Consider the following 144,179-nt stretch of genomic DNA (forward strand, 5'->3'; position numbering starts at 1 on the left):
CAATGCACAACAACAACCATATCGCATTCGACAACAAATTGCAGTGCCTTCTGCTTCATTACAAGTTAATGTAAACTTGCAACTACCACAATGGATTGGACAAACAACACAGCAAGTTAATGCAAGTGCCATACCCCATCTTAAGGAGAAACAACAAAAACCACCTAAACAAAGTTTTTTGCAAATGATGGGATTTACACCGCGACAACAACAATTGGCACAAGGTCATCAAATTCTGATTTGTCAGCATCAACAACAACATGTGCCTCAATATGTACCAAGACAAACAAGTTATCATACTTCACAATCGCCTGTGCAATATCAACAACATCCTCAATTGCAATATCAACCTAGGCTACAAGAAGCACAACAACATGGTCAATATCAAGGCATGGCACAACCACAACAACAAGAGGTGTACCAAGAACATTATATGCCGGAGACACCAAAGACGACAATTTCAGAGTATCAACAACTGATCAGAAACACGATGTATCGACAAAGAGTACCCACCAGGATTATTAATGATGAACCGCCAAAATCTGATACAATTGCACAACAACTTGAGAAATTGCAATGACAAGTTGATGCATTGGAAACCAAAGGAACAAAGAAGCTGTATACAGATCAAGATTTATGTCCTAATCCATTCGACAAGAGTTTATACATGCCTCCATTCCCTAAGCATTTTGAGGCACCAAATTTTGAGAAATATAAAGGGAATGGCAATCCAAAAGATCACATTCGAGCATTTTTCATGGCATGTACTGAAGTGAGTTATGAAGAAACATATTTAATGCGCTTATTTGCACGAAGTCTCATGGGACAAGCCATGGATTTGTATTCGCATCTGCCAGGAAACATAAAGACTTGGTTGGAACTGGCTCAAAAGTTTATATCTCATTTCGTGTTCAACATCGACAGTGATGGGACCATGTCAGATTTATGCAACACCAAGAAAAAGCAAGGTGAACCATTAGTGACTTTCTTGCAATGATGGCGAAGCTTGTATAGTCGTTCTTCCCTAGATATACATGACGAACAACAAGTGAATCTATTTATCCAAAATTTGGTCCCAGAAATGATGTATGAACTCAAATTGAAAAGTCCTAGTACTATTGAGAAGCTCATTAAGAAAGGGATGAACATTGAAACTACTCTTGTAGCTAAGGGAATTATTAAGCTCAATAAAGATAGTGACAACACAAATAATTCAGGGGACCGAAATAGATTTTGGTATAAAAATAGGAATGTCACTAATGATGGTGTTGTTGATGCAAGAGCGGTGAATGCAAATCAACCCCCATTCACAATCAAGAAATTGAGTGTTCCTAATATGTCAACTATGGAACAAAATCAAACACCAATGAGCAATGTTACTCAACAACCGCAATACCAACATCATGGTCAACAATATAATCAACAACAAGGTCAGCAACAAAACCAGCAATGCAAACCTTTCCGATCAAGAGATGGACCTCCTCGACAGTTTATGCCATTGGGAGAGCCTATTGAATCAGTAATGAAACAATTAATACAAGCAAAATTTATCAAGCTACCAGATATCAAGGTAGAACCAACGGTAAAACCACATTGGTGGAATGATAATGCATATTGTGAGTACCATCGGTCAAAAGGACATAAAACCGCGTCATGTTTTCAATTGAAACATATGATTCAAGACTTGTTAGAGCAAGGAGTAATCGAGGTAGATCCACCCAACGCGACCTCTAACACTGATCATACAATTTTCAAAACTCCTTTGCTTGATCATGACAAGGGTAAAGCATCTTCTTCAAACTCTACCCAAATAGCAAATTATGCAAACACGAGTTATAACAATGTCATAAATTGTTTTCGAGCATCAAATGAGTATGTTTCCACCATACGAATAAAGGAACAAGATCCTTCTTGCGCGGTCACCACTCGTCAATCCAAAATAGTCCTAAAAGGAGCTCCCACAGCTCCTCCCAAGCCAACTCATGCAAGTCAGTATAATCTCTTGGATCATCTAGGAAAGACACCTGCACAAATATCCATCCTTGAGTTGTTGAAAATGTCCCCCGTGCATCGTGCAGTCCTAGATAAAGCTTTAATTGAGTCCACTGTCTCGACAGACATTGATGTTGACCAGTTTCAAGCCCGAATTGGACATTTAGTTGTTTCCCAAAATGTTGCATTTTCTGATAATGATATCTCACCTGATAATCTTCCTCATAATGATCCTTTACACCTTGAAGTCTTTGTCCATAATTGTAAAATCCAATGAGTCTTGATAGATGGCAGAGTGGGTCTTAATATTTGTATCTTGAGAGTGGTTATTGGCCTTGGTTATACAGAAAATGACATTGATGCTTCCAGAAGAATAACCATCAAAGCATATGATGATGTTGAGAATCCATCTAAAGGGATAATTACATTGCCTATTAGAGTCGGTCCAGTGATAGAAAACACTTTCTTGCAAGTCTTAGACCTTGATCTCCCTTACAATATGACTCTTGATCATCCATGGATCCATGCAATGAAAGAAGTTCCATCCACCTATCATCAATGTTTAAAATATCCTTACAATGGAACTAAGGTAACAATTCCAGGAAATCCTAATCCATTTCAATTTTGTGTTGCCCTAAAGGATTCTCCGCAACAGCAAGCCCTAGTCAATAGAGAAGCCAAATCAAATAGCTATGTGGATCCTAATGAATTGTTAGATGCTGTCAAAGGAAAATTGAAGATACAGGACCAAGGATGCGGAGAATATTCAATGGATCAAACATTCCTCATCGGGAATTTACCAATATCTCCAAAATCATATGGCAAACCAAGTTTGTTGCAAAAAGAACCTAAAGTGGTTATTCAATAACAACCTCCCACTACATTTACAAGATGAGGTGAACTTGACAAAGAAACTTTAGATGATGATGTCATAGACTAGCTTTATAAGGATCCAACTGAGACCCCACCTGTCAAGTTGCCAGTGGAACGGTATGGCAAAGGATTTACTATGCTGTAGAAGAAAGGATATGATGGCTGCAGTGGCTTAGGCCCGGACAAGAAGGGAAGGCTAGAACCTATTATACCCAAGATGCGACCTCCAACTTTAGGGTTAGGTTTTGTACCATTGCGAATTGGACCCTCATCTACCAAAGTGACCACGTGTGGAAAAGGGCGTAACTCTGATGATGAAATAACACCTAAGGATACCCGACCCGAAACTGATTCCAATGAATGGGAGTGGAGTTCTTTTTCTTCTAGCTCCTATGCCCTTGACAATATTTTCCTTGACCCTAATAATTTGCCTATGGAAGACAAACATGAAATAACTCCCCTTCCTAAAATATGTCCTAATGCTTGGATAGAGTCATTCTGGGACCCAAGCTCCGAATCGGATACCAATAGTTCAGACAGTGATACCACAGATGTTTACATCTTTACCATCTCAGTCCTCTCCCTCCTTAAAACCGATGATGACGTGCCCCTCGTCTATCCCCAGCTTATCCAACATGACCAACAAGAACCACTCACATTGGATTGTTTTCAAAACGACAAAGCAATTGCAGAATTCCTTGGAGTACGGGAAGGCATACCACAAGGTGATCATAAGGCAGGATTTGCTATTGATCTGGATTCCATAGCATATTTTGGGGAGTCAACTCCCTCTTCCAGTCATCAAAATGAAAAAAGAAAAGAAAAAGAAAAAAAGCAAAAGAATAGGTCTTTGAGTGAAAATTGTAAGGCACTCTCTGATCATACAAAAGTAAAAATAAAAGACGTACCTGTGGGTGAAAACCTCTCTGAGGCGCCCAAAGGTGGAAGAGTGGACATACCCCTATCAAGTCAGGACAAATCAACATTGTTTGTGGAAATGACCGAGGAAATCAATTTGGGTACACCTGACAACCCTAAGGTCATTCATTTTGCTGCTTCTCTATCAAAACAGGAAAAGATAGATTTTGTCAATTTCTTTCTTGAGAAGAAGATCAGCTTTGCGTGGTCCTATGCAGATATGCCTGGCCTTGATCCAGAGTTATTCCTTCATCACTTGCCATTGAAAGTAGATGCCAAGCCTGTCAAACAAAAACTTAGAAAGATGCATCCCCAGGTGGCTCTTTTGGTCAAGGTGGAACTAAAAAAATTATTGGATGTGGGTTTTATCAGACCCATTGATTATGCAGACTGGATTTCAAATTTAGTACCAGTTAGCAAGGTAACTAGGGGCATCAGAATCTGTATAGATTTTATGGATCTTAATAAAGCATGCCCTAAAGATGATTTTCCACTGCCAAACATAGACATCATAGTTGACATGACTGCTTGGTATGAGATGCTCTCATTGATGGATGGTTTCTCCGGCTATAACCAAATTTGCATTGCTCCTGAAGATCAACATAAGACAACATTCACATGTGCTTGGGGTACCTATTGCTAGAATGTGATGCCCTTTGGTCTTAAAAATGCAGGCGCAACATATCAAAGAGCAATGACAACAATTTTTCATGATTTCATGCATACTTTGATGGAGGACTATGTTGATGACTTGTTATGCAAATCTGTCACAAGAGATAGTCATTTAGCCATCCTGGGCCCAATCTTTGACCGAATGGCGACTTACAAGCTCAGACTTAATCCAAAGAAGTGTGTCTTTGGTGTCACAGCTGGCAAGTTATTAGGATACATTGTTTCTCACCGAGGCATTGAAGTCGACCCGGCCAAGGTTAAAGCAATAATGGATATGCCTCCTCCTTCCAATCTCCGGAAATTAAGAAGTCTGCAAGGAAAACTCTAGTCAATCCGTCGGTTTATAGCTCAGTTGGCAGACAAATGTCATCCATTCCAGCACCTATTGCATAAAGGTGTCGCATTTAAATGGACTGAGCAATGTCAATCATCCTTTCAAGCTCTCAAGGACTATTTGTTGTCGCCGCCTATCCTAATGCCTCCTATAGAAGGAAAACCATTTATATTATATATTTCTGCAACTGAAACGGCACTAGGAGTTCTCTTGGCCCAACAGGATGAGAACGACAAAGAGCGAGTTGTTTATTATATTAGCCGGACACTCGTAGGCTATGAGCTGAATTATTCAAATATTGAACGAGCATGCTTAGCAGTGGTATTTGCAACACAAAAAATCCAACACTATATGCTAAATCACCAAACATTGTTGGTTGCAAAAATTGATCCCTTAAAATATTTGCTTAGCAGAGCAGCTTTGACGGGTCACCTGGAAAAGTGGGTGATGATCCTCAGTGAATTTGATATCGAGTATATGGAGCGAAAGGCAATAAAAGGACAAGTCATAGCTGATCAACTTGCAGAGGCTCCTATTTATGATGATCATCCCATGTTGACAGATTTTCTAGATGAATCAGTCTTTTCTCTTACATCTTCTAATGAATGGAAGTTATACTTTGATGGGTCCCATACCAAGTTTGGGTCCGGAGCAAGCATATTGTTTGTCACCCCTCAAGGTGACACTATTCCCAAGTCCTACAGAATAACTTTCCATTGTACCAATAACATTGCAGAATATGAAGCACTGGTCACAGGACTCTGAGTAGCGGTCCACTGGAACATCATGCATTTACAAGTCTATGGAGACTCTCAATTAGTCATCCGACAAGTCAATGATGACTACGAAACAAAAGATGAAAAGCTTATTCCCTATAAGCACATGGTAGATTTCTTCAAGACAAAATTCATAGCTATCCATTTCAGTCAAGTTCCAAGAATGCAAAACAAGTCGGCAGATGCGATGGCTACAATCGCTTCCATGTTGAATATGCCCCATAATATGGACAAGTGTGAATTTTTGGTCGAACAATTGCTTGTCCCTTCTTTTGACATTCCGACAACAGATGTGATGTGCGTTCTTGTTGGTCCTAACTCCCCGTGGTACAATGATGTATATCAATATTTGAAATCCCAAACCTTACCACCTAACATTTCCACTAACCAACGTCGAGCCTTTATCCGACAGACGGCTAAATATGTCATCATTGCCGACACCCTTTACCACCGTTCCTTTGACCATACCCTCCTCAGGTGTTTGGATTCTGACGAAGCACAAACGGCTTTACATGAGGTTCATGGTGGTATATGTGGGGGCCATTTCAATGGTCTAAGCTTAGCCAAAAAGTTGATTCGTGCTGGGTATTATTGGCCCACTCTGGAAAAAGATGTTCACGATTTTGTTAAGAAGTGCTACAAGTGCCAGATACATGGAAATTATATTCATGCACCAGCCCAAGATCTACATTCTATCATATCTCCATGGCCTTTTCTCAGTGGGGATTAGATCTTATTGGCAAGATTCACCCGACATCTGCAAATGGACACATGTTTATCATTACAGCCACAGAGTATTTTACAAAATGGATCGAGGCTATCCCCATGACCTATATCACTGGTGTCCAAAATTTAAAATTCTTGCTGAATTATATCATATGCAGATATGGGGTTCCCCTTGCCATAGTCATAGATAATGGTCGACCCTTTAAGAATAAAGATGTCAAAGAACTCTGTGAAAAGTTTCATATTCAACACCGTTTCTCCAGTCCATACTATCCACAGGGTAATGGTCAAGCTGAAGCATCAAATAAAACCATTATCAAGATCCTGAAAAAGGTTGTCAATGATGCTAGTCGAGATTGGCATGTACAGTTGAATCCAGCACTATGGGCCTATCGCACTTCTATCCACACACCTACTAGCGCAACACCTTATTCCTTGGTGTATGGTGCGGAAGCCATTTTACCTTTGGAAGTGGAGATTCCTTCCTTGCATGTTTCCTTGCAACATCTGATTGATGATGAGACACACAGAGTATCTCGGTTGCATCAGCTTGAGATGTTAGATGAGAAACGTCAGACAACCCTGACACATTTGCAAGCATATCAAAACCGTCTCCGTCGCTCTTATAATAAGAAAGTCAAAGGGCGACACTTCGAAGTGGGAGACCTGGTTTTAAAGGCAAACCCCAAGAATGCACAGTCTATTGACATCATCAAGGGCAGGTTTGAACCTAATTGGGTTGGGCCTTTCATAGTGACTGCAGCCTATGGCTCGGGGGCATATCAGCTTGCCACTCCAGAAGGTGAACCTTTGTCCGATCCTATAAATAGCATGCACCTTTGCAAGTACTGGGCATAGTTTTCTATCAACATTTCTTCAAGTATGATCCTAAAAAAATACAAAAAAATGAAAAAAGCAAAAAAATACAAAAAAATGAAAAAAGCAAAAAAATACAAAAAAAATGAAAAAAGCAAAAAAATACAAAAAAAATGAAAAAAGAAAAAAAATACAAAAAAAATCAAAAAATACAAGAAAAGTGAAAAAACCAAAGAAAAAAGAGCAAAAGAGAAAAGAAAAATGATTCGCCCTCTAGTGAAAACCTGGCAAACAGGCGCTTTGGGCAAGTACCATGGTGAAAACCTGGCAATCAGGCACCATGAGTAATGAGATCATTGCTCCATCATCTGTCATGACTTCTAGCTATGCTTTCTCTCAGTCGGTCTATCATGTCTATCTTTGTCTTGACCCAAAGTTCTATTTCAGGCCTGTTATTGGTCAACATCATTGTCTTGCATACTCCAGTTTCTTGTACATATGTTTTGTTCCCAGTCTATATATATGTCTTTCAGATGTGCATTGGGTGTATTCCCCTTGTCATGATCAATCACTGGAACTTTTAAAATTGAAAAATGTCCTAAAATAATCCAAAAAAATTGAAAAATGTCCTGAAATAATCCAAAAAAATTGAAAAATGTCCTGAAATAATCCAAAAAAATTGAAAAATGTCCTGAAATAATCCAAAAAAATTGAAAATTGTCTTGAAATAATCTGAAAAAAAATCATATAATGTCCTGAAAAAAATCATAAAAAAATCAAATAATGTCCTGAAAAAAAGTCCCTAAAAAGTCAAATAAAGTCCTGAAAAAATGAACACAAAAAAATTGTAAAACTCGAAAAGCAAAACAAAAAAAATAAAATAAATCCCCTTTGTGCATCGACGGCTCTCTGAGCGTACCTCCAATGACACGCAATCACACACTGTGCTTTAATAGAATCATGCATTAACAGATGAACTTTTTCGATCAAGTCAAACATTCAAACTGATCCAAATTGTCATATCGATCAATCAACATCAAAATCATTTGTCCTTGTTACTACTATCATGGGTCTTATACAGGGTGTGGTATACTCGAAACCAGACTGTGGCCTGTCTTAGATGGGGTACCGCATTCCCTGAAACCAGACAGCATGATCGTCCTATCAGCACTTTTAACTTTTGACAATGAAGATCAAGATGTTTGTTTGACTTTTTAGAATTCGTGAGTCTTATCATTTATTGATTTATCTTCGATCATGTTCCTATGTTGCTCGATGATGTCACTGAGTGATTTAGAGTGACCAGGATGGCTCGTGGTCCCTTTCTTTTTTGATTGCGATTGTTGTTTGTCTGTGATGTGTCTATTTTTTTGCAAAAAGGGTTGCATTTCAGCTCTAGCCTTCAATGCCATGATGCTACGCATCCATTTTGCTACATAAAAATAAAGGTTCTCACCTATAAAGTGCATTAGTGAAAGCAAGTTTTTCTTCGTCTCTAACTGTCCTCTGTCTCATTTCTTTTTACTAACATTTCTTCCGTCAGTTCGGATAGTCAGTCCGGTCTAGTTCTCCAATTTCTCCGAACACATATGCTGCATCCTGCATCCATTTGCTTAGTACATTTGCATTATATCAAACATCACATCAAGCCTCATATCAAGCATTTTATCCATTTCATATTATAAATAGATCAAAAATACATAAAAATATATCCATACATGTTCATAAACAGTGCATAAGTCATCCATACATGGAAAATAAACATAAGTCATAACACATTGCATCCCATCATATCGATGCATATCATATCACATATCACAATGATATCAGAGTACAAAATTGGACTGTCTGTTCTAAGTATGGCCCGCAGGCTGACTACATAATATCAAACTACATAATGTCATCTGTCTGTCATAAAGGAGTATGTGCCTCTGTCACTGGGTGCTCCCTCTGTCCTCCTCATCCCTGACATGTCTCATGGATGATGTCCCTCCTGGTCTTGGCTGTGGTGGTCTCATAGGTCCACTCACCCCCATGCTGCTCACTGAGCTCCGAGAGCGTGCCCTGCTCTCTGTCCTCGATCGTGCCCGATATAAAGCTGCCCTCTGCTCTGGTGGAACTTCACCCTCATATAGTGTCCTCCAATGGCGTATCTCCTCTCCAGTCTCTACCAACATCTGTGCCATCTCCCATGCACTGGCATCTCTAATTGACCCAATGAACTCAGTGACTCTCTGTTCCTCTCGTTGTGCCTGAGCTATTGCTGTATCTCAAGCTGCTGTGAGTCAGGCTATCTCCTCTGTGAAATGATCCTGCTATCTCTCCAATGTTGCAATGTGATCTTGCTGACTCGCTATGGTAGCCCTGCACATCTCCATCTCTTCTATCCTAGCTGTCTTCGGCTCTATATCCTACAATGTCTCTTGATCAGCTGAGTCTGGCTCATCATCGTCATCCCCACCATCATCCCCATCATCATCATCCCCACCATCATCTCCATCCTTGTTATCCCCCTCATCCTCCTCATCCTCATCATCTCCCTCCTCCTCTCCTGTGAGTGGGAAGTCCTCCTGTCTCCTTGGTACTGGAATATCAAGATCAGTCAATGGCACTCGCCGTCGTCGTACAAACCATCTCTCATACTCCTCTGTCATTCCGACATCCACCACATTTGACCTCCAATCCCACTATCTCTATTGTAGCTATGCAAAGTCGGCATATTCTATGTGTGGCTAAATCATACTCCCCCACTGACTCGTCTCTCTGTGCGATCGAGCAAACTATGTCATCCTTCTAGGTACATCCTGCCTCTCTCCAAACTGTCATCTGACTCTCTCCGACAGGTACATCTCAATCACTCTCTAGCAATTCATTGGTCGCCCAATGAGGTACCTCTCTTGTTTGCAATATGATAGCTCCTCATGATCATCTGACCATCCAGGGCAATCAAGATATGGCCTCCATGTGAACTCTCTCAGTCTGTCTAGCTCATGTCGCCAATACAATATGTATCCAAATGGACCCTGTCTTAGTGCTCCTCCATAGCAATACACATATGGTTGGTGTGGTACTACCTACCTCTCTGTAATCAGTCGACATATGGCTATGTGCTCAAATGCCCATACCTGAAGCAGTGTGACTCCATAGCTCAAAGTCTGCACTCCCTGATATACTATCTGATGCAACTGAAAATATAGCATCGCTAGTACACATGGTCCCCATGCGTACACCTTCCCCTCTATCACCATCCACTCTAGCACTCTTCCCCATCCAATAGGGAATCCATGTCCTCATCTATCTCCTGCTAGTAGACATGCTATCACCACTACTATCACCACATATCGTCGATCATACTCTGATGCCATGCTCTCCCAACCGATCTCCCTCTCGATGATGTCCAAATCATCTGCGTCGCACTCAAATAGCCTGCATAACACATCTCTCCCTATCACTGGGTCATACTCTACCATCTCCCCATGTATCAGAATGCGGAGGATGTGCCATACATCCTCTAGTGTCACTATCGCCTCTCCAGTCGCCAAATGGAATGAGGAGGTCTCTGAATGCCATCGCTCTGCCAATGCGGTAAGCAATCCTGTGTTTGCCCTAATCTCGGGCATGAATGTGATATAATATATCCCAAGTCCTGCTAAGATATCTCTGTCCGTGCTCCTGAGTCTATGTCGTAGCATGAAGCAGTCTGGTCGGTTCTCCCGCATGATCAATGGATACTGTCGACTCTGCATCACAATTGGGGCATATTTTGTCAGTATTAGGGCTTGCTCCTATGGGCTAGATTTCTTTGTTTCATGGCCAATTCAGGGTGTTCTTTATCTATTTTGACCTATCCTACCCTTATCCCCCCCTTTTTCGGATCATTCGCATGCCGGTTCGAACCAAAATTGAGTTGCCCATGCACAACTACACCTATGTCATGCATCCTGCGCCTATGTCATGAAACCTGCGCCTGTGTACCCCTACACAAGCATAGAAGACTTCACACAAGTGCAGAAGACCTCACACAAGCGTAGGATTTGCCCTACACAAGTGCAGAAGTCAGTTTTTGCATTCCCTGTGGGCCCCGCCATGTCCTGCAAGCGATCAAAATTCATGAAATTGAAAATATGGGTTTTTGAGATCCATACCGCTGCTCCTGCATCATCTAGTCATCTGTAAATACATACACATTCTCTGAGGTGATCCGCCATTGGCATGTTCGCCATCTCTCTGCAAGTGTCCTTATCTAGAGCAACAAATTCTCCTCTTTGGCTAGTGCAAATGAGCAATTTTCACTCTCTTGGTCCCATTTATAGATCTTTGTTAGTGCATAGATGGACATACATCCTCTCCATCTTATGTTGGTCGCGGTCTTTTGCACCATCAATTGCTTGTCCTTCATGCATCCGATCTCCAATTGTCAGTCCGTTTGATCCTCTCATTTTTATTGATCAATTGGCCTCTTTTCTGCATGTTTCCGATCAATTCCTCAAGGGGGCATGCATATGTCATTGTCAGATGTCTGGGGCATTTTCATTATTGTTCTTTGAAACAACGCTTAAAATTGCATTGTCTGAAAGAGGGGCAAAATGTAGACACCTAAAAATGGTCAACGCTTGCGGAGTCATACTTTAACATTTGCACATTGCCTCATTTTAGTTTTTTTGCGTCGCATTAACATTTTTCCTATGATTCACACTTGATCTTTATCATTTGCGAGCATCGAGTCATTCTTCTACATTCTTCATTTATCTCACTCTCAAATTTGGTCTTGTCGGTAACAATCTCCTGTCATGATTTTGATTGATCTTATCCTATCGCATCAATGTGCGTGCTCATTTGTCATCATTTTGGACATCGTCAATCCTAATTAGGGTTTTGTCCTCTTATCAATTTTGTCATCTGGCGATCGATTTGTCATCGATCGTTGTCATTTTTCAATCTTGTCATCTTGCGATCGATTTTGTCATCGATCATTGTCATTTTCAATCTTGTCATTTTGCAATCCATTTTGTCATCGATCCTTGTCCTCTTGTCAGTTTTGTCATTTTGCAATCAATTTGTCATCGATCATTGTCGTCCTTCTCAATCATATCAATTTGGATCAATTAGTCATTGTTCCTCATCAATTGGCTCCTATCAATTTGGTCTCTTTATCAATCTCGGTTAGTTTGTCAATCAATCAAATCATTTATCACATTGGTCATTTATCAATTCAAAATCATGATCGAGTTAATTATCTCTCATCAAGACCTAATTGTCATCCTTGCATTGCTAATTCATCTTCTAGGGTTTCGTGACTTAATCATTTAACCTTGTCTGTCATTTCTCTCTCTAGGATTAATAAATTATTTATTTATCCTAAGTCTTCTCATCACAATTAAATGTTCATTTAATTGGCTAATTATTCCTCTTTTTGTGAATTAATTAATAAATGACAAATTATTAATTAATTTACCGAATTCTTAATTCCTAATTTTCCTCTTTTTTCTAATTTTCTAATTTCTAATTCATCTAATTTCTATTCCCTCCTATTTTTCTCCTAATTTCATGGGAATGACATTTCAATTTGTCATAATTTGTCATAATTGACAATCAATCAATTTTGACATAGAAATTTGTCATAAATTGTCATGAATTATCAATCAATCAAATTTTGCATAGAAAGTGCATAATTTGTCATGATTTGTCATAATTGACATTTTTGATTTGCAATTTCTATTTGAATTGAATCATGCTAATTTGATCTTTTTCTCCAATTTCTCTATAAATTGGATAAATTTCTTCAATCCCAACTAATCAGATAATCACATCATCGAATTAATCACTTTTTCTAACCGTTTTGTCAAATCAATCACGCTTTGAGTATTCTTGTGCAAATGTCAATCTTGCTTTCACATTAGGTGTGTGCACTTGAAGGTGAGATCCACAAACAAAGGCTATTTGGAGAAGAAAGAAGGACAATGGAGCCGCATGAAGAAGACATTCAGATCTGCATTTGGTTTGCATAGTCTTTAGTATTGAATGTTTTGATTTCATGTCTTTATTGAGTGTGTTTAGGATTGATCATTGCATTTGAGCTTTCGTAATTAAGCTAGATTAGTTTTGATATGCTTTGATGATTTCCACATTTCCTAGCTACATTAATTCATGCATATGTCATTGTCAGATGTCTGGGGCATTTTCATTATTGTTCTTTGAAACAACGCTTAAAATCGCATTGTCTCAAAGAGGGGCAAAATTTAGACACCTAAAAATGGTCAACGCTTGCGGAGTCATACTTTAACATTTGCGCATTGCCTCATTTTAGTTTTTTTGCATCACATTAACATTTCTCCTATGATTCGCACTTGATCTTTATCATTTGCGAGCATCGAGTCATTCTTCTACATTCTTCATTTATCTCGCTCTCAAATTTGGTCTTGTCGGCAACAATCTCCTGTCATGATTTTGATTGATCTTATCCTGTCACATCAATGTGCGTGCTCATTTGTCATCATTTTGGACATTGTCAATCCTAATTAGGGTTTTGTCCTCTTATCAATTTTGTCATCTGGCGATCGATTTGTCATCGATCGTTGTCATTTTTCAATCTTGTCATCTTGTTATCGATTTTGTCATCGATCATTGTCATTTTCAATCTTGTCATTTTGCAATCCATTTTGTCATCGATCCTTGTCCTCTTGTCAGTTTTGTCATTTTGCAATCAATTTGTCATCTATCATTGTTGTCCTTCTCAATTATATTAATTTGGATCAATTAGTCATTGTTCCTCGTCAATTGGCGCCTATCAAATTGGTCTCTTTATCAATCTCGGTTAGTTTGTCAATCAATCAAATCATTTATCACATTGGTCATTTATCAATTCAAAATCATGATCGAGTTAATTATCTTTCATCAAGACCTAATTGTCATCCTTGCATTGCTAATTCATCTTCTAGGGTTTCATGACTTAATCATTTAACCTTGTCTGTCATTTCTCTCTCTAGGATTAATAAATTATTTATTTATCCTAAGTCTTCTCATCGCAATTAAATGTTCATTTGATTGGCTAATTATTCCTCTTTTTGTGAATTAATTAATAAATGACAAATTATTAATTAATTTACCTAATTCTTAATTCCTAATTTTCCTCTTTTTTCTAATTTCTAATTTCTAATTCATCTAATTTCTATTCCCTCCTATTTTTCTCCTAATTTCATGGGAATGACATTTCAATTTGTCATAATTTGTCATAATTGACAATCAATCAATTTTGACATAGAAATTTGTCATAAATTGTCATGAAATATCAATCAATCAAATTTTGCATAGAAAGTGCATAATTTGTCATGATTTGTCATAATTGACATTTTTGATTTGCAATTTCCATTTGAATCGAATCATGCTAATTTGATCTTTTTCTCCAATTTCTCTATAAATTGGATGAATTTCTTCAATCCCAACTAATCAGATAATCACATCGTCGAATTAATCACCTTTTCTAATCGTTTTGTCAAATCAATCATGCTTTGAGTATTCTTGTGCCAATGTCAATCTTGCTTTCACATTAGGTGTGTGCACTTGAAGGTGAGATCCACAAACAAAGGCTATTTGGAGAAGAAAGAAGGACAATGGAGACGCATGAAGAAGACATTCAGATCTGCATTTGGTTTTCTTAGTTTTCAATCTTGAATTTTTTGCTTTCATGTCTTTATTGAGTGTGTTTAGGATTGATCATTGCATTTGAGCTTTTGTGATTGAGCTAGATTAGTATCGATTTGCTTGTGATGATTTCCAAATTTCCTAGCTATAGTACCAATCGGTGAGATATGTGCCTTCGGTTGTAATCCTTCTAGGTCACTTTCCTTTATTCCAGTGATGTTCATTATGTTTTCTTTGATTTCTTTCACTTGTTTATGTACTTTTCTCTTTTCTTTCTCTATTTCATTATCTGTACACCGCTCTCTATTGTTTCTGCATTACCAAAGACATTTTCTTTTGGTTCTCTAGGCGCTTCTAACAGGGCTTTAGCATAAGTTTCAATAATATTTACATCTACCTCATACCCCATTTTGGTTACCCATACAGTTCTAGGAAGAACCGCTTCCATCCATATTTCATCCTTTTTAATCACAAAACATATATCCTTGTTATATTTGTTTACTATACTTTGTGGTAGTCTCTCTCTGGTTTTCATTTTTGATTAGAAGGTTTGAAATACTCATTTATGTTGTTTTCCTTATCAGTATCCATGCTGGTGAAGGTTTCTAGCAATTATTTGCCTACCGGTATATCATATCCAAAGTCTTTCTTTCCAATACTGGGAACTTCTTTTGTGAAGAACAACATAAGAAATACCAAAAGATTGCCAAAACAAAATGTTCCTTTCTTATCACCTTTTATCTTTTTTCAGGTTATCTATCAGTTCATCCTTTAGCCACTCACATACATCTATTTTTGTATCATTATTCACCATATCATAAGAACTTTTAATGCAAAGACCGGAAACTGAATTGAGATGGTTTGCATGTGTTGTCTTATAACCTAAGATCATGCTTATGAATCTAACATTTACATCCTTGATGTCATTTACTCTCAGGGATCTGCTATCATAAGTTTCTCTTGTTAAGGTCATGACTGTGTTATTAGGTACCTTTTTTGTCTTATCTGGCTTGCTACCAGTGGAGGGTAAACCTGTCACTTCCCGAATTGCTTCCTTGGTGATTTTGCAAACTGAATCTAGCCAAAGAAATTCTCCATGTACCCTGCTAAGGACAATTCTCACTACCTCCTTAGGAAATTCAGGGATGTCCAAGATTTCCACAAAATCTAAGGTCTCAATTATTTTGTGCTTGGGTTTTACATTACCATTTTCATCACAGATAACAGTTTTAAACATTTTTAACACTTCCTCAGAACCTAATTCCTCAATATTGCAGTGAATATAAATTCTAGGGTCTTCAGCATAAGCAACATCTTTAGGAATTTTTGAAAAAGCGCCTATGGACTCATCTTGCTTAGCTATTTCAGGAATAATCTTAAAAATGGGCGTAGGGTGTTTTACAACTTCCACAACAGTAGGGTTTGCAATAAATTCTGGAGCAGAGGAGGAAGCCATTGAAAAATACCTTAAGTTACCTGATGAAGGTTGAGTGCTTGAAAGAAATCACTTCACTTCTTCGCCTTGGATGCCTTCACTCAGATTTTGCACTCTCTGAAAGTTTGAATGCTCGGTGAATTGAAAAAGAGGGGAAATCAATGATTTATAATGTCCTTTCTTTCAACAATTGCATTAAATGCTTGCCGGTTAAGTGAAACTTAACACATTTGCTGGTAAAGAAGAAATCCATCTTCTCACCATCAACCAAGGGTAAACTACATGATATTCAACTTGTTGCAATACCCCCAAAAGGTTACTTTTCAGTTGGATGAGGAATCCCTTGTCGGTGGAGTAAAACTTTGTTCTACCGATGAAGGAATAGTCTCATCAACATTCTGATCTCTCTTTCTAATCCATTGTTTTGAAAATTCTTGCTTTACCTCATCTACCACTAATACATTTGGGGTCAAATTCCGACGGAGGTTTCTAACGGACAAGGAGCATTGTGTGAAAATTTGATTTTTTTTTTTAGAAATGCCTGTGTTTGTTAGAATTCTGACGACCTTGGGTATTTTATTAAAAAAAAAAACACAACGCATTTTCATTTTGAAAGAAAACCAAAGCAAGCGGTGACCGTCTTGCCTCCCTGCACCCCCCCCCCCGCTGGAGCGATCTCTGCACAAGCAAGGTAAGGTTTTTATTTCAATCAAAGGAACTCTTTGTTTTTCAATGAAGGGCAAATAATTTTTTTTCGCAATCAAGGGCAACTGGTTTTTTTTTGCGAATTAATCCATTTTGTGCATATCCTACGATCTAATAATTCCATGAAATGACATCTCTTTGAGGTATTCCGTCATATAGTTCACATGTCGTGTGTATGCTACCCCATTTTGCAATTTTTGTTATTGGAGCATTTCCAACTAATTTCTGACAAAAAACCCCCTTCGATTACACTTTGATGGATGTCCATACCTTGTTCCAAAGCTCCTATTTTGGCACACGTAGGGAGGATGCTGGCAAACATTGCATTGAGATAAACATGACTATATTTCATGAGGATTTGAACTCAAAGCATTGGCACTATCACTTATGGCTATATTAGCTTTTTAAGACACTTTCATAGTGCACTTCACCTGTCCTGATAATGGACTATCATGAGATTCTTAAGAATGGAAATACTACAAACATTCATGTCCTCTATGTTGTCATTGTGGTTTTCAATCATTGCGACTACATGCTTTTCAAGGACCAAGTAGTGTTCTTTTTTCATTGTTCTACTGTGCTTCTCAAGCTTCACCAACATAGTTTTATTTAATGGCTTTGTTTTGATAGTGATTTCTCCATGACTTCCACTGTCTTTTTCTTGGCACATTCAATGCATTGTCATCTATCACTACTATTTATTTTCCTTTTTACCTTTATTGAGGTTGTTCTCATACATGTCATTCACTTTGTCTATGAGTGTATCTCAACCAATTCACTGTTGTAAGTAGAAATAAAAGATTAGTCTCATCTCTTTTACTATTTTAGACCTTCATAGTAATCTTTGCAATATATCATTTCCTTCCAATTATATGGAATAATGATTTTCTTTTTATGGAATGTGATGAAGGCTTGAGTGTGTCTTCTTGAACTCACTTATTATCAGCTCCTCTATGATTACCTTAGATCTTTGTGGCTAAGAATTGTTCTTGATGAACTTATGCTCTTTATTGATTTCTTTTACTACCATTATATTATCCTAAAAAAGGCTTGTTCAATGCTCCCTTAGCATGCATGTGCTCTCTTTGTATTGATCTAGGGCTACTTATTAATGTATCTATGGATTTCCCTTATCAACTATGTTGTGACAGTCATTTGCAGATTTGGGACTATCATCTTTCATAATTTGATTTCTTTAAGATGTGGGTAAATTGCTTGACAAGAAAAGCTCAAGCGTTTGTGAAGTTCAAAGAGTTTAAACCCCTTGTTGAATGGTCATCTAGTTGTTCTCTAAATGCAAAATTCTCTAGTAAATGAGAAATTCACTCAAAATGGTTTATCCACAACTAAAAGAAAATAACTAACCACTACATATATGCATCAACAAAACAGTGTTGTATAGAGACCTAATTATGCCTTCATGGATATGTAGGTCAAGTTCCTACATTTTGGACAAAAGCAATTCACACAATAATATATTTGTTGAACACACCCACCACAAAGATTTGGTTATGCAATAATATATTTGTTGTTAACTTTATCATGGAGGATTTGGTTATGCTTGTTACAATCAAGGTTTGACCAAACTAATTCTTAAATATACAAATGAAGAATGTGGTTGGTTGGTGACTGATTACTCTTTTTAACACCATTTACAAGATCATATCTAAATCAAGTGTCTCAAGAATTAAGCTACTACTAAGAAGATAGTTTGCCTAAAGCAAATGGGTTTCTTGGGTGGATATTTATTGTAGATAACTTAGTTCCTTCATGAGAATCAATCAATTTGGAACATGTATAACTCACATTTTTGACATGTCACTAATGCAATTCCTTAATACTTGTTTGAGTACTATCTCCTCTATTGTTTTCTATCCACTTTTGTGTCCTTCTTAGAACAAATAATAGATTAATGAGAAGGTGGAAAAGGTGGATTCACCTAAGAGGGAGTGGATTTTCCCAATAATATGTTAGATTCTCCCAATGATGGATGGACTATACAATTGAAAGGTAGATGATTAAGGATGATGACAAGGTGAATTTTCCTTAGAATGATAGGGTTGATTTTCCTAAGAACAAGTAGATTCATGTAAAATAGAGGATACAAATTTGGACAAAATAATGGAAGGAGACTAAAACTAGACAGATTCACCTAAATGGGAGTGTAGTCATCTAAGGATAGGAAAAATTCACCATTTGTGTAAGAAAGATGGATAAGATAAATGATTTATGTGAAATAGATTCACCTAAGAGAAAGTAGATTCACATAAGGATAGGTGGATTTTCCTAAAGATGAAGGGATAAGACTTAACAAAAAGAGGACTTAGGATGATGACAAGGAGGATTCATTTAAGGATATGGCATATTCACCTAAGGGATAGTGTATTCTCCCAAGAATATGGAAAAATTATTGATTGGTGGAATGACATACTAGATCAAGGAATGATACAAGGGTAGATTCACCTAAATATAGGGTAAATTCAGCTAAAGGGGTACCGATGAGATTGTGGTACTGAGTACCTATCTATGGATGGTGTATTTGGATACAAGTATGATGAAACAAAGTCCAGATCTCTATTATAGGTCCAACATAATCTCTATTATTTGAGACACCATTTTATTAGCATATCCAATTAGGGTAATTTATGGGTTTAATTATGGATCATTTTGTCTATTTCCATGCACTATTGAACTTATTTGGATGTATTGTAATTATTTTAATTTTGAAGTTATAAATAAATTATGTTTGTACCTTAGAAAGGGTAACTCCAATTGATGTTTGGGCAGTTTATTTGAAAACTTATGGTGATTATTGCCCTAGGTTATGTAATGGAGTTATTTTTACACTAAGTAATTAACTAGAAAAATGAATTTGTATTGTTGTACAAGTATGATGAAACCATGCTTGTGTGTTTACATGTTTGTGCATCCTATTGAGAACCAACCTCACTATTGAGGAACTCAATAAATGTGGTGTTAAGTAGAAGAATGGAAAACTCAAGAAGCTATGGTGACATATTGTGGCATTATCTCTATTGACCACACCTTTCAAAGACAGTATCCCCTAGTTCTCCTCATAGAATGGACCATTGGATGGCTCATAGTGGTATCCTATCCTACATTTATCTTGATGGCATTGCCGATAGTTGGTATGTGGTTTTTGGTACGGGTTTCCTCTTACCCTATTATCTTATTTATATCTTTGTTCCAACATGTGGAGATTGATTTTTGTCATGCTATGATGATTTTCATGTTTGCATGTGTTTTGACATTATGCAAATAGATATGATGTCACACCATACTTATGTTTTGATATAGTGTAGGTGATGGTTACATGTTGTTGATGGTAGCGATTTGGGTTCAAAGACACAATTCCACACACACACACACAAATATTTGAAGATGCATTTTATATTATTCCTTCTTAGTGGTGATTAGTGTTGGAAGATTTGCACACATGTAGAGAGGAACTCATGTTAGATACAATAGGTTGTATTTGATAACACATGAATGTGCCTCATGATGTATACATATAGCTTTGGTGTGTGACATGCATGCACATTTTTCCATAAGACACATTACTATGTGGCATGTGCCCTATGCATGTATTCTTTGTGAGGCACGTTGCTATGTGCAATGTGGCCCTAGGTGTGTCTTCTCTATGAGGTGTATTGCCATGATATGTTAGGATTTGTAGTGTGTAGGCCACAAATGCATGCATGAGGGACTATTATTATAGTCATGTGTTTTGGGCATGTAGCCTAGGCATGTCTTCTCCATTAGGTACATGGCCATGCCATGTGGGATTTTTGGTGTTCATGCCACAAATGCACACATGAGGGACTATTATTGGAGTCATGATGAATCTTCACTCTATTTAGCCACAATTTCTAGTCGTATAGTTATGTAATGTGCACTTTTAAGGATTGTGAAGTTTCCTTCAATTATTGATGATCTCTCATCTTTGTTGCATAGGCCAACAATTTTATTTTATCTTGTTTGAATTAGTTTAATCACTATTGTGAGTTTTCTCTATTGTGTAGTTATTGTGGCTATGTTTAATTTTCTATTGGAATTGAACACATTTATTTGACTTATTATTGGTACTATTTTTTCTTTCTTTCAATATTTATGATCTTTGGTAGTTTAGTGAAACTCTTGCTATTTTTAAATGTTTCCTTCTTTGTTGTGATGTTATTCCTCACCAAGATCGATGTAGATAACCTTGGATAAGTGTATATAAGGAATCAAACATTGGGAAAATTTGAGGATAGGGGTAAGTGTTTGTTGTATGGGTAGCTACGATCCACTTGTACATTCTTAGTGATTATTGACGGCTATGTCTTGGAGGCTAATCCCATTAAACAAACAAGGGGGAGGTCATACATAATTGTATGGATCCTCCCTAGTTGTGTGTGGATTCAAGACCATCATTTCATATGGTTATTGGTTACTTTGTGAGACCATGGCATCCTCTTAGACCAATATGTGAGCCTTGTATTATTATCCCTGCAATGTGGATGAATAAGTGTATGTTAAAATAAATGTTTTGTATGCCACATAGTTGTATATGAGTTGTTCACATGATTAGATCATTATTTAGAATATGTGAATTCTTTTATCCATGTGAAGTCGAATGATTGATTATGAAAATGTGTTATACATTGAAGCATAATCTGTAAGATGTTCTCTTCAAGAAAAAATATTTATGCTTTCATAGTGAAATGTTGACGAAATGGGGTCCTAGTCTAGGAAAGTAAACTACAAACTTATACATTCACCATTTCAAAACATTTTATTGGGGAATAGTCAATTTGGTTCAATTTAATTCCTCTAGGAGAGACCAACAATATGATTAATTGTTCCATTTTGATGTGATCGGATATGATTAGATATAATTTCATTGAAGATGCAAGAACTAAGTAAAATTATGCAAAATTGACAAGATTAAGCATAAACAGGCAAATAATAAGGCAAAAAGCTAACATAGAGGTACATATTTGGAAATAAGACTCTAAAATGAACCTAATCAGTTACATATAGGGAAAATGAGGTTAGAGATAATCTACCTATATGGAAAGTGGTTAAACTCTACCTCTAAGTGGCTCATCTTGAGCATTGTTGGTATATGGGCATTGATGGCATATTATATCTGGTTCTATCATTTTTGTGGGTGCAAAATTAACAAGGCAAAATAGTATTAGTGGGATCATCAAAATGGTTTTGGCTTTGCATTTATGATAGCACATTGATCACACCTTACAAAAGGTTCCAATCTCATACATAGCATCCCAAAGTAAGGTCAATAATGATGTAACTTAATGCTTAAACTAGAGTTTTGGGTAGTCATATACCAATCATTTCTAGGATTGATGCTTAAACTGGAGTTCTGGGTAGTCATATACCCATGGCATAGGGTAGGGGTGACCTGCAAACAATGCTAGTTCTAGATGCCTGTTTGCTTGGTGTATAACTTGTCAAAATTAGATCGATTGGCTACAGGCCTACCATAAAGTTTCCAACTTATCACCAGTGAAAATACAAGAACCAAGGCTTAGAATACTCAAAAATGTCTCTCAGAAAGTCTGCAATAGGCAAACTTTTAGTCAGAATTTGCAGACACAATGCTCAGGAATTCACACAATCAGCTACATTAAATACGTTCTCTATTAAGTTTAATGTTTTAAGATGAAAAAGAAGAGTTAAATGGTTTTGGTTCAATTTGCAATTTTTGTGAAACTTTTGCACTGAATTTTCCATAGCCTGATTTTTTTGCCTATGAAGAAAGACCATGTCAGATAATATCAACAAAGAACAAAATAAGGAGACAATTGCTAGATTATGGTCTAACTTGAAAAGAAAAGGTGATGGGAAATGTTATTGTCCCTACAAAATTTGTAAGGGCTTAAAGACTAGAAGACTTCTAATCAAAACAGCTAAGAAACATTGTAGGCAACATGGTCACATTGAAGGGGGACATGATTATCATCCACTGGTAAGTTGTTCATTATATCGTTTTAACAATTTATATACATAAGAAATCACTTGATAATGAGATCATGATCATGGTTTTTTTATATTGATCATTTTTATATAGGTCGAGCACCCCAGGGCACATGATATGGACCAACACAACCCAAAGAATATGGTTTTCAAAGTGGGGGAACATGGAGGTGTGAATATTGAAGCTGAAGATAATGATCCCATGGAAGATGACGATCATGCACCAGAAAACACAATTGAAGATGATGGTACAAATACATTGATCCATGACACATTTAGTACTGGCACAACTGATCATGATGATCAAGATGACCTTGATGTTCATGATTTACCTCTTCTTGAGAAGGCATATGAGGCCCTTTACAAAGGCTCCCAAACAACTCTTCTCTCTGCTGTATTGTTGTTGGTGAACTTGAAGGTTATGAATGGTTTATCCAACATAACAATCTCACGTATGTTAAGGTGTGTCATACATGTCATTACAATTAATAAATGGTGAATCATGTACCATTAATATTCTTTATATTAACACCTCAAACTTCTTTTTTTTCTGTAGATTGATAGGTGAATTTTTCTTACCACCATCAAATATTATACCTCACTCATACCGAGAATTATCTGCCATTATGAAAGATATTGGAATGGAGTATCAAACAATAGATGCTTGTCCCAATGATCATATTATATATCATAAACAACATGAATTTGGAATAGAATGCCCTGAATGTCATATCAGTAGATATCGAACAGATCAAATAACAAAAAAGGTGCCTCGCAAGGTTCTTCATTATATTCCCATTATTCCACGTATGCAACGATTATTCAGGTGCACTAGCTTGGCACAATTTATGGATTACCATGCACGCAATAGAAGTCGAGATGATATTATTCAAATGCTTGCGGATGGTTCAACATTTATGGACATAGAGGAAAAGTGGCCACACTTTAAAGAAGAACCTCATAATCTCAGGCTTTCATTGGCAGCAGACGGTGTCAATCCATTTGGAGAGTTGAGATCTGTTTACTCAGTGTGGCCTATTTTTGTTATCAACAATAATATTCCTCCATGGATGTCAATAAAGAGGGAGCACATAATGTTGGCAATGATTGTTCCAGGTATTTTATCATTTAATAGTCATCTACATTTAATTATAAATATTGCAGTAAAATGGTCATAATAATTATGTAATGTTTTTGTTCATTCCACTAGGCAAGTACCAAGTTAAAGATATGAATGTATATATTGAGCCTCTTATCGATGAGTTGCTGGAGTTATGGAATGGTGTGACCATGTATGACATCTCTAGACCAATAGGACAGAGACAATTTCAATTCCATGAAATGCTTGTATGGACAATACATGATGCCCTAGGGCTAACACATTTTTGTGGTACGTTATAGTGTTCAAGTTGTGCATGATAATTATAATTATAAAAATTAACAGATTTAATAGAATTATACATTATCTTGTAGGTCTTCAAACAAAGGGAAAATTTGCATGTCCATTTTGTGGTCCAAAGATGAAATCCTGTCATTCAAAAAGTTTAGGAAAGTAGGTGTTTGATGAGTATAGGCACTTCCTTCACAAAAATCATAAGTACCGGAATATTGAAAAACATCTTTTCAATGGGAAAGAAGAGACTACATCAAAGCTACAAAGAATGACTCCTCACTTATGGAAGTTGGAATATAATAGAATTAATCGTCAAGGTAATGTCATTCCATCTAATGGTTTATGTTTGGAATTTGAATTTTTCTATCGTGTTTTGTTTACTGATGATGTAGTTGATGATACTGAAGGTCATCAAGGCATGGATAACCACCTTTGAAAGGGACTAAAAAGTTATCCTAGACAATTCAGCAGGTTGCCTTACTACGAGCAGCTACAAATTGTGCATTTGTTTGATACAATACATATTGGAAAGAATATAACAGAGACATTATGGAAAATATTGGATGGAAGGCGTGACAAAGAAAAAATTGTCAAAATTTGTAGTGACATTGTGGAATCCAATCATGCAATAAAAAATGTCATTCAATCAAATTGCAATGGAGATCAGATTAATATAAGTGCCCTTCCTTGGTTATTAATGGAGCAGCAAAGCAATTCTATAAAAGAAGTCATACGAAAAATTTGATTTCCCACAGGATTTGCTGCAAACATAAACAATCTCATATCAAAGAAGAGTGAATTTAGGCCAGGGATGAAAACACATGATTGACATACCTTCATTAAGGTAATTCACTTTCTTGTGTATTTACTATATATTTGTATACTGCACATGTACTTTTCATTGTATTATGTTAGAAAACAATAAAAAGATCATTTTATAATTGTTGCAGTGCATTCTACCTCTATCTCTCCCAGACCACTTCGACAATAATATCAAGCAAGTCATATATGATCTTGGAAAATACATGAGGTAAGTAGTGTTGTTTGTTCAATTTGTTGTATAGATATTATATTTGCCATTTGTTTTACTTGTTATGCAATATATTGTATATTATTTTGTAAAGTCTCGTTTATATATTTTTGCGTCTTCAATCTCTTTTAGGTGGTTGTCATCTAAAGAAATCCACAAGGAAGATATAAAATATTGGAAGAGAAAAATCCCTCATCTAATGTGTGAAATGTAAAAGTGTCTACCTTCAACTTTTTTCAATGCACAAGAACACTACCTCATACACCAAGTTGAGGAGATCGAATTGTGTGGACCTGTACACACTAGGTCAATGTGGATGGTTGAGAGGCACTTGAAATTTTTGAAGGCTTTGGTTCGACAAAGAGCACATCCTGAGGGTTCTATGGTGGAGGGATATATGGTATACCAAACTATGGTGTACATTACTGAATATCTTCCTAAGTTTGCAGCAAAAATCCTTGTAGATCGCATTTGGGGATCCCAACCCCATTAATAAATTCTATGGGGAGCACTTGATGGGGAAAGGTAGATTGAAGAAAGTGAGAGGTAATTATAAGATGTTATTGTAGTAAATTAATTCTTCATCTTCTAAATAAATCAGTTGTAAGTGGTCTATTAATTATTTGTACAGTTGGTCGGGAGTGGGATGCACTACATTTGTATATTGCAAACAATCTTGATTGGATGACGGTGTGGATTGAACGATGTCAACATTCTGATCGCACATTAACATGGGATGGTGTCACTTCATTGGTTAAAGAAGCTCATCATAATGGAGATTCCAATGTTACACAAAGGGAAATTGATTTAGCATATGGTTTAAGAGATCAAGAGGTACGTATAATTTTATTAATCACCCATATGTTTATCAACTCATGATGCAATAATTTTAATATGTTAGACATATTGCAGGTCAAACACCACAAGGCTATGTGCTGCAATGGGCATAAATTTTGCATCAAACAGTTGGATGACACGAAGAAAACTTGTGATTCTGGGATAACTGTAGTCTTTGAGGTGACCAATATTTCATCTAGAAACGACATACATCCTCAAGAGTCTCAAAATCGATACTATGACATTTTGGATGATATACTTGAGTGTGACTTTAATTCCTTCAAATTAGTTATGTTCGTCGTCAAATGGTATAGGCTATGACTAAATAAAAATGATCCTGATAGAACTGTTATCGAACATGATAATGGATTTACAATGGTTAATACAAGGCCATTTGAACGAGTTGGGGATGAGCCCTATGTTCTTCCAAGTCAATGTGAGCAAGTATTTTACTCAGAGGTTCCACATAAACCAGGTTGGTCATTTGTTGTTAGACATGATCCAAGAGGAAGGCCGATAATGTATAATGTGATGGAAGAAGAAGATACCGAAGAAGTAGAAGATGATATAGATGATGATCATGATTGACAGTTAGTCGATGATGTTCCTGATGGAAATGTACATGAAGAAGAAGTTGGTGATGATTATGCTGTTGCTGTTGATGATGATGGTGATGATGATGGTGATGGTGATGGTGATGGTGATCATGATGGTGATGGTGATGGTGATGGTGATGACGATGACAATGATGAACACAATGATGACGATGATGATGACGACGACGATGACGACGAGGATGATGATGATGATGATGATGATGATGATGATGATGATGATGATGATGATGATGATGATGATGATGATGGTCATGATGATGAGTTGGATGAAGAAGAAGATCAATGACATGAATGAAATGTATGAAATGCGATTATTATATTATCTATTTAATATTGATATCTTGATATAAATTGATTTGACTTATATGGTTACATAAATAATTCATATGTTTTGAATTCTAATGCCATTACTTAATTAATTCATGATGCACCTCTAGCTATGTGATAGATGGTGATTTAAAATACATATGTGATGGATTACATTCTTATGATGATACATGTGACATTTTTTGAACTTTGTGTTTATTTATGGAATGTGGACTACTTATTAGCTATGTGATGGATGGTGATTTATGATACATATGTGATGGATTACATGTTTATGATGATACATATGTGATTCTTATGATGCTCAATTACATATATGATGATACATATGTGATGCTTATGATACTACAGTATTTATTGTTTATCAAATTACAAATGTAATGCTTATGATGCTCAATTGTTGGTGCAGGAACTTGAACCCCTTTGACGAGAATCCTACACAGTCTCATGGATCGACAGGTATAAGTCATTACACCTTATAGAAATAATATATATTTTAAAATTTACAAGAAAAACAAACTTCCTCAGTTTTTCAAACCTCAACATTAGCAGCAAATCTAATACAATTATTAACACTTGAGGCCCCAGTTGGACTTACTCAAATTTTAATCTCAACATCAACTTTATGGTCGACTTCTTCATCAATATTACCCTCATTTGCAAAATATCTCTCTCATTACCAACTAACTCTCTCATTTGATGGTGCATAGGGATCACCAAATAGGTATTTGTCAGATGTGTCTTCCTCGAGTGAGGGAAATGCAGGAATAGAAGAGGAAAGTGATACATGTAGTAGATCTCAAATAGGGAGATCAACTAGAGGTCGAAAGATTAGAAGAAAATTCAATAAACGCATGGAATTTTTTCTTGCTCAAGGGGGGTCATGTTCTTATGATGATGATACCAAAGGTGACATTGAGGTGCCATTGAGGTATAAACATCTACTGAAACAATGTGTACCCAAGGAACTTCCTCCAATAAAAACTAATTTTTGTGTTAATGAGAGGATATATCGCATAGCACCTTCATCGTTACATGGTTTGGGCCTATTTTCCATGGACAACATAAAGGTCTGTTACAACAAAGTTGTTGAATTGATGGAGTTTGTTGGACCTTGTTACAATTATAATGATTGGATGTAGATTGTTCGATATAAAAAAAGTATGCGTAGGTATACATTGTCAGCCAATTATATACAACAAAAGGATAATGATCAAAGTAAACAAGTGGTTGTATACATTGATGGAAGGCCAAAAGCAACAGGGAATATTGCGGGTTTTATAAATATTACATGACCTGGGTCAACTAATAAGCAACCCAATTGCATATTTGAGGCACGTGAGGGAAATTGTGTGTTTGTATGTGCGATAAAATCAATAAGTGTAGGGGAAGAGCTACTAATTGATTACAATTTGAATCGTATAGATACAAACAAAGTTACTATCATGGGGGTGGTATGTACTATATATATACCATTTAAGCCAATTTCCAATTAATGAATCCAATAAACCATTTTATTATTAAGTGTTTTTGCTAGGTCTATTGGTTTCATTTTGCTAACGTTTTTATATTTTTTCTTTGTCACAGGGCCACATGGATCCACCACATAGCACAAATAGGGGTGTAGGTCCCGACACTTCTACGGAGCAGGTAAACCTCATTGTAATTGTACAAATTAGATAGAAGCAAACTGTTACATTACGATCTTTTCTTGAGTGTTTTGAAGTAATTTTGATAGTGTTAATTATATTCTTGTCATAGACGGATGTTTGGGATAAGGGAAAGGAACCTACAGTACCTCAGCACCTCCATAGGGATGTGGGGCGCTCGACAGTGTTATGTGCTGATTACATCGCACTTAGCGCAAACCCTATACAATTGGTACAAACGAATATTAGAAAAATTAGCCAAGAGATTGTTGATTTGGAAACCATAAGCTGTCAGACTAATGAGATAACAGAGAGGGTGCAACTACTGTTGCGGACAGTGGAAAACTTGCAAGTAAGTAGTAATGAAAGCTTTAATCATAACAAAAGTTCAATAATGGTTTATATTTTTTTCTCTTTTATGTCATTAACTAAAATATGTATGTGTTGTTTTTACAGAAATTTATAAAGGCTCATCATCCTAGTGGTGATGATCAGGGTATTGCGGGTAGTTCAGGTGATGACCATGTTCTATATATTAAAACCACTCCTTTGGACTTGTGAACTTGCTTTTTTAATGTTTTATATATTTAATGTATTACTCTTCTGGTGCTGACATGGGTCCGAGGTCAACCCCAACTTTATTGCCAACTGCAATATCGCCAACACGTAGCATGCAGACATCGTCTGTTGCACTGGCTCGTGTTGATCCACCCACTGGTGGTAGATCCCTCTTTTTCTCTCTCTTTCATTATGTGTTTATTACCCTTGAAGTGTTCTTTCTTGGAGGCATTTCATAGTGGATTCATTTACTGTGGCAGGAGATGCACATGAGGATGCACCAGAGGCGACTACTAGTGATAACATACCATCATTTCCTCGATCTTCCCATATTGCTAGTACGGGAACGTTGCAGGCCACATTGGTGGTGAGCGACAAAGAATTGATTCCCTTGAAGATACAAAAGGTTCCAGGTACTTTAAAATTATTATTATATATAGTCTAATTGTAATTTACTTACTAATCACTCATTTTGGACTAATGATCCCATGTTTTTTTTGCAGGAAATGATATTTTTTATAAAAATCTTAATGACATTACATTGTAGATATTTGGGCCCACCATACATAGAAGGTGGAACATCATACGTGAACTAACCCTTATCCACTATTTTGATTTCATATCATTGCTAGAATAGTTTTCCTTTTATCCATTTCTTGAACTATATCAAAGATAGCTTCAGTTTCTTTCTAAATCTAACAGGTTTGTTTTTGCTTTAAAGGTGGAATGACCAAGAAAAAAAGTTAAAAGATGAACTCACAAACCATATGGTAGGGCTGTTTGGAAATGACACATTCGACAAGACTAAGCTCCTAGAAAAATTTGGCACATATCTAAAGTATGTGAGGGACCAATACAGGACACATTTAGAGAAGAACGTAAAGTATGAGTGTCCCCCCATGATTCCAGAGAGGGAGTGGAAGGACCTGATTTTAGATGCAAATGAGAGAATTGAAAGGAAAAAAGGAAATACACCACCAGACACTAGAAGAAGGTATGTGATACTATTAAGAATGTGAATATGTACTAATTATTCATTATATTTATATAATCTAACATATTTCAAACTTTTCATAGATTGAGTGACACGTCAAAGGCAACCAAGGTAAGACAAGAAAAGCATGGGCAACACAAACTCGGCTCTGGTGGTTATATGAAACTTGCCGCATGAATTGTAAGAATCAGTAAATTAAGTATCACATCAAAATATTTATAAATTGTAAACAATTTTTATTTTATCAAACAATACAAGCAAAATTTACAATACTAAGCAAAAAAGCAGGGCTCTGAATTCAATAGAGTGCCCACAAAAGATGATAAGAGAATTGGCTACCAACAAGGCTATATAGTCGTGGCTGAATGGCTACGAGAATTGAGTGGGCAAACATGAGATTCTGATGCATCTGTCACAATGGTAAATAAGCTAAATGAAAATTATTTCAAATTGAATACTTAACCAATAATCTATTTGATGTTAAGTTTCAACATAAAGTCACCATATTTTTTTTAAATAAGCAAGCAATGATAACACTACGCGTGACATTGGAATGCAACATGATAATCGTGGAACAGAACCTGTACATGAAGGTCCAGATGTGCATCCTAGTAGTGGAAGAATTCATTTGCTATTCAAATTTTTTTATGTAATTATTAATACAATTAAACATCTTAAATTGAAAATTAGTGTAGTAATTAATGTAACCTTTATTGTTAATATTTTAGAGCATATAGTCAGTGGTGACCAAGTGGAGCATGATCCGGGTAGACAACATCAGGAACGTGATGTTCCCCAATTAGGTAAAGAGGACCACTATTATTCCTTTAAACAAATTTAATTGCAATTGGTGTATTGATTAATGTAACGTTTCATATTTCAACTCTAGAGGATCTAGAGGGTGTTTAGCATGTTGAGGTTGAGGCTAGACAAAGTGATGTGGACGATGATGTGGCCCCATGAGGTAAATAGTGTAACGGTTGTGTTCTTTAAATTAATGAAATACTTGTAACAATAATTAAAAAATGTTTTGAATTTAACCCAATTCTTTGTGATTGCAGAGGACCCCCCTTTGGTTCAGTATCCTTGTCCTTTGTATAGGACTAGGCATACATCAAGAGCACGAGAAGAGGGCAGAACATCCGAAGATGGGGGAAATGATGAAGAAGAAGATGCTCCACTTAGACTTTACATAGCTTCAAAAAAAAACAAAGAAAGAAATGATTGTAATCTACCTTATTTGATAATGACTGATTTTTATGTGTTAATGAATGTAATTATGTGTTAATGAATGTTCATGAATGATATGTGTTGATGATTATTGATGAATGTTGCGTGTTAATGAAAGTTAATGAATTTTGTGTTAATGAACATTATGTGATAATGAATGAATGTTATATTTTAATAATGGATGAAAGAAATAATGAATGTTAGATGTTAACGGGGAATTTAGAGTGATGTTAGGGGGGGGGAGGGGCCAAATGAGCTTCCACCTTCACATGGTTGGCCCTGTTAAGTAGAGAATATTAAACTATTTTTGAAACAAAGCAAAGCTCAATAAGATAACACACTTTTCAATATTTCATTATGTTGCACAGTTAATCTTATTGAATAATGTACGTATATTGAATCTTAATTGCAGGGTCCAATAGAGCCAACACGAACAACACCATGGTGCGACTACAAAAGTTGTGAATATGCCTCATCATGAATAAAGCTGAATTAACGCATTCTTTGTAAAATCTCAAATGCTCTATACTTTGGAAGTTTTGAAATTTTTATGATCATATCGGTCCCTTGCCTAAAAGCTTTTTTCCTTGATTTGTTTGTGATACACATTGAGAGATTTTTGTTTTCCTTTTATTTATACATGTCTTAACCATTCTCCACATGCTTCCCATTCTTATTTAGATTGTTGTATTTTTACATATGTTGGAATCTGTAGTTCCACATACATGTTTTCTATGTTCTTTGTAACTATATGAAAAGGTGTAAAATGTGGGTATAGTCCAAAATCTTGATTACCAACAAGCTATTGTTGTTTAATAGTTCCAGTGTTTGTATTAATTGAAACAGTTTAACCCTTTTAACATGTTTCATAGCAAACCTGCACTTTGTATGCAATCTTATTGTTACAGTTCAATTACTGAGGTGATGTGATTTTCAAAAGTATTCCGACGAAAACAAAATTGGTTTTCATTTATGTATTTTATTAAAATTTTAGAGTTTCCTCATGAACATTTAAACTTAGAAGGATTTAAAAATTCAATACAAGAGTACTGGACATAATTTCTAGAGGTAGAACTGAAACTCTCTCCCATGACTTCAGATTGTTTCCATGCTCTCTAGGCTAGTAGCTTTCAGACACAAAACATAGGTCTTCTAAATTCTGTCCCAACATTAATTAGTTCCTTTCTCTTCTATTTCATCCTTTTGGAAAGAGAATTGGAAATTGTTAGGAACAAACATCTTCCTAGGTGATTTGTTAAAATACAATGGGGAACTCAATCAAATTTTAATTCACTTCGTTTTAAGTTATTATCACAATTCATTGAATTATACTTACAAAAGGCTTATATTTCCAAGGTAAAATATCAGTATCTTTCCTGGGTGATATTAGATAGTATGGTCTCTTGGCTTAGATAAAATTACCCTCTCATTGTATTCAAAGTAGATGCATAGCAAAGCTAGATGCATCAATCGTTAAATAATAAACAAACACAAGCTCAAAAATTGTGTTACCAAGTATGCTTGGAACCTAGCCTGTAAATAACTAGTTCATACTAGATATTGTTTGGATATGGTATTCAATTCTATTAGAATCTACAAAATAAATATTAACCTAGAAATTAATGTAAGTGATAACATTTTTAAAATTGTTAAATATAAATGATAATAAAATCAAAATAGAATAACATAGTTGATTTCATAAGAGAGAAAATGAAAAAGTTCACAATATCTTCACTCGATATCCAAGATTTTTAATCCATAAGGATGAAGATGAGGATGAGATAGAAAACCAAAAGACAAGGAATTGTTTATCCAAGTTTCCAGATTTTTGAGGATAAGGAAAAAACATAATACTATGAAAGAAGGAGAATGTGCAAGTCATTATCTCAAGTTAAAAGAAATTACTTAAGTAAACTAAACAAACAAATGCAATATCATACTTACGATAAAACATATCCACTTGGTGAATAAAATGGTACATTGGCACACCCCCTTAAGTGCAATTGAGGTAAGAAGAAATGGGTCACAAGGTTAGGTATCCATGTAAAATATGAAATAACCTCAAATTATAAAGAGAGTGTACCCTCTCGAAGTAGAGACTAGAAAATCCATAGGACAAAACTCCATCCCAAGTGACATATGTGAAGGATAATATAGACCCACCCCATCCCCTAAAGTTGGTGCCTCCACAAAGAAGAGAGAAAAGCAATGCAAAATGTTGAATGGTGAATGTTGTAGTAGGTTCATTTGCAACAAATGATGCACCTTCCTTTCACAATATGGAAATCTTGAGTTGTGAAATTGTTGAATTCCCATTCAAGTGGAATGTAGAAAGGAATTCAAATGTATAGTTTTTGAAGCGACTAATGTGTCTTGATTTTGATGTTAAGCTATGATTGTTCCATAGAAGATTCAGGGACTACAATCATTGAAGTGTGAGACCTTAATTAATGTGAAATAGAATGTGTCATTTTGCATGATATGGTGGGGATAGAACAAGTGAATTTACAATGGGAGACGATGTAACTCGATGGGCATTGTCATCAATGAGAAGACAAATATTCTCAATTGTTTCATCAATATTTGAAAGGTGAGAGTCCACAAATAGATGTGAAATGTTTAAGTAGGCCTCCCAATGAAGTGGATTTCATAGACACGAAGAATCCTATATAGAGAATCATTGAGAGCCCTTGAAGAAGCAAATTTGAACTTCGATGAAGCAATACATGATGGAGGAATATCTTGCAAGAGGAAATCAAAGTCATTATGGTGTCATCTAGATCTGAAATGTGGTCTACTTTTCAAAAAAGTAAAGATGCTTGATAGGAATGTGTCCTAGTGGGGTGAATCTAGAAGATATATAATCCTATTGCAAAGAATCATGGAAAGTTCTAGAAGAAGCAACTTTTAATTCTGAAGTAGCAACATGTATAAGAGATGTTCTCATTTGTAGATGGAGTATCAAGAGGAGGATCACTAGTCCATGGACCATGTCATTGTTGTTAAATACCTACACTTTTGTTCATAGTCACTTGGTGTAGGAATGAATTCAATGAGATAGGGTAGGAGATCCTACATAATGTAATTTTTCACTATCCCTTGTTTCGAGTACAAATGGTTCTCTAAATTTATCTTGACAATAGAATGTCAGAATTTAATACCATAATCCATGATGAAAACTGCCAAAAATGGAAATTTATCTTAGTTCGCAATTACAAAATGCTTTTGTATAGGCCTCTCCAAGATTAAGTACATCAAATTGAGACTTTATAAATTGAGTGTATGTATTAGCGATCTCCCAAATTGTTCAATGGTCTCCAAACCTTGTCAATTTTTTATTTTTATTTTAACTCAAATATGTATGGTATAGGCATATCATTGGTTGTGTGATTTTTTTTTTCCTTAAATGCTTCTACGACCAAAAGAGACAAGTTTTAGATGAAAATGGGGTCTTATGGGCCTTCTTGGCACAATGGTAGGTTCTTTAGACCTGAAAATGCCCCAAAAACTAGTTGATTGCCTTAAGTTACAAACAAATCCTTGTTTGTGAGCATGCTTCTTGATCTCCAATTTTGGTGGAATGAAAGATAATATTGAATTTCTCAAGCCTTTTGGATGCTTCGAAACCACCAAAAAAAAGCTGCTTTGATCATTGAAATGTTGTAGTGACTTGGATAAAAAAAGAAAACTAAGTCTAAACTTTAGAAGTTAGTTTTTTCTTGTCAAATTGTTTTCAATTTTCAAATCATCCAAGGATGAAAGAGGAGTATATTTTGTTATGACAAGATAAAAAAAAAACTTAGAATCTTTTGAAACCATTGAAACATGGGGATCCCTTCCCCCCTCTCCAAAATCCCTATTTTTTCAGGATGCAATACTTAGGGGAAACATCCCCTTGCCGCACCACTTAGGGACATCCTAGGGACTCCAAGGAGTCTCTTGACCATCTTGAGGATGCCTATGAGTCTCCCATGGCCCCCAATTAGAAACTCCAATTCTAAACAAAAATGGTGAAATTATTGTGAAAATGTCATCCGTATTAAAGGTTTGGCAATGCCCCCTAACCTTGATGGGGGCTCTGCCCCAAACCCCCCACAAGGGGCACTACCCATTGACCCCAAACCTCTACCCACCATTCTTATGGTTAATGCAATCATTTCCATTATTTTTTATGTTGACTAGTTTAAACACTTAGTATGCCAAAGTTTCATCTGCAATTCTTATACTTATTCTTAGTTTGTTCCCAAAGTTCCAAAACTCTACCACCATTGTTAATGTTCAAATTTCAATGCAATCATTGACATATTTTTAATGTTTATTGTAAAATTTACATAGTGTGGCAAATTTTTATTTACAGTTGTTATACTTATTCTATATACAACCTTTTATAATTAATTTTTTAAGTTTTATATATATTTGCATCCCACCCCGCCTCCTTCGTCATCCCCCTGTCGTCCCCAAACTTAAGCCCTTGGTATGTTAAGATATGAAAGCTCACAATAGTTTCATTTGATATGTTAATCGAGGAAAAACTTACAATATATAGCTTCCAAGATTCTAAATCCATGAGGATCATGAAGAGGTAGAAAACCAAAAAAAGAAATTGCTTATCCTAGTTTCCAAATTTGTGACAAGGAAAAAGTAGAATCTCAATCAAAGAAGGAGAATGTGAAACTCATTATCTTATTCTTCCTAAGTAAAAATATTACCTAATTAAGCTTTTAATAGTGGAATATCACACTTAGGATAAAACATATCCAAGGTAAATAAAATATTACATTGATAGGCTTCTTTGGTTGCTCTAAAAGTGGTGCCTTATGAATTATGTTCTTGGATACTAAAGTTTCCAAATTTTGGGCACTCTTGATAGCTTCTCGTAGAGATTGTGATTTGAAGGCTTTAACCAAACCTTTCAATGGTTTCTATTGATGTGTTTTTTATGCACTATGCAACACAAAATAAAATACTAAGTATTCTATCCTCTCTTGAACAAAATCCTCCCAAGTGCTAAACTACGTGATCAAATGGGATAACTCCAAGATTCCAATAGTCAGGTCTTGACTTTATATTACAAATAGACTCAATGATTGTGATGTGATATCTGTTGGAATCACAAGGGGGACTTACATTCCTTGGGTCAAGACCTATCCATTCTCATGTTTCATGATTGATTTACACTCCATGATTTAGGTCATCCTTGAGCAACATCTCGACTTAGCCAAATTTTGTTTTTTGTACCCTAATTCTTTAATTTTGACCCCTTACTAGCATTGCCTTAGGTTATATTGGAATTCTTGCTTCTCTAGTATGGGCACATTTCTAGGGTTCATTTGCACAAATTGCTCTTGATGAACAAGCTAGTATCATGACCATGACTTAAACAAAATTTTAACTTAGTCAAATTATCTCCTCCAAACTTCTATGAATTCATCGCCTTCATTCTTCATCATTTGGATGTCTTTTGTCATTGGAAGGTAATTCTTGACCACCATACCTCAATCTTGACCTATGCTACCCTAAAACCCTAGATCCTAGTCATGTTTACAATTGAGATCTTGGTGACTTGATCACTTAATACAGCTTAATCATGCAGGTCTCATCTAACTTAGACTCCAACACTTAAGCAAATCAACCCTAGCAACCAAGTACTTTGGGAAATATCTTGCAACTTGACAGCATGGGTAATGATGGAGGAATGGAAGGTGAGACCTATAGAGGTGAGAGAGAGAGAGAGGGTGAGAGGAAGAGATAATGACTTGGAGAGAGTAGAGAAAGAGAAGTAGAGAGGGAGAGAAGAAGAGAGGGATGGAGAAAGAGACCTAGAAAGGGTAGAGAGAAGAGAGATAGTAGAGAGGGATAGAGAAGAGAGATAGAAGAGAGATACCAATGTCAATATTTTTCTATAAAATTTTTTTTCTGAAAAATCAGCCTATCATCAAAATTCTAACTCCAAAGGGTAAAATTCTGACAGAGGAGTGCCGTCGGATGCACAACATCCTCATCAGAACTCTCTTGGAGGCCGTCGTAATTATGATGGTCTCTAGGAGAGTTCCGACGATGATGCAATTACAATGGCCTCCAGGAGAGTTCCGACGATGATGTTGTGCATCCAATGACACTCCTATGTCGAAATTCGATGGCCTCCAAGAGAGTTTCAACGAGGATGTTGTGCATCCGACGACACTCCTCTATCAGAATTTTACCCTTTGGAGTCAGAATTCCGACGATAGGCCGAGATCGCGATGGAATTCTTTCTGGGTATGAGCATCCATGGCGGCCGTCGGAAAGGTTGGATGTGATGTCAGAATTGCGATGACCACAAGGATAGTTGGAACTTCTGACATAAAGTTTTCGACAGCTTTTTTTGTCGGTAGTGCGATGAAATTGTGTCAGAATCTTGATGATTTGTGGTCAAAATTTTGACCTGAATGTACTAGTGTACCTTCTCTTTACCTTTCAAACTGGCACCTGTATTATTTGTCGGTGATGTCTTACTTCTACAAAATTTTGCAATATGTCCAATCTTGTTACAAGCATAACAAGTCACATTGTTCTTCTAAATAGCCTTTCCATATCCTATGCTAGTTTGTGTTCTGCATTGACTAGATAAGTTCCCAAATCTTCCACAAACATAACATCTCACTTTCATTCTACAATTTTTTGAATTGTGACCAATTTTGTTGCATTTGAAACATTGACTGGTGGGTGCATTAATGTTTTGATTGTTTCTAGATCTACACTGATTTTCTCTATGACCACACTTGTTACAGTTAAAGAATTTCCCATTAAATTTGTAAGCATTAGGTTGTCTTACCAATTTACTACGATCATGATTGTTTGCAGTACCAGAACTTTCTCCAACTTCAAATCCAAGTCCATTAGTGTCTCCATTAGGTTTCTGACTTTTCAGCATATCATCAAGTTCTTCTAAACTTTTCTTGAATTTCTCTTTATGTTGATTTGCAGTACCCAACTCATTTTCCAAAATTCCCATCTATCTTATAAGTTCAATTTTATCATGTTGCATGTGAATCGGATTTGTCTTCAACATATCATTTTCATGACTGAGTCTTAGATTTTCATTTCCAGCATCATTGAGTCTCCTAGTCAAGTCATCTTCATTCTTCTTTCTGTCTTCAATGTCTTTCCAAAATCTCATAGTCATGTCTTGGATTTCATTCCTCATAGTACTATTTTCTTGCCTTAATTTGTTCACAAGATCATTAAGAGTTTCCTTTTCATCATCATCACTTTGCATCTTCTCATGAAGTTATTTTATTTTATTTCTAGAAATAGTAAGATTCTTCTGAAGTCCATGATTGAATTCCTGTGTTGTCCTCAGATCATCTTCAAGTTTGATATTCTTCAACTTCTCTGCATCATAGTCCACAAGAGCTCCTTCTAATTGTTTTCTTAAGCTCTCCATCTGTACCGGTGTCAGAATCTTCCTCAACTTGTTAGGCTTTTGAAAATAGATGACTACGCTCTGATACCAATTGTTAGGATTAATGATAGTCCCAAAGATACTAAGAAGGGGGGTGAATCAGTATCTAATCGGTTAACAAAATATTTGACCTTATTAAGTATTTTGCATTCCAAAACAGTTTATCGGTAAATAAGAATTAATGTAGTAAATAGGAACCATAAAGATAGCATAGAAAACACACCACAACACAAGATTTTTTAACGAGGAAACTCTGTGTGGGAAAAACCTTGGTGGGATTTGTGACCCACAATATTCACTCACTAGCCAATGATGGATATTACTTACAATGTGGTGTCTGCACATGCAGGAAGGCCAACTGCCTAGAGCTCACTACTCAATTTACAAAATGGAAGTCTCACTGACTTACAAAATGGATTATGAGAATCCAATATAATTTACTGCTACAATTCAACATCTGTTATGCCAGGTTCAGTACTGGTTTAAGCTCATACTATAACCATAAACCTTATACAAAACTACCTTAATATTTGCTCATCACTTCTATGATATCCATCATTTTCTTACATGTCCATATCAAAATGATTTACAAGATCTCATACATATATGAGTATGTTACAATATGCCATGTCAGCTTTACAAAAGATATTTATAATTAAATACAATAAAAAAAAGTTTGTTCCTGTCGGCTGGGGTGTCAATATACATTGTTGTCGCTGCTAGTGAAGTACATGTCGATGTCAATGTCGGTGCTTATGCCTATCAATGGTTTACCAGATGAATGCCACAAGGTTGCCTGAAGGTTTCCATAAGGTTGCCATCAATGACAACACCTTAAATTCTCATGAGAGAGCATAATGCCAACACACCCTACTTAAGACCCCTCCATGTTCTAAAGAAGTGGGAGGGCCATCCATTGACAATAACATCAAAAGAGGCGGTGGAAATGAGCTGCCAAATCAAACTAATAACCTTGTCAGATAAACCAAAATCCTAAAGAACTATTTTTAAGAAGCACCAATTCACCCTATTATAAGCTTTAGAAATGTCCAATTTCAGAAGAAAGCCTTGAGACTTCACCTCCAAAAGTGAGTTAATATTTTCATGAACAGTGATGATGGAGTCAAGAATCCATCTTCCTAGCACAAAGCCATTTTGTTGTGGGAAGATCAGAAGAGGAAGAACATTCAACAATCTCGACGTAAGGACTTCAAAGATAATTTTGTAGAAGGAGTTGCAAAAGCTAATAGGCCTAAAAGAATCCAAAGAATCAACCCCTTGCTTCTTAGGAATGAGGATAATGAAGGTAGCATTCAATTCCTTCAGCAGAGATCTAGCTCCAAAAACTTCTTTAACAACATTGGACACATGTTCCCCTTCCACATCCCAAAAGTGTTGAAAGAAAAACAAAGGAAATCCATCGGGACCTGGAGCTTTACTATTGTCAAAAGAAAAGACATCACTCCTAATCTCCTCCTTAGAAGGAATGGTAGCAAGATTATGATTTTGGCTCTCAGATAGGATTTTAGGTATAGTATCAACCAACATATTCTGAGCCTCCGGGTCTAACAACATATATTTCTTTAGAAGATCAGCTAATAATTCAATAACAGCTCCACTTATTTCATCCTCGTTATCAATTCTTCTCCCATTCTTTACAAGGTAGCCAATTCTATTTGGAGCCCTATGTTTAAGGGTAGAGATGTGGAAGAATCAGGTGTTTTTATTACCATCGTTGACCCATAAGGCTACAGATCTCTGCCTCCAAAAGGTCTCTTCTTGAGCTATAATATTATGGTATTTGGACAAAAACTCACTTTCCTTAGCAAAATTCTCATTCACATATCCTTCATTTTGGACTTTATCCTAGATCAATTACAACTCCTCCTGAATAGAAGATTTTTGAACAAAGATTGACATATTCCTTTAGATTAGCATTTACTTTGAGATTTTCAATCTGTTATGTGGATTCATCTGCCTATTATATTATGAATGTATGTGTTTCTATAACTTTGAGTCTTGACACATTTACATTATCTAGGAAGAACATCTGTTAATTTTCCATGACTATTTCTCATGTGTGGTGAATAGACGAACTTTGAGTCATTTGTTTTGTGCTATTTTTTATATTGTTAGTCTCTTTTGTATTTATTTCATGTCATCTTGTCTTTCCTACTTTCTGGTTAAAAGCATATCACCTTTCAAAAACCCAATTATATCATAAGAGGGAGTTGTACCTCTAAAATTTAAAGGAAAATTTCTAGTTTAATTGGCAGTTTCTCCAACTATTAGTTGTGTATTTGTCTCTAGCAAGTGGGCACAAGAGAGTCTTCGAATTATATTTTTAAAGGAGAAAATGTGATGACTAACAATTTTTTAGCAACTCTATTGTGGACATGAAGCAAAAAGACCAGTGCATCTGTGTTTCAAGATATCTAATAGTGTCTCCCTTAAAAATGAGGTTGGAAACTCTATTCATTCGAAGACCTCTAAATATGGTCATGTACCAGTCAAACCAAGAAAACCGGCTTGAGAGGCAAGTTACACCAACAATTCAAGAAATTCTGACTACAAATGATTAAGTCATGCATGTATTATGGGATAACTATAGAGAGAACATTTGTAAAGCTGAAAGAAAGAATTTGTGTCCTTTTGAGGATTATAAATCCATATCTATTGTAAGGAGTTTGACCAATAAGTTTCACCTAATTAAAGATCTTAAGCATGAGATTCAATATCTACAAGCAAGAGTTGAGGCTTTAAATTTGTCTGGAGAAAAACCAAAGAAGAAAAATAATGCTACTTATAATTTCTCTGCCCATCAAGGACAAGATCTTGTGGTTCATGCCATAGAGAAAATGTCAGAATCTTCATTGACATGTGTGCGAAAAGATGACATCGAGTAATCATACTTTCCTCCTAAGGAGAAAGAATCTTCAAATTCAAGACAATCTTTATTCCTAGCTGGTGCCTGCAAAGATCTATTCAGGACTTTCGATATGGTGTTATGAATAAAGATGGTCACATTACTGAAGTCAACATAGATGGGGTTGATTCTAGTATCAATGAAAATTTTTCTGAAGAAGTTGGAGAAGGGTACTTGAGTTGTACTTCCAATGTAGAGGTTCCCAATTTAGTATCCGTTTGAGTTGAGAAGGAATCGATGGAGGAAGTGGAGGAGTCAGATATGTAGCTTAATTTCTTTTGTAGGAGGAGAAAAAGAAACTAAATTGGAGGTAACTCACCCTTCAACTCATGAAGGCCCTCTATCTGAAAAAGGTAATATACAAACTCTAGCCCCATCTCAATCCCTAAATATTAATTTAATGAATGAAGTGTGTGCATGCGATGATGAGGTTAAGAAAGTTGAAGATTTGAATATTTTGTTAAAAGTACAAATGAGCTAGTTTCCCTTGCTGCTAGTGATGATGATTTTCTTGGTACAAAAGGAGAAGAGATTGTTATTGGACATTATTGCTCCTAGGATATGGTGTTGCCATTGTTGTTAACATATTCCTACTTTGGTGCTTGCAGATTGGTTTATTGTGATTATGGTTTGGTGTATGGAATATATATAGTATCACTATATTCTTTTGTATTGGTTTTGGTGATCCAGGAAGCTTAATTAATCATATCATATGATCTAGTTTGTAGTTTGTGTTTTCTGATCAGTGCTTTGCAAAGTTCAATATTTCCTCTGGTATATTCTAGTGTTATTGGATCTTGAGCAGATTCTTTAGGAGATTGTTTGGGATAGTCTTGTGTATCTTCATTTTAGATGGTTCGTGATTTGGTGCTCCGCAAGTTATATTTCTTCATGTAAGTTGTTGATGTTTGAGTGTTCTTGAGTTTCAGACATTGACAGATAAAGATTTGATAAGTGGTATTGGTGTAGCTATTTCCGATGATTCTAATGTGCTTGTTGGTGTTTCCTAATTGTGTCCTTTTTGTCCTGATGAGATCCGCATTGGTTGTTGTATGAGTTGTCTGTGATTTTTTTGAACTGATGATGTTTTTCGTGTTATGTAGTTGAACTTGGCATGATTTCTGATGGTGTTTTGTGTTTGGAGATTTGAATTAGGTCCATGTTATGTCATTTATATAATTATATTGGTCTGGTGGTTGATCTTTGTATCGTGTGTTGTAATTTTGTAATTATGAGTTGAGGGTTTAGCCAACCTTGTTATCAAGGTTGATGAATTGTATAAATAGGTGGTATTGTCATGTAATTTTGGTATCAGTGGTTGTGTCTGCATTATTAGAGAGTGGAGTATGTGAGAATAAGTGATTCATCCTTTGACATTATGATTGAGCAGAGATTGGTGTTGCAGAGTAGACAATTGTGCTTAATCGGAACTATCATCAAGCATTTGGAGATGCTATTATTACAGTTCATTTCTTTCAGATTGTAGTATGAATCTTATTGTAAGTCAGTGAGACTTCCCTGAGGGTTGTAGCCTTCCAGATCATTATCTTTTGAGAAGTGAGCTCTAGGAAGTGTGTCTAAATTGATATGCATTCCTCATTGTAATATTTTCACATACTACTGCAAAGTATCATCTTATTGTGGGTAGGTTCCCACCATGGTTTTTCCCTAGAATTAAAAATCTCCTACAAAAGAAAACGATGGTGATCCGAAAGGTTCACATTCTGAAGGGATTTATAGTCCCATTCACCACCTAGAATATCCCTATGGTATTCCATATAATCCCTTACCTTAGCACCCTAGTGTTGTATGCACCAAAGTCTTAAATCATGCAACTCCCCATTTTCTTTCAGAGTTGTAAAACCATTCAAGAGTCATTTCGGAATTTCACTTTTTGACTATTCCCAATACACCAAGTGATATGATTATTAATAACTTATCAACATGAAACAATAAAGTTTCATATTGTTGAGCCCGATGGGCAGTTTCAAATAGTAAAAATTTCTACTATCTTCCATGGAGTCTAAGTATTTATATTTAAGGATGCGAACCCATAATTGGTTAGGCTAAGAATAAATATTCCAAACTAGTTTCGCACCTAAGGACTCATTCAAGATTTGTCAGTCTCTCAGACCAACCACACCATTGTTCTTCACCTTACATATCTTTTCCCATGAGAGAAGAGGTATCTTGTCTTTCTCATTAGAACCATTCCAAAAGAGCTTCCTCATCCTCTTCCCAACTACTTTAATGATTTTCTTTGGAATCTTAAGGCACATCATAGAGAAAATTGGGATCGTAGAAATAACATATTTTAGCATAAGAATTCTCCCAGACGAATTCAACCACCTGCTTTTCCAACCATTCCTATGCTTCAAATAGATATCAACCAACTCCTTCCAAATTATAGATTTATTGATTCCCCCAAATAAAAGGATGCCCAAATATTTCCCCGGAAGAGAGTCCAACTTCATACCCAATATAGAACATATTTCCCTTTGTTTTTGACAGTTGGTATTAAACAAAAAAAATTAAAACTTCCTCCAGTTGATTCATTGCCCAAACACTCAGATGAATTTATCCAATGTTTCCTTCATCACTCTAGCCTCTCTAAAGGACGCTTCCCCCAATAAAAGGGTGTCATTAGCAAACTAAATATGGGATAATAACTTGATCCCTATTATATTTAGCACTTGAGCAGATGACTAGATAAAAACCGTTGGGTAGGTTTTTCAGTATAGCCGCTTCTCCCCAATGTTCATTACAGTAGTTCCTTACTCTTCTAAATGTCGGCCATGCTCCACTTAATTTCATAAAAAAGGCCTTCTCCTTAAACTGACTAACTAAATCATTCCAAGCATGTTGATCAACAAATAAGGAGACAATCGTTGTATACTCAGATGTAGGGTTTACCTGTTCTTCTTGCCGAATGTCTCCTTGTGGTTTTGGTCTCCAAAATTTCTTTTCTATTTTTATAAAGTTTATCAGCTTGCTCAAGCACAGATCAACAAAACCCCATCTATTTCTTGTAAAGAAGCCTTATTGGCTCGATATATCTTTTATTTTGAAATGAGAATCCCTACTACCATTTGGTGAAGCCTTCCATGCTCATTGTGGTGGTTGTTATGCGGAGTTCTAAGGGCGACCACCATTTTTTTGATTGAAAGGCCATGAACCCTGTACTCTACCAAAACTATGAAACCCTTGAAACCTTTGAAACCCTAGCTCCCGCCTTCGCTCTGCCATTTTTTCTAAAACTATTATATTATGTACATATAGAGAAGCATTAATTATATATGCCAAAAAATATTACATTTATTATTAGATATTAATATTTTGACATGTCAATACCATCAAATGTAAGATAACAAGTAAGATTTTTTTTCAACTCACTGAGTGTCATTACACTCCATCTTTTTTACTGTAGACACCTAAAATTGTCCTAGCCTAATTAAATAAATATTTTTATTTAATTAATTATTTTATCCTAAGCCTTCTATTAATTAAACAGATTTTAATTTATTTAGTTAAATCATTTATCCTCTTCTAGCCTTTCCCTAAATTAAATAAATATTTAATTGGCCCCACTTCTTCAATTAATTAAATAGATCTTTATTTTTTAATTAATTCATTAGTTTTTTCCCTCCATGACACTTGTCATTCATCTCTTAATTTACCTTTAACCTACCTTCTAATCCTAGCTGACCATTTATCCTTTCACCTCTTAATCCTAGCCATCCATTTTCTTTCTAAGGTGTTATCTATATAAGAGGATTCCTTCATCCTTTCCTAACCCTAGCTAATGATTTCATTGAATCAAACTTTATGCGATCAAGCGACTTCACAGCCGCAATCTTGTCTTTGTTGAGCTCTTGTGCACACATAAAATCTAAGAGAAACCAGATCAATGGAGATAGGAAACAATGGAGATCAAAACCTATGAAGCATGCGAATTGTATAATCTTTTTATTTTGTTGTGATTTACATGTTTTAGGTTCTTCATTGGTGTATGGCGGATTTTGATTATAGAAGTAGGGTTTTTTATTGTTGGATAATTTTTGGTTTTACAATAGCTTGTCATTTAATTTTTACTGTATACAGTTACAATTGTAGAATGCCACTAAACATTGATAAATGAAGATAAGCTTGATATAAGAAAAAAAAATTATATATGAATAGTTTGGTTGGATAATTTTTTTGGAATTTTTGGAGTGACAAGGATATGCAACTAAGTATAACCTAGATGATTGACAATGCAACTTATATTTTTGGTCTTTTTGAATAATTTGGACAACCTTTTGAAATGAAAACCTAAATATGTGAACCTTAAAAGGACAAAGGACACAATGACAATAGGATAAATTGACAATATCTCACCTATACGTTTGGATATTAAGCTAGGTTTGACAAAATGATGTTGATGAAAAAAGAGTAAATGTTGGACAAGGTCAAGACTCCCTAACAATGACAAGATTTAAACTAAAGTTTTGATTTTCAAGTTTGGAAAAACCTAATTTTGAGACTATTATGCAAGAGGATAATGATAATGACAATGACCTAGGGATATGAACCCAAGATATAATATGAAAATGACCTCAAACTATATTTTGACTTGGAGATATGAAACAATATGACAAGATCAAGCTAAGACAAGACTAGGGATTGGACTATGCAATGATAAAGAAAATGTGATATGGATATGTGAGGACTAATGACTTTGGAAATACAAAATGTGATCTAGGCAAAGACCCAATTTTAGTATGACAATGATAATGCAAAAATGTCACCTAAGTGAAAACCTAGCTTGGGTATGACAATGAAATGAAGACTTAGGCAAATGATTTTAAACCTATGCAAAATGAGGACACTACAAATGAAATTGATTAAAATGAAGAGTAATGATTATGTCTTAAGACCTAAGTTCGGACTATGTAAAGTCTAACCCAAAGTGACATGTATTTTGAGACAAGGATTTCCAATGTTTTGACAAGCCACGTTTGAATGTTGGATGAATACTTGGACAATATTTTGGACCCTTGTTTGAACCTTGTTTGAATTTGGTTTTGAGAATGTTTGGACTTGCTTGAAAATGACTTTTTTTGAAACTTGTGTTTTTTATTAAACTTTTGGCAAACATAGAAGAAAAAATGTTTGTTGGAATTTGGCAAAAAACAATCATTCACCTTCACAACATTTCCTAAGGTTGGAAAGGACAATATCTGTTGAATCCTCTTACCATAAAATACCACATTCAATTGGATAGTTAGAAGCTTGGTAGCACTCGCTCCCCTCCACAACACTCACTTCTACTTACATACCAAGCTTCGAATTCAAGGGGGATCACTTCCCAAGAATTTACTTTCTCTAATTGAGGGGTACATGAGAGGTTTCTTCGGCATGTGCGTATCACAACACCTGAGTCAACAAATAAAGAGATTTTGGTCTCTAAACACAAGAGGTTTGAGTCAGGTCATCTGTTCAGGTGGGCATAGATCTGGCAAATTTAATCGTTGGTATGCCATTCCAACACCCGTTGGTTACAACTTTCATTGCAAACATAGTTATTTAGAGTGGTTTGGAAGAGCTTGGACTTATCCCATCACCAGTTTGGGTCATTCCCTCTCACCAATGCCTATGTGAGTGTTAGGAAAATCGAGAGGTAGACCCACTTCTAAGGGTAAAAACACATGAGCAAAATAAAAGAAGACATGACAAACATGATGAATACTAAGAGAGGGGGGTGAATTAGTATGCCAAAAATCTTTGCACTAAAACACTTACACAATCTAAAGATAAACCGGTAAAGCAGTCTGACAGTCAAACTAGTTACCACACATGCAAACCAAAATGCGAATAAAGCATTCACTCACAAAAGCAATACAACCATAACACAAGATATTTGACATGGAAACCCAACTAGGAAAAACCACGATGAGATGGAACTCACAAGTCACTATCTGCAGAATAGAAACCAGACCGGTTAAGGTCTTACAATGTTCTTCACTAGAATAGATCATGTTAGAAATCTCAATCTCTGTTAGGAGATAAGTCCGATTAAAGACTACCTTATTAGAGGATTTTAGATTCACATGTGTGAACCACCTTGTTAGAGGATTTTACAAAGGCTTTGAGGCCTACTCGGTTAAGGGCTACAGACTTGTCAAAGATGTGAGTAATCAACAAGTGTTTGATCTATCTAATAGCACAAACTGCTTGGTTAGATCCAATATTGCTCACAGCTAATGCATTCCAGCATTACTTTAGTCTTCTCTCTCTCTCTCTCTCTCTCTCTCTCTCTCTCTCTCTCTCTCTCTCTCTCTCTCTCTCTCTCTCTCTCTCAGTTACAACTCGATCTTCTCGGATAAGATCGTTCTCAACTTCCACCTTAAACCCTCGCACAACATTAACCCTTTTTGTGACTTCTTCAACAACTTAATAACCCTAGACATGATGTCCTTTTAAAGGAATCTGATTTCATGTCGGTCCAATAGGATTACATTACAATTTCCTAGGTTCAATGAATCTAGACATACTCAGTAACACGACACAAGAATCACCGTCAATGTGTCGACACCGTCAAACAATCGGTGGATTGGTAACTCATCACAGAGTATTACCGGTTCATACAAAATACCGGTTGTCGGTTTGACAAAAATGAAGACTGGTAAGAATGTGTTGTGCCGCTTTTCTCCCTTGTACCACTTGTGATCTGTGAACCGCTTGGGGTCGACATGCCACTTCAGATCGGGAAACACATTCTGCAAAATCACCACTAGTCTAGAGACTAGTATACAACATACTAGTTGGAACAAATACCAGTTGAGCATAAACTCATACATATAAAGGGGATCTCAATACAAGTGTGTGTCCATCAATGACAATCACAACATAAACAATAAAAATGCCAACAATCTCCCCCTTTGGCATTGATGGCAACACTTAGGAAAATAAAATTTTGACATCTAAGTGTTTTACAACAGAAAAACTTGCCATTAACAAAATTGCTCCCCCTAAGCATATACACTATCCCTTAATCAATAGAGTGTATAGCAATTTTGCATTCAGAGCATAATCATCAGAGCATATAGCATATATCACAGCATATATCAAAATTTCAAAATAGGTACTTCTCCCTCTGATATACTTCTCCCCTGATATATCAAAATTTCAAAATTTTAAAACCAAAAGACCAGATATACTTCTCCCCCTTTGTCAATGACAAAGTACCACTAAAAAACCTGTTTCCATATATATATAAAAGAGTTTATGACAATAATGAATAATACTTGTCAAAAAATGCTTTATAGTCCTGCAAAAATTGTTTCATGGAAAGAGACTAGGACTCAAGTAGGGAGGTCGCCACTTCCTTCTCTATCTGCATTTGTGATACCTGTTCCTCCATGGTATCTATTGTGCTCAGTTCTTGTGTGACTGTCAGGGCATCCAAGTTCAGATAGTATTTTTGGAGAATTTGCAGTCATGGAAGTAATACTAGTTGAAGCTCCTGCAAATCCCTAGACCTTGTGCTGATCTCATGCTCCATCTTGGCTGACTGGATCTGGAACCGGTGAACGGTTTGCCCATATGCTGTAAAGGAGTCGTAAGGAGTCTTGAATATGCTCAAGTAGGACTGTAAGTCCATTTGAAGCTATTTCTTCTTGGCTAGCACATCATCACAGAACAGATGAGGTTGACAGATTTTGCTGAGTAGCAAGTTTCCCTCATCCAAGGCACTCCTTATGTCCTTTTGATCCTTAAGTAGTTCAATCCTAAGCTCATTCAATTTCTTCACTAGAGCAAAATTAAGAGCCTTTTGGTGCTCTTTCTTTACATTGGCCTCTGCTACTTCTTCTAGACTCTGCACATGATCATCCACTACAGTACACAGAAGTTTGAGTTGTGCTAGTGATGAATCAGTGTCAGGAAGATTAGTACCGAGGATTAAACTAGTAAGAGTGTCTACAGCTGCCTGAATGATGTCCTGTTCCTTTTTCCTATGAATGATCTCAAGGCGCTCTTGAGCAACCTTGATGCTCTGCATAAGCTCTGACTCACTTGTAGATTGGAGATCGATAGGACTAGAGAGATCAACCGGTGATGGTTGACTTCCGGTTGCCTTCGGAGTCTCCACCTGAGAGCTTTTTGCCGCTTGACTTTCCTTGGCTTCTTCAACTTTCTTCTTTTCTACTTCTTTTCTCTTCTCTTCTTCCTTGTCTTCCTCTACCTTTTTCTTCTCCTCTGCTCTCCTCTTCTGCTCTTCCTTTTCTTCTTCTTCCTTCTTCTTCTTCTCTTCCTCTTCCTTTTTCTTCTTCTCTTCCTCTTCCTTTTTCTTCTTCTCCTCTTCTTTCTTCTTCTTTTCTTCCTCGTCCTTCTTCTTCTTCTCCTCTTCTTTCTTCTTCTTCTTTTCTTCCTTGTCCTCTTCTTCTTTCTTCTTCCTTTCTTCTTCTTGCTTCGTCTTCTCTTCATCTTTTCTTTTCTCCTCTTCCTCTTTGTTTTTCTCTTCCTCTTTTTTCTGTTTCTCATCTTCCTCCTTCTTTTTCTCTTCCTGTTCTTTTGCCACTTGTTGTGTGTCCACAGCTTGTTCACCACCCTGATCAGCCTATTGCCCCTGTTCAGTACCCTCAGAAGGTATATCCTGAGTGACATCTTCTATATCCAGGGCATCGACATCTATGGTGTCAATTGGTTCCTCCACTAGGTTTCCTTCCTCAGCAAAAACCTCATCCGGTTTGGAAATAACCAGTTCCTTTTCCGCTTGGAGGTTGGCCATTCAATCTTTGTGAGAACTGATAGCATGGGCCATGTGTTGATGTGTATCCTTTTCTACATCATCAACTCTCCCCTCCAACAATGAGAGTCTTCTTCTCCTTGTGAAGAAGAGACCTTTATTTTGATCTAATAAATCAAATAATTCTGAATTTGAGAGTTCGGGGAAGTACTGTTCAAAAACTTTCTCCCTAATCTCCTGTTCCTTTTCAATGGCAATGTGCCATTTGTTATCCAATGCTTTAAATAATGAATCCGGTGTCTGAGATTTAATCTCTGATGGTGACCAGTCATTTTTACATAAATAAAGAATGATTTCCTGCTGTACTTCATCTTTTTCCTCACTATTGAGTTCATCATAATAATCTATTAAATCATGAAGTATTTTTCTCCTAATATTCTTTACTATTCTTTGACAATGTGTCAAAGGTTTGTAAGAGGAGATATCTATATTTACCGGTGCGGATGCTACCGGTTCATTCTTCTTCATCTTCTTGGTCTATCTAGCCTTCTTTGGCTATTCATCAGACTCGGTTTCTTCAGAGTCCGGTTCAATTGCCTTAGTCTTCCTCTTCTTTTTGAAGACTTTTGCCGGTGTTACCTCCAGTTTCTTCTTTGTCGGTGACCGCTTGGTCACTCTTGGAGTCGTAGTGGTAGTCGGTGCCGATGTTCTAGGCACTGCCTTAGCTTTCTTAGCAACCGGTTCTTTTCCCTTCTTCACTGATGGTTCTTCAATCAGTGTGATCCTCTCCAAGTAGGTTCTAGTTCTCTTAGCCTTTGGATCAAGAGGCAAGGCAATAAGGGTTGAAGCATACCCTTCCAGCATGTCAAACATGACCTCATAGCCCATAGGCTCCACTTCCTCCATTCTAGGCTCAACAGCCTCCATTAGACATTTGTCCACCTGAATAGTGAAATAGATGTCATCTTCGTATTTCTTCACTGTCTCTTGAGATTCTTACCCTCTGACTCATCTTTCTTCTAAACTCATCAAAGTATTTTTTTAGTACCTCAGGGCAGCCGTTTCCAATGGCTTGCACACTTTCCTTTATCTACTTGGTTACCGGTTGGTTAGGGGACCACTAGACATCTCCTACACCCAGAAAGTAGCCTTGGAAATAGAAAAACGACCCTACCAGTAGTTGTCCAAACTTAAATTTCAGTGAATTGTCCTTTTTGATTGCCTTAAGGTTTGACAGGAGTTGCCTCTGCATGTTGGTGCAGAAGTCAAAAGATGCATCCTCTATTATCATTCGGTAAGCGGCATTTACCACTACAGCAGATACAGAATTAATCATACTAGCTGAGAATGTTCTGTAGCCTATCACCATGTAGGCATATTTCAACAATTCATCCTTGATAGAATTAACTGTCATACCTTGTGAATCACTTGTCGAACCGGTGAGCTTGGTCATTTCTATTTTGCTTACCGTTCTCAGGGCTGGCACTTCCCCTATGTTGCAGAAACCGGTGACTACATGAATTGCCTCAAGCGTGATATCATGCATCCTCTATAGGTACATCTTGTCACCATGGACTCTGCTCAAGATGATCTTGATGTGATCCTCTGTGAAGTCTTCAAGGAAATATACAGCGTTGTGGAATTTCTTCTTCTCTATGATGTTGAATTCAGGTTTGATCCTTTTGTCCTTTCCACAAAATAGACCTAATTGAGTATGAATGGTTAAGGACCCTAGGTCTTCTATTTTGCAATCAATATAATTTGAAATTCCTTCTTCGACTATGACTCTAGCTGGAACTTGTGACAAAACATTATACTTGGACTTCCTCTGAATGAAACTTTCTAACTCAATGGATGTGCTTGAACTGGTATGAGATGCAGAAGCCATTGAAGAGTATTTCAAGAACACAAAAAATACCTTTCAAACGCGAATTTAGGGCTTCCTGATTCTGCTTCACTTTGCTTTCCGTCAGATGCCAAATCACCGCTTTCAGTTCTCCACTACCGCTTGCAAACTAGATTTGAATCTCTTTTAAGGTTATCCAATTTCTTAAGTCAAAGCTCAAATCACCTTTTTCTTCGCTCTGCACTTGAAAACTTTTCTTTGCCCGAAAACAGATAGTGAGAAATGATTTGAAAATTGCATTTATACATGTCTCTCACCTACCATCATTAATGCTGCTCTATTAGGGCATAAACCCTAATTTGCCTTTTTACCATTTTCGATCTTTTGCCAAGCAACAGGTGTAACATACCGGTTAAGGTCTTTTATCGATATCAACCAGGGGTTCGAAAGCCTTTGTCGGTTCTGATATTTCCACACTAGGTGCAGAAACCGGTTCCTCCTCCAACAATATTGGTTTCTTCTTCCACGTTTTCTTCATGTCTCCTTGAACTTTTTCAACATCTATTTCTCCTTCTTAAGTGACTAGTATATCATCAGATATACTTTTTCTACTTCTACAGAATCTTGCAATGTGACCCGGTTTGTTGCAATGATAGCAAACAAGTCCAGGTGCTCTCCAAGGTCCATTGTACATGTTTCCATTCTTCCTTCTGCATGTTGTAGCAGTGTGACCATGACCATGACAGATCATACAACTTTCTCTCCATGTGGTTGCCGCTTGATGACCACCACTTCTTGACTGATGATTGAAGACATTAAACTGGTTATGGTTCCAGTTCATAAAAGATTCAGGACCAGTTCCTTGGGTCCTCTGAGGATATCTTCCAGTGTTATCCATTACAGACCTACATTCAAATGCTCTATGCCCAAACTTGTTGCATGCATAACAATGACCATTGAACTTATTGGATCCAGGTACATTGTTGATAAAATAAGGAAAATTATTGTAGCTTATTCACTTCAGCAATCATAGCTTCCATGTTAGCTTCATCTTCAAAACTACTTTCAGATAGTTCCATCAGCCTCTCTGCATGTTCTCTTCTTTTTGCTTGAGATGCCTTGTATTTGACCATAAGATCATCATAGGCTTGCTCAGACTTAGTGAGCCGTTGAGTAAGTTCCCTCAAGGTGTATTCCCCCATATATCTTTCCAAGTGGTTAAACTTATAGAAAGGTTGGCTCTGATACCAATTGATGAATACTAAGAGGGGGGGGTGAATTAGTATGCCAAAAATCTTTGCACTAAAGCACTTACACAATCTAAAGATAAACCAGTAAAGTAGTCTGACAGTCAAACCGGTTACCACACATGCAAACCAAAATGCAAATAAAGCATTCACCCACAAAAGCAATACAACCATAACACAAGATATTTGACGTGGAAACCCAACTAGGAAAAACTACGGTGAGATGGAACTCACAAGTCACTATCTATAGAATAGAAACTAGACCGGTTAAGGTCAGACCAGTTAAGGTCTTACAATGTTCTTCACTAGAACAGATCCTATTAGGAATCTCAATCTCTATTAGGAGATAAGTCCGATTAAAGACTACCTTGTTAGAGGATTTTAGATTCACATGTGTGAACCACCTTGTTAGAGGATTTTACAAAGGCTTTGAGGCCTACCCGGTTAAGGGCTACAGACTTGTCAAAGATGTGAGTAATTAACAAGTGTTTGATCTATCTAATAGCACAAACTGCTTGGTTAGATCCAGTATTGCTCACAGCTAATGCATTCCAGCATCACTTCAGTCTTATCTCTCTCTCTCTCTCTCTCTCTCTCTCTCTCTCTCTCTCTCTCTCTCTCTCTCTTAGTTACAACTCGATCTTCTCAGATAAGATCGTTCTCAACTTCCACCTTAAACCCTTGCTCTACATTAACCCTTTTTGCGACTTCTTCAACAACTTAAAAACCCTAGACATGATGTCCTTTTAAAGGAATCTGATTTCATGTCAGTCCAATAGGATTGATAACTCGATGATGAACCACTAGTACCAAACTGGTACTGAGAGGGGGGCGTGAATCAGTACAAACACAAATACAGTCCAAAACTAGTTTGATAGCAAACACTCTAAATGACTAATAAACAAAGATACCATTAAAACAAAGTGCAACCGGTAACATCCAGTATAGCTCAATCAGTCATGAACCGGTCACTCAATAAGCTTTTCTCTTAGCTCAATACCACATTATCATAATATTCACATGCATGAACTGGTAGACTTAACCATCAAATCTTCACAATAGTGAGTTCAATATGTTTTATAGACAGGCATAAAACATAGAACCTTCATGTGCATAATAGATAAAACAAAGCATCACAAGACAAAATAATTTCACATGACACACATATTTTTTCATGTGGAAACCCAACTGGGAAAAACCATGGTGGGGATGAATACCCACAAGCTTCTTTTTGAACTCTTTAGAAGTCTCCTCTGTTAGGAGCCTTGTTCGGTTAAGAACATTACAATAGGTTTTGGTAGGAACCAATCCTATTAGGGATCACCCGGTTAAGGGTTAAACCTAGTAGGGTCACCTTGTTAGAGGATTTTAAGAACTCAATAGCTGAAAGGATCTCCTAAGCTTCTGTAGCTCCTCAGAACTCATTAGCTTTGAGTTACCCGGTTAAGGGATTTGTAATAAGCCAGTTAAGACCACCCGATTTAAGGGATTTTGAATCAAGCTAGTTAAGGCTACCCTGTTAGGGGATTTTACAACTGTTGAAGTGGTTAGAGATCAACAGGTATTACAATGATTTGTTGATAGAACTCAATGCTAATGCAGATCCATTTTGGCTCCTCTTCACCTTCTACACATTCACTTTGCAGATATCTCTTCTCTCCTTTGGTGTGGCAAGAATCATGTATCACTTCCCTTGGATACACACTCACAACTTTTGCCAACAACCTCAGACAGAAACCTAACATCAACCTTATAGGGAACATACAGGTCGGTAGCAGAAACCCTAAACCCTAAACCTATTAGGTTGAGCAATTCCAACGGTTCGATCCTGACCATTAAAACATACTACATTAAATGCACCAGTCTTGAGTCGATCTCAAGACATTATTTATCGTCCCTTATCCACCATTTTCATGGCAGATGATAACCCATCACGCATTATCACCATTTGACAAACTTTGCACATTCCTAAGGTAGATAAGAATAGTCTTCTTCATGCAAGATCCTTCACGCGCACAGAGCTTACGTGGCAACATGATCTGTCCTCCATCATACTGCTAACTCATCACAGAAAGATCATCGATTGAGTCACACAGACTTGAGATACTCAAACTGGAAACCCCAAAGTGGAAGCTGCCTTACCAACCAGTAGTCATAGAGTGCTTCCATGTGCCGGTTCCCATAACTGCATGCCAGTTCACCTTGAAAATTTGTGCCGCTTCACTTTGGCATATACCGGTTCACACATATGTTGGTACCTCTTTCTTCACTTATCACATGTGCCGGTTCACACTGTCTCATATTGACATCAATGACAACATAAATATCATTATGTCTTCATGCTGGTTTCCATTCACATAAGGCTCATGCCAGTTCACATAATGCCAACAATCTCCCCCTTTGGCATTGATGGCAATATACAAAAGATATCTTCTCTACTTCACATCTTCTCCCCATTTGCTGCAGATATCTTTTCGCTTCACTCCTTCTCCCCCTTTGACAACAATGCCAAAGTGGAGGTACAATCATCATTGTTTCATCATGTTGCTCCCCCTGAGGATTAGCATCCTTAAACACACCAATCAACCAAAGATTTGTCTATCCAGTACCTAACTGATGTGGAACAATCACTTTTAGTTCACCTCTTGAAGGGGCAATACCCCTAATTCACCTCTCAAATGCACAAATGTTATCTTTGGGAGAGGCTTGGTGAATATGTCTGCTAACTACTCCTTACTGGACACATGCTCCAGTGCAATCTCTTTATTTTGAACCTTTTCCCTCAAGAAATGATACTTAAGCTCAAAATGCTTGGTTCTAGAATTTAAAACTAGATTCTTTGATATATTGATAGCACTTGTGTTATCACAGAATGTACTTACCAGTTTAGATACAGGGATCTTGAAGCCTTCTAGTACATGCTTCATCCAGATTGTCTGAGTGCAATTAGTGAAAGTTGCAACATACTCCACTTCCGCTGTAGACTAAGAGATACAACTCTACTTTTTACTCATCCATGAGACCAGTATACCACCGAGAAAGAATGCACCACCGGTTGAGCTCTTCTGGTCATCCACATTACTAGCTCAATCAGCATCTGTGAATACTTTCAGATTGAAATTATTGCTGTATGGGTACCACAATCCATAGTCAATTGTTCCCTTCAGATACGTAAGAATCCACTTGACTACACTTAAGTGAGATTCTCTTGGACTCTTCTGGAACCTTGCAGTGATGCCAACTGCATGTGCAATATCCGGTCTGCTATGCACTACATAATGCAACTTACCAATCATTGATCGGTATTCCTTCTCATCAACCAGTGCGAAATCATCCTCCTTTGTCAATTTGCAACTGGTCACCATTAGTGTACCAACTGGTTTGCTATCTTCCATGCCAAAAGTCTTCAACACCTCTTTGACATATTTGGACTGCGTGATGAAGATTCCATCTTTCATCTGCTGGATCTGCAGTCCAATGAAGAACTTAATCTCCCCTATGAGTGACATTTCAAACTCTTTCTTCATCTCATCAGCAAACTCATGACTCATCTTGTCATCTCCACCAAAGGTGATATCATCAAAAAAAACTTCATAGATCAGGATCTGAACTCCTTCAGACTTCAAGTAGATATTGCTATCTTCACTTGTTCTCTCAAATCCAATCTTCACAAGATGGGAATGTAGGTGCTCATACCATGCCCTAGGTGCTTGCTTTAGACCATATAATGCTTTATGTAGCCTACATACCATGTCACTGTCTTCAGATAGGGTAAACCCATCTGGTTGCTCAATATATACCTCCCCTTCAAGTACACCATTTAGGAATGTAGATTTTACATCCATTTGATATACCTTGAATCTCTCAAAAGCTGCATATGCAAGAAGCATACGAACTCCTTCCAATCTGGCTACAGGAGCAAAGGTTTCCCCATAGTCTTCACCTTCTTCTTGAGCATATCTTTTGCATACCAGTCTGGCTTTATTCCTAATCATTGTGCCATCCTCATTCAACTTATTTCTGAACACCCATTTGGTGCCAATGACATTTTTATGCTCTAGTCTAGGTACCAAGGACCGTGTACCATTTTTCTCTATCTGGTCAAGTTCTTCTTCCATTGCCTTGATCCAGTCTTCATCATTATGAGCCTCTTTGAATGATTTAGGCTCAAAATCAGAGATCATACATAAGTTTTCTTTGATCTTTCTTCTGGTAAGGATTCCTGCATCCTTATCACCTATGATCTGCTTGGGATCATGATTCAACTTGACATACCGAGGAATGGTCTTAATTGGTTCTTCTTGCTTTTCTTCTTCACCCTCATCTTCATCAGTATCAGCATTCACTGGTTCAGGAACACTATTACTGGTACTCGGTTGATTGACAACCGGTTCCCAGAAGGTTGCAACCAGTTCATTTACAACTTGCTCACTATTGGTTTTCTCAGTCTTCTCAGAGGATTTATCAACTCTTACATTGATGCTTTCCATAATTCTCTAAGTCTTATTGTTGTAGCACTTGAAAGCTTTACTCTTGGTGGAATATCCTAGAAATATTCCTTCATCACATTTAGCTTCAAATTTTCCTTGATGTTCACTCCTCTTAATGTAGCATTTGCTACCAAATACCTTAAAGTAGTTTACCACAGGGGTCTTACCAGTCTAATACTCATAAGGAGTTTTGTCCTTACCCTTTTTGATGAGTACCTAGCTCATAGTGTAAACTACAGCGCTCACCACTTCTCTCCAAAAGGTGTGAGCAACCTTTCCTTGGATCAACATAGTTCTAGCTGCTTCAACCACAGTTCGGATATTCCTCTCTGCTAGGCCATTCTTTTGTGGAGTCTGAGGGGCAGACAGATGTCTCTTGATGCCAAATTCTTCACAATACTTGTTAAATTCACTGGAAGTGTATTCCCCTCCTTGATCAATTCTGAGACATTTGATCCTTTTACCGCTTTCCTTCTCCACTAATGCTTTGAATGCTTTGAATTTCCCAAAAGCTTAAGACTTGTCTTTCAAGAATGTGACCCACATCATTCTTGAGCAGTCATCAATGAGAATCATGAAGTACCTATCACCCTGCACACTTCTAGTTTTCATAGGACCACATAAATCAGTATGCACAAGATCAAGCAAGTTGTCAGCAGTGAAATATTTACCTTTAAAGGTTGAGGAAGACATTTTCCCCAATTGACATTCTCTACACAAGGTATTATCCAGTTTGCTCAGCACCGGCAACCCTCTATCTGCCCTTATCTTACTAGCCTTCACAATGTTGTCAAAGTTTACATGGCAGAATCTCCTATGCCATATTCAGCTATCATCAAGCTTAGCCATAAGACATGTACTTATATTTGCATCTAGATGAAATAGGTTACCTTTAGTCTGCATGCCGATGGCTACCAATTTACCATCTTTACCTTTGATTCTGCAAACTCCATTCTTGAATTGCAGAGTGAGACCACTGTCATTTAGCTGGGCAACACTTAGAAGGTTGTGTCTGAGACCATCAACCCAGTACACATTGTCAGCACTACTCTTTCCATTTAAAGAGATGGACCCTCTACCTTTGACCATGCAAGGTGCATCATTGCCAAAGTGAACCACACCACCATCATACTCTTCCAAGGATAGAAACTTGCTCCAGTCACCAGTCATATGTTGAGAACAGCCACTGTCAATGATCCATTCATTTGAATTTTCAAACCGGGAGACAAGAGCCTTCTTGTTTGCCACATCTTCCTTTACAGCAACAAACACAATGTCTTCATTTTCTTCATCTTCTGATTCCTCATCTGTGACACCTTCATCAACTGCCACAAAACAATTTCTCTGGTTTTCTCCTTTGAATTTCTTGAACCTTTTCGGTTTGTCCTTGTTGTCACTATTAGGACAGTTCATAGCAATATGTCCTATCCGGTTGCAGGAGAAACATTTCAAAGGTAGCTTACCTTTGTATTTACCAGTTCCTTTTGGGAATCTCTTGGCTAGAAGAGCTTCAAATTCCATCAGAAACTCTTCATCCTTCATTTCTCTGTTCTGACTAGGTTCCCCACTAGTGCTAGTCTCTTTTCCTTTTCTGGATGGTATAGCAGAAGCTTTAAAAGTTGATTCTGACTTTTGAACACTACCATCAAAACTATTCAGCTCATAGGTTGTCAACTTGGCTATGATGGAGTCCAAGGGTGCCTTAGACTTGTCTATTGATCTCAACTCCTGAATAGCAACAACCCTTATTGCATAGACTGGCAACAGGGATCTCAGGACTTTACTGACCACAGTGGAATCTTCTATTTTGCCACCTACACTCTTTATTTCTCCAACAACTGTTTTGATTCTTATTCCATACTGTTGAATGGTCTCTCCTTCAACCATCCTCATGTCTTCAAACTTTCCTCTCAAGCTTTCTTCCTTAGCCTGTTTTACATGCTCATCACCACCATAGATATTTTCAAGAGCATCCCATACTTCTTGGGGATTTGCCTTTTCCTGAACATCAATAAACTCAATGTCAGATAGACTACTGATGAGGGCTTCCATGACTTGCCCATTTTCTTGTATCTCTCTCTTTTTGTCATCGGTGAGAGTACTGGTAGGAACAACATATACATTTTCAACATAACTCCAGTGTTGAACACCCATGCTTTTGATGAATATCTTCATCCTATCTTTCCATATACCAAAGTTTTCCCTGTTGAACTTTGGACCTTCCCTCTTCATCATTTGGCTAGGATCTTTTCCTCAAGCATTTAAGCTTACAACACAGAGGACCTGGAGCGCTCTGATACCAATTGATAACTCAATGATGAACCACTAGTACCAAACCAATACTGAGAGTGGGGGGTGAATCAATACAAACACAAATACAGTCCAAAACTGGTTTGACAGCAAACACTCCAAATGACTGATAAACAAAGATACTGGTAAAACAGAGTGCAACTGGTAACATCTAGTATAGCTCAATCAGTCATGAACTGGTCACTCAATAAGCTTTTCTCTTAGCTCAATACCACATTATCATAATATTCACATGCATGAACTAGTAGACTTAACCATCAAATCTTCACAACAATGAGTTCAATATGTTTTATAGACAGGCATAAAACATACAACCTTCATGTGCATAATAGATAAAACAAAGCATCGCAAGACAAAAACATTTCACATGACACACATATTTTTTCATGAGGAAACCCAACTGGGAAAAACCACAGTGGGGATGAATACCCACAAGCTACTTTTTGAACTCTTTAGAAGTCTGCTCTGTTAGGAACCTTGTCCGGTTAAGAACATTACAATAGGTTTTGGTAGGAACCGATCCTGTTAGGGATCACCCAGTTAAGGGATACCCGGTTAAGGGTTAAACCCGGTAGGGTCACCTTGTTAGAGGATTTTAAGAACTCAATAGCTAAAAGGATCTCCTAAGCTTCTCTAGCTTCTCAGAACTCATTAGCTTTGAGTTACCCGGTTAAGACCACCCGATTTAAGGGATTTTGAATCAAGCCAATTAAGGGTACCCTGTTAGGGGATTTTACAACTGTTGAAGTGGTCAGAGATCAACAGGTATTACAATGATCTGTTGACAGCACTCAATGCTAATGCAGATCCATTTTGGCTCCTCTTCACCTTCTACACATTCACTTTGCAGATATCTCTTCTCTCCTTTGGTCTGGCAAGAATCACGTATCACTTCCCTTGGATACACACTCACAACTTTTGCCAACAACCTCAGATAGAAACCTAACATCAACCTTATAGGGAACATACAGGTTAGTAGCAGAAACCATAAACCCTAAACCTGTTAGGTTAAGCAATTCAAATGGTTCGATCCTGACCGTTGAAACATACTGCATTAAATGCACCAGTCTTGAGTCAATCTCAAGACATTCTCCATCATCCATTATCCACTATTTTCATGGCGGCTGATAACCCATCACGCGTTATCACCATTTGACAGACTTCACACATTCCTAAGGTAGATAGGAATAGTCTTCTTCATGCAAGATCATTCACGCGCACAGAGCTTACGTGGCAACATGATCTATCCTCCATCATACTGCTAACTCATCACACAAAGATCATCGATTGAGTCACACAGACTTGAGATACTCCAACTAGAAACCCCGAAGTGGAAGATGCCTTACCAACCGGTAGTCATAGAGTGCTTCCATGTGCCCATTCCCATAACTACATGGCAGTTCACCTTGAACAAATGTGTTGGTTCACCTTGAACAAATGTGCCGGTTCACCTTGAACAAATGTGCCACTTCACTTTGGCATATACAGGTTCACACATATGCCAGTACATCTTTCTTCACTTATCACATGTGCCGGTTCACACTATGTCTCATATTGACATCAATGACAACATACAATATCATTATGTCTTCATGCCGGTTCACATTCACATAAGGCTCATGCCGGTTCACATAATGCCAACAAGGATTACATTACAATTTCCTAGGTTCAATGAATCTAGACATACTCAGTAACACGACACAAGAATCACCGTCAATGTGTTGGCACCATCAAACAATCAATGGATTGGTAACTCATCACAAAATGCTGGTTGGTAACTCATCACAGAGTATTACCAGTTCATACAAAATACCGGTTGCCAGTTTGACAAAAATGATGACTGGTAAGAATGTGTTGTGCCGCTTTTCTCCCTCATACCGCTTGTGATCTGCGAACCGCATGGGATCGACATGTCGCTTCAGACCAGGAAACACATTCTGCAAAATCACCACTAGTCTAGAGACTAGTATACAACATACCAGTTGGAACAAATACCGGTTGAGCATAAACTCATACATATAAAGGGGATCTCAATACAAGTGTGTGTCCATCAATGACAATCACAGCATAAACAACAAAAATGCCAACAAAACATTGATTGTTTAACGTTTAGAAAATGATATGTTCATTGATCCATTTGCATCCTAATTAAGACTAGATGAGGTTAATTCCACCTTAATTAGAAAAGGATTTGATCAATTTAAACAATTATTAAATGCAATTTGTTGTTAATTTTACACCCTTTGCATGCATGAAATGTGAAATTTGTTATTCTTTGATCCAAAACCTAATTAAGACTATGCGAGAATTGTAGCATTCATTCAAACCTCCTAATTAGGCTATGTGAAGAATTGTTGTTCATTAAAACCTCCTAATTAGTCTATGTGAAAAATTGGTGTTCATTAAAACGTCCTAATTAGGCTATGTGAAAAATTGTTTTAAGAAATCCTACATGAATCATTGTTAATTAAATAAAATTAATTTATTTGATTAATGGACAAAGGGGACAAATAAATAAATTATTAGATTTATTTATTTAGGACTTAGAAGAATTGTTAGTAAAAGGGGTTTTAATTAATTAATTTAACCTAAGAGGCACTATGCTCATGACATGTTAAAAAATTAGGAGAAACAGGTGTTGACCATTTTTTAGTGTCTACAATAAGCTTTTTATGAAAATTAATAAATGAAGGAAAAGATTGTTTGGGTTAATTAAAGAATGATTGTCCTAGTAAAAAATATAGAAATTGTTTGAATTTTAGTCAAGGTTCTTTGTCATTTAGTAAAAATAACGAGAACTACATGCCAAGGTCTAGAATCAGAATATTGTATTTTATGCTTTGTTTTGAATTATGATAATTTTTTTTTTTTGCTCGATAATGGGCCGAGGCCGTAAAGTTTATTAAATACAGAAAAATAATTACAAATTTATGCATGTTCGGCTTGGTGTGGGCACCGGTAGGAAAGAACCGAACGAAGAAAACCTTCGGTCTTGTCCAAGAATAAATCCTAGAATACTTTACATATCCCTGATAGCCAATTATCCAATGTGTGGCTTTCAGGGAATTACATTATCATAGCTACAATTAAATATCTCTTCATCATCGATGTCTAAACATGATCTCTGAGGCGAGGTTCCATAGTATAGGTTGGGGAGTTCAGATGGAAAGAAGCAGTCGCAAGTGCCCAAAAGATGCTTCTTATTGCTGATCATGGAAGGGGTTTCTCGCATTTGAATAGGAGCTTGCAAAACTGAGAAAAGGAACTCCTGCAAACTGAAAGATCAGGTTAACTATAAAAAATTAACTAAAAAAGTGTTAAGCAAGGGAAGGGAATAAACTGGCTTCGCTAATTCAACCCAGAGCCAAGTGTCTTGTACGTATCCAAACTTAGGTTGCCCTGAAAGAAAATCTAGAGCTAAAGCCTACATAACCACTTAGCAGAGACTATTGAAACATAATAATGTAAGAATGAAGCAGACTAGGGCCATTACAGTCGTGGCCGATGCAATCAACAGATGAGAAGGTCGGCATCCGAGAAAGTCAAGGAAGGTCTATAGAGAAAACAACATAGGAAGGGACCCAATACATAGAAGTGGGACTTCGAGAAGAGATTTCAGAGACATGAGGGTGGTAATATTTGTAAAGTTCTAATGCCAATAGCTAACAAGATGAGAGAGGGGGGGTGAATCATACAAACTTAATCTTCCATAAAATAAATAGATTCAACCTCGGTAACTTATACTTCAGTAATATAACCAAAAACTGCTAAACATGCTAACTCATAAACACATAATCATCATAACACATATAACACCAGATTTAACGTGGAAACCCAAATAGGGAAAAACCACTGTGGGATTTCAGACCCACTAAGAAATATACTCTTCTAGAGTATGCTCGGTTAAAAAAAAATCCTGTTAAAGATTACAAACACATTGCTAGATGTGACCCAGTTAAAGGATTTCCCTCAGATCTATTAGGATATTCACTTTGTTAGAAGTGACCTTGTCAAAGGATTTCAAACACTCAATTAGAATGTTACCTTGCTATAGGATTTACAAATAAGACTATTAGGTCCACTCGGTTAAGAGATTTTCTGTCACTTTACAAAATAACAGTAATAAAAATATATCTGCACCTTCACATTTAAAATGCTAAAGCAGATTCTTATTTGCTCAACACTGTCTAGTCATAGGACTTATCTTGTCCCTCTGCTGGGCTCCCTACTCTGTTATTCAAACAGGTCTTCAAGCTTCTGTGCTCGGTAATCACTATGTAGCATCCCTGTGCTTACACTTGCCCGCATGAAGTTTTCATCAATAATTTCTTATTTATAAACAATTTGCTAACCGCTGAATCTCCTTGATCACATTTCCCATGATCAATCATAGCCATTAGATCTTCAATCTTGACTAGGTTTAATGTATCCTTCGATCTGAAAAATGTTTTACTTCGCCTAGGAAATTGCAATCCATTCTTGAAACTTGTGCTAGGTTAAGCGGTTCAATCTGTGTTGTAGATCTAGCTCCTGAATTTTCAAAGCCATAGATCCTTAACAAATTTCTTGCACGTCATATCAATCATTTAATCAACTCTAGCTAATCAGCTTCCTTCATTAAATAACGCTTTCATTCCTTCAATGATGTCTATCATAACTCGGTTGCAACTCGGTAAATACGAAACTTCACTCGGTAGACATTCCACCTTCATTAACTGATATCGATAACCTTAGGTTTTACTGACTAGGTTCTTTAGGGTTTGCCGACTAGGTTCTTTGCTCGGTGACATAGTATAGTATTAACCTTACAATCAACAACATATGTAGGATATCAAAACAATCTAAACATCATGATCTCATCATTTTCTAACTCGGTAATAGTTTCCCATTGAATAAGTTATTTCTCCCCTTATTCATCACATTCTTTCTATGTCTTTTACCGACATCTTAATCAATCTTCAAATCAATCTTCTCAAGATATGGCAACATCATACTGGATCAAAATATCAATTTCTTGACATCAATGACAAAATAATGTTATAAAGATAGTTATCATCCTTCTTCAGTTATATCAATAATCTTCAACAACCTTCTCAATATCCTTAATGAAATATCAACAATCTTCTTCTATTGAAATGCCAACAATCTCCCCCTTTGGCATTGATGGCAATACCAACTTTTAAATGGTAATACCAACAAGATATTCAAATTGATTCAGATTCAGATTGTTGTGGAGACTTCTCCTATTATCCTTGAGTTGTTTTCTTCTTCTAAAGTCTTCTAGGATTTCTCCCTCTTTCATTAGTCTTCTGAGCTGTTATCTTGCATTTAGTCTTCTCCCTTTTTCAGTAATCTTCTCCCCCTATCATTAGTCTTCTGTTATCTTCATCATTTAGGGCTTTACCATTTAGTTTACCATTTCTTCTTCTCCCCCTTTGACAACAATGCCAAAAAGTAAAAGAACTAAATCATGAACTCTTGTGTTGTGAAGTGCTTGCTTTTACCGAGTTACACATATAAATGTAACATCTAAAACTTGATTAGAGCAATCTTACCTTCAATACTATTTCTTGTATCCTGTTTCACTGTTCACGTTCCTACACACCTTTAGAAAACTTCTAAAGTGCATAAATTGACATCAATCCACACATAATATTATGTAGATTCATCAAATTGATGCTTTCACCAAACTCTGTCAGTGAGTAGAAGATAGGGGTAGGACCCCTAACTTGCTTCGGAGATACTCAAAAGTGTCTCTTGGTAGTGGCTTTGTGAAGATGCCTGCAATTTGCTCCTTTGTGCTAACATATTCCAACACAACTTTCTTTTCATGAACTTCTTCTCTGAGATAATGATACTTGATAGAAATATGTTTTGTCTTAGAGTGCATTACCAGATTCTTTGAAATGTTAATGGCACTCGTATTAGCACAAAATATAGTTACTGGCTCGGTAACCTTTTCATTTATACCTTCCAATAGTTGTTTTATCCATGCTATATTAGTGCAATTCAATGCTGCAGCAACATATTCAGCTTCTACTGTTGACTGTGAAATACATCCTTGTTTCTTGCTAAGCCAACTCACTAGCATTTCTCCTAAAAAGAAATCTCCTCCACTTGTCCTTTTCCTATCATCAATATTGCCTACCCAATTAGTATCAGTATAAACTTTTAAATATAAATCATTTCTCTTTTCATATACTAAGCCATAATCTTCAGTGCCTCTCAGGTATCTGAAAATTCTCTTGATTGTTGTCATATGGGTTTCTTTGGGATTTGCAGAGAATCTTGCAACAATACCTACTGCATGTGCTATATCCGGTCTACTGTGCACAATATATTGTAACTTTCCAATCATGGATTGATAAAGTGTCTCATCAATAGATGTAGATTCATCATTCTTTGATAATTTATAGTTGGTAGTCATAGGAGTACTTGCTGGTTTTGAATCCTCCATACCAAATTTCTTCAATATTTCCTTTATGTACTTGGATTGAGTAATGAAAATCTCATCTTTCATTTGCAGTATCTATAAACCTATAAAATACTTTATCTCATTGATTAGTGACATCTCAAATTCTTTGCACATTTCATTACCAAAGTTTTTGCATAGAGAATCATTTCCACAAAATATAATTGCATCAACAAATATGCCTGAGATCAGTATTCCATTGTCTTCATCATTTTTCATGTACATATTGTTGCTTTCACATGTTCTTATAAAACCAATCTTGATTAAGTAAGAGTGCAATCTCTCATACCATGCTCTAGGTGCTTGTTTCAAACCATATAAAGCTTTGTTCAATTTACATACCTGATCTTTATTCTTGTTTTCAACAAATCTTTCAGGCTGTTCAATATAAACTTCTTCTTCTAGTATACCATTCAAAAATGTAGATTTGACATCCATTTGATATACCTTGAAATTTTTGAAAGTAGCATATGCCAACAATGTTCTTACTCCTTCAAGTCTAGCCATAGGTGCAAAGGTCTCGTCATAATATATTCCTTCTTCTTGAGAATATCCTTTGCAAACTAGTCTTGCTTTATTTCGAATGACTTCACCTTTTTCATTTAGCTTGTTTTTGAAAATCCACTTTGTACCGATTACATTTTTGTCCTTCGGTCTTGGGACTAGTGTCCATGTGTCATTCTTCTTGATTTGATCAATCTCTTATGTCATAGCATTTACCCAATCTTCACTGTTAAATGCCTCTTTTACTATTCTCGGTTCAAATTTAGATATCAGACATGTGTTCTATCTCAGTTTGTTCCTTGTCATCACTAGATCATCCTTATCTCCTATAATTTGACTTGATGCATGATTCCTTCTGGCATATTTGGCTAATACAGGCTCGGTAGGCTTGGAATGATCTTCTTCATCACTTGGTAATTGGATATTCTCTTCATTTTCTTCAATAACTCTCTCGGTAGGACTTGTCGGTTGAACATAGACAAATTCTTCATAATCTTCTGGTTCCTTGGAATTTCCTTCATCATTTCTTTTTGCAAATTCATCAATTTTCACATTTGCACTTTCTACTATTTTGTTAGGTAATTTGATCAGACATTTAAATGCTTTGCTTCTAGAAGAATAACCTAGAAATGTTCCTTCTTCACTTTTATGATCAAACTTTCCATTTCTGTCATCTTTGTGTACATAGCATCTACTTCCAAAGATTTTAAAGTAACCTATATTAGGTTTCTTGTCATACCAGATTTCATATGGTGTCTTCAAAGTTCCTTTCTTCAGTTGTACTCGGTTCAGGGTGTAAACAACAGTGCTTATTGCTTCTCTCCAAAATTTTTGTGGCACTCTCTTTTCAATCATCAGGGTTCTGGTACAATCCACAATAGATCTGTTTCTTCTCTCAGCTATCCCATTTTGTTGTGGAGTTCTTGATGCAGAGACTTGTCTTTTATACCATGATCATTGCAGAATAAGTTAAATTCATCAGAGGTGAACTCTCCTCCTCTATCAGATCTAAGACATTTCAGTTGTCTTCCTGTTTCATTTTCAACTCTTGCCTTGTACCATTTAAACATTTGAAAAGCTTCTGATTTTTCTTTTAAAAACATAACTGACATCATCCTTGAATAATCATCCACAAATAATATGAAATATTTATCACCATAATAACTCTGAACTTTCATAGGACCACAAAGATCAGTATGCAAAAGATCTAAAATTACCTTAGAAGTGTAGGACTTACTTGTAAAGCTTGATCTTGTCATCTTAACCATTTGGCATCCTTGGCATATAGCATTCTCAGGTTTCTCCAAACTCGGTAGACCTCTCACTCGGTGCTTCTTACTTATTTTGATCAGATTATCAAAATTTACATGACAAAACATTTTATGCCATAACCAGGTATCATCTATCTTTGCATAAAGACACTTGTTCCGAGTTGAGTCAAGGTGAAATGTGTTACCTTTTGTTTGAGTCTCGATAGCTGCTAACTTTCCACACTTGTCATGAACTTTGACAATTCCTTTCTGAAATTCTATTCAGTAACCTATGTTGTTTAGTTGCGCTACACTCAACAAATTGTATTTCAAACCTTCAACCCAATAACCATCATCACATTTTGCATTGTCAAGAAGTGTGATAGAGCCTTTACCTTTTACCAGACATGGTGCATCATTACCAAATATTACATAGCCTCCATCATAATCTTCTAATTTAACAAATTTGTGTTTATCACCTGTCATGTGATGTGAGCATCCACTATCTATGATCCAAGAATCATTATTATTTATGTGAGATATTAAGGCTTTTTCTTCATACCTTTCTTCATCAGATCCATCCTTAATGGCCACATAAACAACTTCCTCTGTGTCCGTTTCATCAGATTTATCATCATTGGATTCCTCAGTGACAATTAGGCATGTCTTTCTATCTCTTCTTCTGAAATCTCGGTATCCTTTGTAGTGATTGTCTTTTTGTCTGTCATCTCGGTATTCTCTCTTTTCACTAGATTCTTTGTCAGGGCAATTAGAGGCCATATGTCCTATTTTATCACAATTGAAACATTTCAAAGGTAGTTTTCCTTTATACTTACTCTTCTTGCTTTCTAATTTCCTCATATAGTTTTTGTACTTCTTCCATGTTCTTACGAAATATTTCACTTGCTCCACTATGATTCCCTTCAGAATACTTACTCATTCTATCATTGTAATCATTAGATTCACCAAGATGAAAAGAACTAAATGCAGATTCAACTTTTTTTTCCGAAGACCCACTGTTATCAAAATTACTTAACTCAAATGCATGTAGCTTACTGATAGTAGCATCTAAATAAACTAGCATGTTAGGTACAGACCTCAATTCATTGATTGCAGAGACTCGGATTGCATAAGTAGGTAGAAGGGTTCTCAATAACTTACATGTGGCATCCTTCTCTTCAATAGTTCCTCCTGCTCCTTTGATTTGATTGACAATTTCCTTTAGTCTTGTACTATACCGGGTTATGTTCTCTCCTTCATTCATCCTCATAGATTCAATTTGTCCTCTTAAACTGTCCACTTTTTCTCTTTGTACATGTTCATCACCACCATAAATAGATATAAGCTTAGACCACATTACCTTTGTATCAATATAGCCTTCTAGATCATTAAACTTTGAGTCAGTCAATGTTGATGATATTTCAATCATTGCTTGAGTGTGTTCTTGCTTCGCTCTTATCTCTTTCATAGTCATCGAGTAGGTGATCGGTGCAACATAATCATTCTCCAGATAGTATGTAGCATATTCTCTAATTCCTGATAGGTGCAGCTTCATCCTTTTCTGCCATGTGGAAAAACTTGACTTGTTCAACTTTGGGGCATCCCTCTTATACATCTTCGGATCTTAACTCGAGTACCTTCAAACTTTTCTTCCGGAGTCCAAATCTCTGATACCAATTGTAAATTTCTGATGCCAATAGCTAACAAGATGAGAGGGGGGGGTGAGTCATACAAACTTAATTTTCCATAAAATCAACAGATTCAACCTCGGTAACTTATACTTCAGCAATATAACCAAAAACTGCTAAACATGCTAACTTATAAACACATAATCATCATAACACATATAACACTAGATTTAACGTGGAAACCCAAATAGGGAAAAACCACTATGGGATTTCGGACCCACTAAAAAATATACTCTTCTAGAGTATGCTCGGTTAAAAGAAAATCCTATTAAAGATTACAAACACATTGCTAGATGTGACCTGGTTAAAGGATTTCCCTTAGATCTGTTAGGATATTCACTTTGTTAGAAGTGACCTTGTCAAAGGATTTCAAACACTCAATTAGAATGTTACCTTGCTAGAGGATTTACAAATAAGACTATTAGGTCCACTCGGTTAAGAGATTTTCTGTCACTTTACAAAATAATGGTAATAAAAATATATCTACAACTTCACATCTAAAATGCTAAAGCAGATTCTTATTTGCTCAACACTGTCTAGTCATAGGACTTATCTTGTCCCTCTACTAGGCTCCCTACTCTATTATTCAAATAGGTCTTCAAGCTTCTGTGCTCGGTAATCACTATGTAGCATCCCTGTGCTTACACTTGTCTACATGCATTGTTCATCAATAATTTCTTATTTATAAACAATTTGCTAACCGTTGAATCTCCTTGATCACATTTCCCATGATCAATCATAGCCATCAAATCTTCAATCTTGACTAGGTTCAATGTATCCTTCAATCTGAAAAATGTTTTACTTCGCCTAGGAAATTGCACTCCATTCTTGGAACTTGTGCTAGGTTAAGCGGTTCAATCTGTGTTGTAGATCTAGCTCCTGAATTTTCAAAGCCGTAGATCCTTAACAAATTTCTTGCATGGCATATCAATCATTTAATCAACTCGAGTTAATCAGCTTCCTTCATTAAATAATGCTTTCATTCCTTCAATGTTGTCTGTCATAACTCAGTTGCAACTCAATAAATACGAAACTTCACTCAGTAGACATTCCACCTTCATTAACTGATATCGATAACCTTAGGGTTTACCGACTAGGTTCTTTGCTCGGTGATATAGTATAGTATTAACCTTACAATCAACAACATATGTAAGATATCAAAACAATCTAAACATCATGATCTCATCATTGTCTAACTCGGTAATAGTTTCCCATTGAATAACTTATTTCTCCCCTTATTCATCACATTCTTTCTATGTCTTTTACCGACATCTTAATCAATCTTCAAATCAATCTTCTCAAGATATGGCAACATCATACTGAATCAAAATATCAATTTCTTGACATCAATGACAAAATAATGTTATAAAGATAGTTATCATCCTTCTTTAGTTATATCAATAATCTTCAACAACCTTCTCAATATCCTTAATGAAATATCAACAATCTTCTTCTATTGAAATGCCAACAATATTCACCAAGTATATATTACTTCATGAATATAACTACATAAATGAAGGTGTGTATATATCTCTGCATAGCAATATATCTATACACCTGTATTTATGTGTTTATATTTATGCTGAGATAGATACTTTGAAAATGAGCATTTTAGCAGAGAAAAAGGCAACCTACCTATTTTATTAATAAAATGATATAAAAAGCGACAACATCTATACATAGAAGTATTAGGCATATAATAGTATTATATTATAAGTGATTGTTTGAATCCCAACTCTTTCCAATTAAATGTCTAGAACTTCAAAAGAGTTAGTTTCTATCTATAAGAGTTAAGTATATCACAATATTATAAATTTTAGCAGAGGATTATCTCAAAATCTTGCTTAAGAGGCGAACCCTTACTCTCGAGGTCCTTCTTAGTCCGAATGTGAGCTATCCAGTGAGGTAGAGGGCTTCAAGTCAGAGTCTTCCACCTCAGATACCAGGCCCATTCAAAGTCCTTCATCCCAAAGATATACAACCAGCTAGTGATTGTAGGGAGGGGATTTTACATGAAGCCACCACATGAGGAAATTGATATTCCTCTGAATTATGGGGTGCCTATTGGAAAACTTCACGGGGTTGTCATGAATCAAGATTGGGAGATGGGGGACCTGGCGATTGTTCCTCATTAAAATGTCATAGTGCCTTGGCTTGGGGGCCAGAAGATTAGAGGTGACATTCACCATTACCCTATCAAGCTCTACCAAGATACTGTTCTTGAAGAATTTTAAACATAGCTTTGTAATAAACTCCCTATTGGGCTCAAATGAAACACTATAGGTAGAATCATGGAGGAGATATCAGTATTTACTCTGGTTTTGTCCTCATTGTTGATGAAATATTCCCCTAAGATTTGTGAGATGCCATTGATAACCAGGTCGTGAGGGGAATTCACAATGCCTTTCAACTGAGTTGCCTTTATCTCACCAGAGATGGTCATTTGTCTCTTGGAGCATTTGAGCTTGAGGATAGTATCCATAATGCCTGAATTTCTCTTTCAGATAATAAAGAAAAAGAGGGAAGGTCTATTTAAGGCAAATGGTTTGGTTTTGGAAGTCGAGACTGGAGATAAAGTGATATTGCTTGAGATTGAGCCAAAATTATTATCCTTAATTATGAATTGTTGGATTGAGGTACTTGAAATCCTTCCCGGAGTATTAGATTATAGGATAATGAATGCTATAGCTACCTCGTAATTGCATCATTTGGCTTTGCACATGCTTAGTGTCATTTAATCCTTGCATGACTGGCATGTGTGAAGGAATGATTGATACAGCTCAGCCAGCGGAGTGAAATCTCAGGGGCGGGTACAATCAAGAATCTAACTTTGATATGACTTGATGGGTGGCAGCAGATGAAGTTATTTGAGAATGCTGAGGGAGGAGTAGAAAGCAAGCTAAATAGGATTTGATGGAAGGGGGAATAATCTCTTGGTTCAATAGAAAATGATCATAAATGAACAATTGTGAATGAGAAGCTAAGTAAAAGTTGATATATATATATATATATATGCATACATTCCTATCTACAGATCTAAGAGTGAGAATTTATCTAGTCCAGAAGGGGCTATTTAATCTCAAAATTCAAAATGAGTATTTATAAATGAGTTTATATGTAAGTTGAAGTAAAGCTTGATGCATGAGGATGGGGGATTGAAGGGTTGGGAAAGGTGAGTGAATGAGGTGGAGATAAGTTTACTGGAGGAGGGGAACATAGATTTTAAAAGGAGTGATGGGAACTTCCTAATTTATATCTTTCTTATACCTTAAGAAGGAGTCCTAGACTGGTATTAGGCCTCTCAGTATGAAAGTTGAATATGGTTTGGGGTTGATCAAATCAACTAACTATTTTTTGTAGAGAGGTAGAGTGGGGGGGGATGAGGAGGTGAGCCTGATTAACCGACCTATATATGTGAGATATCTTAAAATATCCAGGGGAGATGGATTGCTGGATCTAATAGGCTTTTGATTTTGCCTTGTTTTTTGAAATCCTTCCCATCTGCTCCTAAATTGGCAAGTTCATCTGCTCTGTGATTTCCTTCTCTATAAATATGATTGAAAATTATTGAGCTAAAGTAGGGGAGTAAATCCCTTGCCCTTTTGATTAAATTGTTAATTTTCCAATTGCAAGAGTTTCCTGATTGCAGAGTCTCCTTCAATTTCTAGATTTTGGATTCCTAGTTTGTGGCAAAGCAGCATCCCTTCTACCACTGCATTGGCTTCTACCATATTATTTGTGGTTGTCCCTATTGGTTTAGCGAGAGCAGAAAACTCTTCCCCTTCCCAGGAGTGGATGACACAACCTACACCTGCTATGCCCAAGTTACCCTAGGAGGCTCCATCAAAATTGAGCTTAAATCAACCGAGGGGTGGGGGAGTCTAGACACACTGCCTTCTGTCTAATAAGTTGAGCACATCTCCTAGGCTGACAAACATGGGGAGAATGATGTTGGCCCACCTTCTCCTTATGGCTTCATCCCTGGGAGAGAATTTTGAGTTCTTTAGAGAGGATTTCCTAATGAAGTTATTGGCGATCTCAATAATAGATGCCTCAAATTTGACAAGCAAGGTATCCTTATTTAGGGATTTGTCTTTAAAAATTATTTTGTTGCTTTCTTTCCATACTTCCCAGAGGAGGATCGAGGGGGAAATGATCCAAATATGTCCATAGTGTCCAAAGTTTTGAGAAACTAGCCAACTTTGAAGAAAGGAAAGAAGGTCATGTTGACATGTCAGACGTAAATTGAGTTTGTTGAACAACTAGTGCCAACATGAGAAGGTAAATTCACAATTGAGTAGAAGGTGGTCCATGTCTTCCTCACTTTTAAAACACAATGGACACCTAAAAGGACTTGCAAAGCCTAATTTCTAGAATCACTTCTTTGTGAGGATCCTTTTCTGTAAGGCAACCCAAAGAAAGGTCCCATCTTTTGGGGAACATGATTTATGCTAGCATATGGACAAAGGGGGGTTAGAAGTCGGTCTAGCTTCTATCTTGTGTGTTGACCTATACCCCCATTTTACACTATATTCCCCAGTAGGGGAACCTATCTAGATCAATTTGTCTTGGCTTGAATTGAATGATAGTTTTCTAGATTGTAGAATTGAGAGAAGGAGAGTGCATCCTCTTTGGTTGGGAGGGGATACTAAAAGGGGCTTCCATTTCCAACCTACAGTCGGATCTGATTTGGGGAAGGAGACATAATCTCTAACTATCTTGCCTACAGAGTTCCCCAACTCCTGCCTTAAAGAGTCATTATTAATTAAGCTACTAAGAGGAGGATAGCTACCCCAGGAGTCCTCCCAAAATAAAACTTTGTCACCTAGACCAATTTTCCAAGACAATTGATCAGTTGGAAGGCCTCTACATTAGGAAATGAAGTTCCAAATTCTGGATCCTTTAGGAAGGGAGGGAATTCTAAATATGCTAGTTGAATCGAGGTTGCCTAGATATTTTCCTTTTATTATTTTGACCCATTTCAAATGTGGCTCTTTGTAGATTTTCCAATCTAGTTTGGCACCAAGTGCCCTATTCTGACTATGTAAATTCTAGAAGCCTAAGCCTCCATTTAGTTTAGGAAGGCAAAGTGTGTCCCATGCTATTAATGCATACTTCTTCTTGTCTCCCAAACCTTGCCATAGAAAGGATCTCAAGATCCTTATGAGTCTATCCCTGATGCAACCAAGGAGTAAGAGACAAGACAAGTAATATTGAGGTATTTTTGAAAGGACAGAGTGGATCAAGATAATTCTACCTGCTAAAGATATCCATTTTCCTTTCCAAGATTGCAATCTTGAGTCCAATTTGGATAAAAGGTTGTCCCAAATCTTCTTCACTCTATTCTCTTTATCCAAAGGGAAACCTAGGTAAATACATGGAAAAGATCCTGACTGGAAACCTAGAATACTAAGGATTTCTTTTTCTATATTATCTTTAGTGTTAAGGAAAAAGACCTTGGTTTTTGCCTTGTTAACCTCTTGGCTTGAAGCTTTCGCGTACCATTTTAGTATTGTTTTAAAATTTTGAGCTTCAGAGGGGGATCTATTCTGTAGTAAAAGAGTATCATCTGCAAATTGTTGATGAGTTACTGGATCGATATTGCTATTTATTGTAATCCCTTCTATGTTATTAAGCTCTTGAGATTTCTATATGGTCCTACGTAGACCTTCTGCCATGATAATATAAAGAAAGGGGGGTATACGGTCCCCTTGTCTCAGACCTCTAGACCTAGCGAAGAAGCCCTATGGGGAACCATTAACCAGAATTGAGAAGTTGGTGGTTGAAATGCATTCAAATATCAAGTTAATCTAGCTTTTGTTGAATCCAAATGTTGTCATGCATTTGCAAAGGAACCTCCAGTCCACTTTATCATATGCCTTTTCGATATCTAGCTTGATGAACATAAATGATCTAGAATTGGAGTGAGAGGAGTGGATTGCTTCGTGGGTGAGAATTACCCCATCCAAGATGGATTTGCCAGGGACAAAACTAGATTGTTCTTCTTAGATGATAATTTGAAGGAGGGGTTTGAGTCTATTAGCTAATGCTTTTGTGAAGATTTTGTAGAGTGTATTGCAGAGGGTGATTGGTCTGAACTCATCTAAGGTGTTAGCGGAGGCTTTTTGGGGATGAGGGAAATGAAGGTGTTGTTGATCTCTTGGAGGAGTCTGCCTGATTGTCTGGCACCTTCGAGAGCCGCTACTAATTCCGGTCCCATAAAATGTCAACATGAGTGAAAGAAGGCAACTGGGAAACCATCCAGCCCAAGAGCTTTTTTCGAGTGCAGTTCTTTAACTGCTTTCTCAATTTCTTCTACTGTGAAGCTTTAATTAAGAGTCATATTGTGTTCTTTAGAAATTAATGTAGGGATATTCTGTAGGAGGCTTTCCTGAGAAGTCAGGTTGGAGGAATTTGAGTTCAGAAAGGTATTGAAAAATTTAATAGTGTGTTTGGCTATTCCTTCAGGATCTTCTATCAGACAACCATTGTCAACAATCTTGGTTATTTTGTTTCTTCTCCTTCTAGCTTTGGTACTAGCATGGAAAAATTTGGTGTTCCTGTCCCCATCAGCTAACCAAGTATCTCGTAATTTTTGTTTCCAAAATGTTTCTTATTTGGACAAAATATTTTCATATATTTTCAAGAGCATTTTTTTTCTTTTAAGTATCGTTCTTGGTCCATCCTTGAATTGATCATTGACTCGTTTAGCTCATTTAATTCTAATTCAATTTTGGTCTTGGTTACAAAAATATTGCCAAATTTTTCTCTGTTCCACGAGAGGAGAGCTTGTTTGATCATTTTAAGCCTTGAACAAAGTAGAAAAGTTTGGATCCAGATACCTTGAATGACAACCGCCACTTTTCTATCATACTAATGAACTTTTCTTCTTTCAGCCACATGAGCTCAAATTTGAATGGGCATTTTAGTGGCTTGAGGTCTTCAGCTATAGATAATTGGATTGGGAAGTGGTCAAAGCCTGAGAAACGGAGGATGGATGCCTTGACTAAGACATTGTTGTGGGTGCCTAAGTTATCCTTAATAAGGAACCTATCTAATCTTTCTGCTATCATGCTAAACCCAAATCTTCTATTGGTCCAAGTAAAGACACCATTATCTGTATGAATGTCTCTTCGGTTATTCTGAAAGGTCCATTCTCTAAAATCTAATAAGGATTGGGGTTCTCTAGAGAATCCACCTGATTTCTCAGCTAGGCAGACTATGACATTAAAATCACCAGCTATTATTCAATCTTTGTTCTTATTTCTACTCATGAAGGAAGATAGTTCCTCCTAGACTACTCATTTTAAGTCATTTGGGGTAGGACCGTAGACATTAATCAGATTAAACCTTAGGTTATTACTAATACATTTGATGTCTAGTCCCATCCGAAACCTATTGGTCTCTATAATATCTAAGAGATGCGGCTTGGATCCCATATAATGCCTAAAACTCCAGAAGCCCCCATCGCAGGGATACCTGGTCTATTGTATTTTCCTAAACGCTTCCCAAAGGAGTCCCCCACAAGACTATCAAGCTTGGTTTCCTGAATAGCAGTAATTTCAACTTTGGCCTTAAAGATGTGATGCTTGACGATGCACTGCTTGTTAGGGGTGTTGATACCCCTAAAATTCCATGATAATAGCTTCATGGAGATGTGGGAGGGAACTTCCCCCTCCTTGCATTGAAAATGTCTATCAGCTTGGTTTGGTCTAGAGCTTTTCCATCCAGTAGTCTTAACTCTGAATTAGATTTTCTCCCTCTCCTTTTCTAGGAGGATCCACAATCAGGTTTGTTCCTACCTTCCATTTTAAGGGCTAAACCTAGCATGCCAACTTCCAAAGGGTTTTCCTCACTATGAGCAGGAGGGGCCTCTCCAGGGATCTCTATCTTGGAAGATTTCCAAGGAGAAGGGGGAGGGAAAGCAGAGTTGAATACTAAGTCTAGCTGCACTTTATTGTGAGTGCAATCCTTTGAGTCTCCTATATTGAGGACGTGTTCTAGATTTTTGAGATCATCATCATCAGCCAAACTATGCTCCATAATCTCTAACTGCTCAACAATATCTTCTTTCAAGGAATTGGCAAATTCAAGTAGGTCAGTTAGGGCTTCTTTGTTCAAAGAGATAGAATCCTTGTCTAAGTTTTTTTTGACCAAGACTACGTTGGGGGGTTGTTGCGAAGCAGGAGGAGAAGGAATCAAATTTTGGTTGACCAAAAGGGTACGCGATGGATCTGATTTAGGGTTCCTAAGAGGGGAAGTATATGACAAGGTATTGGTTATCTTGGTTATCGAGGCTACTATTTGAGGAGTGTTAGAAGCAGGCAAATCTACCCTGGTTTTGTTGAGGGAGGCCAAGCCTACTATGGTTGTCATTTTAAAGAGACAAGATGAGCCTCGGGACCTGAGGATGGCTAGTTGTTGTCAATCTGAACTTTATTTTCATCAGAAATGGGGTTGATTTTTGTAATTTTTATAGAATTGAAGATATACAGTTCTGAAGTGTAAATGATGTTGTCATAGATTGAAGGGTTGATTTCCCACTTCCCTACTGAAGAAATTAGATCGAGAGGGATCAATTTAGGGTTAGTGGTTTTGAGATCGATTAATATTTTTATATCCCTATCAAAGTTCCTATCTTGAATGTCTGTGAAAGCCAGACATTTCCCTAGCCCTTCCGCAATTGATTCTATTATTTCTAGCGAGTGAAATTCAACTAGAAGAGGGTCGATATTAACCCAATATAAGGAACTTTTAAAGGAAAAAGTTTTAAGGTTAAATTTTGGAATCCAATTAGTGCAATAAAAAATAAAGCCATTAAGCAATTTTTCTTTACATCTGATAAGATCCTTCTTTACACTAGAATTGATGCATTTTATTAAAATGCATTGAGAGCCCAAGTTGAAGATACTTAGTAGTTTCTGAAATTTTGATTCCCACCATCCTTTAACTTCATCGAAAGAATGGAAGGGAACTCTCCATTTGGCAATGAAGTTATTACTCTGATGAAAAATGGTGTTCTTCTGAAGAGAACCTGATTCCACCTTGATCGTAGGATTTCGGTCTTTAGGGTTCGGGGAAGGCAAACGTGACCCATCTTTCTACTTCACATGGTGGGGGAGGGATGCTCTTCTGTTAATGTTTTGCCATGGAGAGTCCCACAGAGAAGGATTTTCTTCAAGCCACTGGTGGTTTAACACTTTTCTAAACTCTCTAACTTGACCAACTGATTTGTTGAAATCACCTTCAAGACGAGGGAAGGAGGGGGGAAAACGGGCGCATTTGGTGCCCCCAAGCAGTGGCCAGGATGATGGAGTGGAGTAGGTCATAGCTACCAAGGCTAGAGGCTTAGGGTTTAGCAGAGTGTTATGGGCATTCTTGTAGCATATGGACAACCTGCTTTCCACCACCTGCCACGGTCCATCCTCTTCATTCAAGGGTTGCTAGCATTTGGAGGGAGAGAAGATTGCGAGTCACATGATTTGTAAATTGAAGCATTCACAGTGAGCTAAAAATTCACAGAAAGCCGAAAATTCGCAATCGTATGGAAGTACTTTTGAATTATGACAATTTCATTTCAACAAATAGGACTCTATTCTTTACATAATTTTAAATATAATCTAAACTAATACTCCATTTGAAACATCAAGAAAAACTATTTATTCTTAAGACATATTATTTATAATATGGATCTAAGTAACACTTCTAAAATAGTATTTATATTGAATTTCATAGATAATCATTTATACAAACGTTCTTGTTGTGCTTTGACAACTCACACTGCACTTCGTCATTTGGCCAAATGGGGAACCCCTCCATTTTCCCCTTTGTTCTCTTGCCTTGGTTTGTTTTGCTCCCTTTGTTGTCTTCTTCTTTTCTCCCTTTCTCCCTTTTCTTCCTCTTTTTAGGCTTCGAGTTTTTGTTATGATCTTTTCTTCCCCTTTTCGTGTTCCCTATGCAACCCCAATGGGATGATTTCTCCTAATTCAACAAGTTATGGGTTGAGCTTTTTAACTCTTATTTTTGCATGGCTTTACCTGACCTTGTGCATGCCTCCGAAATAACATGATTTTGAATCTAGGGTTTTTGGTAAACCCTTAAAAATATTAGGGTTTGGCATTAATAATAAAAGTGAAAACTAAATCAAACCCTATAATCAACAAGCCAATTGGGACCCCTACTAAGTGCCCTAAATAGGGAAAGAGAAATTGAAACCCTTATGTTTCCCATCAAAAACTCATGCTAAGAGAGAAATATGTTGGCAAGATGTGTTGTCATTGATGTCAACCTAATGTCTAACAGTATATATCATCACTAAGGAGATAACTAGGGTATGTGTGAAGGTAATTAATGTATTTGATAGTGTGTGTATATGTCGAAGATGTTGAAGGGCAGTTGTGCCAATTTTTAGAGATGTAGAAGACAACCTTGAGGATCGCCTGATGGCATTATACTGATCTAGCTCACGAATGGTATGTATTTGATTCTTGACTTGTCTATTTGTTGTAGTTGTCCTAGTCAAAGTATATATGTGTTGGGGTCCAATACTATGATGGTTGAGTTGAGTACTTTGACAAAATTTGTCTAAGTACAGATCTATTTGGTTCCTTGTATCAGTGTGTCAATATTTTGCTTCACATTCTTTTACCCTACATGTTTTGTGTGTGTAGTTTTCAATTCATGTTATGCAGTGTGTCGAGAACCATTCTACCAATTTTTAGGATGCAACCATTTGTACAAAAAGGGTTAAAATTTTGGAACTCCATATAACAGTCTATCAATATAAAGTGTTTTAGTCAACTCACTAGAATGCTCTACATTCTACCACAATGATTTCTTTGGCTATGCAATGTTAGGAAGATGTTGAGGATAGTATTTTTTTATCAGTTTCATGAGTTTAAGAGTTGTTAGTGCTTGCATGCATGATATTCTTTATGATGACTTCATGTTGTTGGTCTCGTCTGCAAAGTGTTTACCAATTCATCGATGATGTTCTTCTGCACCAACACTTGATGTTTGATCTATTTGGGAGATGTTGTAGAAACATCATAGATGATCTCCAATGTCTTGATACTACTCTACACAGTGTTTTGAGTTTCTCCTCAATGATAAATAGTTTAACAATAAGCAATCTTGATAGTGGGATTGATAGTTGGCCGATATGATATGTTCTTTCGATTATGGTTGATCCAAAACTATTTCATTGGTGTTGAAGTATGTGTTGTGATATGACTAGGTTTCAATTATGTGTTGGGATTATCTACAACTTAATTTTGTGTTTCATGCATCTGTTTGGATCTGACCTAGATTTTGGGACACACGTTTCATTTGAGAGGTCTTATTTGACGTAAGCTTAGTGATATTTTTGGATGGTGTGGAGGATATATAAGGAAGAAAAAATAGAGACCCAAAATCAACCCTAACACAACAAAACAAAATAGAGTTGGCCGATGAGAATGGATACCAATAAACCAATAAAATGATATGAATTGAAAGATAACCAATTGGAGGTATTGCACACCCCCGAAGGCACAAAATGTTTGAGATGTTGTAGAAGCTAGAGAGTTATCAGTTAGGGGAAAATGGAAATCCCCCATTGCATCGCAAGTTGGATAATAAATACATAGCCAAAAGGGAACCAAAAAATTGACCTGTCCTGAAATTTAAAAAAAGCTTTCAAAGCCACTAGCATCTTAGCAACCATTAGCGGATTCATGGGAGTTTGCAAAATCCAATGGAAGGGGGAAAGAAATAGGAAAACCATGTGGGTCCATCAGAGCATGTGAATAGAGCTCTGAGATGGCAAGAAACATGTTGACTGCTGTAGCATCGTAAATTGTACGCACTTGCTAGGGTGGTACAATTTCACACCTAGTTTAGCACCCGCCTTGGCGCATTTTGCATTTTGCATTGCATTTCCCCTTTAGCACTTAATTAATCAAATTAATTAGGTCTAAGGTTCTATTTCATCATCTTCCACATCATAAAGTTGGGCCCTTGCATTAAAGTGTGCCCTTTTCATTTTATTCCTCCAATACATCATTTAATCAAAAACCCTAATTAGGTCCTATTTTGAACTTTAAGGCCTGATTTCGAGGGTCAAAAAATATCGAAACCACCTGTAACTTCGGGATTCTCTCTAAAATCATCATATCCGACGGCCCTGAAAATTTGGTGAAAAGTTGTTGGGACCATGGCGCCCAGAGTGCACATGGTCTCGGACATTTTTCCTGAAATTTTAGGAGCGCGATCCAATCATAAAATAAAGCTTAATCCCAAGAAATTGGCGGGATATTCAATCTCTAGGTCAGCCAAAAGTTGAAATTAAGACCTAGGGTTTCATATATAAGATCTCTCTTTCTTCATTTGAAAGGATGGGAATTTTGGCTTTCAAGGACCTTCTATGCAGCAAAAGAGCAGATCTTTGAAGACTTCAACAACATTCAACATCCATCCATCAAGCATTCATCAATTTCATTCATCCATTTAGGGATTTGAAGACATTGAAGAGCAATAGGAGATTACTGACTGAAGATTGGCTTGTACCCCTCCCTTGGGGTTGGGTATGATTTCATGTTGTTTTCATGTCTTTGCATAAGCCTCACTATATCATTTTTATTCATGCTTTAGATCACTTTGCATCTTGATTTGGAGCATTTACATTGTCATTTACAAGCAATTAGGGTTTACTTTCTAGGTTGCTCTAGTTTGCTTACTTGCATTTTAGGATCTTGCACACACATTACTTTTACAATACAACTTGGCTATTCGTGGAGGTGGAAATCACCGAAACGGGGGTTTGACTAAGGCAAAACCCTATATAGCCGCCCACCATACCCTTTTTAGATATAAGTGCAGGTTTCAGGATTCGGACGACGCCGCAAGTTGTAGATCTGGGAAAAGCAGGCTGACACAGCACCACACACCAAATTTTAGAGCAAAAGACTAGGACAGGGGCGTGGGGTGCCCTAGTCCTGCCAGGACAGGGGCGTTGGGTACCCTGGTCCCTGGGACAGGGGTGCTGGGTGCCCTGGTCCTTCCGACAGACAGCATTTCCGATAGTTTTCCAAAGTGCAAAACAGCAGTTTCCGGAGCAGTTTCAGGGGCAGAATCAGGACAGTGGCGCCCGCGCCCCCGTCCCGAACATTTTCACTCAGATTTTGACTCCGGGTATGCATTTGCATTCTTGTCTTATTCTTGTGTTTACAGCTTTCCATTGTTTAAGTTCAATTCTGCAATCTTGTTATTAGTTCATACTTGCACTTTGGGGTTAGGAATTGAACTTGCATCACTTTATCTTTCAATTACAACAAAGGAATATAAATCCTAATAGGTATCATGTGGCTCTCTCTTCCACAAAAAGAAGTAGCCAATTGTGTGACACCTCTAGGCTCTTTCGTATTCCACAAGTGTGTGATTGAAAGTGAGATTAGGGCATGTCTGCTTAGTTTCACTTTTTCCCCCACACAACTGCCAATGAGAATAAGGGCTCACCAATTTGAGTCAAATGGAAGAAGGCCCGATTCATGAAAGGAGCATGGAAGGGATATCTGAAACCATTGTTAAATGAAACGAAGATCGATCTAGGCACAAAGTCTTTGAGAATACCCCAAGCATCACTAGAAAAGACATTGTAGCTTGCCAATTGAGTATTCAGCTCCTCTCATGTGGACAAGGAGTGATGAACAAAGGAGCCGATAAATAATTTAGTGAAATTTGTTGACTAGGTTAGGTCCATTAGTATCGAAGCCAATCTTGATGTTGAAACAACAGGATGGGCAAATTGGTTTTCCCATAGCTAATCAACACCCAGTGTAAACCGAGGTGCCCAATCCACATTACCACATGAGATAAAAAAAGCTTCAGCCAAAGAAAAGGCTTGAATAAAATCCTATGTTCAAAGGACATATGGAAATGGCCATGGAGAAATTATAAGGGCCATGATGCAAAGAAAATGAACTTTGAAGAAGTATCATGAGAGAGGAATTTGATGGGAAAGCCACGAGGAGCTAAAGATAAAGGTCGTCGACACATGAAAAGATTTGTAATAAAAAAGCTATCCAACCAAAACTTGTGAATTGATGGCTCTAAAATTAATAAATAGTCAAATCTAATTTACGTTGATTCACCCCACTCTTAGCATCTAAATATGTTCAATAAAATAATGAAGCCAAACTTGGCAATCCAAAATGCCAAGTTGTAAAAAACTTATGCCCTTTGGGCTTCAGGGATCAGGCCCTAGTTAAGCCCAAGAATGATATATTCATTTGGAGCCCAACCCTCAATCCCTTATTATCTTAGGCCAATCAATAATTAGATATCGGGGATATGAAGTATGAATTCCCTTTCAAGGATGTCCTAACTAAGCTATCTCAAACTCTCATAACTATGGTAAGTTGAAGATTGGGCATTGGGGGTCCCAAAGTTCACTTTCCAAAAGGTTATCAAGGATGGTCCATCTCCAACCCCTAACATGGATCCGGATGCCCAATCTCAAAGGGAATCAAAGATGTTCCATCCCAGATCCTCGATAAGTGCTCCAAAGGAAAAATGTGGGTCTCATTATTCAAGTGTAGTTTGGAGTTCTAATTTTAACAATGATGCAATAAGTAGTAGAGTAATAAAATGATGCTTCATAGTTTAAGTTGCCCCTTATTTTAATTTGTTTTCATGCAGAAAGTGTAGTGTGTGAATTTTTTTTTGTCCTGATTAAGTACAAATTACTAGACTACTTCCTACCCACAAAGTTGGTGTCTACATATAGGCAAATGACTAACATTGAACTCAGCCATGTTTCTTGGATGAATTGCTAAAAAGGATGGCTACCCCAAATAATAGAACTTATTAGGCTACATCCTTGGTAAGGTTAGGACTAGTGCAAGCTGTCAATTTCCTAATATTTCTTGTCTTCAAACCTACTAATGGCATATGCAAGGAACTACAAAGAAGATGCAAGAAGAGTGTATGGACCCCTAGAAGAGGTGATATTGGATATTTAACTTAATTCAATTGAAAATGTGTTTGAAAGTCCTACACATGATCATTAGTCCAAGGTTACAATTTCCTATGGGGAGCAATTTTACAAGAATTATAAAAGAACCTATAACTTACATCAATGATCAGTTGCTAGACAAGCCTAGGAAAAGGTAGTAATTGGAGAAGTAAATTCATCAAATATTATTGGACAGATATGCTAAAGACTTAGTTAGCCTACTAGGAAGATGAATTGTTCGACACTAAATAGTTTCAACCATGGATGATCCTCTTCATTGAGACTTTTTTGCTAGGAAAGAATACATTGATTGGGGTAAAATGATCATTGACAATTTGTATGAGTAGTTGATTTGGGTAAAGAATGACCCAAAATTTTATATGACTTCCTATTTAGTCTATTTGAGTAAGTAACTTACCCAAGTTTGAGGAAGAAAGGTTTTGTCATTGATCCTAACATAAGCCTATATAATCAGTACCCTGAACTATGTTGCAAAGTAGGAGAAACCACAAGGTGGTTGATGATGTCTTTGTATTTACGATAACCTAAACATTAGGAGGCTTTGTAATGAGGTTGTCTCCTAATGCAGCTATAGAAATTAAAAGATATGGAAGTTATTGTTTATGGTAAAAATGGAAACAACAATATTGAAAGACTAAATGAATTCAACCACACAAAACCTAACCTAACAACAACAAAGATCCACCATAACATATGAAGATTACCTAAGACAATGCAAATCAAATGAAATCTCAAAGATTATACCATCACATGTCCAATAGGATTTGAAACTCCATTCTTCCTATCTCCATTGATCTTGCTTGATATATTTTCTCTAATATTTTATGTCTGCACAAGAGCTCAACAAAGAATAGAAATGTGGTTGCAAGTAGGCTTGATCGCATATGAAAGTTTGAAAGCGTAGTCAGGTAGAATGATTAGGGTTGATAATGAAGGAACCATCTCCTTATATAGAAGACACTATAAGAAATGGAGGGATAAGATCGAGAGGTGTAAAAGATAGATGATCGGCTAGGATTAAAGGGTAGGTAAAGAAAATAAGAAAATAATGAGAAGGTAGGTAGTGTAGGAATTAAGAGATGAATGACATGTGCCATAGGTAGAAAAGGTTAATGAATTAATTAAATAAATAAAGATTCATTTAATTAATAGAAGAAGTGGGATCAATTAAATAAATAAGATATTTATTTAATTTTAAAAAAGGGTAATTTAAATAAATAAATCTATTTATTTAAATGAGAAATAAGGCTAGAAGAGGATAAATGAATTAATTAAATAAATAAAGATTTATTTAATTAATAGAAGAGTTAGGCTAAAATAATTAAATAAATAAAGATATTTATTTAATTATACAAGACAATTTTAGGTGTCTACATTTTGCCCCCTCTTTGAGAGAATGCAGCTTGTCACGTTGTTTCAAAGAAGATAATATGCATTGATACAAAGTTTCCCCAAGATGGGAATGATATGCCCCCTCGAGAGATTGGATGCAAATGTCTAAAAAGATCACAGACAATCTCTCGATAAGAAAGAAAGGCTAGAATGGACTGACCGGATAGGATAGAGTGACAGAGTCACAGAATAAAGAAGGTTGACTCATGAGATGAGGGCTAGGGTAGTCTATAAGATAGACTATGAGGGAAAACATCCTCATTGTCATCCACACATCTAAGAGAGTAAAGTGGAGAGAGAGAAAAGAGTAGTTAGCACCTATGGCTTTGGTGCATAGATTCGATCACGTTCGCCGATATCAGAGGCCAGCAAATGCAAGAGAGTCGGTAAGTACCGCAAAACCTCCTTGTACTTTGCCGCATTAATTGTTGTCATAAATGCATGCTAGGTAGTGTAATAAATGCGTATTAGGTATGTCTAGAAAAAAATGTCAAGCGGGGAAAAAACATCAAGGCGCATCTGTGTCGATGCTAGGCACGTCTAGGTAGGTTAGGCATGTTTGTGTTTGTGCCAGGCATGTCTATGATTTGAGTAGTGTTTATGTTCAATACGAGTGTGTCTATGTATTTTAGGCATTTTTATGTAGGACAGGCGCATCTGGGTAGAGCCAAGGCACGTTTGTGTGATTCAGGAGTGTCTATGCAGAGCAGGCACGTATGTACAGTATGCAAGCGCATTTGTGTCATGAATGCGCGGTTATGTCTTTAAGGTCAAATTGGCAGTTATGTGATGAACATACATTGTCGATTGGATAAGCTGCTGAGAGGATACACTCAAGTAGGTCCTCTAGGGAAGACTATGGTAGGGCTAGGATTGACAATTATGTGCTAGAACATACGTTGCCAATTAGGAAACTACTCAAGAGGATACACTCAAGCAGAAGCCCTAGGATAGGATAGATCAAGGCACTTTGTGATGAACAGGGAGTACCAAAAAGATTGACAATTCTGTGATAGAACATACATTGCCAATTGGATTAGGCCGGAATTGACAATTCTGTGACAGAACATACGTTGTCAATTGGATAAGCTACTCAAGAGGATACACTCGAGTAGGTGCCTTATAAGATAGGATCAAAGCAGCACTTTGTGATGAACAGGGAATGTTACTAGGATAGAAAGAGAAACACTTTGTGATGAAGAGAGAGTACCACTAGGATAGAAGAGCAACACTTTATGATGAACAATGACTGCCACTAGGATAAGAAGCAACACTTTGTGATGAACAGGGAATGCCACTAGGATAGAGTGTCATATGATAAATATAAGCACTAGGATAAAAGGCAACACTTTGTGATGAACAGGGAATGCTACTAGGATTGACACAGTTGATTTGCTTGACTACAAGAGGACTTACCGATGTTGGAGTCATAGGAGAGATTCCCTTCAACTCAGAGTTTGTGAGAAGAGCTAACATTCGAGGATAGAGCAGGAGTTCAAGCTATGGGACTACAACATATTTTGTATGTGCATGAGTTCCGGGAGAACATGGGATTACTGACTGCATTAGCTGAGAGATGGCACTCAGAGACTTGCACGTTTCATTTGCCAATGGGTGAGATGATAGTCATCTTGGAGGATGTATATAGAATAATGAGGATAGCGATTGTTGGGGAGTTAGTTCTTTATGATCGAGAGGGAGACAGGGATGCACTAAGATGAGTGTTTCAGGATCGAGGAATGGAGATGAGAGCTGGACACATGGCTTAGGATACCATGACAGCGACAAGATTGGAACTACTGGAGATATTGGCAGGAGTGATAAATGGGTTCCTCTGTCTAGATATGGTGACACGAGGGTTGGCAGTGGGATGGGGGAGGACTTTGGAGATATTGGTGACAAAGCACACCAAGTTTGCATGGGGTTGTGTCTGTTGGCACACTTGTATTATGAGCTACATCAGTTTGTGTATCATGGATCAGTAGGATTGGGATGCGAGGTGACACTATTGTAGGTATGGGCATATGAGTATCTGCCGGTTACACTACCGATATATTTTAGAGGTAGAGAAAATGGGCGCAATTATGTACACCTGTATGATATGATTACTTCCCAGCAATGGATTAGGAGGCTAGAGTATTGGCATAGGGTTATCGATGAGATAGACAGTGTGGTATGGAGGTCGTACTTAGATTGTGAGGAGTGGGAGGATGATGCAATGGACCTGCTATATGTATTCAGGAGAAGGTATCTAATTGGTTAGACATCATATGTTATTGAGAGGCAGTAGGTAGATAGGATGGGCAGGCAGTTCGATAGTATACAACGGATACCACGGGGGTTGGGGATGTATGCACAGACAGTGAGGGATCAGGTGCATTTGGGTCCATTTCTTTTTTATGATCAAGCTATGACACAGATGGTAGAGATGGTTCCCCTACCTTGGGATATATGGGCAGATGTGGAGGATGCAAGCATGGATGCAGAGTACATTGCATATTGGGGAGACCATCCCTTTCCACGGTTGACGGATCTAGGGGAGCCGATAGATGGAGACGATAGACATGATGGAGATGATAGTGGAGATGGTGGAGGTAGAGGCCGACGAAGGAGGTGGGGTGTAGTAGTAGAGAGGAGAGTGGCTCCGAGGAGAGAGGGCGAAGAGGAGAGACAGGTTCAACAAGCTCACATAGTGAGGGGCAGAGGTGGATTGCCGTTATAGGTGCCAGTAGCATAGGTTCCCAGATAAGTACATGCTCCTAGATAGGTATAGGGATAGGGGCAGGGACAGGGACAAGAGCAGCCACATGGAAAGGGTGAGGGGGGAGAGGAGGAGGATGAGCTACTATCCTTGAGGGAGATGTGTTAGGGACAGGCAGATGAGATCCAAGATCTGAAGAGGGAGACAACTAGACTCAAGAGATAGCTGAGGGACACTAAGCGGGAGAGGGATCAGGCTATTCAACACTATATAGAGGCTGAGACAACATTGAGGGCAGGCAGACAGGTAGTAGTGGACACAGGGGCCAGATACGCCTATGTTCTACAGGCAGGGGAGGAGATAGGCTACTGGAGAGACCTATACTATGGAGTGCTGCCACCAGATCATCGGGCATGGAGCTTTAGGAGACCATCACAGACTATGATGACCTTTGGAGGGAGAGACATGAGACATGCATCTAGCGGTGAGGTCATGGGTCCTCCACCACCACCAGATAGAGGGGGCAGGAGAGATGATCCTAGGGCGGGTCCTTCCAGGGCTCAAACTCCATCGAGGCCAGCTGGCTCCGAGAGAGGGAGTTCATCATAGCCTTAGAGGGGTCTCTATGTATCAGTTTTTATACCATTTTGTATGATGACACCTTCAAGTGATTGTAGCCATATAATTTTGACATCATTGTATCATGACACTTATGATTATATATATGAGATGATTCATCCTTGTAGCAGCTATATGCATGTGTACCTATGTGATGTATGTTTCTATATGATGCTTATGATATGGATGCAAATATGTACATGATGCAATGCAATATTTTTGTTCTTTTATGTTTTTAATATGTTATGTATATGCAAATATGAATGTATGAAATGTAGATGAATATGATAATGCAAATGACTATTTACATGATGAAAATGTAAAATGTGCTAACATGTGTTGTGTGAAAGATGTGATGCAATTGTGATATCTATATGTATGTATGAAATGCTAACATGTGGTAACGCAGGTGCAACTACATGAAATGCAAATGTTTGTGGTGTGTCATTATACTCAGTCATGTGATAGCAGGCTACACAGAATCGGGAAGGATGATGGAGGTCAATCAAGAAAGGGGGATGGAAGATAGAAGATATGAAAGTGAAAGAGCTTCTTTTGTGTTATCATCATTGAGCTTTATTATGGCAAAATAGGTTATGACAATCGATGCATATGTTTGACTCAGAAAGTCATTGTACCTGTTTGCATGGAGATTAGACAGTCGCAAACAAGGAATGCCCCAGTTCATACTAGACCCCCAGTGTCATCATATCCTTGGGCAAGTCATAGCATTACTAAGAGACAATCTGCAAGCAACAAAAGAAAAATAGGTGACGATACCCCATCCTCACCTTTCTAGTCGAAGACATCCTGGAGATAAAATCTCTAGTCAGAGACATCCAAGAAAAGTTAAAAGACATGTCACCAAAAGATAAAATCAAAAGAAAACTAAGACTCGACACCAACATCCACTGTAGTCCTCAATTTTAGTGTCTCTTGTCACTTGTATAAGTCTATTTGATTGTGGTCACAATGTTTATTTTCACAAAAGGATAAATAAAACTGAACCATAATGTTGTCTGAGTCTGTTGAAAGATTTGATTTGTTGAAGCCCATTGTTGTTGTGTCTCATCTGAAACTGACTGAATCCATGAAATTGATACTTTATTGCGGAGAAGATAGAACTTTGTTGTGGATTGGTGATGCAAATATTGTTTTATTGTGGATTGTGCACAGATAGACTACAGAAAATTGGAAGAAACTGTACTCCTCGAAACATGTGATGCACTCAGTTCCACACCCATCACTAGACATAGGATTTGCCTTAGCCACAAATAGGAGCTGATTTATTACGGATGGAAAGGGGTGAAAAGGAGGGATTATTATGAATGGCTAACCAATCTTGGGTAGATCAATAACAAGCCATGATGGGAATGGGTAAGTTTATTATGGATGAAGAGGTTGTGAGTGTGTGCAAAGTGAAGGATGAAATGGAATCCTAAAGGAGGGAGGAGCAATGTCTCTATGCATAACACCAGTGACCCGGTTTTCACCATGGTACTTGCCCAGAGCACCACCGAAGTGGTTTTGACCATTGGACGAATTTATTTCTCTTTACTTTTTTCGATTTTTTTTGCATTTTTTTTTAATGATTTTTTTATATTTTTTATTTTTGAATTAGGATATTCTAAAGAGCTATGTGTAAAACCTGCGAAGGTGCATGTTGTTGATACGATCTTCCAAAGGTTTGCCTGATGTGGTTGAGAGCTGATATGCACTAGATCCATAGGTTGTTGTAATGATGTAAGGACCAAGCCAATTTGGTTCAAATTTGCCCTTCTTCTCTCTATCTTGCTGATTCTTAGGATTTTCTTTTATAACTAAGTCACCCACCTCAAATGTGTGAGGCTTTACCTTATGATTGTAGCTATGTCGTTCCTTGAATGAATGATGTATAGCTCGAGTGACTGTCTTCCTTGATAAAGGAACTGAGATAGAATTACTAGTGTGTGAACTACGTAGGCCCATATGTGTGTCACCTAAAGAAGTTTGAGCATACCTGATAACAAAGTCCTTCAAGCAAGTTCCATTAAAGGCCCATGATGTATCACCAGAATGGAAAGTATGTGTGGAACAAGTGGATGAGTGATGAAGGCTTATGATATTGAAAAGAAATGAAAGTAGGATAGCATGATGGAGACTTAGGATCAACAAGTATGATTTTTGACTTAAAATTGTAGAACTTTTGCCCCCAGTTATTTTGATATTAGGGAAGATCAACCCTTGTTCTTTTTCTTTCATGGGATTTTTATCCTTGACTTTGATTTTTGCAAAGTCCAATAGCTTTTGATTTTGATTTGTACAAAAGGACTTCTCTTTATTTTTGAGTTTTATATTTTTATTTTCAAAGCTTGATTTTTGATCCCCAATTAGTAAGGGCTTTTGTAATTCTTGTTGATCCAAGTCTAGGAGTGGAGTGGAAATGGAATGAGCAAATGAAATGGTAAAGCTATGTTAGTTCTCAAGAGGGCTGGTGATACACTCAATAGATTCTTTGTTGGAACCACTCTTAGGACTATTGATATCAAGAGATGCTTGCACAACTAGAGGAGATTTGCATTTAGAATTAGTAGCCACAACACTGGGTGGTTCACACCCAATTCCTTGGCATTACAATTTTTTTAAGGTTGTTCTTATTGACTAAATGTCTTAGGAGATAGTGGGAGTTGATCAACATGAAAGATATACTCACCACATCCGATGTCTTTAATCTTGAACTTTTCTTTGATCTCTTCTTGTTTTGATGTAGAAGCTTTCAAGGATTTTGGATCAACATATGTTGAAGATGGAACAACTTCTCAGTTGACTTGGATTGTTAATTTCTAATCTAGGTCGCAAATTGTTGCAATATATGAATGGATTTGGATCAGCTTTGACGGTCACTTCAACTCCATTGTGTGGGAACTTGATACATCGATGATATGTTGAGGGAATAACTCTCATTTCATGGATCCATGGAGGTCCTAGCAGTATGTTGTATATGAGATCTAGATCAAGGACTTGGCATACCACATCCTTCGTAACTGACCCAACTCTGAGAGGTAAGGTGACTGTGCCTTTGCATGAATGTTCTTCATCATCATATGCTTTAATGGTGATTTTGTTCATAGCATTCACACTTTTTTCATAATATCCCAATTGTTTAATAGTGCTTAATGTACAAATATTGAGACTAGCTCCTCCATCTATCAGGACTCGTTTTATTCGATGTTTGTGTAGGAAGGCTTCAATGTGTAAAGGCACATTATGTGGTTGGCTCATGGAGGTGTCATCAGCTTCTGTGAGTGTAAGGGAGTGTAGAATGGAAAGGTATCCCACCATGGCTCAAAACTGGTCCATGTTTAGATCAATGAGGACAAAAGTGTCTCTCAAAGTTTTGTCAAGAATGGCTTTATGTGCAAGGGATATGCGTAAAAGTTCAAGGATGGAGATAAGCGTGGGAGTCCTCCCTAACTGTTCTATGAGATCATACTCAGGTTTGGTTGCTGAAGAAGCGGTGGTTTTAGCTAGAGCACCTTGAAAAGTGACCTTACCTCGACGGGTTGTGACATTACATTCAGAGGTAGATTCAAAAGAAGGTCCAATGCCTTTTAGGACAACCTTGTTGATTCAAGTAGCATCAATCAGATAAAACCGTATACCTATCTATTTACATCAAATGAAGAAAGATGATAATGTAGATATATATTTCATATGAATGATTTATATATTGAACCTCTTCATTATCAAATTGCAATTAATACATGTCCAAAACATTATTGATATATAATCGGGTTATATTAGAGTTGACCCGAATTAGTTATCGGGCTTGTTTGCTTTGATATTGATTCATTATCGAGTGTGTTTATCGATCTGTTATCATTTACAATGGCATCGATTAGTTATCATAGACACTGAATGGATTGGTTTACATTTGGAAGAGTCATGACCAAGTGACATCTTAGTTGGACATGTCTAAAAGACATGTCCGATCAAGGTGCCACTTGATCGTGACTACCTTACTATATATGCATCATTCAAAAGAAAGGGGATGACATTGAAATCGATACATGTTCATCATCCATGCCTGTAGCAAAAGAAAGACAACAATATTATTGTCATAGTTATAATACCTAAATCTTAAATACACCATCTTGCATATAACTTGTTCATTAAATTGGAAATTGCAATAACTTTTACATGGTATCAGAACCAAGTTATCGAACCTGAGGCTATTCAATTTTGTGGAAAATTTAAGAACTAGTTTATATCAAGCATTCTATTTCTCTAATGGCCAATGCAATGAGATTCGAAGATAGACTTGGTGTGGGTTATTATTTCTCCGCATGAAAGTTTAGAATCAAGATGATTCTAAGGGAGAGCAAAGTTAAAACTTTTTATCAAGACTGAATCTACGGAACCAAAGACCAAACCTGACAAAACATCATGGTTAGAAGGAAATGAAAAAGTAATCAAGATTATTGTTGATGGGGTGAGAAATAACATAATGCCCATTATAAAGAAACATGAAACGACTTTTAAAATGTTCAAAGCACTTGTGAACACATTTGAGATATCAAATGCAAGTCGAACTCTGGCCTTGAAGCAAGAAATCAATCATATAACCATGAACAAAGGAGAGACAGTAAACGCCTACTTCATGAGGATCTCAACTCTAAGCGATGAACTAACAACTCTAGGATATGAGATCCAGAGCAAAGAGTTAACACTCATTGCTCTAGATGGGTTACCTAGTGCATGGGAAACATTTGTCCAGGGCATCAATGCAAGGGACAAATATCCTGAGTTTGAAAGACTAAGAGATGATTGTCTCCAAGAGGAATCTAGACTAAATAAGAAAGGAATAAAACATAAGAATATAGATGAAGACCTACAAGTCCTAAACACTAACTCCACCAAACAAAACAAGAAAAGGCAGTTTAGGAAAAGAAAAGGTTGTCAAGGCAAAAGCACTTCAAAGAAGGACTTATCTCACATCCAATGCTATAGATATGATCAGTTCGGACACTATGTTGCAAAGTGCCCGGAGAGAACCAAGCAACATGCTACATTTGCCAAAGCGGGAAAGACTAAAGGGGAAGATGACTCTGGAAAGTATGTATTCTACTCAGCACTCACAAGCCAAGCTTCTAACAAGATCAACTCATGGGTGATTGACAGTGGTTCATCCTGGCACATCACAAGGTTTAGAGAAGTACTTGACTCCATGACAGAGGAGAGTAATGAGGAAGTAACCATTGGAGATGACTCCACACATCCAGTCAGAGGAATGGGAACCTGCACCATCAAATTGAAGACGGGTATATCCTTACAGCTCAAAGGAGTACTATATGTCCCTGGCATCAAAAGGAATCTAGTCTCTATATCGACACTGGAAGATAACAGATACAGAGTGACATTCATGGACAACATAGTATTGGCTTGACCAAAGAACTCTTCCATCAAGAAGTCAAAGACCATTGGACAAAAACAGGGCTATTTGTATGAGCTGTGCACAGAACCCAACCTAGCCCTAATCCATGAAGCCACTAATGCAAATGAAATTTGGCATAGAAGATTAGGCCATCTGAATTTTAGGGCTTTATCTTCAATGGGAAACCTTGTCACAGGTCTACCTAAGTTAAAACAAGATCATTTAGGGGCATGCAAAGGATGTGCCCTAGGTAAAAATACTAAGGGTACATTCCAAAATAGTACTAGGAAAACTAGTAAAGTTCTAGAGTTAGTTCATTCTAATGTATGTGGCCCTATGTTTGTACCCTCTCTAGGGGGATTCTTGTATTATGTAATATTTGTTGATCACTACTCTAGGAAGACTTGGATCTACTTTCTGAAATGTAAAGAATTAGAAGAGATCCTCTCTAGGTTTAAATAATTTAAATCGCTAACTGAAAACTACTCAGGAAACAAAGTTAATACCTAAATCTTAAATACACCATCTTGCATATAACTTGTTCATTAAATTTGGTCTGCAGTTTAGCATTCCAAATCTCTTCAGGATGTCCAAGGTATACTTGCCTTGGTTTAGAATAATGTTATCAGAATTCTGCCATACTTCCAACCTTAGGAAATAATGAAGGAATTCCAAGTCCTTCATATCAAATTCTTTGGATAGATGTTTATTGCATTGATCTATAAGGTGATCTTCTCCTATGATTAATAAGTCAGCAACATATAAAACCAATATTAGCATATCACCTTTGTTCTGTTTGTAGTAGAGATTAGAATCTGCATCATTTTTAGAGAACCCTAGTTTTGATAGATATGTGTCAATTCTTTCATACCAGGCCCTGGGAGCCTGTTTAAGCCCATATAGAGCTTTCTTGAGTCTACACACATGAGACTCTACATGATGAATCTCAACCCCTTCAGGTTGCTCTAGGTATACTTCTTCAGAGATCTCTCCATTAAGAAAAGTTGTCTTTACAACCATTTGGTGTACCTTCCATCCCTTTGCTACTGTAATGGCTAACACAATCCTTACTGAGGTATATCTGGAAATGGGAGAAAATGTCTCTTCATAGTCTATTCCCTCCCTTTGAGAGAACCCTCTGGCTACAAATCTTGCCTTATGTTTTTCAATACTGCCATCTGCTGCATGTTTGATCTTAAAAAGCCATTTAGAAGAAACAACAAATTTCTTAATTGGCCTAGGAACAATCTCCCATACATCATTTTTCATTATGGATTGATACTCTTCAGACATAGCATCCTTCCATATTTGATGTTTAAGGGCACCAGTTACATTGTCAGGTTCATTTTTAGATAGATCATTCATAAGAGCAACATAGCTAGTAAATTTGTTAGGCTTTTTGCTTTCTCTGAAGGTTCCTAAAGGAGCAACAAACCTCTGAGCTTCTTCTACTATTTTGGTGGCCCATAGTGGTCTTTTCTTGAGATTTCTAGGTGAGTGTTCATTTTCATTTTTAGTTTCATCTAGATTCTCCCTCTAAAACTTAGGAGCATGATCTTCATCTAAGTTAGAAATAGGGACATAGATTTCAGGTTCTATGGAGCTCTAAGCTCTTTTGAAGGCTAAGTCTTCCTCAAAGATTACATCCATACTTAGTTCAATATTTCTTTGACCAAGTACATAGATTTTGTAGGCTTTGGAGGTTTCATTATATCCTACAAGCATTCCTTTTTTTCTAGAAGGGTCTAGTTTTAGTCTTTTTTCTTTAGGTACATGGATATAGACAGGACACCCAAATATCCTAAGGTGGCTGATATCTGGCTTAATTTTAGTGAATACATCCTCGGGAGTTTTATCTTCAAGATGGGAGTGTGGGCATCTGTTCTGTATATATACTGCGGTGCTGGATGCTTCTGCCCAGAGATTTGTGTTAAGGTTTTGATCTAGAATCATGGCCTTTTCAGCTTCGACTATAGTCCATTTTTTCCTTTCAGCTACCCCATTTTGTTGGGGGTTATAAGGTATAGTAAGCTCCCTCTTAATCCCATTATCTCTACAAAATTCTCTAAATAAATTTGATGTGTATTCTCCCCCATTGTCAGTTCTTAGGGTTGGAAGTATGGTAGAATTCTGATAACATTATTCTAAACCAAGGCAAGTATACCTTGGACATCCTGAAGAGATTTGGAATGCTAAACTGCAGACCCATGACCGCTCCAATGGAAACCAATCTTCATAAACTTAAAGAAGGAGCAGTAGAATCACCTTCTACTGACCCCACTCTATATAGGTAGATGATTGGGTCTCTAATGTACCTGGTAAATACAAGGCCAAATATCTGCTATGTAATGAATGCTTTAAGTCAGTTTATGTGTGAGCCAAAGGAGATACACCTGGTTGCAGTAAAACACATTATGAAATATTTACAAAGCACCTTAAATCTTGGTCTCAAGTATGAGAAAGTTGATCTTAATCTACATGGATTCACAAATTCAGATTGGGTTGGAAGTGTGACTGACAAGAAAAGCACCTCTGGGTGCTGCTTCAGTTTGGGATCAGCCATGATATCTTGGATCAGTAGAAAGCAGTCTTTTGTAGCATAAAGTTTTACCGAGGCCGAATACATTGCGGCCTCCATGGCTGCTCGAGAAGCAGTGTGGCTTAGAAAGTTACTTGTGGGATTGTTTGGTGATCCTATGAAGCCTACTATTATCCATTGTGACAATCAAAGCTACATAAAACTTTCAGTGAATCCAGTGTTCCATGATAGATCCAAACATATTGAGATTCCATACCATTACGTGCAAGATATGGTAGACAAAAATGTGATCCAATTGGAGTATGTGAATACAGGAGACCAGACTACAGATATTCTGACCAAACCCCTTAACAGAGTGAAGGTTGATCACTTCAAAAAAGGTTTGGGCATGATAGAAAGGTAATCTATTTTGTAACCTATACTTGCATATCAATAAGATGTTTAATGTGTAAACTTATTTTGTCGTGTTAGAACTTCTATGGGTGTAAGCCCCTGTGTTCATATTCAAGAAGTGACGACTTCTCAAATATTGTACACTTGTATGGGAACATCATAAGGTGACGATCTTATGATGTTCAAACCAGTTATCATGATAGGATCTCTGGTATGTCATGGATGTGCCATGATTGTGTTGTGATATCATTTGAAATAGAATGCTAGTGTACTTATCACAACTTGGATATGTTGAAAATTTAATTATTTTCATATGATTATCCTTAGTATTGCATGTTTAGGCAATACTGATATCACGTGCTTAGGTGATATCATGTCATTTCAAATTGACTAACCCCTTGTATCACATGTTTAGGTGATACTTCATAATTGAATGGTATAATCCTATGTAGAGTAAGACCATCAAAAGAAATGAGATGATAGATATGGTAACTTTATCTTCCCTAGCTAAGAGGGAGTGTTGATTAAGTAGCATCAATCAGATAAAACCGTATACCTATCTATTTACATCAAATGAAGAAAGACAATAATGCAGATATATATTTCATATGAATGATTTATATATCGAACCTCTTCATTATCGAATTGCAATTAATACATGTCCAAAACATTATTGATATATAATCGGGTTATATTAGAGTTGACCCGAATTAGTTATCGGGCTTGTTTGCTTTGATACCGATTCATTATCGGGTGTGTTTATCGATCTGTTATCATTTAAAATGGCACCGATTAGTTATCATAGACACCGAATGGATTGGTTTACATTTGGAAGAGTCACGACCAAGTGACATCTTGGTCGGACATGTCTAAAAGACATGTCCGATCAAGGTGCCACTTGATCGTGACTACCTTACTATATATGCATCATTCAAAAGAAAGGGGATGACATTGAAATCGATACATGTTCATCCTCCATACCTGCAGCAAAAGAAAGACAACAATACTATTGTCATAGTTATAATACCTAAATCTTAAATACACCATCTTGCATATAACTTGTTCATTAAATTGGAAATTGCAATAACTTTTACAAACCTTAGGTCTTTGGGTAGAATTTTTAGGTGTTTTGTACTTGATGATAATGGTAGAGACATAATTATCTATGAAAATGTGATTAACAGTTGAATCATAGTTATAGGATGCTCTGGTATAGTTGGTCTGCTCATCTATGGCTTCGGCTTTTCCCTTGTCATGTTTTGGGAATGGTTCTTTAAACATTTCATGCTCTTGATTAAATGAGTGTCCCTTGATCTCAATGTCACCTCTATCAATGAGATCTTGTATGATGTTCTTCAGCCGATGACAATTTCCTATTTTATGGTCCTTGCTTTTGTGATATTCACACTATTCATCGTCATTCCACCAACTTGGTTTGACCTTTGGCTCATATGGAGGTAAATCTGGAGTTGTTATTATTTTGTTTGCCACTAGCTTCTTGAAAGATGACTCAAGTGGTTCTCCCAATGGGGTATACTTCCTTCGTGATTTGGAAGTTGTTTGAGTATTCACTTGATTGTTTGTAGAGCTTGATTCTGGAAAAATGATTTTGGGTCGTGTTGTATTGGCATCAACAACACCATCATTGACTGTGTTCTTGTTTTTATTCCAAAATCTTGGCTTGTCTTTTCCTTTAAAGTCCTCTTTGTTTTCTTTGAATATCTTGATGATGCCTTGCTCAATTAGGACCTTCTCTATTGCTAAGCCTTTTTTAATGACATCATTGAAGGTGGACAAACAAGATTTTCTTAAGTCATAACCAATGTCTTTGTTAACATTCTGGGTGAACATCTCTACCATTTTTTTTTGTGGAATTTCACAAAAGCATCTGTTGGCTAGATTCCTCCATCTTTATAAAAATGATGAAAAAGACTCTCCATCCTTTTGCTTGGTGTTGCACAAAGTAGTGACTGATATGTCTTTCTCTATGTTGTATGAGAAATGATGGATAATGCCTCTACTAAGTCACCCCATGACTTAATTCTAGGTGGGAGTTGGGAGAACCATTCCATAGCTTGATCACCTAAGCTCTGTGGAAATAATCTCATCAAATATGTCTCTTTTTCTGCTACCTCAATGCAAGCTATGAAAAATTGTCTTATATGTGCCCTAGGATCCCCTTTTCCTCTGTACTTATCAAACTTAGGTGTCACAAAGAATGTAGGAAATGGAGGCTTTGGAATGATTTTATCAAATGGATAGGGACATATGTCTCTCATTGTGTAAGTTGGCTTCGATGTATTTATGTCCTCCATTTTCTTTTGTAAGTCCTTAATTTGTTGCTCCAAATTGTTCTTAGGTGGAGAACAACTTCTTGGACCATACCCCATGCATGAACCACTGTGTGGAGGAGCATGTTGTGTTAATGCATGATAGCTTCGATAAGATAAATGATTGAATGAGAGATAAATGAAAACTCTCATTCAATCATTTATCCTATCGATAATTATGATGAAAACTTTCAAGCAATTAATCCTTCACTTTATAACCATTCTTCAGTTGTATATATTTAATCTACTTAGTTCGATCAAATGCTTAATATCGATAATCATCCCACAACATTATTTGTGTTCACTAATTACTAAATCAAACTAACCAATGTAATCCGATTTATATCGGTTAACATATTTAATAGTAAAAAAATGATTATCCAATTAACCAAACACCGATTAGTATCGGGTGTTAATATAAACTGACACCGATTGATATCGGGTTATATGTGCACCGAGTAATATCGAGTGGCAAGGTAAAGAAGCACCGATTGCTTTCAAGCTGTTAAAGTTAAGCATACACCGATATTTATTAGTTGTTAAGGTAAACATATACCGGTTGGCATCGATTGTTAATATGCATCATTTTTTATTAATATAATTAGCAAAGGGGCACGATCAAGTAATGTCTTGATCGGTCATGACCGGTCAAGGCATTGCTTGACCGTACCCAGCTTGCTATATATATCAAATGGCATTTGTGAGAAGGGACATTGAAATTAATAAATGCTCCTCTCACCTACCATACAAAAGAAGATAGTCAGATTTATATTTAAATCAGTAATACATAGAACAAGATAATATCAACTAGAATATAACTTGCATATTGAATATAAATTGAACATCATTTACATGGTATCAGAGATATAGTTAAATCAAACTTGAGGTTGTTCAATTTTATGTAAAATTCAAATCAAGCATATATTCAACATCACAATTCTCTCAATGGCTAGTGCTATCAGATTTGAAGACAGACTCAAAGGAGGTGATGACTTCTCTGCATGGAAATTTAGAATTTAAATGATTCTAAAAGAAAATAAAATTGAATCATTTGTAAAGAATGAAACTGTAGAACCTGAAAATGAACCTGACAAAGCAAATTGGAGAGAAGGAAATGATAAGGCTATTAAAATCATAGTTGATGGCATAAGAAACAATATCATGCCCATCATAAGGAAACATGAAACAACCTTCAACATGTTCAAAGCACTTGAAGACACTTTTGAGATATCTAATGCCAGTAGAACCTTGGCTTTAAAAAGAGAAATAAATCATATAGCCATGATAAAATGAGAATCAATCAATGCCTACTTCATGCGAATATCTACCCTAAGGATGAACTGGCAACCCTTGGATATGAGATCCAAAGAAAATATTTAACCCTCGTTGCTCTAGATGGGTTGCCTAGCATATGGGAAACATTCGTCCAAGGCATCAGTGCAAGGGATGAATTCCCAAAATTCGATAGGCTAAAGGTTGACTGTCTCCAAGAGGAATCAAGGCAAAATAAGAAAGGGATCAAATAGAAGAATATAGATGAAGATCTTCAAGTTCTAAATATGAACTCAAACAAAAAAAGAAAGAAGAAGCAATTTAGGAAGAGAAAAAGTCGTCACGACAAGAACACCTTCAAGAAGGACCTTTCTCAGATTCAGTGTTACAGATGTGACAAATTTGGGCACTATGTTGCCAAATGCCCAGAAAGAGCTAAGCAAGCCACATTTGCCAAAACAAGAAAATCTAAAAGGAAAGAGGACTCCAAAAGGTATGTGCTCTATTCAGCACTCACAAACCAAGCATCAAACAAAGTGAACTCTTGGGTGATCGACAGTGGCTCATCTAGACACATTACAAGATTCAGAGAAGTACTGGACTCCATGAAAGAGGAGAATGATGAGGAAGTAACTATCAGAGATGACTCTACACATCCAGTCAAAGAAATTGGAACCTACATCATCAAACTAAAGTCAGGTGTATCATTACAACTTAAAGGAGTACTATATGTTCCAGGCATCAAGAGAAATCTAGTCTCAATATCAGCACTGGAGGACAATGGATACCAAGTAAACTTTATGGACAACAAAGTACTAGCTTGGATAAAGAACTCATCCATCAAGAAAGCTAAAACAATTGGTCAAAGACAAGGCTACTTGTATGAGCTATGCATAGAGCCCAACTTAGCCCTAATTCATGAAACTACAGATGCAAATGAAATCTAGCATAGAAAACTAGGCCACCTAAATTTTAGAGCTTTATCATCAATGGGAGACCTTGCCACAAGTCTACCTAAGTTAAAGCAATATCATCCAAGGGCATGCACAGGATTTGCCCTAGGTAAAAATACTAAGGGTGCTTTTTAGAATAGTACTAGGAAAACAAGTAAAATTTTAGAGTTAGTTCATTCTCATGTATGTGAACCTATGTTCGTACCTTCATTGGGGGGATTTTTGTATTATGTAATATTTGTTGATGACTACTCTAGGAAAACCTGGATCTACTTTCTGAAATGTAAAGAATCAGAAGAGATCCTTAATAGGTTTAAAGAATTCAAATCACTAACATAAAACTACACAGGAAATAAAATTAAAACCCTAAGAACTAATAATGGGGGGGAATATACATCAGAATTATTTAAAGAGTTTTGTAAAAATTCAAGGATTAAGAGGGAGTTAACAATGCCTTATAACCCTCAACAAAATGGGGTAGCTGAAAGGAAAAATAGGACAATCATTGAAGCTGCCAAAGCTATGATTCTTGATCAGAATCTAAATATCAATCTTTGGGCAGAAGCAACTAGTACTACTGTATATATTCAAAATAGATGTCCTCACTCTCATCTTGAAGATAAGACCATTGAGAAAGTCTTTACTAAATCAAAACCTAATATTAGCCACCTTAGGATATTTGGATGCCTTGTCTATAATAATGTACCTAAGGAGAAAAGATTAAAATTAGAGCCTTCTAGAAAAAGGGGAATCTTTGTAGGATATAGTGAAACCTCCAAAGCTTACAGGATCTATATACCTAGTCAAAAGAATATTGAACTAAGTAGGGATGTGATCTTTGAAGAAGACTAAGCATTCAGAAGAGCCCAAAGCTCTCTAGACCCTGAAGTCTATATCCCCACCCCTAGCAGAGATAGAGATCCTATGCCTGAGCTTCAGAGGGAGAATCCTAAGGAAACTATAAATGAAACTCAAAGTCCGCCTAGAGAAAACCTCAAGAAAAGACCACTATGGGCCACGAAGACTGTAGAAGAAGCTCAAAAGTTTGTTGCTCCTTCAGGAACCTTCAAGGAAAGCAAAAGGCCTAATAAATTCACTAGCTATGTTGTCCTTATGAATGATCTCTCTTAAGTCAAACCAAACAATGTATTAGATGCACTTGAACATCAAGTATGGAAGGATGCCATGTCTGAAGAGTATCGGTCAATTATGAAAAATGATGTTTGGGAGATTGTTCCTGAACCAACTAAAAAATCAGTTGTTTCATCTAAATGGTTGTTCAAGATCAAACATGTTGCAAATGGCAGTATTAAAAAACACAAGGCCAGATTTGTTAATGCATGATAGCTTCGATAAGATAAATGATTGAATGAGAGATAAATGAATTCTCTCATTCAATCATTTATCCTATCGATAATTATGATGAAAACCTTCAAGCAATTAATCCTTCACTTTATAACCATTCTTCAGTTGTATATATTTAATCTACTTAGTTCGATCAAATGCTTAATATCGATAATCATCCCACAACATTATTTGTGTTCATCGATTACTAAATTGGACTAACCAATGCAATCCGATTTATATAGGTTAACATATTTAATAGTAAACAAATGATTATTGAATTAACCAAACACCGATTAGTATCGGGTGTTAATATAAACTGACACCGATTGATATCGGGTTATATGTGCACCGATTAATATCGGGTGGCAAGGTAAAGAAGCACTAATTTATTTTGGACTGTTAAAGTTAAGCATACACCGATAGTTATCAGTTGTTAAGGTAAACATATACCGGTTGGCATCGATTGTTAATATGAACCGTTTGTTATTAATATAATTAGAAAAGGGGCACAATCAAGTAATGTCTTGATCGGTCATGATCGATCAAGGCATTGCTTGATCATACCCAACTTGCTATATATATATCAAATGGCATTTGTGAGAAAGGACATTGAAATTAATAAATGCTCCTCTCACCTACCATACAAAAGAAGATAGTTAGAATTATATTTGAATTAGTAATACATAGAACAAGATAATATCAACTAGAATATAACTTGCATATTGAATGTAAATCGAACATCATTTACATGTTGCATATATGGATGGTATTGATCATACACATGTTCATATGGAGGAGGTCTATAATGATGTTGCATACAAGGACCACTTGGTATAGAGTCATGATGAGGAATGGAATATCTGTTTTGTCCATGTATACCATACTCTACGGGCATGTCATGAGTTTGTTCTAATGTGTTTCCCCCAAATTTGACACGAGGTTTCCTTCTATCCAAATTTTGATCATGCCTCTGGATATCCAATTTCTTTGGTGGTTGGTCCTTAGCATTGGTATGTGATTGAGTAAATTTTTCTGCATAAGACTTCCATAATGGTCTGCGAAGGTAAGTATCATATGCTTGACCATGTGTATGTGGGACCTCAGGTTTTTGAAACAAAGATGATGGTGATTCAAGAACAAAATGTGGTCCTCTATTACCTCCACTATTAGGCCTCCTTTTATCCATGTTGAGTTGAGGTTCTTTCAAAGGTTGATCTTCCATTATTTGAGACATGTCAAAATCATGAAGGATCTTGGCTCCACTTTGTGCCATCACTTGTAAGAAATATTGTCTATCTCTCATCATTATTTCCTCAATCAATCGATTGAAATAGGGATCCATAATGGAGTCTTCCACTTCCGTTGAATGTATAGAAAAGTTGTCCATATTATCATTGTGTGTATCATTGTTGTTTGTGTTATCCATGTTCTCAATATTTTGAATGTTTCTATAAGCGTCCATGTCAGGTAATGTAGTATGATTAAAATTAAAAAAGACATCATTATCATACTCATAGGCACTCATGTTTGCGGACTCTTGAGCTTCTTTAGCTTCTCTCCTAAATTTTTGGGAATGGGTTTCAACTATGAACTATGTCTTGACCAAGATGTTTGAGACTAGATGAAAATGGAAAGAGTATGGAAGACCAAGAGTTGGATGGAATGTAAATGAATCTGAAGTGTTCTTGCAATGTCCAAAGTGTAAGACCAAGTATGTATGTAGTAGAGTAGGTGTGTCTTCCAAAGAGATGATAGTTTCTCTTGATGAGGTAAGTTGACCTTGACTCCAAGTAAGACCAAATGGGACCCAAATGTGATAGACCTTGATGAGGGACCACTTAGAAAAATGTTGTTGTATGTAGTGTGTTGACAAAATATGATGAGGACAAGCAAGTGACCTTTTGACTCAAGTTTAGACAAATGTGAATGTAATGCAAGTTGTAAAGCAATGATGGACTTTGTGGGACCCAAAAATAGGCAGAATTATAGATGAAAACTTGGAGGGATAACCTAGGAAGCTCAATAAGTCTGAAACTAACTGCTCTTGTTTGTTGGATTGTAAATTTTTCCAATTGTTGAACACATATGTGCCTGTATACTTCACAAACGTGGTTAAATGACACAGACATGGTTGAACACTACACATACGCGTTTCTAAGATTTTATAAATGCACTTTTCTTTAGGATTATACAGGCGTGTTTCTATACTTCACAGACGTGGTTAAATAACGTAGACGTGTTTCTATCAAACACGGATGCGTTCCTGGAAACTGAGTACAATTTTTCCAATTTGTGAAGTTGTTGTTGTGACCAAATCTGAATTTGTGACCATTTTCTGTGACAAGAGGACACAATGTTGATGAGGACTCAATGTTTGCAAGTGTTTAGACTCAAAAGAAAAGTGTGTTGTTTGATGTAAAAATGTTTTGCATACACTTGAAGACACAAATGTTTTGATGTTTGGTCTTAAATGTTTGAATGTTTAAAATAAGACAAGCATAATTCTTATGGTTGGCCAGGACAATAGTTGTTGATCCCACATGGGGTTTCCCCTGATGCTACACTATTCAGAGCAGATACTTAGATGCTTGACCCCATTGGCTCCAAACTCGACACTCACTTCTCCAAGGCAACCAAGCATCACTCCCCACAAAAACTCCTCGTGGCAAACTTTGTATCTCTACTAAGAACCGTATGTGTGTGGGTTGCTCCAGAGGTCCGACCTCCTGCCCCAACAACTAGAAGGATTTTGGCTTTCTAAAACAAAACGGTGCTAGTAAGGGCATTCACTCATGTGGCAATCCATGTGAGACTTTCAGCTCTGTAAATATAGAAGGCTCCCAGCCAGTAGGGGTTACGCCCTACAACTGATCAAATAAATTTGATCAAATGGGTTTATGGGGAGAAATAATTTCAATATGAACTAATCAGCGCACGTTACCCATGGCTTTCACCATGGATACAGTTATTTATAGTGGTTCAAAAGAGGTGGGTTTTCCTCGCTACCACTTGGGTTGTTCTCTCCTCACTAGTAGCCCTAATGACCACACGGGGAAACAAGCCATCTAGAAATTAAACAAAAAGAGCCTATTGCTCAAGACATAAAAGACACTGGTTCAATTTTAGTGCACCAATTGAATTGTTTGGTAATCTATGAAAACAAGGCACACAATAAAGATCAAAAGAAAACCCTTGTCAAGATCCTGCAATAAAGATTTGTTAGTAGTTTGGCTTGTTTCAAATGATTACCCCTTCCTGCAAGCAAACGAGGTAGGTAAATTTTACATCCAAAATACTTTGTGAAATAGGGGCCTTCGACAAGACGTTTTGCTTCCAAGACAAGCTGCACAAATTTTATTAGCTAGATCACAAGATGTTAGCCCAAAATAAATCAAATCTGAAATCCAAACGATGAAATAAAGCCTCAAAACTGGATCAAAATTGAAGAATGCAAGATCTGAAACACATACACGATTAAACCTAACGTAGATGTGACAAAAAATCACAAACACGTCTAAAATCGTCACACACGCGTCTAGATTACAGAGACACTACTCCCAAACATAAACGCGTCTAAAAGGTGCACAAACGTGGTTTGAAAACAAAGACGCGACCCTGCAATCTGCAAAATACAAACCCGATTATAGAGGTCACAAACGCGACAGAAAAGAAAAAAACATGGTTCCAAGATGCGAAAACGCAAAAATGTCAAAATTTTATCAAAAATATCAGATTTGCAACTTCAAAAACACAAAATCTACAACAAAAGATGTTAAATGCAAAAGGGACAAGAGTCCCACCAGACGTGCCAAAATGTTTATGGTAAAAATGGAAACAACAATAGTGAAAGACTAAATGAATTCAACCACAAAACCCTAGCCTAACAACAACAAAGATCCACCATAACATATAAAGATTACCTAAGATAATTCAAATCAAATGAAATCATAAAGATTATACCATCACATGTCCAATAGGGTTTGAATCTCCATTCTTCCTATCTCCATTGATCTTGCTTGATATATTTGCTCTCGGATTTTATGTGTGCACAAGAGCTCAACAAAGAACGAAAATGTGGTTGCAAGTAGGCTTGATCGCATATAAAAGTTCGAAAGCGTAGTCAGGTAGAATAATTAGGGTTGATAATGAAGGAAACATCTCCTTATATAGAAGACACTATAAGAAATGGAGGGATAAGATCAAGAGGTGTAAAACATAGATGGTCGGCTAGGATTAGAGGGTAGGTAAAGAAAATAAGAAAATAATGAGAGTCTAGGTAGTGTAGGAATTAAGAGACGAATTACATGTGTCATAGGTAGAAAAGGTTAATGAATTAGTTAAATAAATAAAGATTTATTTAATTAATAGAAGAAGTGGGATCAATTAAATAAATAAGATATTTATTTAATTTACGAAAAGAGTAATTTAAATAAATAAATGTATTTATTTAAATAAGAAATAAGGCTAGAAGATGATAAATGAATTAATTAAATAAATAAAGATTTATTTAATTAATAGAAGAATTAGGCTAAAATAATTAAATAAATAAAGATATTTATTTAATTAGACAGGACAATTTTAGGTGTCTACAGTTATTTCATTCAATTTCAAAAATTTACTTATATTAGGATAGCAGGATACATCATAGCTCCAAACAAACTACCAAGGTATCCTTTAGACAAGTTGATTTACCTCAAGCTATGTAGACAAGTAAGTAATGCCCACAAGCTGATTGTAAACAAGCTAGTTATATACTTAAATTTATCAAAAAAATAAATACAAAAATATGATGCACTAGAAAAGAGATTTAATCTATTTTATAAATAGTTAAGACAAAAAGTGATATCTAATAAAATAGTTGTTCTTTCATTGCACACAAATTTTAAGATTTATTGAAAATTTTAATCAAAATAGGAAAAATGTTAACCCATGCACTAAATCTTTAAGTTTAAAATATACAAAAGAAAAAATAAGAATAAAAAATTTAAAATTTACTATATAATGAGCAACACCACATTTAACCTCATTTTCTAGCATGTTATCAACTAAATTAATGAGTATTATATTTTAAAAATTAAAGAATTTTTTAAAATATAAAACATAAAATACACTACAAAATACACATTCAAATTTTGAAGCATGTCACTTGTTAGAGATTCAAGTTTTAAAAGTTAGGTTAGTGTTCGTCATTTCATTTACAGAAGTGTGGCACGTCTTTGAACTTCATCCACACAAATTCACTTCACGCAATCCTTAAGGCAGCTCAAATTCTTCAATGCAACAATCCTTATCATAAGATACCAATAACCCCAACTAACTATTCCCATCATTTGATAAATTCACATCCAATTTCAATTTACCATCATTTGGTAAATTCACATCCAATTTCAATGCAATTTGAGTTGGGACTCAAATGCATGCATATTCCTTATCCAACACCTTGAATCCCTCAAAAAAAATATTTTGAAGATATAGGAACTTAGACTTGTTGCCTCAAAATCACTCCCCTTGATATCATTCCTCCACCCCCACAAAAAATTAGACCTATTAACCTAAGCATTAGTGTATAATGCCCCAAGTGTACATGTGATTTTTTCCTTAAGTCTCATTTTCAAATAGTTGAATTGAATTGAAGGATTTATAAACCATTGTCCTCATAATTCCAAAGTGACTCTCCTCACTCCCAACTCACTTCATGTAGGGGTTTTTTTTCCTCAACTACCAAGACCTCCCTATACTTTTAATTTCCAAATCTACATTAGTTGGTCCTATAGGTGGGACATTCTTGTTTGGACCCTCTTGTTGTTCATGAAGAGGATAGAATAAATAAACATGTAACATACAATGAACCATTAGGTGAGAGGGAAACTTCAACCTATAGGCAAACTTTCCAACTCACACAAATATATAAAAGGGCTAATTGAAATACCTTAGCAAAGCAGGACTACAAAAATTTCAAGGTTTTGAGGTAGATTAGAATCATTTTCAAGAAAACTCGATCACCTCAATTGAACTTAAGAAGTATCTTATCAACATTGACATATTTATTCATTATGTCAATTTCCTTAGTCAAATGGTATCTCATAAATCACATACAATTATTCCATTATTTCAAATATTTAGATGCTACTAAAGTCTCACAAAGATATCCATACTAATAATTGTTTACTACTTAATAACTAGAATAGAAAATACTAACTCATCAAGGTATTTTGCATTTTATAACAAAGATGGATGACATCCAACAAATGTGACCAATTAGATTTATAGATTGCTCCATTTGGATAAAGTGCCTTATTGTTTTTAAAATGAATTAATATAATTAGTATTTTCATCTATCTCTAGATGATGAATTGTCAACATCAATATCTTTGTGTCCATGAGCTTAAACATGTCTATCCAAAAGTTACTTGCAAATTAAGGGTCCCTATTCAAAATAATGTTGAGTGTAATTCCCTAATACTTTGTAGAATTATAGAGAAAGTATTCCACTGCGTCCTCTACTTTACAAGGAACCTTACAAGTTACTTAAGGGCCATACTTGTAGAATCAATCAACTGCCACCATGATGCTATTCATACTATCCACATTTGGAAAATAGGTTATAAAATATATTCTCACGCTAGTTCATGACTTCAAATGGATGGGACGGGGTTGCATTATTCTACTTGGTGCTTTAGTGACTACATTTTCCTATTAGAAGGTGACACATATACTACAACATATAATCCCTCATCCTTGGCCAACTAAACCCACTTTCCATTAGTTTCAAAGTTTGCTTCTATCCCATATGCCAAACCCAAATTGAATCATGACATTCTAATAGAATCTCACATCTTATATTTTTCCACTAAGGGATGTCCACCTAACTAAGAAAGAGCATCAATAACCTATCCTCCATGACAAACTTGAGTTCTTCATATACTAAGATGCTTGACCAACTTTGTGCAAATTTTCTCAAACATCATCTAATAGTTTGTCACATCCCCGTCATTGACCCCCTTACTGAATAGAAAGGGCACAAAAACAACCCGTTGTTATGATGATAGGGTGAAGGATATATGTATGGCATCCCAAGTCTTCAAGTCATGGAAAATGAGACACAATAATAATTAAAAACTACCACAAAAATTCACTCAAAGAAAATGGGCAAAGATAAGCCTAGTGTATGCTTCCATATTTTGCAGTCAATGAGACAACATTTCAAAGAGAAAGAAGGGGGCACTGGGTTCAATTTTTTCAAAGAAAGGCACAAAGGAGAATAAACATAGATGTCTGAGGTGAAATATAGGTAAAGCACCTGAGAGGAAGGGTTTGTAGGAGGCAAATATTTAAGGTTTGACGTGGCAATTGAAAGAAAGGACTAGATACAATTATGTTCATTATCCATTGAGTTTAGATTTTACAAACATTACATTTTGTCATAGTAATAAATTCACTTGCATATAGATTATAGAATTTGTATTTTTAAAAAGGAATTGCTATTGTGGAGCATGTGGATTATAAGTAAGCCAAGGATTCTTTAGTAGTTGAATACTAATATTTCAAAATTGACACTCTACATTAAGGAGGGTTGTTGATTTGGTTTTTTAAGTAACTATGCTCAAAGCATATTAAATAAATGGGGTGAAAATATCTTAAATTTGAATAGAGATTCATGACTGTGTTATGATATGATTATTATGGGTTGTATCAAAATTGTATATTTCTATATAATGAATGTTCATTAAAGGTAAACTCATCCTAAGGGTAGAAGCATCTTATAACTAAACTAATTTATTCAACATAATGTGCCTTGTTTCTAGGAAAATGGGTTGAAATGAAGGTGTTTACAATATACTTAAATTATAAATATTTCAACAAAATCAAATCGGTTATGTGGTAAGTGGAATAATATATTCACAATGGAATTTCTAACATAGTTTTTTATTAAGAGAAAACAAGTTTTGAAGGGACCTGAAACCCTATACAAAACAGGTTTTGGAAGGACCCGAAACCCAAACCTTTAGATAAACCTGAAAGTCCACCCAACGATATAATACATAAGTGAGACATGACAAAACCATACAAAAGATGGGGGACAGTGCAAGAAGGACCCCCAACAAGAAACAAAGGGCTACAAAAACTAGAGACCATCAAGCAGCCCCAACCCAACCAGGACGAATCAAGAATTTGATCTACTTTGTGGGAGTGAAGGGTCATATCAAAAGAGGACTAGAATGATTTAGATTTCTTACTTTTAATGGTAATCCATCCCTCCTCAACCCTTGCAGCAGTCCTTTGCCAAGAAGATGGGTCCATAATAGATGACCCACCACCACCAGGAGGAACAAAGGTAACATCCTGAGAGGTAAGGATAGCAGAAATATGAGAATCAGAAGGACCAGACAAAGATTCAGTAGCAATTTGGGAAGCAGGAAGGTCAGTCACCATTGAAGAGCATCCAACATCCTTCAATCGATTAGCTAGGATGCCACCACCACAAGAAGCATCCACACACACCTGAGCCGAAGCAACACTAGAACCAAGGGCAACAACCAGAGGCGCATTACCTTCACCATCATTAGCCTGAGGAACCTGAGCAACCACCTAGGAGAAGATTTTCTTTCAAACAAAGTAGTGTTCAAAAGAGGCACCCTTCCACCAAGAAACAGAGCTTTTTTTCTTTTTATCTAACTCACACTATGCAGTGACATGCCCAATCTAGAAGCAATTTCAACATCTAAAGGGGATACCCTCAAAGTCGATTGGTCAGACCCAAGATCCCAAAGAAGAGTCGATATTTATCTCAGTTGGGAGCCCTTTAGAAACATTAGTATCAGCCGAAATCCAAGCATAAGTAGAATGATACATATAGTAAGAATCCTTATCAATCATTAGGAAGTCGCCTAAAGCCTCCTCCACTTCCTCTAGCAAAGAGTTTGTCCATAAGATGAAGGGGAAGGTTAGGGAGCCTAACCCAAATAGGAATCTTATTAAATGAATCAATAGATGGGTTAAAATCTGAGAACCAAGGTTTAAACATCAAAACAAATTTATCCTTCCAGCTGAAAGGATTGTTACATAAACATTTTGATCTATCCTCTACCTGTTCAAATTTAGCAATAAAAAAACCCTTGGCTAAAGGATAAATGTTTAGAGTACCCTTTAAGATCGGTTCCCAGCTTTGGGAAATCCAAGTGTGCAACTAAGGAAGGTTTGGCCAAAGCCTCAAAACCTGCAAATCAATCCATGAGACTCAAACAAAGAGGAATTATGGATGATCTCCTTTTCAGTGTCAGCAGACACCCTGAAAGCCAAGGGGTTGCACACGGGAACAGTCGCAGACACCAAGCCACGGGCGGCTCGATCCGTAGCAAAGGTCGTTGAAACTCCAATGGCAGACACCAAAACACCACTATTCGCAAAATCACCGAAAGGAGAATCCACCTTCGGCCCATCGTAGTAAACAAAGGAAACCCACCTGCCGGAGAATCCACAAACCCAAAATCGTGGTCATTAGGTGCAGCGGTCAACCTAGAAGCAGCACTAGGGGCATTGATAGCATGCACCTGAAGGGAAATGGGGGGTGAAGGAGCCATGAAAAGAGCACGAGTCATTTGAGCGGGAGCGGGAGCGTTCAAAAAATTCAAAGTTGCATTAACACCTCCCTTAGTTACAACTTTTTCAAACATAGTTACAAAGCATGGGAGATAACTAATGCACTAACAAGGCAATTAAGAAATGTTCATATTTGGGAATACAAAATAAAAACCTAGAAATATGGATGCATCCATTAATAAATATAATTGTAAGATACTTTGGGTAATCTGCTTCATTTCTTTTGAGTATATGTATGGGAGTTTTATCATTACATGATGTCTAGATAACTCATACATATCACTTGAGCTATCAAATGAACTAAGGGGCTTGTACTAAATTATTGCTTGAATAAATAGAATGAATCTATAATTTGGTTTATTGATTTTGTAGAGATTGAGAGAGAGATCCGTTTTGCAATGATTCACTTTAAAATATCTTGATATACCTACTACCCACCAATAATTTCATATTTTGTGAGCTAGGACCATTTTAAAAGTTTCATAAGGGTATTAAGAGAATAAGAATACATTATTATTGGATCTATATACTTGGATGTCAATCCAATAGAAATAGTGTTACAAACCATTTCAAGTCGACTTGCATATCAACATAGCTTAGAGAAATCTATAACTATTGTGAATATAGATTTTAAGTATTGTTACCTTTTTATTAGGAAATTTATTCTAATGGTGAAATCTATTCTATTGTGGCTATGAATGAATTAGATACCATTACTTGGTAGGAATATCAAATATTCTTGAAGACACCCTTGAATGCTATTATTCTATCATGATTATGATGGAGATTGTCATTATATATTAACACTAAAGGGGTAATATAAATCATGTAGAGCTAAGTTAATCGTGTGAACCTTGCACTAAAATATGGAAGAAACAATATACTACTGTTTAAAGATATTTAACTAAACTTCTAATTTAGAAGAGGATTTATCATTATATGTTTTGTAAATAATGGATCGTGTTTTTCAATGCACTAAAACTATTCAACCCTATGTGATTCTATAATATAGTGTGATTATGATACTTGATATCATTTCACCATGTTGTAGAGGGCCCTCATTCATATTTTTATAAAGGCCTTGGCATTTTTTATGAATGGTAACTATATATGAATTCTACCTTATATGAACTTATATACCTAATTAATTTCCCATTCTTAAATGGAATTAAGATTGCCTAAACAATCTCATACTTAGGTATACTTAACTAGAGTCATGAGAGGCTCCAAATCTATAATGTTGTCCCTAAAGGTGTTGTTCATTCCTGTGAGCTAGCCCAAATAAAAAAAACATGGTTCTCCTTTAGAATATAACTTTTGGAAGCAGTAATTATGATTACTATATTGTATCTTCATCTAATATGGGCTAGTGTCCTAATTTAGAGATAAGGATATGTTTTGTGTGAACTAAGGTAATTTTAGGATGAGTAATAACGTTAGCTCCTTGGTCAATAAAACAAACCCTAGGGCATTCAAATTGGTATGAATAATAATGGACGACTTTGGATCAAAACCTTGACATCTTTAAAGGGGAAGTGGTATAGTACAAGTTATCAAATTATGAACTTATTTATGATTTTGTATCTATTGCTAAAGTGCTATTAAGGAAAAGGTAATACTGATGAAAATTTGATTATGGGGAACTCAAGTGTAGGCATCCATTGAGAGAAACCTTGTAAGGAGAACTACATGTGACTTTTACCCATTTGAAAGTGGGAATGTAGGTGGTCCTTGGGTTAAGGATGCTCATGTGACCTCAAGTCCATAGGGATAGGGTCTAGTGGGGGGAATAACTCCAAGGTTCAATGTTGTTCCTAACTTGTCAACCTTACATCTTTAGTACGCTTCAAATAAGGCCGAATAGGCATTAGAAGATTATCAAAGAGTTAAGAAAGCCTTATAACCCATATTTAATACATATTGTGTTTTTGAATGATGAATTGATAAGATGAAAGAGCAGTCCACCTTATGGTCAATTTTTTAATCCATTGAGTAGATACAATCTTATGTTGGATCCAAGTGATCTTATGCAATTGTGTAATTTAATCCTAGACCTATGATATTATGTGTATATAGTCCTAGATAAGACAATTATGACTATATAGAGCTAAGCCAAGTACAGGTGCTAACTTTTACAACAAATAGATGGAGATTGTACCTTACGAGGGCATAGGTATAGGATAAACTCTATGGCCTGCTTAGGATAAGCTTATTTGCTCGAAATCGACAGTAGTCAAGAAACTTATTTGGTACTATGCCGATAGACTGGCAGTCGTAACACCTAGTTAGCAAATGGTTAACGTCAATTGCATGCAGGCGAGAAATACCCCACATTGGACAAATTCTGCCATGAGCATATGGGCCTAGGGGCTAGTTGCATACTAATGATGGATATCCTTGTTGCTTAGTCATCTGATGGATTGTATAGAAGATAATTTTTAATGAAGAATAGGTAGGTAATGGGAATATCTTAATGTGGAAATGGTATACTTGACTTTGTTAGGATAAGGATGGACACTCGGTGTAGTATGGGATACATCGAACCTTGTTCTGACTTGCTCATTGGTGCAAAAGACTTGACAAAAGAATGTGTTCCATGGTGTAGTGTGCAATGCACCAATATTTCTTTTATCTTGGATGCATTATGGGAAAGTGGTAGCTAGCCGTTATGGGTATGTTGGTTTCTCACTGTATAAATGCTAGTCACTAGGTATGTGATGCCTATTGAAGCTAGTCACTTCATATGAGTGGTGTGTCTTGATGATAGATCCTATAAATATTTGACGTATGCTAGAGCTAGTCACTATGTTATGTGACATAAGCTAGTGCTAGATGTCATGTGTCTGATGTGTATGACCTAGTCACTATGTGTTAATGGGAAATGTGCTCGAATCACTCTGTATGAAATTCAAAATTTTAGAAAGGTATGACCTCAATGTGATTGTGTATGTATGTACACTATTTGAATGCAATTAGATATTGCTTTATTATTGTTGGGCCAAATTTTAATAAATAGTCCTTGTTTGAAGAGAGATCAAAGATCTCATACGAGAGGAGAGAATGAACTCCCTCTAAACTTCATGGTGAACTACGAAGCCTCGAACTTCTCATAGAGGGATACGTAGGCAGGGTCATTAGGAATGAACCCTCGAGGCTTAGGTCTAGGTCTAATGGGGATGTCGACCTCAAGAGCTTACCACCTTTGAGTGCAAACCTAAGTGGTGATGAAGTTTTGTGGTGGTGAAGCTTGGTTGATTAAGTTGCTACATGTGTAATTAAAAAAAATTGTAGTATCTGAAGGGTGGATATTAAAAGTTTCTCTAAGATCTCAACATTTCTTTCCGCTGGGTCAATAGAATGGAGCTTCTCAAATCGCCATGAGTTGGACTTTTCTAATTAGACGTTTTTTAGCTTGTACCCATAGGGTCAATTAAAGAAAAACCTTCATTGTTTAGATGTGGACAAGCAATCTATACTCATATTGTTTAGATGTGGACAAGCGATCTATACTAAAAATTGGCAATCTTCCATTGAATCGGCTTAGTCAATATTGTCCACAGCCTTAGTATTTATCTATCGAACTCATCTAGCCACGATAATTGCAAAACATTACACTACCAAGAATTTATAAAATCAATTGCCCAAAATTGAACATAATAATATTCAGAATTAAATATTCTTATTTGCCTAGATTACCTCAAAATCACCAATGACATTATTATTTCTGCAAATTTGTCTCCAAAGGAGACTTCACAAATTTGGCACAATGTAGACTCCATCACGAATCTACACCTTTGAAGAACTAGGGTTTCATCCAGCTCTCCTCTCAACTCCTAAAGGTTTTCGTCTTCAGAAATCACAAATTGTTTATCGAATTCAAGCATGCCCCAAAACATCATCACAAACCCCTTATAAAGATCTCCAAAAAGAATCTAGAAGATAGGTTGACTTGTTGGAGAAATATATTTTATAAAGTGATATTATAATAATATTTTATCATTACATTATTATTTAATTATTACTTTATTATTATTTAATTAAATTAATTAATATTAAGGCATCATTTATATATTTTATTTATGTTAACAACTTAATAAAAACCTATTTAATTAATTATCACTCAAAAATAGGGGACATTACAGTCCTCCCGCCCCAAACATTGCTTGTCCTCAAGCAATTCTCTATTGTACCACCAAGATCCCAAACTCGACATAAGAAAGACACTATATCATTTCACTAATCTAATCTGATGCAATCTGCGATACTGAAGCCTACAACTTAGTTATTTTGGAGCCTTCCTGCTATCAACCTAATTAATGGATCTCAAATTAGGACTTTGTCACTTCCATCAAAAATGAGGGGATGAAATTATCTCAAGAGGATGTCAACAATAAACAACTTTGTAACTCCACATGATCTTTCAGGGATGTGCAAACCACCCAACATAGGCACACCAAAATCCATATTAGGCCACCCCAGGTTGTTGTTGCAAACTCGAATAACACGCATCAATCTGAAAATTAGAAATATGAAAATGTAAGAAGTGTCTTTAATAATCAATGATGTTAATGTCTCATAATTATTCCGACCTCCAATGATAAAAAGATGTTTTGTATCTCTCCAAAACACCCAACAACTGCTACCCTCAAAGTGTTTCCAAGAAAAAACATTTTCAACAATGTAGAACAATCCTTACTTAACAATATATATAGTAATAACTCATGTATTAAGGTTCAAACATTTTTGCCCTTATGATCGTGTGCATACCATAGATCGTAGCCCAACTAAAACTCAATCATTTGTAACTCAAGACCCAATATCTTTGTGACAACTTCTTTGTATCTCGGTTCATAGACCAAGGGTGTCTCCACTTCTCCAAGTGCGTACAAATCGAAGGCAAATGTCTGCATGTCATGTATCACAAATCCTGGAATGAGGGGAATCTAAACTTCATTAAAAAAAACACCAATGACCCCACTCATGTACATTCCCTCATAGGCTAGTCCCAAAATAGTAAGCTCTACCATATGAGCCTCTAAAAGAGATAACTCTTCAAACTCACCACGAATGACCACAAGCCCAAAAAAATTACTTATGCCTTGCTTTACATGTGTGGGTCTAATACTAGTGGCGGCTCCACAAAGTGTATGCTTAACTAGCCCATCTACCTCTATGATGTGAGTCTTCAATAAGTTCTCTAAAAGATGAAACTTATGAACCTCATAATGCAAAGTAGATATCCCAACAATTTTTTTTGAATCATACCTCTTTTTTGGTCCACACAAATCTGAATGGTCTTGCTTGCTCAATTCAAGAGGTTCATACCTGATATGATCCATTTCCATGGCTTCTTCCATTGGAAGAAATAGTGATTGAAGATAGGCTTCTTTTCGTTGTCTTGTTTTTTCTATATGGTTGCAACGCTCTTTAACCTTTTGTGAGTGTTGTCTTGTTTGGGCAGTCACCAACTTTTCCTCCCTAGCTATTTGTAACCATCCATCATACATACTTTGTGTCTTCTTTACGTCTTCCACACTGAAATATAAAGATTCAGACTTCTTGCAGCTTCGATCCATAGCAAATGCCTCATGTTTGGCTCTCAAAACATGAATGCCAACCTTGGGAGACTCCATAACCTTATCATTTTCTTGTTTCAAGGTTGCCAATTCATTATTTTGTATAGGTAAAGAAATGTTTTGTTCCAATTCAGGAAACGAATCCTTCGCTCCTTCCTTCGAGTGATTCCTTCATGGAGCTTGAGTAATTCTCCTTTATTGAGTGGATGATTATCCATAAATGTTGGCTCAAAAAATGTGTCTACCTATAAAACCAATGTATCACCTGTCACAACTTTTGTCCCATGGTTGCAAGTTATACCCTTGTCCTCTTTTTCTGAATACTTCATATCAGAGCCCCACAAATTATTCATCTATGTGTCTACCCTTCACATAGAGTTGTTTCTCTTTGCATGTGGTGGCTATAGACAATTGAATTCCTAATTTGGATGATGAGGATTGTCTCAAAATCAACTCCAAGCAAAATCTATCAAATTCATTTTTTTTCCTTCTTAAAACATCTAAATGTATCTCATTAAGCTGGAGGCACTGATCCCTATCCAGAAGTACGATTATGTAATTTAATATCATCACAATCAAAGCTTATTTGATTACCTACAAGGGTGCACAAGATAGTTCTTCAAAGCCTTTGTGTCATGTCCTCTTTTCTGAATACTTCATATCCGAGCCCCACAAATTCTTCATCTATGTGTCTACCCTTCATATAGAGTTGTTTCTCTTTGCATGTGGTGGCTATAGACAATTGAATTCCTAATTTGGATGATGAGGATTGTCTCAAAATCAAATCTATCAAATTCTTTTTTTTCCCTCTTAAACATCCAAATGTATCTCATTCAGATCGAGGCATCGATCCCTATCCAAAAGTAGGACTATGTAATTTAATATCATCACAATCAGAGATTCTTTGATTACCTGCAAGGGTGCACGAGATAGTTCTTCAAAGCCTTTGTTTCCACCTTGAGTCTTCCGACAATAATCTTCTAGCATCTTACGAGTGTCATCAATGTGAGTCAGGGCAATAATAATCCTGTCTTTTTTTACTGTCAATTGACCTTCCAGGTGATGTAACTCTTGAATAAGTGTCTCCAAACAAATGTTCTAGCTTGTCTCCATAATCATGCCATTCAAAAGCAACTCCCTTCATAACTAGTCTTCCACAAAACTCACATTTTTTAGCTATGCCAACATCTTGTTCAATCAAAGAATGATCGCCACAATAATGAGAAAAAAATATTTACCTTGTGCTCTTCTTCAACTACGAATGCAAAATCAAACTCTAAGAATCTAAATTTTCATCTTTAACTTCATACTTATCAATCTATTTTTGAGTGTCCACAATGCAAGGCTCATGTGATGGAAAATGACTGTTAGTCACTTTCAAAAATTTAAAATCATGTACATGTCTCTTCAAAGTGTCTTTGTTGTCCTTGCTTGCATCTTTCTCCAAAGTAGGTGGTTTCTTTATAAGTGGTGGTTTATGAGAGGTGTCCAGCTGAAAGTCACACATTCTCCCAATTGCCTTAGTCGTCATTAAACTAGCCCACACCTCCACCTCCTTAGTTGTTATGTTTTTAGTCTCCAAGCAACTCCATGGTGAAGGATCCGTGATAAACCAAATATTATCAAACTGAAGGACCTTCTTGTTACGCAATTTCTTGGTCTCTACAATAAGTTATCTATGATAATATGTGTCCTATGATCTTACAAAGTATTCGTCCAATGTAATCATGTGTACAAAACCAGGGAAATCTTTCTCACTATGGGCTACCATACCTTGCATATAGTTGGAATCTAAAGATTATGTTGATTCTTGCTTGTCCATATCCTCCTTGGGGCTTCCATGTGTTTGGCTAGGAATCCAAATCTCTAGACATGTGGATTGAATTTTGTCTTTTGCATGATCAATTGTAGGTTGCAAATCACAAACAAGTGATTCCTCTTTCTTCTCCATCTTATCTTCAATAATGGCTTCCGAGTTTTCTTCTTCTAGGAATCTTTCTTCTGGCTCTAACTCTACACTCTTCTGATTCATCTCAATTTCTTCATCGGACTTGTCTCTTAGACAATATTCTGATTCATTATATTGAAAACTTGTGCCTTTAGCAAGCTCCTTAAGATTTTTAACCTCTCTGTCTGCACAAGCATCATTTTGATCCTCTTTAACTTCTAGTTGAGATTTTGATTAATCATCCATTTCTTCTTTCCTTTTTCTTATATAGTACTTGTCAAAAGATTTGGTGGTTTTGAAAATCTCAAGTTCACTATAGTATTCATAAAAAATTATGATAATCTCCTCATTCACTAGTATAGTATTTCTTGTCAGACTTGGGTATTCCTAAAATGTTAATAGGTTTTTAAACTTTTGATATCTGTAGAGGCTACAACTTTATTTTCGCTCTTTTCCATTTTCATTTTTGAAATCAACCTTAGCAACCCACAGACTGGTAGAATTTTGGCTCTGATACCATTGAAATATCCCTCAATACAAATATGAAGAAAAGTTCGCAATAATCCCTTTGAATTACACCTTTGATAACATGTAGTTCTGATAATTACAAAACTTCTCACCACTACTATGTTTCTTCCAAATCGGAAGTCATGGATTAAGCAATAATTTCTAATGCATAAAAATGTGCAAAGGATAACATATACTGGAAATCAAGAGCACAGACAATACATAGAAAAAATATAGAGTATGACCTGATCTCTGATTGAAGTTTCATATTACATTCGATTAGAGGATTATTAATGTCCAGCATTGAAATTCGCTGACATTAATATACAAAGATCCGCCTTTAAATGCAATAAGCGCCCAACACCCTTGAGAAGGTAACCATGTCTATACGCATACAAGGGGACCCTTCAACAACTTGCTTCGAACATCTGCAATTTATATATGAATTCGCTTCATAATGAATAGCTCCCTGTCAATATCTACACTTGCACTGAATAAGAGTTGCCGCCAATATATCTCTTATTGCTTCATGTCGACTATATTATCCTGTCCACTCTAATGTGCTGAATGAAAGCTCTTCCACATGTCTGCAATATCAACCTTTCTTTGTAAGTCAAACAATCCACATCTATATTAATTGCTAGATGGGAATGTATTATCTCCGACTATGGAAGCTTAATATTATTGGGGCCCCATAGATTATATCGATGCAATATAATACTAAAAATTGGCAATCTTCCATTGAATTGTCTTAGTCAATACTATCCACAGTCTTAGTATTTATCGATCGAACTCATCTAGCCACAATAATTGCCAAACATTACACTACCAAGCCTTTATAAAATCAATTGCCCAAAATTGAATATAATCATAATATTTAGAATTAAATATTCTTATTTGCCTAGATTACCTAGAATCACCAATGGCATTATTATTTCTACAAATTTGTCTCCAAAGGAGACTTCACAAATTTGGCACAATGTAGACTCCATCACGGATCATTGTTTCGTCTAGTTCTCCTCTCAGCTCCCGAAGGTTTTCGTCTCCAAAAATCACAAACCGTTTATCGAATTCAAGCATGCCCCAAAACATAATCACAAACCCCCTTTTAAAGATCACCAAAAAGAATCTAGAAGATAGGCGACTTGCTAGAGAAATATATTTTATAAAGTGATATTATAGTAATATTTTATTGCTTCATTATTATTTAATTAAATTAATTAATATTAAGTTTATATATTTTATTTATTTTGTTGACAACTTAATAAAAAATCAGTTTAATTAATTATCACTCAAAAATTAGGGACATTACATGATCTAAACATTGCTTTCTCTTGATGCTCTGCACCAGCGTTCTATTCTGCAACTATCTCCTGTCCTCTAGCAGTCGATTGTTGTCTCGCTGCAGCCTGCTGCTAGCTTCACTGATGGTTTACAAGCGAGTTCCTTACCGCTTGGTCATTCCCTTGATGGCCCTGATAACAGTATCGCCTGGACTGTTGTTTGTTGCAGGTGGAAGGGGAAGTCCTCCCCGCCCCCCTCTGGATCGGGTCTCCACACCCCTTCTTGAGTTGGGTCTATGTTGTTGAAGGTTGGACAAGTTTACTTTGTTCAAACTTGTTAATCCCGGCCTTGCTCCAATGTGTTGTCTTTTTGCCTGCGGGCTTTTCTTTCTTTTTATGATAGTCTATGACTATGTTAAGGGTCAACGCCCTAGTTAACACTGTTTTTTTAATAAAAAACATTGCTTTCCCCTAGATCAATAGAATGGAGATTCTCAAATGGCCATGAGTTCTAATTAGAATGTTTTTTACTTTTATTTGGTCAATTAATCAAAAATGTGGACTTCTTTCCATTTATAAAATGATATTAAAGTAATATTTTATTACTTTATTATTATTTAATTAAATTAATTAATAAGTTATATATTTTATTTATTTTGTTCACAACTTAATAAAAATCAATTTAATTAATTATCACTCAACATTGCTTTCCCCATGCCCATGAGTTCTAATTAGAGTTATTTTGGCTTGTATTGGCAGGGTCAATCAAAGATGTAGACTTCTTTCCATTTCTGAAGCTGCATCCAACATCGATCTATGTTCATATTGTTACTAATCCCTATTATTCGTGCCTATGTTGGTGATGTGCTTGCCTATGTGTAGAAATAGAAGCCTGCAAATAATTATTCAACGGCTATATGCATGCCTGTAAACAAATTTTATGAAAAAGTGGTCTGGAAAATATTTTGTATAGACTAGAAGTTCGGAGGACATGTCGTCATATGGATAGTTGGCAACTAGTAAGGTTGGCGACAGATTTTAGGAAACTGTAATTGATATAATGTTTGATATTCTAGATACTTGTCTTCCTGCTGAAATTTGGCAAATCAACTTTTTTTCATGCACGTCGAGTTAGGGAGTGGAACTGGTTTCTTGAGGTTTCTGGTTGTCATCGTCAGATGAGGTGGCCAAGTCTGTCTCATTACTGATAATAGATCCCAACTCCTACAGAGTTCCATTATGACCTTTCAATTGCAATCAAAGAATAAATCAAAAGTCTATTTAACATTATGAGCATTTAAAGCCTTACAACAAAACAATAGCAGATTTTCCTGCAACTTTTTCTTTTTTTAAGATGTCCTTGTACCACATTATGCATTTATGCTTCTGATGTCCTGTTTAGTGGCAGTAGTACTTAAATTTTGTTGGTTTTTGTCTCATTGTTTGTTCCTTGCCGTTTTCCTGTGTTTTGGTTAAGACACATAAATGACAATTCCCCAAGAACAACGATATACACTAACCATGTAGCACATAAGCCCCATGACTATGACCCCAAGTTCTTTATAAACCATGTAGCATACAAGCCCCGTGAGTATGACCAGATGTTGATGTTGAAATGTTAATCCCTAAGCAATTATTAACCTCAGACCTAAGCAATTATTAATACTAAAGAAATGATTAAACTCAGAGAGTCAATAATGAGTGAATATCTCTCTAGCCTAGTATATAATATCTTAGATCCGCTCAAACATAATTTTCAAGATCTAAGCCTATTCTTTAGAGGAGTCAATATCAATGAATCAGATTTAAGAGTCCCAGCTAAAACAAAGTAGGGCAGATCCTAAACTGAATAATTGTCTGTCTAAGAGTTATGATCAGCCTTGAATTTCTAAAACAGTACGTCTTAATTAAAAAATGAGTTCAAAGTACCACTAGATTCCAATCTAACCTACTGTTAAGTTATCTAGCAAAACATGAAAAGGTTAATGATAATAACATGAGGAATATAGATGGATCTAGATGGATTTGAGTATCAATGAGAAAGGCAATGAATCAGATTTAAGAGTTCCAGCTAAAACAAAGTAGGGCAGATCCTAAACTGAATAATTATCTGTCTGAGAGTTATGATCAGCATTGAATTACTAAAACAGTACGTTTTTATTAAAAAAATGAGTTCAAAGAACCACTAGATTCAAATCTAACCTACTTTTAAGTTATCTAGCAAAACATGAGGAATGTAGATGGATCTGGATGGATTTGAGTATCAATGAGAAAGGTTGGTGGGATTTATTGAAACCACCCAAAAAGGATTTAATTTGATAGTTTACTCATGATTTGGACTCATGCATCGATGCATTGAATGATTTATGTTGCAATGAATGTTTAGGGTCAAAGGTTGCGGAAAGTTGTGAGAGCTATCTAATCTGAGTGTTATTGTTGGAGAACTATCTAATCTGAGTGTTATTGTTGGCTTGTTGGATTTATGTTGGAACTCAAATGAGCTACAAATTGTGAGATAAGGCTGGTTACAAAAATACTATCAAACTTGGCTTGACTTGGAAGAGTTGACTTAGCCTGAAGGAAATTTTTTAATCATGTATTGTTAGTTTGTGTGTGGAAAGTACAGGTCTTCTTAGTGAATGGTGTGTTCTTGTAGAGACTAGCTGGAGCATTGACAATGAAGTTTGACTAGTATGTATTCTAAATTTGGGAATAGATTGAGTATTTAGTTGATTCAACCAAGGGATACCATCTCTACATTGTAGCTTGAGTTTCAATAAAGAATCAAGTGTTGTGTTATCTTTGTATAGTTGTATCAAGTAGGATAGGCATAGCATAGCTTGTGAATAGCTCAGTCCTCTTAGTGGAGTTGTTATTTGCAGGGGTGATGCCACACAAGGTTAAAGTGTAGTCATATGATGCACAATGTTCAAACTTCAAATACTCACATAACACTTGACATAAAGAGAATGTGAAATTCTCTTCTCTCACACACATTTTACACATACGTAGAGTAAATGTTTCAACTTTCACATACGTATATAGTGAATGTTAAAGTTAATTTACACACATGGAGTAACAAAGTTGCATTCAAACAATAAGGGGAGGCCAAAGTTTAGGCAGATAACTCACACAAGTAATAAGTGGATGCCAATGCTAAGTGACCTCAAATCCAAGTGAATGTCAAAGTTACATCACTGACATATACATACAATCTAAACGTTAACATTAGTTTATACAAATTCCCCACACACAAAATGAATATCAAGATCTCATTGAAATAATGATGTCAATGTTCAAACATATACTTGACAAAAACAATAAGTGTGTACCAAAGTGAAACAAACTAAATAAAGAAGTTGATTTCAAACTTTAAATGCACAAAAAGCGAATGTCAAAGTTCCAATCCACACTTCACACAAGCAATTATATCAAATTAAATTGAACATCTAAGTTGAATTCCAATAACTTTATCATATTAGAGAATAAAAAAAGTTGATGCACACAATGCATACAAATAATAAATAGATTCCAAACAAAAACACACTAAAGCAACACTAATTATTACAAATTACTAAATTATTATTGCAATGATAAATAGATTTCAAATAAAACGCACTAATTATGGATAAGTAATATTAAAATATTTAAAAATTATAATGCAACATTTAAAATGGAATAACCAATTGGCAACCATTCCTTTCAGCAGTCATTCCTTTCAACCCTTGGAAAAGAATGGTGATGATCAATGGTCTTTCCAAACACCCTTAACAAGGGAGCAAACTACATTTATTAAAGTGAATCAACTTCAACAAAAACTTCGAGAGTGTAAACATTTTCTCAGATTTTAGTTTCAAGTTATTTTTTCAAATTTTATTTTAGCTTCATTTACATGTTCAAGTTTTCCAAACATTTTTTTTAACACTGGCAACATGTCAATCAACCAACATCAATCATATTTTAAATTAATATCAATTTACAATTTAGTAAATTATTAAAATAAAACAATGACAGAAAGATTCAATAAATGAATCTCATAAGAATACAACAATACTAAACACAATTTTTAGAAATACCAGCACCAAAAACCTTTAAAAAGTAAAACAAGAGATAAGACCATAAATCTACCTAATTCTAAGTAAAGCATCATATAGTAGGAAAAATATACAGGTGGGGTTTGTTGGGTCATTTATTAAAGAATGCATGCCTATGTTTCCCAGTAATATACAAGGAAATGTATGTTTTCCAGTATTTATAAAAAGGAGGAAACTTACAAAGATGAAAGTATCAAAAATCCAGTGCAAAAGTAAAATTAAACTTGGCATTGATTGAAATGATATTGGGATACTCCTACTTTCACCTAATAATATCCAAATTCTTTGAATGCAAAGCTTAATTGAAATGAGAAATCTACAGAAATATTTATTTTCATCAAATTCATAATGTATGTGATACTAAAGCTAAGGGATTCAGAAAATTGACAATTGACAATTGAAAATTATTCACGATTTAATCAATAGAAACATAAAATAGCAATACAAAAAAAAAATACAACAAAAATTCAAAAATTAAACTCTCTTAACAAAATAAAAGAAAGAGGGGCATGGCACGAAATCAAAAGCAAAAAGAGAGATACAATTTCAAATATTCAATGACCATTCGCTGCAGGAGCATCAGTATCAACCAATAACAACAGCAATAAATATATCATGACATCAATATAACAGAAACAAAATTAATCATGACAGCAGTGACAGTAGTATAACAGCAAAAAAAATTAGCCATGACAATAAAATTAACCATGAAAGCAGTAACACTAGTATAACAACAATAAATATATATTATGAGTTCTATAGCAATTAACACTAACAGCAATAATTTGAATTTCTGATTTTATTTTTCAATCTCAATTTAAAGTCTCAATCTTCAAAGTTTTTGATAGGAGCATCAGCATCAACCAATAACAGCAGCAATAAATATATCATGACAGCAATATAACAGAAATAAAATTAATCATGACAGCAATGAGAGCAGTATAACAACAATAGAATTAATCATAACAACAGTAACACTAATATAAACTAACAGCAATAATTTGAATTTCTGATTTCACTTTTTAACCTCAATTTAAAGGCTCCCAATCTTCAAAAATTTTGATATGCTATTAGAGTCAGTTATAACTGTCAGTTACAAAAGAGATTAAAGGTTGCATTGGCCATGGCCCGGAACAAAATGCGGTATTGTGTGAGACGTGCAATCAAACATTCTTTCGGGAATGTGATTGGTGTGCAGGTTTCTGTAGACATCATCTTACATAATTTTAACTATGCTGTTTTGTATTTCTGTCATTTAACCGTCGCTCATCATCCTCAAGAAATGGCTTTCAGGCTGCCATCCTGAAACATGTCCCCTGTCATCCCCAAAATGTTGTGGAACATAAGTGTCATTTGAGCTATAGATAACTCTTCATCATTTTTCTAGTTAGCATGCAGCCTATTTTTTTCATTTAATGTTCATGACATTTTAACCAACATATAAAATTTCGATGGATAAGATTTCGCATACAGCCTATTTTTTTTATTTAATGTCACTCACATTTTAATCATATAAAATTTAATCTCATCAAGATGATGAGACAGACACATACAATAGCTTTTTTAGATGGATAGATTCAGAAGGCCAACGATAATATGTAATATCATTTTCTCTTTTCAAAATACTTCAACAAGTAATTATTGAGAGTTGTTTGTTTCAATCTCCATCCTTTCAATAGATAATAAAAATGTATTCATATATAAAATTCTATTTGGCTGGAAAAGTGTTGATTCTTGCCCATATGTTTTGCAAGTGTCAGTAGACATTGTGGTTCATGTTATACTAGAAGTTGGTAAACATACTAGGAAGAACTAACATTCAAGATATCGAAGCTGGTGTATTCATAAACTGTGAGCAGGAGTGTTTTATGGTTATTCACAATGCAGACTACACAGTTCAGAAATCTTTTGAAATACATTAAAATTTTAAATATCATACACCATATTGTTTTCGGTTTAAGAAATTGTGGTTTTCACTTAGAGAAATATCATACACCATATTATAGGACTAGAGGTTTTTTATATACTTATAATTTTCAGAAAGGGGAGCTAGACAAAAGTTCATTCCTTAATGATTTCCCCTTTCTCCAAGAAAGAACTATGATGGGGTCAGAACGAACTACTTACCAGCCATATTGCAGTCTCAATAGCAGTCTTGGGATCTGTCTGTGGGAAGTTGGAACCCTGACAAAACAGTGCCATTGCTAACATTAGCAGGCAAATTGAACCAATCGTCGATCAGAGCATTGCTCGCTGCCACCAGCTATTCCCTATGCTGGAACCCAATAAAAATCTTCCACCCTTTCACTTCTTCTTTACCAATGTTATGCACAGTTGCAGTGGAATAAAAAACATAGGGCTGCTGATCTTTTTGATTCACAGCTATGGGATAAAATTTCCTGTGAGGCTAACCCTGGCTATGCAATTAAACTCCATTACACTTAACCCTAATGCAATATAAAAAAAATTGGGTGAATCAAAGTCTAGAGTGTACACATAATGCATTTGATTACTGCAAAAATACAACATCAAACAATAATTCAGACTGCTGTCATCATAGCAATTCTGGGTTTGGCACTGTAAACTTAATGACATTGGTAAATTAACATGCATTTATCCAGGTTTAAGAGTCCATCATAGATATTCTTATTTTGAGCTACAATTATGAGTGTGCTAGTCAATTCTAAGACATTGCATGCTTTACAATTCAGACCCATGAGTAAATATCCCCATGAGTCTTAATGTCTGTGGACCTAATATCCTGAGAGTTATGTCAGGCGGCAAGATAGGTTATGAGTGTGGGAAGCCAAACCAAACAAGGAATACATGCGAAAATGATCGTTTCAAGCTAAATCATGCCTGGTGCCTACATCCACATGAATGAACAAGAACATTCAATAACGGACTAATAAACACAAAGAGCCCAAAAAGGAGTAAGCACAATGTGAACACGAACATAACAAACAGAATAAAACACTGCACAGAGTAAACTCGGGAAGACTCCTTGAATGCACATAGACCAAGACTTATTATAATGATATGTGCTACAAGAAAATTGAACTCAAGAAAATAAATCCTTCCAATCTTCTAGTTATGGGTATAAAGATAAAAAAAACATGAAAGAACGAACGAAACTATGAGAACAAAGGGCTGTTAGACGCTCAACCTGCAATATGCATCTTGGGCTAACCAGAAAATAAAACATGACCTCTTATGTACAATGTTAATATTGGCAATCTAAGAGGAATTGCAGGAATTTTTCATCCAACATATTGATATATTCAGTCCCTGTCTACTGTCAATTTGTATCCTTTTACGTTCAAAATATCCCAGCCTTATTTTTTAAATTTTAAAACAAACTGAAAGGCCTAAGTTTCTAAAGTTTAAGCCCTTACTCTATGTAGTATGTACCAATGTCAGCTTGCATATGAATATAATGGAACAAATTCTGTAAAATGATTAGCATCTACACATAAAGCCGTTTCAGAGTTTGCACTGAATTCTTTTTGAGCTAGAGTTAGATCAAGATGTAAAGCCTCGTATAAACACTAAATAACTGCTAGCAAATAGGGTTTAGAAAATATTTCCATTAAAAGCATCACAGAATCCATTCCTCAATTTCTTCCAGCTTACCAACAACCATGAGTTTTCTGTATAATATTTTCAACAATAACTGGTATTTCTCTGAGTTTTTGGGGGTGGGGAACAGGGTTTTAGGGATGACAAAAAACTTCAGACTCTGGGAACAGCAATGGAACTGCTATTAAAATAAAGTATCCATGTCCTTTCCGACAGATTAAGAAACTCATATTAGGTGGAGGAGGTGGTATATGACCTAGGTGTATGTCAGAATAACTAACAGCAGAGAGTCAATCAAATTAACTTTTCTGAAGATAAATCTAGAAGAAAAATAGATCACCATAATTAAAATCATTTACACAGTGGTATACTATGCTTGATTGTAAAAATCCACAAATATTTAATTTCCAGAGATGTTAATTAAAATGATAGAGTTGGTAAAAAAGGAGGCCAAGGATGTTGACACACAGAAAAGTGAGGGCTTTTCTAAGCTCATTCCGACAAAGATGACAAAAATGTTCAAAATTGAGAAAACAGAAACAACAAAAATACCTTGTGGCAGGACGCATTATAGCCGATCTCCATAAGCCGCAGACTCTGCATCCACCTCCCAAACAATGGCGGCATAGGTCCGATCGAATACCTCCTTGCATATTAAGGGAAATGCCACTGCAAATATAATGGATATATAGCTCTGCCCTCCTCAGTGCCCTATTCAAAATTCACCATCCACAGAATACCATGAAAATTGAAATCCAAACACAAAAACTGAATAAAAACATAAGAGGATCACACTCAAACAAAAAACAAATAGAATAGGGAACAATCTGAATAAAATCCAGAAACACAAAAATCACAAGCAAACAAAAACAAATGGAATCGGGAACAATCTGCCCCTATTTTTCAAATGAATTGTGTATAAATAGAGTAGGTGAATGGTGCTATTTCAAACGGTAACATGGAAAAATTAACGGACATTTCATCCATGTCGTCCATTTTGTCTCATCTCAGGGCTATAATTTAAGTACCCTTAAGGCTCTCTTGAATCCACGTTGAGGTATTCTAGAAGAAAATCCAGACATTCTAGAAGGAAATCCAGAGTACCTTTGAGACATTCTAGAACAAAATCCACAGTACTGTTGAAGCACTCTCCCCTCGGCTGTGTGTGAATCCAAATAAACACTGAGGCGTTCCAAACAAAATCCCTCTTTGCTTTATTTTAGATTGTTATTATTGTATATTTGAATCCGTGAGTGTGGAATTGATTAAGGTTATTTTTATGGATATAGATTTGAACTTTAAATTTTTGGTTCATGTTTTTTAAATTATGAGTTCTTTTATATCAAGAATTAATCTTCATCTATTTAGATCAATCTAAGATTGTTAGGAGAATATCATTTAGATTAATCTAAGATTCTTATGAGAGCAAATCTATTGTTTTTGGTAGAAAATGATGTGTTAGATTGTCTTATCCAATGGTACAAATTGTAATGTATTGAATCTTGTGTTAGATTGTCTTAGATTGAATAGTAGGAATTGTAATGTATTGAATTTCTATTATTAGTCGATCAATTAAATGCTTGATTGTATTTCTTTGTATTTTCTACAAAATATTATTTGTGGTTCAAGTTGAAGTATCTTATAGAGTTTTTTGCATTTTAAGAGGTTTTAATCAAGTTAGATTTTATATTAGGTTTGAATTCATTTTGAAATTCTTTGTCTTCTTTAAATTATATAAAAATTGGACAAAAACATCTTTTAATTTAGTTTATAGAGGAAAGTCATCTAAAGAGCTAACAAATTTAAAATTGAAATAAAAATCTAACTAATAGTCACTTTAGTCAAATTAGAAATTGTATTCCAAAATCTAAATTTGGAGCTATGTTAGTGATCCAATTGGGCATTTCCAAAATCCAGGTTATTCCTTAGCTTAATCAATTTTTATTCCATGGATCCTTGTCATTAATTAATTTAATTTCGTGCATGGTATTTTTTGAAATGAGATTTTATGAGCTTCCACAAGAGTGCTAATAGGCATAATTGCATCGTGTGGACTATAAAAAGGTGTGAAATGGTGACATATTTTTGAATAAAATCTAGAAACACAAGTGGAAATAGAATGGATGTTGTTTCCTCTCCCTTCTGCTAATTAATTTTGATCCCTATCTTTGATCCTAAAATTCACCTCATAAGCGTGCTATGTCACACTATCAACCTTTGCTTTGTCATTTCCGAAGTTCCCACGAAGCCCGATTCTTCGAATCTCATCATCCTTGTGCCAACTCAAGTGTTTGGTCGCCAAATCTTGGTGACTTGGAACTACCCTCACAGTTTCTGAATTTGCTTAAGTCCAATCCCACAATCTTGATGATTAGTAATGCCTATTGAAGCTAATCGGTTGATACAAAAAATCCAACACTGCTTCCAAATGTTCAAGTGCTCGACCTTCCCAAACAGTTGATACTCCTTTCAAGACAATAGATCATATCATGTAACAAAGAAGTCATACTTGCATCGGGACATTAGAGGATCTAGGAACTTATCGCATTATGCTTAAAATCTTTAGCTTGTTGATCACTGTGAATTACACTCTTCCCAAGACCTAATCTTATGAAGATTTGCAAGTACATCTCCTTAGTGGTTGATTAAATGGTGAAAGAAATGCAAGGGTGGTGGGATGAATTATAGCATTTAATGATGCCATTTCTTCCAAAAGGCATAAAATGTATGTTCTCTTGCTTATTATGACCTACGAAGTTGGTTGAAGTAACGTATCTGCATTATTTAGTATGAATTACTCCTTCTAGAATGGTTATGCCCCATAATGATCAACTTCATGTAACCAATACTGACTTGAATTAGATAGAAAACGAATAAGGCGACATTATCTTCAGATTGTATGCCCTTGTGTGGAAGCAACAAACTTGTTTTATAGGGTATAGGGAAGCAGTGGCATTGCTAGGAAAGACAGAAAGGCAAGATGATAATCACGACCACCAATTAGAAAAGGGAATTATTGCAGCTAGATATCCAGACAATTAGCTTAGTATATTGTGGGTGGAAGGATGGTACTTCAAGGAGATGGACTTTCTCTAGTAATGCAACCAAATACAAAATTTGTAGAAGACCCATAAGTAGACATCTTTTCTGGGTTGACAAACTTAACTTAACAGTGCAAATGGAGCTATGTTGAATTCATGAGGGCGATTTTGGTGCTTGAAGAAGAAGAGGAAAAAGTTGAAATGCACGATGTCTTCCTTCAAAGGGAGCTTGACATGCGAAGGGATTTTGCCCCTCCTACCATTTAAGTGTTGGTTATCATAGTTAAACTAGTTCTCTAAATTTTGGCTTTGAATCATGAACTTGTGTAAGCCACGTGTGCTTTAAAGTAGCTTTCAGTTTTCTTTTGTAGAAATAGTTCTTTTCAATAAACCATTATCTTTGGGAGGTTACTTTCCTTTTTATATGTATTGCTAAAGAGAGAAAGAAAAAGAGCAAATTGATCCCCCTTATACTTCGATACATGAGTAAGACTTGACCAGTAAATGTTTTTGTGGTGATTTTCAATTAGTTATAAAAAATGGAAATATATAGTTTTCTTTTTGTATACGTGATTTTATATGTAGAAGATGGAGACTTTATGCTTTTGAATGTGATTTTGGAAGTGGGAAAAATGTTTGAAGCTTTGTATTCATGCATATTCCTTTAGATTGGCATTTACTTTGAGATTTTCAATCTGTTATGTGGATTCATCTACGTATTATATTATGAATGTATGTGGTTTTAGAACTTTGAGTCTTGGCACATTTACATTATCTAGGAAGAACATCTGTTAATTTTCCATGACTATTTGTCATGTGTGGCGAATAGAGGAACTTTGAGTCATCTGTTTTGTGCTATTTTTTATCATATTAGTCTCTTATGTACTGACTTCATGTCATCTTGCCTTTCCTACTTTCTGGTTAAAAGCATACCCCCTTTGAAAAACCCAATTATATCATAAGAGGGAGTTGTACCTCTAAAATTTAGAGGACAATTGCTAGTTTAATTGGCAGTTTGTCCAACTATTAGTTGTGTATTTGTTTCTAGCAAGTGGGCACAAGAGAGTCTTTGAATTGTCTTTTTAAAGGATCAAATCTGATGACTAACAAATTATTGGCGACTCTGTTATGGACATGAAGCAAAGAGACCAGCGCTTCTGTGTTTCAAGATATCTAATGGTCTCCCTTAAAAATGAGGTTGGCAACTCTGTTCATTTGAAGACCTCAAAAAATGGTCATGTATCAGTCAAACCAAGAAAACTAGCTTGAGAGGCAAGTTACACCAACAATTCAAGAAATTTTGACTTCAAATGATTAAGTCATGCATGTATTATGGGATAATTATAGAGAGAGCATTTGTAAAGCTGAAAGAAAGAAGTTGTGTCCTTTTGAGGATTATAAATCCACATCTCTGCTAAGGATTTTGACCAATAGGTTTCACCTAATTAAAGATCTTAAGCATGAGATTCAACAGCTACAAGCAAGAGTTGAAGCTTTAAATTTGTCTGGAGAAAAACCAAAGAAGAAAAATAATGCTACTTATAATTTCTCCACCCATCAAGGACAAGATCATGTGGTTCATGCCATAGAGAAAAAGTCAGAATCTTCGTTGACACATGCACGAAAAGATGACATCGAGTAATTGTACTTTCCTCCCGAGGAGAAAGAATCTTCAAATTCAAGACAATCTTTATTCCTAGTTTGTGCTTGCAAAGATCTAATGAGGACTTTCAATATGGTGTTATGGATAAAGATGGTCACATTATTGAAGTCAACGTAGATGTGGTTGATTCTAGTATCAATGAAAATATTTTTGAAGAAGTTGGAGAATGGTACTTAAGTTGTGCTTTCATTGTAGAGGTTCCCAATTTAGTATTGGTTCGAGCTGAGAAGGAATCGATGGAGGAAGTGGAGAAGTCAGATATGCAGCCCAATTTATTTTCTTCTAAAGTAAGAGGAGAAAAAGAAACTAAAGAGGAGGTTAACTCACCCTTCGACTCATGAAGTCCCTCTTTCTAAAAAAGGTAATATACAAACTCTAGCCCCATATCAATTCCTAAATATTAATTTAATGAATGAAGTGTGTGCATGCGATGATGAGGTTAAGAAAGTTGAAGATTTGAATATTTTGTTAAAAGTACAAATGAGCTCCTTTCCCTTGCTACTAGTTATTGTTGGTGTAAATAAATATTCATCATGGATATTATTACACCTTACTTATGTTTACTTAGGGAATGCATTTCATATTAGTTTGGGTATGAGACACTTGGGTGTTTGTGCCACATTGGGATAGTGTGTGTAGGAGAATTTCCACCTTTTATGGTGTTGATCTTATCTTGTTGTTACAATCCACCTCATGTGGAATATTATATTGTTTCTCCTACCTACCCACACCTATTTCCTAGCTACCCTTGTTTCTTATTGAGCCACATGTCATGTTTTTGTTCTCACATATCCATATAGCCTTGCCTATATAAGTAGGCCCATCTACACTGTATGTAACAATAACTATTGAACAACGATTGATGATCAAGTTGATCACATTTTGCATCTTGATAGAATACAGTTTATTCCTATCATCTATTTTATTCTCTCTTATTTGTGTTTTCCATTGGCTCTAGATCTTGGCAAAATCTCACATGGTATCAGAGCCATTAGAGTGTCATTGGTTTGCCAATTGAGAGAAATTTGGGGTTTTGCATTTTGGAGCTTTCTATTGCATGTTATTATTGGAGCTTATTGGGTCAAATCTGAGGTCACCATTGGATTGAAGAGGTTTGAGAAAGTCAGAATCGCCTTTTGTTTCGTCCAAATCCGACATCCGAGACCAAATCTAGAGTCGTTTGAAGGTGGAGGGTAGTGACTTGTCTCGACAGTGGTCTGCAATTTTGGAGCATTTTTTGCTAGATCCGTCATTGCCATTGCGCTCAGAAGGCCCCAAAAACCCTAATATTGACTATCAATTCATCAAAATCGACCTCTGTTACCCCGAGTTGAAAAAATTTCCCCTCCTGGTCTACCATACGGACTTGCAGGTACAGGTCTGAATTTTTTTGGGGGGGGGTTAATTTTTTTTAATTAAAAACCCAAATTTTTCATTTTTTTTTTTTGGGGGGGGGGGCATTTTTTCTTTGGGGGTACCTGCGGCACTGCGGGTACACCATAGGCACTGTGGCCTCGCAATGTACCTACGGGTGTCAGCAAGCACTGTGGCCCCGCAGTGTACCTACGGGTGACCGCAGTACTCTGCAGGCCCCTCCCAGTGTGGGGGGGGTACAAACTTTTTTTGTTTTTTTTAAATTTAAAAAAAACAAAAACTTTTTCTTATTTTTAATAAGTTTTTTAATAAATTAAAAAATAAACTTTTAAAGTTTTTTTCATCATTAATAAATTATTATTAAAGTTTTTTTTATTTCAAAAAAAAAAAATTGCCTTTTTTTCTTTTTTTTTTTCATTTTTTAATAGTTTTTTTTTTAGGCATAATAATTATTTTTTTTAGATTTTTAAAATCTTTTAAAAACAAAAATATCATGGAATAAGTCAAATTGGGAACACAATTTTTTCTTGTCACTTCATACTTGTCTTGTAGTGCTTCCAACTGACAGTCAAAGGGGGGGGGTCGATTTTCTCCTTTATATCTTTTGGCCACATCCCAATCGGAGGAGTCTCTTTTTGCAGTATTCTGCAGGGCTTCTTAGTGGCACCATTTTCATGTTTCTAGATTTGCACTATCAATTTTCTCCTTTATATCTTTTGGCCACATCCCAATCGGAGGAGTCTCTTTTTGCAGTATTATGCAGGGCTTCTTAGTGGCACCATTTTCATGTTTCTAGATTTGCACTATCATGTTGTATGCTCTTGCATGAGCAATATGGTACTCGCACTATCATAAAGTGCCACACCTCTTTGTATATTGTCATTGTTGACTATTTGATGTAATCCTCTTATACACATAGATTAAGAATATCTTGTGGGACTTGGTGCATGGCTCCAGTTGAGACTTATATTGTACACATTTGTGCATGGCTCCCATGAGACTTAGATTGTACCAATATTTCTACCATTTACGAGTATCAAGATGATGCTCAAAGTAGGTTGTCTCCATGCCTGATCTTCATTCTGTTGTAGTGAGTGATTCATCGTCATTGACTTGGTACCTGGTTTTGTCACACTTTGACATTATTGGTGCGACATTGGCTCTCTTTCTTCCTTATGGGGAGGTATTTTGGTCAACATATTGGACCATCCTTGTAGGAGATTCAACATTGAGGGGGGGACTTCATGGTCTCTTCTTCTCTCTTATGGGGGGGCATATTTTTGTTCTTCTCATTCATCATTGAGAGCATTGTGTGATTTCATCATCTCTCTTTTGGGGGAGGGTTTTTTCCCATTGGGTTTTTTTCTCTTTCTCTGTTTATGGGAGATTGCATTTGCATTTGTTCATGGGTACCTAACATGGCCTTGTAGTCGGGACCCATCTTGCATTGCTTAGTTGCATTGTAGACTTAAGTGCATTCCCCTAAGTTGCACTTAAGGGGGGGTGTTGGTGTAAATAAATATTCATCATGGATATTATTACACCTTACTTAAGTTTACTTAGGTAATTCATTTCATACTAGTTTGGGTATGAGACACTTGGGTGTTTGTGCCACATTGGGATAGTGTGTGTAGGAGAATTTCCACCTTTTATGGTGTTGATCTTATCTTGTTGTTACAATCCACCTCATGTGGAATATAATATTGTTTCTCCTACCTACCCACACCTATTTACTACCTACCCGTGTTTCTTATTGAGCCACATGTCATGTTTGTGTGCTCACATATCCATATAGCCTTGCCTATATAAGCAAGCTCATCTACATTGTATGTAACAACAACTATTGAACAATGATTGATGATCCAGTTGATCACATTTTGTATCTTGATAGAATATAGTTTATTCCTATCATCTATTTTGTTCTCTCTTAACGATTGATGATCCAGTTAATCACATTTTGCATCTTGATAGAATACAGTTTACTCCTATCATCTATTTTGTTCTCTCTTATTTGTGCTTTCCATTGCCTCTAGATCTTGGCAAAATCTCATAGTTATGATGATTTTCTTGGTACAAAAGGAGAAGAAATTGTTGTTGTCATTGTTGTTGCTAGGATATGTTGTTGTCATTGTTGTCAACATGTTTCTACTCTGGTGCTTGCATATTGGTTTATTGGGATTATGGTTTAGTGTATGGAGTATATATAGTATCACTATATTCTTATGTATTAGTTTTGGTGATCCATGAAGCTTAATTGATCGTATCATATGATCCAGTTTGCAATTTGTGTTTTCTGATCAGTGCTTTGCGAAGTTCAATATTTCCTTTGGTATATTCTGGTGTGATCAAATCTTGAGCTGAGTCTTTAGGAGACTATTTGGGATGGTCTTTTGTATCTTAATTTTAGATGGTTCATGATTTGGTAATCTGCAAGTTATCTTTCTTCACGACAGTTATTGATGTTTGAGTGTTCTTGAGTTTCAGATGTTGACAGATGAAGATTTGATAAGTGGTGTTGGTACATCTATTTTTGATGATTCTAATGTGTTTCTTGGTGTTGCCTAATTGTGTCCTATTTATACTGATGATCTGTATTGGTTGTTGTGCAAGTTGTTGGTGATTTTGTTGAACCGGTGATGTTCTCCATGTTATGCAGTTTTTCTAATGGTGTAGCATGTTGTGGTTGATCTTGGCATGATTTTTGGTGGTATTGTGTGTTTGGAGATTTGAATTAGGTCCATGTTATGTCATGTATATCATTATATTGGTCCAGTGGTCAATCTTTGTATCATGTGTTGTAATTTTGTAATTATGAGTTGAGGGTTTAGCCAAGGTTGATGAATTGTATAAGTAGGTGGTATTGTCATGTAGTTTTGGTATTAGTGGTTGTGTCTACATTATCAGAGAGTGGAGTATGTGTGAACAAGTGATTCATCCTTCGGTATTGTGATTGAGCAGAGATTGGTGTTGTAGAGCAACTAATTATTCTTAACCGGAACTATCGTCAAGCATTTGGAGATGCTATTATTATAGTTCATTTCTTTCGGATTGTGTTCTGAATCTTATTCTAAGTCAATAAGACTTCCCTGAGAGTTGTAGCCTCCCGGGTCATTATCTTTTGAGCAGTGAGCTTTAGGCAGTGTGCCTGAATGCATGTGCATTCCCCATTGTAATATTTTTGCATACTACCTCAGAGTATCATCTTATTGTGGGTAGGTTCCCATCGTGGTTTTTCCCTTAACCAGGTTTTCCATGTAAACATCTTGGTGTTGTGTGTTGTGCTATCAATTTGCTTATCTTTGTTATTATTGCAGGTTATCAGATCTGTATTTGTAGTTAATTTTGTTGATCCAATGAAAAATGATTCACGCCCCCCTCTCACTTTTCCTTCATTGTTGTTGCTAACAATTGGTATCAGAGCTAGATCCTCTGGAAGAAGCTTAACTGCTTAAGGAGATCTAGGATGACAACTGGAACTGGAGGTGTTATCTTTAATAAATAGAGTCTAAGATTTAATGGATGTAATTATGCTATATGGAAGAACCGGATGGAAGTGTGCGTGAGATGTCTTGGAGAATATTACTAGAAGATTACAAAGAATGCCTATTCCTCTGGATGGACCGGTTACTGCTGATGAGATCAAGGATGTTGAACATAATATTAGAGCGAAGGAAGCATTGTTGAGTGCCATGACTGATTCAGAAATGACAAATGTAATGGGACTTCATATCGCACATGAGATATGGGAGAAGCCTTAAACCATGTATGAAGGATATTAACAAGTCAAAGTTGCTAAGTTGCAAAGTTTGAAAGGCAAATATGAGATGCTGAAGATGGGAGAAGATGAGAATATAAATACCTTTATGGCTAAGGTTAATGATCTTGTTCTAGGTATCAGATGTGTCGATGGAACTCTTGAAGAAGATGAAATTGTTGCTAAGGTGATGAGATCTTTTACTCCTGCTTATAAACATAAGGTTGTTGTTATTGATGAGATCCAGAGTGTGACTACATTAACAAGAGATATGTTGATTGGAAAGATTTTTGCATTTGAGCTGAGTGAATTTAGTGAATCACATGGAAAGTCTGAGATAACATTTAGAGCATCTATAGCCTGAAAATAGAAGTATGATCTTGAAGAATGAAGAATATATGGATATGAAAGGGAAAGGAGAGAGGTGGAAGAGAAAGAAAGAGAACTAGATGAGCTTGACGCATTGATTTCCCAAAGAATGCCTAAAGGAGATGGAAAGTATGATGGAAAATTTTCCTTGAAATGTTTCTCTTGCAATAAGGTAGGACATTTTTCTTCTAGGTGCCTAGAGAGAATGGCTAAGTATGATAGGCATGATAAATTTGATAAGCATGACAAAAATGATAGATATGAGAAGCATGAGAAGTATGATAAGCCTTACAAGTCTAAGCAGAAGTATAAGCATCAAAAGAACTACTATTATGTTGCTAATGAAGGTGTTACAGGTGAAGAATCAGAAGGAGATGAAGTTGTGTTTCTTGCCATTAAAGAAGATGGACCAGTACCTATTGATTCTACTAGCTAAACTATTGAGGAGAAAGCTTTAGCTATTAAAGTTGAGGAAAAATATGAATGGGTGATTGACAACGGTTGTTCACATCATATGATTGGTGATAAAAGCAATTTTGTGAGTATGGAAAGGTATGATGGTGGAATAGTGATATTTGGAGATGACAAAGCTTGTGTGATTCATGGTAGAGGTTCTATTTCCTTTGATGGTAAGCATAATACTGATGATGTTTTATATGTTGAAGGTTTGAAGCATAATATTTTGAGTGTTGGATAGATGGTTGACAAAGGTTATGATTTACAATTCAAAATGATAAATGCAATATCCTAAATGCCACTGGTATAGAGATTGCATCTGGAACTAAGAATGAAGGTAATATTTTTCATTTGAATGGTGGTGAGAAAAGTTGCTCGATTACTCAGATTGATAAAAGTTGATTGTGGCATAGGAGAATGTGTCATGTTAATTTTTATTTAATGATTAAGATCAATTCTACACAAATTGTCAGAGATCTACCTAAGATTGTTAGAGATCTACACAAACTAACCTATGTGGACCTACAAATGTTAGAAGTGTGCAGGGAGACATATATTTTATGTTGCTAATTGATGATTATTCCAAGATGATGTGGGTTGTCTTTTTGAAGGAGAAATCTAAAGCATTAGACAAATTTAAGATATTCAAAGCAAAGGTTGAGGCTAAGTTAGGATTGAAGGTCAAATGTCTGAGATCTAACAGGGGAGGTGAATTGTGTTCCAGTGAGTTTGATTCATTCTGTGAGAAGCATGGGATTAGAAGATAATTATTTGCTCCTAGAACCCCTCAGCATAATGGAGTTGTTGAAAGAAATAACAAGACTGTCTTGGATGCTGCAAGGACTATGTTGATTGAAGGGAATGTTTCGAAGATCTATTGGAGAGAACCTATTATCATTGTTGTTTACACATTCAACTGAGTTCAAATTAAAGGTGATATTGGTAAGACTCCTTATGAGCTATGGTTTGGTCATGTTCCTATTGTGAGGTATTTTAAAGTATTTGGTAGCAAATGTTATATCAAGAGAGATGACGACATAGGAAAGTTTGATGCAAGAAGTGATGAAGAAATTTTCTTGGGATATTCAACAAAGAGAAAAGCCTATCAGCGCTACAAGAAGAGACTAAGAAAGATAGGGGAAAGTGCAAATGTGAAGGTGAATGAAAGCCTTGGAAAAGAAATCAGATCTTGCAAATATGATGATGGTCAACACATTGTTTTGAATCATATTTAGACTGAAGAATCAAATCATAATGGTTTGGTAGAGATAGTTAATCCGGATGTTGTTGATGTCAGTGGAGAGGTGCAGGAACCTAAAAATCAGAATAATCAGAAGACTCTGAGGTATGTAAGATTGAATCATTCAATAAATCAGTTTATTGGTGATAAAAATAAAGGTGTGATGACTAGAAGAAGCCTAGTTGCTAAAGAGGTATGTTTGATTTCCAAAATTGAACCTAAAGATGTTGTTGAAGCTTGAAAAGATAAAAATTGGATGAGAGCTATGGAAGAAGAATTAGATCAGATTGAAAAGAATAACACATGGGAGCTTGTGCCTAGACCTAAAGATAAGAATGTGATTAGTACTAAATGGGTATTCAAGAATAAATTGAATAAAGTTGGTCAAGTTGTCAGAAATAAAGCAAGACTGGTATGAAAAGGATATTCACATAAAGAAGGGATTGATTATTAGGAGACTTTTGCTCCGGTAGCCAGACTTGAAGCTGTTAGACTATTGCTTTCATATGCTACCTATAAAGATTTCAATGTGTATCAAATGGATGTCAAGTCAGCTTTTCTAAATGGTAATCTTGAGGAAGAAGTCTACATTGAGCAACTGGATGGATTTTTATTATCTGATGATGGAGACATGGTATGTAAACTAAAGAAATCTCTTTATGGATTGAAACAAGCCCCTAGAGCTTGGTATGCTAGATTGGATAAGTATTTGTTGAAATTAGGATTTAATAAAGGGATTGCTGACAGTAATCTGTATTTTAAGATTGAGAATGATAACATTTTGATTGTTGAAGTCTTTGTTGATGATATTATCTTTGGAGGAGATGATGACTTGAGCATGGAGTTTGCATGTGATATGCAAAAAGAATTTGAGATGGCTATGATAGGAGAGATGAAATTTTTCTTAGGTTTGCAGATTTCACAAACTGGAAAAGCTATTTTTATATCTTAAAATAAATATGTGAAATAATTGTTGAATAATTTTGGGTTGGATGACTCCAAACCGGTTGGAACTCCTATGGTGACTGGTTGCAAATTGTCTTAGAATGATTAATCTCTGAAAGCTAATCAGATTTTGTACAAATCTATGGTTGGTGGACTGCTATATCTTACTCAGAATAGGACGAACATTATGCATGTTGTGTGCATGGCTGCTAGGTATCAAGTTGATCCGAAAGAGAGTCATGTCACTGCTATAAAGAGAATATTCAGATACTTGAAGGGAACTGTGGATTATGGTTTGTGGTATCTGAGGAATGATGATTTCATTTTATGTGCTTACACTGATGTTGA

Source organism: Cryptomeria japonica, chromosome 1 (assembly GCF_030272615.1).
Source record: "Cryptomeria japonica chromosome 1, Sugi_1.0, whole genome shotgun sequence".
NCBI classification, from domain to species: Eukaryota; Viridiplantae; Streptophyta; class Pinopsida; order Cupressales; family Cupressaceae; genus Cryptomeria; species Cryptomeria japonica.